This window comes from Ictalurus furcatus, chromosome 5, assembly GCF_023375685.1.
Source record: "Ictalurus furcatus strain D&B chromosome 5, Billie_1.0, whole genome shotgun sequence".
Classification (NCBI taxonomy): domain Eukaryota; kingdom Metazoa; phylum Chordata; class Actinopteri; order Siluriformes; family Ictaluridae; genus Ictalurus; species Ictalurus furcatus.
The window spans coordinates 28,742,201-28,886,379 of record NC_071259.1 but is presented as its reverse complement, the minus strand read 5'-3'; the positions used below and the strand labels follow the sequence as shown (position 1 = coordinate 28,886,379).

The window sequence follows — 144,179 nt, the reverse complement described above, 5'->3', positions numbered from 1 at the left end:
GTCGCTTGGGAGTCTGGAGTCTATCCCAGGGGACTTGGGGCACAATCAGAGGGACACCCTGGACAGGGTGTCAACCCATCGCAGGGCACGATCGCACACCCATTCACACACTACACATAATTTGGGTACACCAATCAGCCTACAACGCATGTCTTTGGACTGAGGGAGGTAACCGGAGTACCCAGAGGGAACCCCCGAAGTATGGGGAGAACATGCAAACTCACACAGAGCACACAGAGCAGATGTGGTATTTGAACCCCAAACCTCAAAGGTGCCAGGCAAACATGCTAAACCAGCATGCTGTTGAACCTTCTTTTACATCAAATATATGTTACTGACCTCGTTGCTAATTAAGGAATAATTGGTTTTCTAAATGTACTGTTATAGGAAAATAATCACTGACAAAGTGGCCTGACATGAAGGTGTTTTTATTCCTCTTATACTTCAGTGATTTGCCAAGGAGTACATTTTTTATTTAGTATAGAATGATGTTATACTTTTTATTCATTTATATAACTTCCATAAGTACCCCTGTGCACTACTAAGATACTGAAGATACTGTGACTACCCCACTGGACAGTGATGGCTTAGCATACCTTACCATACCATACCATATCATACCATACCATACTGCCTTATTATGACTGACCCTGCATTCTAACTCTGACTTTCTTCCAAAAAGGAATATACAAAGAAAAACTTTTTTCATTCTACACATGTATATATGTATATTGGATATATCTGTATCCCCTCACAACTAACAGTGTAAATGTAACCTTACTGGAAAACTGTGGGAGGGCTCATGTGGCAACAGAAGCCAGTGCATTACTGGAAAAAGGAAAGGATATTGTCTTGATTGTTATTTATCCTACAACAATTGAGGCAGTGATTTCAAACCTTTACAGATGTAAAACCAACAAACAATATCAGGAGAAATTGGTGGAAACTCAACAAATGGAAGGAGCTAATGGCGAAACACCAGTATATGATGTGTCATTTATGGACCAGTTGAGCAGACATCCGGGAAATGGTGTAAGGAGAGAGAACACCCAAGTGATGAACAACTCCATGTTAATTCCACCAAACCCTCATGGGATTTGTTATACTTCACATCCTCAATAACTGAGCTTTCAGTGCTCAGTTTTTAAAGTACCTTTTGAAGGTTTAATTTTTTTTTACTAATACAAAGCTAAACATTAATGGTAATGGTATGCCAGTAATGTGCTAGGTTTTTAGCATAAGAGAACTATTGCTAGACCCTTCTTAATGTTTCCAGCATACTCAACAAGTGCTAGCGAGAAGCCTTGATCGGACATTTGTATTGCAAAATAATTGTGTTTCATTTTATATAACAATTATATAACAATTCTTTACTCGCAAGAGGCAAAGCAAATGTAGAAACAGTAGGGCCTGTAAGGTCACAATCAACAAGTCCCTGGGAATTTAACCCCTATTCTTAGCAATACCTGTGAGATATGCTAGCATAGATACAAATCTTGAGGAACTACATCCACAACCTCTGAAATTCAGTCAGGGACAGTGAGTAATACTACACCAACACTCTTAATCGATGCTCTGCAGTGATCTAAAAATGGGTGTGTGAATTGGTTTTCTGGAACAGACTCATGGCCTTGTGGTTATTCTAAGAAGCCAGTGATGGCTGTTTTACACCAGTGTTGTTACACACCCTTTTGGACACTCCCATCATAAGACATGCCGCTCAATTATCCTCGTCTGCTCCTGGAGTCATCTCAGGGCATGCAGCCTTGTTGTAGAACTCTTGCAATTTATAGCCCTTGGAAATGGACTCTGATCTTGCAAGGCTGTTAGATGCATATTGAATATCATGCTGCCAGAAGCCTCAGATGGTGCAGCATCACAGCTATACCTCTCAGCTAGTGCACTCAGATGAACTCTTTCGAATTGACTCTATAGGCTGCAGTTGATGTTGTTGTTGCACGCAGTGGGTTTGCGGTCACAAAAGCCGTAGAGGATTTTTCTCACTTGCTTGAAAAACAGGAATAGGTTTCACCTGCTAAGTAGTTTAGGTATGATAAGCCCTACTATGGGGCCCACTTTCAGTAGCATTATTCATGTAGATACATCTGAGGCCTTTAATCTTCGACTTTGTCTCAGAAATGTAGGTTTATACAGACAGCCCACTTCCTTTCATGCTGTGTAAAAACATGAGACTGAGAAAGCACTGAACCACTTACTACATTCGCTGGGGTTTTCAGTATTACTAATGCACAAATAAATGACAGCCCCTTCTAACAAGTTGCACATGTCAGCAGGCCCATTGCTATCATCCTTATTACTACTTGCCAGATTATATTTGTTTATTCATCTTCCTTTATAGTTATCATCAAGTATTTCACTGCAGTATAGCTTTTCAGGGTTCTAGCACTTGATGTCTCCAAAGATATTCAATTAGTTTATGTGTATGTGCGAGATATCTGGCACTCAAAGGCCACACTAGTAATGAGAATTCTGGCTTTTTTTCAGTGAGTCAGATCATTTGACTCAGCTCACCAATCAGAGCACTCCAAGACAGCTTTCGTAAACCAGCCGAAGTTTCTGATGTGATAACCAAATAGTGTTATTCTTTACCACACATATGATTGGAGTTGTTCAATGAAATCTTACTCTACCTTCTTTCTGAGGAAAATAACATTACTTTGCATTCCATTTGAGAAAAATCTTTTTAAGGAATTACAAATGTGCATTGGTAAATTCATTAAGCATTCCCGTCTTGGTATAGTGCCCCCATTTACCTGAGCTTCATTTTAAAAATATGTATTCATTCTGGGGGCACGGTGGCTTTATGTTTAGCAGATTTACCTTGCACCTCTGGGATTGGACGTTTGAATCCTGCCTTTGCCCTGTGTGCACGTTTGCATGTTCTCCTTGTGCTTAGAGGGTTTTGTCCAGGTACTCTGGTTTCCTCCCCCAGTCCAAGGACATGCATGCATTGTAGACTGATTGGAATTTCCAAATTGTGCACCCACAAAGACTTTGTGCACATGATTGGGCACTGTGTCCAGGGTGTCCCCCGCCTTGTGCCCGCCTGGAATACTGGATGTAAAGCAGGAATATGCAGTGGAGGCTTTGTGGTTAAGGCTCTGGGTTACTGATCAGAAGGGTGGGGGTTCAAGCCCCAGCATTGCCACTGTTGGGCCCTTGAGTAAGGCCCATAACCCTCTCTGCTTCCGGGGCACTGTATCATTGCTGACCCTGCGCTCTGACCCAAACTTCCTAACATGCTGAGGTATGCAAAGAAAAGAATTTCACTGTGCTGTGACCAATAAAGACTCATTATCATAATTAGATGGGATGCCAGTCCATTACAGGGCACCACAAACATTCACTCTCATTTAGACCTAGAGCCAGTCCACCTACTACCATGTTTTTGGACAGTGAGGGAAACCAGTGAACCCAAAAGAAGCCCATGTGAAGATGGTGAATTCATGCTAAACTACACAGACAGTAACCCAATCTCACGATCAAACTAAGGACACGCCCTGTCATGTTGCCTCGTACACTTAGCTCAGAGTTGTGCTAAGGAATAGCTCAGTTGTTTAAAAAAATACGTTTTTGAGGAGTAACAGTATTGCCTACATCTAACAAAAAACCCTGAATGCTTACATATGCAAGTCAGCTCACAATATTCATCTAAAATAGATAGATCAAAGTGCTAACTCGTTCATAAATGCAGATCATTAGCCACATAGATGTGGGGTTTCCCAAGCTAATGTTAGATGTGCAGTTTCCCCTGCTGATTTTAGATTAAAAAAAGGTTTTTTTTATAAAAAAAAAAAAAAAAAAAAAAACACCTCACACTGAGAGTCTCAGCAATATTGCTAGAGTTTAGATTTTTATCATATTTTCAACTTCAGTTCAATTTCAGCATTTAGTTTTGGACAAGGTTTAATTTTTTTATATTTAGATATTTTTGTTTCCGGTTCTGGGAATTATTATTGTTTTTTTTTTTAACTCATTATTCTATAAATATAATTATTTACAATTAATTATTTTTTAGAAATATAACATGCAAACGTGTAACCTAGTTCATATAGTGTCCTCCATGACAATATCCTGTACATTGCCTCTGCAATCAACCAATTTATTGTCCAGTATTCTTGGAAAGCAGTATTCTTGGAAAGCTTCCACATCATATAATATAGTTGATAAGATTATGTGCAGGCATGTTTGCCATGTAGTGTGTAAAGTGTGCACCCTTGTAACTTTATTGCTGCCATTAATGCTAAGCCTTCCTGGCCTTGAAAAGGTTTTCTTGCTAAGTTTCTTGCCAACTGCAGGTGGAACTTCAAGGTAGTAGGTTTTTATTCCAGCACTGTATACTGTGTAATTATTTGAAACATAATATAATCCTTTTGTTGTTGTTGTTTATTTGAAATATTTCTCTTCTATTAATGCAGTAAATCCAACTAGAGTTTGAGTCACATATTAGATGTTTTACCGTACTTTCCATCTCTATTGAAAGTTAGAAGTTAAAAAATGTAGGCGTTTAAAAATCACGTTGAATTAAACATTTTAACATTTTGAAATTTAAGTACTGGAAAGCCATTTAAGTGGACCATCATTTTTTGATTTTAGAAAAACATACTATACGAAATTATATCAAATGAAATTTTTTTGAGTATATCCCATGATACTAAACGAAACAACAAACCATTATGAGTAAATCGTGATGTCATTTGGTATGGCCAGTGCTCCGTCCATCACTCAGGACTTTGTGATTGATGTTCTCAAACATGTTAGGGAAGTTTGTTATAGGCTACTTTGACAATATTCAGGTCTACTCCTGCTCTTTAGAGAAACACATCCAACATGCTAAATGTGTCAGGTGCAGATTTCTAGAGAACCGGTTATTTGTAAAAGCTGAAAACTACATATTTTGTGTCCCTAGAGTGGTGTCTAGGATATATCATAAGTAAAAATGGTGTGTTCCTGGATGATGATGATGATGATGATGATGATGATGCTAAACTGATGTCCAATTCTTCAAAGTCCCTGGTCGCATTTGGTGATAGACATCTTTAAAGATCCAGTATACCATTCTTACTCAACATGACCGCTAATCTATTTATCATAGACCAGTTCTCCACATCTCTTCTCATGATTCACCTTCTTGCCTTACCAACAGATTCTGAGAATACACAACTCATATTTCAATATCAGAGGTCATAGTGTCTGATTGAGTGCCAGAGTTCACTTCTCCTGCCTAGAGGTCAGTCATGGAAAGCTTGACGTTCATTGTGTCTGACATGTGGTAAACTGTTGATTCTGACAATTTCTCAACATCCCTGGTTTATTACATTTGGCAATAACCTTTGTCACAGGACTACCACCCTCATTCAACAGGACCACTAGTCTATTTATCCCACAGTTCACTTCTCATGTCTAGAGGTCATTCATGGAAAGCTGTGGGTATCAGTAATTCTGACATTTGGGTGTCATCTACAAGCTAATATCAAAGTTAGGTGAGGTAAGGTGTGGTAAGATTGGTCTTGCTTTGCACTTGGCAACCTATCTTACCATGTTTCAATGCATGCTAAGATACCCGCCCAAAATTTGGAATCTGGAATGCTTCTACCACGATGCCCCAGTGCCAGAAAAATTAAGGCGTTCACAGATAGAGCCACACCTGTTTATGAGCCTAGACACAGAGTATTCATTTTAACCAGGGACCTTTGCGTAAAGTGAGAATGCGGGAAGTTATTGCATAACATCCTTTAGTGCGTCAATGAGGTGGCCTATAAAATCAAAGTACCGAGACTTTCCACCAGATGCCAGGGAGGTAGGATGCAATACCTATATGTTTCTGGGATATGGTTCTGTGGTGTGATCCTGGGTCTTGGTTTAGAATGTTCTAGTATGTCCATGCTTATCAGGGAATTTCACCCCACTGCCTCGACTGCTCAGCATCACGTCCCAGACGTAGCCCATGCAAATTTTCACAATCAGCTCGATCCATATCCACATTTACAAATTGCCAGATTTCTGATTAATTTGTTCATTCACGGTCGCCTGCACCCAGTATCACTTCAATTGTTTGCGAATGTTATGGTTCATGCAATAACATTGAGCTTTACTCTCACGTGCATCGTTTATCCGGTTTTGGCTCTGCTTTGTTTTGCTATCACCATTGTCTCTGCCTAGTCACCTGACCCTTTACCCGCATAACATTTATGAGCGTTGGTTTGCCATTTTTATTCGTCTGCCTTGACTAGTTTTTTTTTTAGCATATTTTTAAGTCATATTCTAGTCATATTCATTTAAGTCATATTCTAGGGTGCTAATATTTCTACATTTCAGTTGGTTAGTTAGGTTTATATATATATATATATATATATATATATATATATATATATATATATATGTGTGTCTTTGCATAGTTTTGCTTTACTTGTAGTATTTTTTTTTTTTAGTTTAGGATATATAACCCTGTTTTCCATCACAGACATGTGTTTCAACATCATCCAGCACTGCTTCTTGGATTACCTCATCCCAACACCATGTGCAAGAAAGGAGACGCTGCTTCTTTGGAAATGTACACAATATGATGCATATTTCACTTGAAGAAATGCAGCAAGGAAATTCTGAAGTTTGAGATTTTATAGTGGAAAACAGCTGTGCAGGTCAGTAAGAGGTTGAGGAACAGTGAAGTGGGAGGGACGGATAGAGGGAGATGGTCGAGAAATGTGACCTTCTTAAGAAGGAATGCAAGTTACAGCTTCTGCTTCCAGCTAATCGGGGGAGCCGTCACTGGTTGTGAGTTCCCAGAACTCCCCGCATTCATTTCATTTCTGGTCCTTATTGCTAGGAAGAACACTGTCAGAGGGAAAAGTGTAATGTGTGAAGTGTGATTAAAGTGGGAAAAGGGCAGAAACAGGAGTCTCACATTGCAGACAATCATGTTCCAGAGCAGAAATGTACGAAACTGACTCCTATTTGATGTCAGCATGGACATAACGCCATGCAAATGGAAAGATTTAGTTTGAAAGTACGTTTAAGGAATAAATAAGTACATTTCACATGTAATAAAGACAGGTATTATATATATATATATATATATATATATATATATATATATATATATATATATATATATGTGTGTGTGTGTGTGTGTGTGTGTGTGTATGTATGTATATGTGTATGTGTGTGTATATATATATACATATATATACACACACACATATGTATGTATGTATGTATGTATGTATATGTATGTGCGTGTGTGTGTATACACACACACACACACACACACACGTGTCATGCCAGCGACCTGCTGTTATCGCTCTTCCCAGTTTCCCTTGCCTTTGTTTCAACACACTCTTGCTTCTATGGAACCCAGGAGACAGACACAGTGTGTGTGTGTGTGTGTGTGTGTGAGAGAGAGTGTGTGTGCATGATAGAGAGAGTGAGAGAGAAGATGGAGAGATAAGCAACAGCGCAAAACTTCCACAGAATTTCCTTGAAAGAGCGGACTGTCATGGGAGGGTCGAGTAATAGAGGCTGATGGAGGGAAACAAAACAGGCGCACTACAAGCTTTGTTTAGATGAACGCGACACGTGCCTCTCTTTCCGTTGTTGCTGTGGACACAGTTTCTGTTAACGTGCCAGCGCTTGCACTTGAAAGCTGAGGTTATGCTTCTCCAAAAACAAGGGAAAAGGTCAGCGTGGCCCAGCTGTGACCGGTGGTCAGGCCTTCACAACAAAAACAAACAGATAGAAATGCGTGGAAATGCACATCAACCAGTCAATGCCAACGTGCTTTAACGTGTAAGACTTTTTTTTTTTAATGTGCCTATTTTTGGTCAAAACAAAGACTGTGTGACTACCATATGACGTACAATATATTATTAAACATTGTTTGTCATCACAGAACCAGGTAATTATCCGTGTAGAATTAGCACATGTTTATAAGTCAGCCATTTTAAAAGTAATTATCACTGTTCGACTAAGAATTCTTAATGCCTGGCAAAAAAAATTTTTGTGTGACAGTTATTTTGTTCCTCTTATAAAATGGTGGCATTTTCATAAGATATAAACTTTTAGCTAATAAAAGCTAATAAAAATCAGTAACAGGTTAAGTGACTATGTCTTGAAATGACTTGTAACCACGTCTCACTCACTGGCTGCAAGGGAAGTGGGATAAATAGTAGTAGGGTATTACTGAATCTTTTTGTTTTCTGGATTTTATCCATTGCATTGCATGGGACATTTTATTCAGATTTTATCCATTGTTACTACAAATTGATAAAGTGGTTGATAAGTAAGAAGGTCTGGGAGACATCACACAGTCACTTTTCTATTGCCAGCTAATTTAGCTTTTGTTCTAAGAATAAATGCTTGAACTAAATAGAACAAGATTATTTCAAGCTTGAAATTCTTTTAAAGTTTTTTTTTTAAATCAGATTTCAGGGTTTTTATCCATTTGTATCCAAACCGATTTTCTGTTTTGAGAAATGAGAATTTTTTTTTCTTTTTTTTTCTTTTTTTTTTTTTTTTCCATTTTTACTTTTATTCAAATTTGGCTTCTGCACTAACAGAACAGCCTGAGCTTAAGCAGAGCCTACAGGAAGCCTGTGGCAATAACTGAGCAAGCTGAGCCAGTGACGACTATGAAGACTGTCGGGACATGGATGTTCACTGAATTTTGTGTGATGCAAACCGTGTCATAATTTGCATTTGTTCCGTTCATCTAGTTAACCTGTAGTGTGCCCTTTGATGGATTGGCACCCTGTCCAGGGTGTACCCCGCCTTGTGCCCGATGCTCCCTGGGATAGGCTCCAGGTTTCCCTGTGACCCTGAAGAAAGGATAAGCGGTATAGAAGATGGATGGATGTATAGTTAACCTGTGTGATGGCATTTGCTGCTTTTAATTATATTGTGCACTGTAGAAGGTGAAATGCCCAAAATCCTACCGATTTGTCTTTGAGGAATGTTCTTCTCAAAGTGTTGGATTATTCACTGACGTATCTGTTGGCAGCTCGGTGAGCCTCGACCCATCCTTGCTCTTGAAGGACTAGTCCTTTTTTGGAGCCTCCTTATATACTATGATTAGACGATCTCCTCACTTGTTTCACATCGCCTTCTTATTTCAACTTGTCACATTGCCATTAGTCCTATATTGCCGCTGTCTCAACTTGTTGCATGTATTGATTTCGAAATAAATGTTTACCTTCAAAAAACTATGCAGTTGATTAGCTAAAACATCAATATACCTTGTCTTTATACGCTTTTTGTTTAATTACAAGTCAAAGTACATTTACACATCACTCCTCATTGTTTTTATTAGCGTTTTCCATACTGTCCCAACTTTTTTGGAATTGGGGTTGTATATAGTCACATTGCTGTATTTTGTACATATCAAATACTGTATATATTCACTGGTAGTAGGCGTGCGACTGCCATTTCTGTTGGGTGTCTATTTTTGTCTCTGTTTTTGATAAGGGAATATAGGGAAGCTAATTGTCTTTTGTTTATGTTTTTCGTTATAGGTATGTTAGTTTCCCTTAAACAGCGGTTTTTGTTTGCTGTTTTGGCCTTGGTCCACCCTGAAGTTTCTGATTTATCTGTGGTGTACAGCAAATGTATATACACTGTAAATACCGCAATATATATCACCCTTTTTTTAGCTACTCCTATGTGTCCCATTCCTGTCTACTTCGAACACCACATACTTATTCACTCCACCTTATATTACCCCATGCCTTTACTTACACTGTGCGTCCTAACTCTAGACTGGGTTGTAACAACTCTGTGTTCTGACAGCTTTCTATCATAGCCAGCATGAACTTTTTTCAGCAATTTGAGCTACAGTAGCTCTTCTGTGGGATCGGACCAGACGGGCTAGCCTTCACTCCTACATGCGCATCATTGAGCCCTGGGTGCCCATGACCCTGTCACTGGTTCACTGTTTGTCCTTCCTTGGACCACTTTTTGTAGGTACTAATCACTCTATACTGGGAACACTCCACAAGACCTGCCATTTTGGAGATGCTCTGACCCAGTCGTCTAACCATCACAATATGGCTCTTGTCAAAGTCGCTCAGATCCTTACGCTTGCCCACTTCAAGAACTGACTGTTCACTTACTGCCTAATATATCCCACGCCTTGACAGGTGCCACTGTACCAAGATAATTGATGTTATTCATGTCACCTGTCAGTGGTTTTAATATTATGACTGATCGGTGTGTATTTACATTATACATGTATATATGTTGAAGCGGGCCCATTTGCACTCATTCAGTCCAAGCAGGAGATTTCCATCAATTTCAATACAAGCAGTAATAGATTGAGGTGTTGAGGTGTGTATGAAAAATATTACTTTTGCCAATCCTGAACATACAAGCATATTATAAAATGATGATAGTTGTCTATTTTACACTACACTATCTGATTGTTTCCCTTTGACAGCTTGACGATCTGGATGCGCATATGGGTAAAACTGTTGAATGAATCATTTAACTGACTGAATTCAGTCACTGAAAATATTCTAAAACAGGTTTTCTTTTCAAAGTATGTCCAAAACAAAGGTGTGGCTACTGAAATCATGAAAGCTTGACTGAGCTGATCTTATGGTCGATTGAAACAGTTGCTAAGTGTCTGGACAACCAAGAAAATAAGGTGGGGCTCAGGATCAGTCCATTCTGTCTCGCACAGCTACGTTTATGAACTCAGTAGGGGTTTCTCCTGCTTTAAAGTGTGTAGTACTCCAGGAAGAATGCTTACTCGGAGAACTATGCGACGTAAGCAATATTAAAATCAAAAGTCATTTTATTGTAATTGTTCTCGAAACACCTTGAAGGCAACTCATTTAAGAAAATGAGCAAATAAATTTCTGGGTAATTACTATAGCTGTTCGACAGTTGATGGTTTGTTCTAATTACCAGCTGAGGTGTGTGAATAACCCTGGCCCATAATTCTTTGCCCCCATTCTGCCAGACGCTCGGTTATGGCGGCTGATTTGTTGTTTGCGTCACATGTTTTCACAGCAATGTTTCAGCTGTTACTCATTCGACTGCTGCCAGGCTTGGTCGTTGCCTGAACAGGAAGCTCCTGTAGGGATGTGTGCAAATACTACAAAGCTGCAGCAGCCAACATCGATCTGGGGAGTGAAAAGGCTTTTAGGTGAATCGTTCCACCCTTACCTGCAAAGGATTTAATCTCAGGACTCTTAAATTTTCTTGAGATTAAATATCCTGACTCAGGTCTTTGGAATAGAATGGAAATGACGATCGCCTTGAGCAACGAAGGAACTACCAGGATTGGTTGTTGGACTACGGATGTGTAGACTGTGTGTGGTGGCATAGACATGCATGCACGTATGTATGTGTGAGGTGTACAATCAACACGCAGCATTATTATCATCCTGATGTCTCTTTCTCCTGGCGCCAGGATCTCTGGGTGAAGTCCAGGCTCATGTTCTTTGGTTTTTGTTTATGTTTTGAGAGCTCTTCTTGCCCTGTGGCATTGTACCTGATCTTGTATTCCAGCACTCAGCTTGTGCCAACGTGTGCCTGGCATACCATCCCATCCCAAACAACAATCAATTCAACTTCTCCTCTGTCAATTCAAGTTTGAAGCAACCCTCATGCTTGTAAAAAAGTAAATAAAAAAAAAGGTGCATGCTGTTCCCAGCCTCGCCCAGGGAACACGGGAGTGACGAAACAAATCTTACTCAAGCTTGAAGTCTTTTGAGTGGAATGACTTGCAATGACATTCATAGCATAGACTGCAAGCTTGGGCAAATATCCCATGTCCACACTGCTTTACCAGCTTACCATACACACCTGATAGAGCTCTCGGCCGTCCATTGATCTTAGAAAAATGCTACATATGTACTTTTTCTTCTTTGTTTTGTCTGTGGGGCTTCTGGTATGGAGGGGGTGGCTGAATAGCTGTGTAGGGTGGGGTGTTCTCTGCTCCTCTGGTATTGGGTGGAGAAGATAGACAGGATCAGTAGCTTTCCCTCAGTTCTCTTTGACACTGGGAGAAACTATAATATCACCCCATCCCTTTTTACACTTTTTGCACACACCCAAGCTCTCTCGTTCACTCTTGTGCATTAACATTATCTCTAACAGGGTATTCAGATTTCAACTGTATATGAGGATAGAAAATTCGATTTTGACTCAAGTATCTTTTACCATGCAAACTATACATGGTACACATTTCACATTTAATATATACTCTACATACATTTTATGCATTACCTATATGGTTTTTTTTTTGTACTTTTTTTTATATTATTGCACTCTAGATTTTTATTCTTAATCTAATCAAAATCTCAATGTACAGTGCATATAATGTGTATATAAACATTGTGTAAAATATTATACCTTTAACTATACATATTACCTGCTGTTCATTATGCAACTGTCTATGCCAATCATTATGGATGTCCTTTGCATTTATTTATGCTTCATTCTTTCTGAAGAATAGTGATATTTTGTGTGGTGGTGCAGGAGGTCGAGTAGCTCCACTACAGCTCCAGGGTCTCCCGATTTGATCCTGAGTTACTGGGTTACTGTCTCTGCTGAGTTTGATATGTTCTCTGGTTTCTATGTGGAGTCTGATATGTTCTCCGGTTTCTGTCCGTAAAAACATGCCAATAAGCGGATGAGCTAAATTGCCCCTTAGGTGTGAATGACTTCGCAACTCTATGTGTGCAGGGTATATTCCCGCCTCATGGCCAGTGTTTCCAGGACAGACTCGGGTTTCACCGTGACCCTGACCAGGATAAAACAGTTTTGATCAGTGAAGAATGAATGAATTATTTTGAGATGTGGAGACAAACTTTCACAAAGCTTTAATAGAGTAACGGGCTTCGGCAAATGTAATATCTGCCCTTCTGTTGTATTAATCATGCACATAATTGCCTTTCTTGAAGCGACTTTCAATCTGCGGTAAATCACATTGTTTTGCTTAATTAATTGATTTGTGCTGACATCGCCCTGCCTTTTAAATGCTCCAAATTATCAAGGTATATTCATTAAGGTAAAGTGTAAAATCGGCAAGATGTGCAAGATTTTGTTCATATGAAAGATGCATAAGTCTGTTTTGCCTGCAGGCATTATCAAGTTTGCGTACATGCAAAACTAAATGATGGCAGCTTTACATGTAGCCCAACATTTTGTGTGCATGAGTATACAGGAATCCATCCATCCATTCATTTTCCATACCGCTTATCCTATTCCAGGGAACTCTAGGCACTCGGGGCACAATCACACACTACGGACAATTTGGAAATGCCAGTCAGCCTACAAAGCATGTCTTTGGACTGGGGGAGGAAACCTGAGTACCCGAAGGAATCCCCCGTAGCATGGGGAGAGCATGCAAACTACGCGCACACAAGACAGAGGCGAATGTGCAAGAATATTAACAGCAATTTCTCGAAAGTGTTCTGAAACCAAATAAGATTGATGCTTGATAGCTAATGATATTAAACCAGCTTAGACTAGTGAGAACGACAAAGGAAACAACAGCTCTGGTGTATCTCTGGACAGACAGGAGCGCGTCAATGAATGAGCATGGAGGTGCATGTAGCATCTGTGTGTGGGTGTGTGTGTGTATACATAAGCACATTTACTATCCGTGTTGACCTAGGTGCGTCATCGCAGCCTGGATGTCGAAATGGTCTTTAAATAGAGCTAGGACAAGGAAAACGCTCTTTGACCAGGATAAACCTTTCGTTTTTGTTTGCTTAGCGCACGTTCGAAGGGACGCAGTGGCGGTGTGTGTTTGCACAGTCTGTTGTGTTATAGCTGTTTCCCTCAAGTGCGACACACTTATTTCCTCCAGCTGGAGCTCTGGTGTCAATGACACACTCAGACAGCATGTCACAGCCACCCGGGATCCCAGCTCACTTCACTAGACCTCAGAAGGGAAATACTCGCTTCCCTATTCTCATTCTGCTTTTTTTTTTTTTTTTCCAGTTCATGTATTTTTATAATTACTGTAGTACTCTTACTGTAAACCTCCACTGGCTTTCCAAAACCTGGGGCAAAAGTGACCAGGATAGAACCCCATATGCATTCATAGCAGTAACATTTAAGGTGGTATTGCCTGTTTAACTGCTTTCTGTGCCATAATATACGACATTTCTGGTAGAAGTAAATCACCATAACTGGATTTGTCTCATACCGCATTTGTGTGGCGGTCTGTGTAAACTCTTCTGATGTAGACTAGGGCAGAATCTTTGAATTTGCCTGCCTACATGCTTTGATGATTTAACTTTAAAACTATGACTATATCTCACCACACATATATGGAAATGTGTTTATTTTACCGCATAATCTTGCCTTGGCTAACGTCGGATACCTACAAGCCATGGGGGGTAACCAGCGTTTAAAATGCTAGAACTTCTCATAAGGGCGTCTGCTTGACATACAAAAGGGAAGCATACAGTATTTGAGTACAGGAATAGCTTTCAGGAGTTATATATAGTAGAAAATGTCAATATTTCACCATGAGATGGGTTTTCCAGGTCACCACACATTTGCATATTTGCACAGTTTTAGTCGCACTGTATTACCGCTACTAGACATTTCAAAACAACCTCCATGACCGAAAATCACACACATGTATAATAGTCAGATTCCGTTTATTACTGAGTAATGGATGTCTTATTGACTGTACAGCATGCAGGCATTTCCAACAGGAAGATATTTTTAGTAGGGGTGCTGCCAAGCCAACAGAATGTAAATATGTGACTTATTTGTTTTTGTAGAGCAGCGTAGGGGTCTATTTACGTTTAAATTGAGCAGACATCCTCATCCAGCGTGACATCCAGTGTTTCCAGGACAGACTCTGGATTCACTGTGAACCTGACCAGGAATGAAGGAATTGTGTTGAGATGCCGAGACAAACTTTCAAGAAACTTGAGCTTCTGCAAATGTAATGCTTGCCCTTCGGTTGTGTTAACTGTGCACGTAATTACCTTTTCTGAAGCGGCTTTTAATCTGCGTTAAATCACATTGTGGTGCTTAATTAATTTATTTTTGTAGACACCGCCCAGCCTTTTTGAATGCATACAGATGTCTAAAGCCTTGCTAGGTAAGTGTGATTTCCTCACTCACTGAATGTCACACCTTCATCAAGTTGTTGGATAGCTATTACCACTTATTAGGTGCCACGAATGCAGCATAAGAATACCATTTCGCTAAAATCCTGTCAGGGAGAAAGGCTTTAGCTTGATCGATTTGCCACACTACTATTCAAATGATACATTTCCCACAGAGAATATAATATACATTTGCCAAAACCATACACCACGTTATTTTCCACCTAATTTTACCCATTCAACCCCCTTCCATTCATCCCTAATTTCAACGCCTAGGAGAATACAAGTCTGGAGACACCAGTGAGAAATTTAGGGTGGGAACATAGTGAGAAACTAATGACAATTCATTGCATTTTGAAGCCAGAGCTTAAATTTGGGGTGACCATTGAAAAAGGTGTGCTTTTGAGTATAGTGTATGTTTTTTTTTTCCTTATCACATGACAGCTACCAAATGGGAAGGGTGAAGATTATCACATTGTTCCTCTGACACACGTGAAACCAACCACTGCATCCTTTCTAACTGCTGTGTAACAGCATAACACATTCGGAGTAAAGCACTATCTGCCCTCTTCCACATACATTGGAGTCCAGAAGTCTGAGAGCACTAGTGAGAATGCTTCTGTCTGGCATTCTTTTTCACTTGAACACAAAGTTTTTCATTGCAAAAGACATCATCAGCAACAACTTGAGTGAAAAGTTGAATCTGAAAAAATTTACATGCGTCCCAAAAGTTTCTTAGTATTTTCGTATGTCCCCTTTTTTGCTTTAATGACATTGTGCACTCGAGCTGACAAAGACTCCACATGATTGTGTAAAACCTGTTAGATCCGTGTTAGATCAAATCCCACTGGAGTGTCATCTGTACACGTGCTTCAATGGAAGGGATAAGACTTACTGAAAATCTGACTTTTTGTATAAATATGTCATCTGTGATCATCGAAACAAAGTCGAGTGCACCTGTGATTTCCAATTAGCCTAACTGCATGAACCTGGTTATAAGACGGACCGTGAACACCAGGACTTTCTCAATTTCTGACCTATGGGCCGTGTCTATCTGCATTTCGGCATCATGGCTCCACGTGGAAAAACATTGCTAAAAGAATTGAAATACCTGGTTTTGAGACGTCAGAAAGATAGAAAAGGATACAGGAAAATCGGTGACCAATGAAAAATCAGTCGAAACACAGTTGCAGTAGTATTCAAGAGGTATAGAACGAGACCTAAACAGAGCCACAGTGGATGTAATCCTAAATTGATGCCACAGACAGTGTGCTACTTGCACAATCTAGCTCTGAAAACATGACAGGCAAGTGCTTCATACTTGGCACAGGGGTTATCAATAGAAGTTGGAGCTTTTGTGACCGTTCAGAGGACATTGTATAATGTCAACCTCTATAGACGGCATCCAAGAAAAAAAGCCTTGCTTGTTCTTTGGCACAAAACTGCAAGATTAAACTATGCAAAAGAACATGAAAAGAAGCCTGATAAATATTTGAAGCACATTCCTTGGTCAGATGAGATGGGGTCCAGCATGTTTGGCATGAACCTGGCCAGGACTACCACAGTGAATGCATAGTCCCAACAGTGAAGCACGGTGGTGGGTATGTGATGATAAGGGGTTGCATGAGTGCAAATGGTGTTGGGGAGATGACATTTATCGATGGCACCATCAATGCCTGTGGACATACCAAAATACTGGCTGACAAGATGAATCCCAGTCTCCAGAAGCTTGGCAGAAAAGGAATATTCCAGCATTATAACAATCCAAAGCATACAGTCAAAATCACACAAGAGTTCCTAAAGAATAAAAAAGACAAAACTATGACCTGGCCAAGTATGTTGCTTAACTTGAATCCAAAAGAACACCTTTGGGGTATTTCAAAGAGAAAAATTGAGCAACACAACCCCTCCAGCAAAGAACAGCTGAAAAAGAAATGTCTCTGACAAATGGCAGAACACCTCTCCAGAAATTTCTGCGACGCTGGTACCCTGGACTTACAAAGTATTGTATGTATAAAATAAAAGATTTGAATCTCAGTAATGAAAGGTGTACTGACTTTTGTTGCATTGAGTTCTTACTGTGGGGCTTGTATTTTTAATATAATAAATCTAAACTGTTCGTTTATAATTTTATATAAGAGCAAATACCTTAAAGTAATGCAATTACTGTAAAGTGATACAATTTTGAATCATTTGACGTTTAATTGATATTGCACAGGGGTGTACTCACGTCTGTTGTATACTGTATAATACTTGACATTTGGATGCTTCCTATAGGATATGCTTTAAATGGGTTTAAGAGAAATTCAGCTTATTTATTATAACAAATAAATGTAAATAAACAAACAAACAAATAATAAATAAATGATCATGCTTTTTGATTAATGAATGATTGACCCAATAAATCTTTTGAATTTGTAGCAATATGACTATAATTAATAATAACGACTATAATAATGACTATACTAGTTTAACAGTAATAGGCAGTATATGATCTGTACACTGGATAATGTTCAGAATGTGAGAGAAAAAAAAAAGGTTATTTTATTTTGAAATGTAAAAATTTTTGCTGTAGAAATATCATTGAATGTCAAATTATTTTGAATTGTATTCAGTTTAACTGAATTAAAAGAAATTCTCTTCAAGATTGTGTCCAGTCTAATTTCCATTATTATTTTTTTATATCTTCGAGTCTTTGATCATGTAGTTTTACTTATATTAAATACTTCTGTTATATTGTATTACAGTGCAAACTGTAAACCCCTGTGAAACATTTGGTATATTCCTGCAAGTCATGTTTTAATGCAAGTAGCAAGTACAAATATCCTTAATAAATAAATAAATAAATAAATAAATAAATAAATAAATAATGGGGAAAAAGAAAAGTAAGTTCTCTCTTTTTTCTGTATGATAAAGAAAGTGGGCAGTGGTAGGGCAGTGGTAGGTCAGTGGTTGAGACATTGGGTTATTGCTCAGAACATCATGAGGTCAAATCCTGGCACTGTCAAGCTGCCACTGTTGGGCCCTTAACCCTCATCTGCTCAGTTGTATAAATGAGATAAACGTAAGTCGCTCTGGATAAGGCCGTCTGCCGGATGCTTTAAAATGATATAGTGATATTAAATGATGCGGTCACTTTAGAAGTACAACTGTGTTACCTAAATTATAGACTGAAAATAAATTATTATTAAAAAAAAAAAAAGTAGATAGTAAACAGAATGTTGTTAATGTAATGATGTCATTAGCATGGAGTGAAAAATGCTAAATGCACATTTGCGGACATGAGGACACACTGAATGTAATAGTAGCTTAATAATTATGTGTTGTTTTCCTGGATAGTAAGCCTTAATGTTTGGATATTTAAAGAAGCAAAAGACGTAAATAAATAAATAAATAAATAAATAAATAAATAAATAAATAAATAAACTGCAAAAGTGTTATTTTTTAAACTGTAAGGATGGGTTGTTTTGATGTTGGGTTATACTTGGTTGTATGAATGTTGGCATATATTGTTTTGTATGGTGACCATACCATGAATTTTTCATATCCCTCCACCTCTAATGTTAACTCCCTCCCTGTTCCTATGTAGGCTGAACCGTACCTGCTCACACAGGCTCTGGAGTCGGTCAATTTCTGGAGGCTGTGTGGTTTGTAAATGCAAGTCTTTGTGTGTAAGGAGTATAGCAGGGAGGCCCGACGGGATCCTGGCTCTCTTTTTAGCAGATAAGATAGAGAGATGGAATTTTTTAGAATGAGCTCACTGGGCTGCTGGAAGTCCTCTGGAAGCTGTTCAGGGATTACACACGCTTTTTTTCCCACAGGCTGAGAAAGGAGTTGAAAGAGGGTGAAAAAATGTTAAGGAGGCCCGCTGAACCCTCCCTGCACGCTCAGAGGGAGGCAACACAGAGACGCTGAGTGATTAGCAATTGAATCAGGTCTTCGTTTGCATTAGATGAGTTAATCGTTAGTCATGTCTGTGAGGGCTTTGTTTTTTTTTCACAATGGCTTTCTAGAGAGCCACATCCATAAAACAAGTCCAACTTTATACGTCTCTCTCTCTCTTTTGAGACTTTAGACAGTGCTCATTTGTGATATGAGGAATACAGATGCATTTTCATTAACACAAAGTTGCATTGTGTTATTAACAGTCCTATGACCTCAATACACACTGAAGATGAACTCCCACCATGCAATGTCTAAATACCTGAAAGGAACACCACGGTCATCGATAGGGCATACGGCATTCTCCGCATCTCTAATCAGCCCGTATACACTTTGTAACCTTATTCTGTTCAACGTAAAGTAGGTGCTTTGACGTCCAACTTCCCCCAAACTCCCCTCTGTCATTAAAAGCTTGAGAAGTACAGCATGGCCTTGTATTGGGAATTTTCTCCACCTTCTTCCAAATGCACATGTACACACAAGTACACACATAAACACAGCATGTACCATTAAATACCTGAGTAGAACACCATGGCTCATTCTATTCCGCTTCTATCAGCACGCACTTTATAGTCTTGTGAGTACACTCTGAAATGAACAACTCAAAGTGGGTGGTTTGGGGCTAGCTAATACATGCTCGAAAGTCCCTAGAAGTAACCAGACAACTTAATGACATAGACTAATCTATATATTCATGAAATCATTATGGTCATCTGCATATTAGAACATGTCACATGAAAGAGGAATTGTCTGAAGAATAGAATAGAATATGTGTATCAGAATTTTAAAAAATTATGATAATAAGGGCTCACGATGGCTTAGTCATTAGCACGTTTGCCTTACACCTCCCGGGTTGGGGATTTGAATCCCGGCTCCACCCTGTGTGTGTGGAGTTTGCATGTTCTCCCTGTGCTTTCAGGGTTTCCTCTGGGTACTCCGGTTTCCTCCCCCAGTCCAAAGACATGTGTTGTAGGCTGATTGGCATTTCCATCGTGTGTGAATGTGTGTGCGATTGTGCCCTGCAGTGGGTTGGCACCTCGTCCAGGGTGTCCCCCTCTTGTGCCCTGAGTTCCCTGGGATAGGCCCCAGGCTCCCCTTGACCCTGTGTAGGATAAGCGGAATGGAAAATGGATGGATGGATAAATGGATAAATAATAATAAAGCATTTCTTATAGAAAAAGAAGTCTTTGGTCACAGCTTTACAAATGGACTATTTATTTATTTACAGAATATTATTATTTCCATGAAGAATGCAGATCGTGGTAGTGAGTAGTTTGGAAATAGACATGAAGGAAATGGTTACGGATGAAATAACTGGTTGGTTGGGAATAATAATGAAAGCAACCATGAATCAATGGTTTGAGGAAGAAACAATGGAATGGGGACTACACTGGTCTCCTTTCATTAACAACAAGAGAGGATTTCATAACATATAATGCTCGGCTTTTCAATTTATTTGAAGTTTTGCCTTGCCTTCTATAGCACTGTGTATAACTTGTGTATTTTTTACATAGTCCACTGGGAAACCTCCACATTCGATTATGTGATGGTTCTACTCAAACTGGGTAAAACGTACACCTGTTTTTTTTTTTTTGCTGTTGTTTTTTTCTTCAATGTTTGCCGATTTACCTGAAGCATCACCATTACTGTCTTAGCTGAAAAGGATTTACAATCAACATATATTATCGACTTCACACAGTGTCCAATCAGCAGTGTCTTCTCAATTCCATCCATAGGGAGTTCTCTTTATGTGTTATCAGTCTCTCAATAACAATGAACCATTGATGAATCGGTATCCCATCCAGGGTGTATTCCCGTCTCGTTCTTAGTTCCCAGGAAAGGCTCCAGATCCATGGTGACACTGATGAGGATAATGCAGCTGTGACAAACCGAATAGGAGTCACAGCTTGGCCGCAGTGATAGTGGAGTTAAGGTACAAACAAGAACAATATGGTGCAAACGAAAATAATATGTGTGAGAGAGATTAAAAACACTTCTCATGCACATCTCTAGATTATGAACTCACCAATTATGTGATGGAGCTGAGGTTGAGGAACTGTCAGAACCTGAATTCACACATAATGCCGACAGCGTTGGCATTTCTATCTCTATTTATTATTATATGTTTCCAAGGTTCGTATTTTAATTTAAAAAAAAAACAACACCCTCCTGAGTAGGCCACACCAACCTAAATCCAAATACAGATACACAAACAGATAATGGCTTTGCATTAGACTCTTAATGTGCATGGTGCCCTGAGGCCCTTCCCACCATGGAAGCACCACCACGATTACTGAAGATGAATAAAGAATGGATGAAATGAATGGTAATTCAGTGGTCTGCGGAAGAAACAAAGATTTTACGAGCAGCTGCAAACCCTACAAATTGTCACGGTGATAATTCTAATGATAATAAAGTTTCCTTTAAGCATACACTCAAACAGAATAATGACTAAAAGCAATACAACATGTGTGGTACTTGGCATCTCGTGCATGACAATATCTTTGCTTTGTAGTCTACAGAAGGTCAGAGAGTGCATTAGGACCTAGGATTTTCTTTGTGTGGTTCTGCTCTTAAACAGGACGTGAGGCGTGCCAGTTCTTAGAACGGTTTGTTCATTCCCTACAGCATCTCTGGCAACTTGTTAATGGCAAAAGTCTCACAATCAATAGCTATTATCAAATTCCTTACCAGTACATCATGGGCTCCTTGTGGGAATTTTCTCCACAGAGCTACTAATACACTTACACACTCGATCACGGCACGCATATCTAAACACCTGATCAGAACACCACCGAGCATTCCTATCCACTTTCATACATTTTGATAACTGTTTTGAGCGAGGGTCATCAAAGTCATTGTCCGTTGTGAATTCTGTCCAAATCTCATCAGTCCATTACACTCTCATGTAACACTCAGTAACACCACCATGGTTAAATGCCTGACCAGAGCACAGTGGGTATTAGTGCAGCATGTACACCCTCTCTTATTGGAGCAAACATTCCTGGAATTGGTGTTTATTAACCCAATGACAACTGACCATGATATTGGATATGAGGGTGTCATGTACAGTGGGCTGAGATGGATGCAGTTGCAGTTAAGAGTTTTTATTAAAAGAGCTGGTAAACAAATCCAAATGTGTATAGAAGTCGTGAACAGTAAACAGGCAAGCAATCAGCAAACAGCAGTATCAGGGGTAATACAAAACACAAAACCAGGAGACAGAACTAGATCAAGAGCCACACCACAGAACAAACAGCTTGGTAAAGTCAGGCACCTAAACATTGAATGATGACACAAGGGTATAAATACACAAACTAATCAAGGGGCCACTAAAAACATCAATCCATCCATCCATTTTTTATACCACTTTATCCTATATAGGGTTGCGGGGAGCCTGGAGCCTATCACAGGGCACTCGGGGACACCCTGGACGAGATGCCAATCTATCGCAGGGCACAACTGCAAACGCATTCACACACTAATAATTTCAGCCTACAATGCATGTCTTTGGACTGGGGGAGCAAACCGGTGTACCTGGAGGAAACCCCCGAGGCACATGGAAAACATGCAAACTCAACGCACACAGGGCCCCCAACACTTCAAACCCCCAACCCCGAAGATGTAAGGCAAATATGCTAACCACTAAGCCACCATGCCCCCCAATTGAAAACAGGTGAGAGTAATCAAGACACATGAGGGTGACAACCAATGACAAGACATGGATGAAAACAAAACACACGTGGCAGTGTAAACAAACACTAGAGAACACAGAGCGGGAGATACATAACAGAGAGTTAAAAATGTATTATCAGTAAGTCATTGTTACTTTTATTATTATTACTATTACTATTGTGTACCTTATAGCACAGTGGTAGGCTGTGTGAATCTACAGTCTGGGTTAGAAAGAAATCTACTTCAACTGTTCTTGGTAGCACAAAAGTAAAATAATCCACTTTAAGCCACTTGACAGCCTGGATGCCAAAAAAAGGCTTAGTTTTTTCTGTGAAACGGAGTAATAGCGTAGTACTGGTAGCCCATTTATTTCATCCGTCCCTGTACGCACAGCTCCACTGTGAGCTCTGAGAAAGGTAAGTGGCTATATTTCTACCCTCAGACACGCTGCACGCTGTATAAAACAATAGCAGGAGCTGCCGGTGTTTGACCTGCTTCTCAGACTCACCATATTGCTGGCTGAAACCCCATATGGCCTGAAATATGAAGGTGTGTCTGACGCAGCTGTTCACTTGCAGGTTTGAATAGTGTAGGGGTCAGGATGAACATGAACGCCATACTGCTTTTGGCATATTTTGCATCTCTCATGGCCTAGAAAGTTCTATGTGAGTGTGTGGTGAAGCACACTCACAGCAGTGAGGTGAAGACATCCATAATAGTGATTTACAGACACAATCATGACGCCGTGACGTGTGTGCTGATAATAGTGGACAAGAATGCTTTATTCTGTTCTGCTCTTGGTGTGTGTAGGGGGATATGTGAGTGGGTGAGTGGTTGCGTTGGTATGTGTGTATGTGTGTGTGTTCATTGAGGTTTACCTCTGCTGTCTCTATTCCATATGCCACCATTGTAGAAGTCTAAATCGAGTGCAATTGAGCTTTCAAAGTGAGAGTCGAGAACACATCGTTGGACAGAATATATAAGAACACCATATCAATCATAAATATGGCATGAGAAGGGTAACATTATATACAGTGGTATAAAAGGCAAGTTACAATATAATACAAAGGTTGTGATTGCATAAGTATTCACCTGCCCCGACCCCACCCCAGCCCCAAATTGATGCACAAACTCTGAAATAGTTCTGGTGCAACCATTTGCCATCAAAAGTCATCTAATTACTTGAATGGAGTTCAATTGTGTGCAATTCAAGTCGTCCACAGTATGCCTGAAGTGTTTTATTCCTCTTATATCACACATACTGTATGTACAGTATATATAATGTATGTATGTATGCCCATTTTTCAATGTAATGGCCGGTGCTTAGTACTTTATTTAATGTAACAGTTAGTTTTTCAGAGTACTAATGGCTAATCGCCCAGAATCCCGCTAATTAGCTATTTATGTGTACCTAGTCCAGTCATACATTATTTTGTAAGGAGTTGCCTGTGTCAGTGCTTCATAAAAGTCAGAGGTAAAGCTGTTCCTGTATGCTTTCTGACACAGGTTTTCAGGACTGGACATGAGGGTGTCATGTAAAGTGGGCTGAGATGGATATAGTTGCAGTTAAGCGTTTTTATTAAAAGAGCTGGCAAACAAATCCAACTGTGAATAGAAGTCATGAACAGAAAACAGGCGGAGGTCAGGCAATCAGTAAAATAACAATATCGGGGGTAAGCAAAAATACAAAACCTGGAGACAGAACGAGATCAAGAGCCACATCACAGCACAGAACAAACGGCCTGGTAAAGTCAGGCACCTTAGTACTGAATGATACTTCAAACTGAACAAAGAAACATGAGGGTATAAATACACAAACTAATCAAGAGGCCAACTGAAAACAGGCGAGAGTAATCAAGACACATGAGGGAGCCATAGATAAGCAAACACTAGACAACATTATAATATATCAGAAAATAATTTAACAGAAATAATAATAATAATAATAATAATATAACAGAAAATAATTTCAACAGGAATAATTCAACACTAAATGTCAATGTACAGTAAATGGTCAGAAAGTATGATGTGTCATTCTTTAATGGCTAAACTGAATGAATAGAAGAGGAATAAAACATTTGTGCTATTATAAGAGAATAATTAACTTTTCAGTGATGTGAGGTCATGAGTGGAGCTGAAGTATGTCGCAATGCTAGTTAGATTAATAGCAGGGTGTGCTAGCTTTAGCAAACAGTGCACCAATTCTGTTTTAAATAATTTTAAAAAGATCATTTATTGAGTACACATTTACCAGTGATTTTAGACTATGATGTCAGACCAGTTCAGCTGGAACCTCGCTATCGCCACCTGGTTTTATGTGAAAAAGTTAGTTCATGTCTTCATTCTCGAATGAGAATTCTTTGGTGTCACTCACTCTCTGTCTGGAAACGTCGGTTGATGTGGAATCTGAACAAACTTGCTTATAGCTGTGAGTATGGTTTAAAATTCCACACATATCTGAAGCTCTGCTCCTCCACCTCCACCTCAAGCTTCTCGTCTCCGTGTGTGTGTGTGTGTGTGTGTGTTGCACTTACCTGAGGCAAGAACACATTACACCGAACAGAATGTCTATATGCAACAAACCTCGCTCTAATTACTTGAATGGAGTTCAGTTGTTTGCTATTAAAGTGCTATTAAAGTGTCACGTGATTTCAATACAAACCCAGTGTTTGTTTAAGAACATACTGTACATACTGAAACAAATACCGTCATGAGGTCCAAAGAGCTAGTAGTAAATTCGTATGTTCCACAACATCGGAATGTAGGGAATAATGGAAAATATCCAACTTCAGGCTGTGAACGGTAACTCCATTTTGCATCAGGCCACATCACATCACACAATCCTGTCATCGATCATTTTCCTAGAACAGCATGTTGTGTTTTATTCTTTACTTATGGTGTACAGTGTATAACCAGTTATTAGAGTAATTCTATAGAAATAGCAACCTTGCTATGGAAAAATAGATGTAAAGACAGGAAAAACTTTCAATTGCCCACTTAATGGCACATTATACTTTATTTTTAATTCCTATTATAGTTGTTTCATGCAACAATTAACAAAACGATTTCTATAGCGTGTGAAAGACATGCGTTACGGGGCAGCGGTGGCTTGGCGGTTAAGGCTGTGGGTTACTAATCGGAAGGTTGGGGGTTCAAGCCCCCACTGTTGGGCCCTTGAGCAAGGCCCTTAACCCTCTCTGCTCCAGGGGCGCTGTATCATGGCTGACCCTGCACTCTGACCCCAACTTCCTGACATGCTGGGGTATGCGAAGACTAAAGACTCATTATCTAAGCAAACATGTCACATCCATTCACAACTGCTGAATTTTCCTCAGCAATGTACTACAACAATTACCTTTAAACCTACACCTGTGTCCATATTTTACATCTCGTCACACATCCATAAAGATAAACTGCGATAGATCTTTCGAATTTAAATAAACGTTTGACCTTTTGAATATTTCTCTGCATTCTCCCTGAAAGGTCACATGACTAAATATGCAAACTCTGTCACTGATATTAAGCTTACGCAAGCAATAAAACACTTTCCAAGTCAACGTGAGTCCATAGGTCACATCTGGAACACTGGTCATCCCCGACATCTGGACCTATAGTATAACGATCTGTTTTATAGTCATCACTGTTACTGTTGTGCTTTTGTTGTTTTTGCATCGACGTCAGCTATGGAAGAGGAGTCATGAAGGGCTGGTGGTAAACATGTGGGATGATGGAGGGATGACGATAAAGGTGAGGGATGGATTAGATGAAGGGATCTGGACAGGAGGCACTGGAGTTCATCCACGACGTCAGCTCACAGATCGGGTTTCTCTAACTCTGTCTGATTCGTTGGCCTGGTGTTCGTCATCACGCTGCTTGTTTCCAGTCCAGCCGGTGTTTCACCTCAACTGTACATAATCTGCATCTTTACAACACTAATAAATTTTTTTGTGTGTGGTTGTGTGTGGATTTGGATTTGGGTGTGTCCACTAGCAATCCCTGTGCTGACGTACATGCCTATGAATGTAAACACGGGAATGGCTTACTTTGGCCAGCTTCCGAGTCTCTGTTCCGTCCGGAGAGCTTTTGTCATGCTCTCTGAAAGGTTGCCATGTAATGTCAGTGATGGAAGAGGCATAAGGACGGCAAGATCTGTACAGAGCATAATAGGAAAGCTTCTACATGTGTGTGGGTGTAATTAGGCTTGCTATTGATAGAGCTGCCTGTTTTATTGTACTGCTAAAACTAAAACACACACACACATTTAAACACATAATTAGAGAGACAAACTGAAAGAGGTGACAGAAAGAAATAGGAGTTATAAATAGTGGCAATAGAAGGAGGATGACAATGTTTGTGTGTGTTTTCTGTGTGTATGCATGTACTAATTAAACTGCGATATTACATTTGAATTCTTTTCTGCTTTCAAGATTCATTTAATGGAATTATTAAAGTTTTCTCCTTAATTTATATACCGATCAACCATAACAGTGGCACCTGTCAAGGCTTGGGATGTATTAAGCAGCAAGTGAAGTCAGTTCTCGAAGTTGATGTGTTGAAAACAGGAAAAATGGGCAAGCGTAGAGACTTTGATAAGGGCCATATTGTGATGGCTAGATGACCAAGTCAGTGCATCTTCAAAATGGCAGGTCTTGTGGGGTGTTCACGGTATGCAGTGGTTAGTACCTACCAAACGTGGTCCAAAGAAGGACAACGGTTGAATCAGCAACAGCGTCATGGGAGCCCAAGGCTCGTTAATGTGTGTGTGTGTGTGTGTTCAGGAGATGGAAAGACAGAAACACAAGGCGTCAAGGTTTCTATGGCTCTGAAAATAAGATTCCTAAAGCACTACTAGCTATTCATTCTTTCTTCAGCAAACTGCTGTGCTATTCAGATGGATTGATATCTGTCGAAATATAGTTTATACTCCATGAAAATAATGGCACTCAAATATGTCCATGTGACTGAAGTTTTTGGATTCATTTGTGAATAAAGCATAGTGTGTGTACAAGGCCATGACTACACAACACCGTTAGGAAAAGGCATGCTGCTATAAAAAGCACGTATGAAAAGCAGATGACTGCATTTCTCCTGCAGAAGCCAAACCAGGTAACATTAGGTCACAACAGGATGACACTGACAGAGCTGGTGTTAGGTGACCCAACTGACCCAGATGGGCTGTTTGGCATTGCCTAAGATGAATTATTCACAAATTCACACCTCTGATGAGCTTAATGAAGAACATGTGATTTGGGACCTATGTCATTAAGAAGAAACACAAAATACAAGAAAGAGTATTCCGTTACAGGAAAATAATCAGCTAGCTAGCTAACTAAATAGATCATGTGAGTTTTGGTTTTGTGTAGATGCTTGTTTTTTACCAGCAGGGTAAGATTAGGCTTTTTTTTTTGTTGCCTTGTGAAACACTTTTTAGGGCTTTTCCAGACTGTCTGAATAACATTTTGAGGAGGGAAACCTTGCTAGCTAAGCTAACTAGGCATCTTTCCTGAGTCAAAAATACTAAAAATAAATATTCTATGTAGCTATAACCTCCCACAATTTTTCCCTATATTATTCCCTATATTTAGTCTTGGCCAGTTACCACCCACCAGTCAGCTCTCCCCATCATCATACAACAGCTACCAACTGGGAACGGTGAAGGCTAACACATGATTCCTCCAAGACACGTGAAGCCAGCCAGCCACGTCTTTTCGGACCACTGCTCATGCTCTATCACAGGGCAGCATAACACTCGGAGGTGTTTTGAGTTAATTATCTGATTAGAGCTCTCCTCAGGTCATCATTTCTGCATTATAAATTCTTTATTCTAACATTTTGAGATACTGGATTTTTGATTTCCCTGAGCTGTAAGCCGTAATCATCGAAGATTGAAACAAAACAAGGCTTGGAATATTTCACTTTGTGTGTAATGAATCGAGAATATATGAAAGTTCAACTTTTTGAATTAAATTACGGTGGGAAAAAAGAAGTTTTCCATGATTTTCCAATTTTTTTGAGATGCACCTGGGACAAAAAAAAAAAAAAAAGTGTGGCAATCAGATATGTAGCTCACAGCACAAAGAATGAGCATTCATTTATGTGAGTCAGCTTTAAGAATTTGCAGCTTTTTTCTAAGTAGTTGGGAATTGTTTGTCATTGTCATACGTTCCCATCCCGCTTACCATCCCCCTGCTAACCAGCAGCTAAACACACGATAGCGTCACGATACTCTACACACGGAAACTCAACAGTGTCCTGACTAATCTTATAACAGACATATGGTGATAAAATAATTCGTTTGTTTATACTGATTGAAAATGTCCAATAAGTCGATTTCCATTCCGCCAGCCAAATGCAACGCCAGTGTACTTCTAGAAAGGGTTAAATCCAAATACAGATACGAATATTTAGAGGACGAAGCAGATACAGATACAGAGATTTATATGTGTATTACACTCCTACCTAGATGTATACCAGAGTGGTACATACTGGCCATATCAGTAACAGAGTGGATTGTACATTTGGATTTCACTAAGGAAACACCGTATGACTTATCCGTATGACACCGTAATCACAGCCTCAGTGTTTACATACACACGTCACACCTTGACCATATAGAGAGCGAGAGAGAACTGTAGCCTTCATGTTACCGTATTTAAACATTCTTCTCTCACATAGGCTTTTTTCAGAGTCTCTGCTATATGGAGCGATGAGTGGGCCGTACAGGCATGTGTTCCTCCGCTTGTGTTGTGGGAGCCTCAGTGATTCAGACGCCTCAGCTGCACAACGCTAGGGTGTTTTCTTTTCTCTTTTTTTTTGGTTTGCAGAGAACAAACTTTTGCTCTTGTTACTTTGAGGTTTTTTTTTTTAAATGTCACTGTAAGTTTTGCATTAGTCACTTACCATGCTGGCGGCTGTTTTATCTCCTACTCCTACAGCAGCTTATAAAAGAGCATATAAAAAATGACAGGATCTCATCCGACCTGGCAGGAGCTGTGTTTACGTGAATTGTAATAATCCATTAATAGTATGACTGATATCTTAATTGTAATAAGTACGTTATAAAACATGGCAAGGCATGCAGTTATAGGACAATAATCAACAACTAGGTAGAGTAATGCCGCCTGATATGACTCGGAGGAGTACTGTTACCAATTTACCTATTTACCTATGATAACACATCATACATATAATCTGTTTACAGTTACGTTTAAAGTTGTGGGACATCTGCCAGACAAGTTACTTCCTGTTATCAGTTGTAAACAGTCGTGTCCTCACCAACCTCTTTCTGTTTTCTCTCTCTTGAAGTTAAGATGCATGTGATGTTCTGTAGATTAATTAGATGAGGTAAGACACAAGTATGCAAAATCCATATGGTGTTTATTAGGACTGATCCAGCAATCATCGAATTTATTCCACATGGAGGACAATTCACAGGTGGATAGCTCAAATGAGAATAATCCATAATTGTAAACATCAAAACAGTCACAGGTTAAAACCAGGAAGTATAACTAGGAACAAGGTAATTGGGGGAAACCAAAACTCAAAAACATGCAAACTAAGACTGGAAACACACGATTACAATCTACGAAACTTATATTAGAACGCAACAGGATATATAAAGACAGACACAGGACACCTGGACAACATAAGGAAACACAGCAATGACAGAACGGTGGTGCCGACAAGACTTGAATCAAAACAAAGGCACATGTCGATGAAAACAAAAAAGCACATGGAGGAAATCAAAACAAAACGTGAGAACAGTGTTCTTCTTCTATGTGCTGGGAAAATGCAGCTTGTTATGTTAGCGAAAAACACTGAAGCCATCAGTCCTGAAGGCATTTTAAAGAGTTATTTTGTTTGTTTATGTGGAGCATTCATCCACCATACCAGTCCCTGTGTAAGTTATTATAGAAATGATAACATATTAGATTAAATGCATTATTATAAACCTGTGATTTGCCTTGCAGCCAGCACTACTGAAAACTAATCAACACCTTCTGACCAATCAGACTCAAGAATTCAACCTCAATAACTTCTAGTTAATAACTTATAGGCCCAACGTTTTGTCATTATAAACTGCCTCCAACCACTTTCATATCCTCTGAACAGTTTTATAATCTTCTTCGTTCTAATTTCAAGCTCGTACCCTGTAGCTCACACCACACATCTTCACATCTTTGTTATATCTCTGCTGGGTGTCTTTTTAAAAAATAAAAAAAAAAATCCTCATGTTTTCTTTTGTTTAATTTATCCAGAACACTCTAATGTTTCATTGTGATCAATTCAGAATTCAATGTTTTTGGAGATATGTCCCTGGGGTGGGGGGCTATTGATATTGGTTTGCCACATCAAAAGAGATTCTTTGTTGAAAATCATTGACAGATTCAACATGCAGGAGCATTTAGATGCATCCAGCCAAGGTTAAGGTTCAGTACTAATGACAGGAAGGATGTGAGTTCAATTTGTGGTGCTGCCAGAAAACCAGCGTTGGGCCCTCAGGGTACACCCGTACAAACCTTAACCTGGTCAGCGTGGTGTTTGGATCAAATTCTGCTTTATTTCTAAGTTGCGTTTGATGAAAAATAGCTACAGAATATAAATGATCCTAACACCATAACTAAAAAACAACACGCTCCATAATTAAACAGACATCATGAAAGTATCTCACTTCTCCTTTCCTAGCGAAACTCACAGTTTGATGGCCATTCATGGTGAGATCACAAAACTTTTTTGTATACATTTGTCCCGATTGGCTCTCGCCTAGAGAGCCAGACCTTTCATTCATGCTTTGTACAAGGGGGAAGTGCACAGGCCTCAATGCCCACGAGGGGTTTTTACCCGGATGGCCACTCACGATTACTCACGCTCACTGTGTTTTGATGCACAGTACATCAGGAGGAAGTGAGCTGGGAAAATCCCACCGGCTCAAGGGGATGTGTTTTTGAGGAAAAAAAACACTGAAGTGACAACTAAATAAACAAATAACAGGTAACCTTAAAACGAATATGGCTTTGCGTGTCAAACCTGTGTTAGCAGTGAAGAGGAAATAGCTACAGTGCAAGTCCCCATGGACAATTTCCTCGTGAGATAAGAGTTAGGAAAGCAAAGCACAAGGGATTGTGGTCATGACGCGTGTCACATAGCCATGACGGTTGAATACTGCTTCTGCTTTCCATGGGGAAGATACAATACACACTTTGGCTTAATGGCGCGTTAGTCAAGATTGGATTTGTCAAGATTGGAACTCTAGCAGTTAAGTACACTACGGCCTTGTTCACACCTCGTATTAACCTCTGTCTTGAGTGATCTGATTATAAGTGGACAGCTGAAACACATAACTGTTTACACCTGGCGTTATGAATGCATCTCCAGTAACCACTTGCGATCGGATTTCATGCATAGAAAGCTGCAAAAAGCAACTACGTTCATCATTTTTCTCCAGTGGGCTATCCATTAATCGTGGAGAACTCTACTCTTCAACGTGATTTCCAAACAATCTTGCAATATTAAGCGTCATATTAATAACAGCCGTCATATTCGGCGGTCCTTCGCTGCTGTCCGGGACGTATCGAGATGCTTCGTGTTCACGCTAAATATGTTAAGTGGTCATATGCATCCCAAACCACTTCACCGAATGTGCAATACAACATTGGAATCAATTTTAAAGCCACTCAGAAAAAGCCAGTGCCTTTGATGTCCTGTTTTTCCTTGTAATGCGCTTGCATGGGTTTTTCAGCTGACCGTCACGACTGGTGTTAGCTAGTTAACATCATTAGCCGCATGAGTCAATAAGCATTACATTTTTATGAAGGTGGTTCATTGAAAGTATGCCTGGCTCTCTAAGTGATAAAAATGGATCTACTTGATTAGTTATATCAAGTAGTAAAGGCTGTATATTGCTAACTGAGTTTTATTGCAACACTAACCACATGCTTGTAGAAAGGTCACATGAATTCACACATTTTTCACATGTAAGGCATGTGGTTTTATTTTTTAATATGATTTTTCACACGATCACATAATCTCATGATGTCACATGATTACTTGAGTACACGTGCAATTTCAGGGTATAACATGGTTCATCACACGTTTAAATATATATGTTAGCCATGGTAGCATTGCCACCTCACAGCTGTTCTCACATGTCTGAGTGGGTTTCCACCAGGTTCTCTGGTCTCCTTCCTCCTCCCGGAAAACCTGCTGGTAGGTCAATTGGCTATGCTAAATTTCCTGTAGGTGTGAATGAGTGTGTGAATGTGTGTGAATTATGCCCTGCGATATACTGTTCAGGGTGTATTCCCACCTCATGCCCAGTGCTCACAGGGTGGACTCTGGATCCACCGTGACCCTGACCAGGAACTTCAATGCTGACTGAAGTGCGTCATGAAGATGAAATGAATGAATCAATGAACCATTACAGATTTGCGAACTTAGGCATTTTACACCAGATGAAGATATTACAAATGATTTACAAATCATTTCTGATCCATTAGAAGAAACCACCATTATAGTGTTTTTCTATTTTCCATTTGCTTTTAAGACCCAGAATTAATCATACTCATTATCTGCTCCTGTCAGCAGCTACTGTTTATTCAGACTCAAATTTGACCCCAAATAAACATGACGGGGCAGTAGACAGACCAGGGCCTCACACACAACATCCCCCCCCCCACACACACACACTGCCCTCTGTCTCTTTTGTGTGCCCTGACCTGCCAGAGAGGAAGATTTAATCCCTTAATTTGCTGGGAGCGCTGTTAAACAAAGCTATGCTTTTAGGAACAGCCCCCCTAATTGAGACAAGTGATGGTCATTTCCTCCTGGAGTGCCTCGGAATGTTGGACAGGTATGTTGGTAACCTGTGACCCCTAGCCATGCCATCGTTGACATTAAAGCTGACCCGGCAGGAACTGTGGCCTTTTCCCACCAAACCTTGGACTTTGATGTCTGTTTTGTAGGATTTCCAATAATCTTTCTCTCTTCAGCAAGACCTTTCAGGACCAAAGTAGCTATCAGGGGTAGCCTCAGGTGGAAGGGCAACCTATTACTTAAATTGGTAAAAAAAAAATTACCCCTTGCTGGTCTTTCTTTCTGGTTTGGAATTATTCCTGTTCATTTAGACCAGAGGTCAATGATGTCAGTTAAATTGTGACAGGGTATTACTGGGCTAGCAGATCATGAGAAGAAATGCCAGTTAACACTAAGAATAACATCCGTTTCATGGGCCGTCAAAGTTGAAGCCCAAGCGCATGGCTGGTGAGTTGTAAAAAAAAAAAAAACTTCCTGAACAAATTCTATGGTATCATAAACCAATAATGGTTAACTGAATTTCCATCCATACGGTGCAGCTCCATCTGGCCTTGCAGTGTAAATATACAGAAAGTTTCTCGTTAACTATTCTAATATTGATTGTGTTTGTGCTGAGAATTGCGTCTCTAATCGCAGGGTAATCTTTTTGCACTGACGCTGGCTTCTTCAGCCAGTTCTCACACCTATGTTCTCACCATTGCTCTTGGCTTTTATGTCATTCAAGCAAGAGCTTGAGAAAATCCATCCTCGTATCCATACATACATACATACATACATACATACATACATACATACACACGTTCCTGTTTTTCTCAGCATGAGAAGCAATACAAAAGAAAAGGTCAGGGCAGCTGCAACACTGATTCCAGGCCCTATTTTTAAATCCTGACATCATCCGCACAATACACCATTCCTCTCATAGCGTATTTAAAAGCATGCAACACTCACAATCCTGCAGGTTCAAATAGCCCTGCCTGTGACAGCTAGTGTATTTTTACCAACATGATGATGTATTAATTACTCCATGTTTTTACACTGTATTCAATTAATCCAAAGAAACAACTAATGAGAAGTTGACACTTAAAGTCTACGGGGTTTTAAAATATATATTATTATATAAAAGTTGTTCTGAGAACTATTGAAATAGACATCAGAACAGGAGGAGGGTTTTGTCTATTCGTAGGCTGGACATCAGACGAAGGGGGAGGGGGTCGTGTTTTTATGTTGTTGTCTGTTTAAACAAAATGGTGACATGCTTTGACTGAGATGAGGATGTTGTCGTTTTCTGTGTCACCTCGTCTGAGATATATAGGCTGATAGTTAGCTTAGCTACTGCGTAGGCTACTCTAAAAAAAAAAAAAAAAAAAAGGTACCTCATTTAAATGAATGCTATATTTTATTATATATTGCTATGCTATATAATAATAATAATAATAATAATAATAAAACTATTTCTTTTTCGGAGTGATGAATCTATCATATTTCTTTTATTAAGAAACACACAATTGACAAAGATCGACTAGCCCCTAAATCACTTGAAAAAGAAAGTGCCCCCAAATAACTGACAAGATCTAGATAACTCAACGAAATAGAAATACACTTGCATATGATGTTGATGTAAAATGATGTAGCAGTCATCAGTGGTACCACGCTATTTATTAATCTCTTTAATTTAAAAGTCGTAGAACTCCTACATTACTAGTGGGGGGGCACTTTTTGTTGTTGTGCTATTCCATACTTATACGCCTCTTTAACAAGGTTTTAGTTTAATAGTATTCTTAGACCCAGAGCTATTTGCATTAGCGTAGATATGAGGACGTGTTTCTGATGGAGACTACAAAGCACTTCTGTATAAGGATCTGGATAAGGATGACTGCCAAATGCAGTAAATGTAAATGTAGTTACACTAATAGCCTCAGTATTTGTAGCAATGCTACTGGCCAACATTGCAGCATGGACAACCACTCATCTTATTTATCTTCTTACAGCAACAGAGTCTAAGCTTCTGTCCATTCCTTCACTACTCACCAATAACGTTTCTAATCTGAGGAAGTATGATTGGAAGAGAGCATAACCAGACTTAAGGGTGTTCCTCAAGGGCAGATCATTGGGTTTTAGGATTTAAAACCCACAATCTTCTGATCACCAGCTCAGACCCAATGAGCTATTCATGGCCATTGTTTTGCTTCACTGTGCAATGAAATTGTTCCTAAGGCAATGTGATGTCAGAAAACCGACATAGGGGGTCCCCTTGTTTGTGTGTGTGTAGGGGGGGTCGGGGCGTTGGGAGGAGAATAAGGGGGGTATTTAAATTAAATGTTAACTTGATTAGTAGAAAGTATAAAGGATTCTTTTAGCCCAGATCACACTATCCTAACATTCTCCAACAAACCCTTTGCAGACATTGGCAGCTGGCCTACAGTGTTCCAAATAAAGACCTAACAAGCAAAATGAACTAGTGTGAAAGAAGGGATAACATTCTTGAGACTCCCAGCAATCTTCCAAAGGTACAGCAGACTGATCTAATGTTTGGGTTTGTTAGAGATGGCTAGGTCAGTGTGCTCTGAATTTAAGGAGCGAAGCCTGTGTCCTTGTCTTCCATCTATACACCTGTTCCAACATCCAGCGGCGGATTAAAGCAGCTGTGGAGGAGATTACCCATGGCACTTGATTGATGGGCAGGCAAGTGTTCCCTTACCGGCAAGTGGTGAAGCAATCAACTGGAAATCCAGAGGGGTCACACCTCACTGTTGCTGTCATCCTCAGGTGGCAAAATGGGGTTAGGGTGTTAAGAGCGGTGTGTTTATTACAGGGTGCAATAGTGGGGAATGTCGTAACAGACTTTTTCTTCGTGACCCTGTCAAATGCTGAGTGAAATGTCAAAGATTTCTTTAAGATGAGGAATGGAAAGGGTGATTGAGAGTTTGGACATGAAATATGAAATAGTTAAATACATAACAGACAATAACCATGTGATCAACTACACTGTAAACAATCGCTGTCATTTTTGTAGCAAAATATGTACAGATGACAGGAATCTAGCTTTTTTCTGAGGAACTTTTGGAATGATCTTTGACTGTTTTTGCCCCATTTGCATTCAACATACGTTTAGAAGTGATGGTATGAGATACAGTAAAATGTTCTTACATAGCCTAGATGAATGGCTATATTGTGTTATACTGTGTTAAGTAGGACACATTAGGACACATAAGTAGGACACATTGATTGCTAATGTTAGCTGAATTGTACATTTTTTGAACTGGAAGATTACAACAATTTGTACAGTTTAGGTAGAGTTATAATACCTATAACCACTACTAGTATTTTATTTATCCTTTTTTTTTTTGCAGTAGCTTCTTAATTGGCAATTACATACAATGTAACCAAACCCTAATGAAAATTAGTCACAACCTAGCAAAAATCCGTTCTAGTTTACCATGTGTTTACTATGATACAGTATAGTTTTACTATAATCCTTCATTGTAAATATGGATAGAATAAGTTATAAATCAGGTGCATGATACTATCATGGTTTTATTGTTATGCATTATGCTAATTATGTTTATTACATATTCAACCATAATACTACCACGAATGTACTCCTGTGTATTATGACCAGGTGTTAAATTAAAGGGATCCCAAGGGAACGCAGCTCCACCACATTTAGTTTATATGAGCAGCACATGAAGCTCCGGTACTATACTTTAATGAAAATGTAAATCATCCCATGGTATAATGGTGACAGCAATTGCAATGATGATGCAATATGCTTTCATACTGTTTTTTTTATAAAGAAATGCTTTCATTTAAAAAAAATAAAAAATTAAAGAAAAACTAACATGTATTTCTTAAGTCAAAGCTTTTATCCATGGTAGCTCTTCATATTATCATAACATAAATTGTTTGTAGTTTTTTTATATGAAAAAAATGTTTCTTTGTTTTATAATAAATATTATCATAAAAATAGTCTTCCTGTGCTTTCTGTAAGTCCAAATTTAACCCCACATTATGTAAGAAATAATGCATTATTCATTTGTTATATAGCATAAAATATGTACTTAATGATGCAGAACATCCACAAAACAAATCATAGATAGCCTGTCATGTTACTAAAAAAACGCAAAGTCCTCTATGCTTATGATTTTCCCATGGCTCATTAATATAAGTCTGTGATTTGCCTTGCAGCCAGAACTACTATCATAGCTACTGTTATAGAAAAATTTATCAACACCTTCTGACCAATCATATTCCAGAATTCATTAGCGTTGTGGTATAAGGTTACATTTATAAAGTATGTTTATTACCTATTAAACATATATAATTGTTATAGCATGATGGAAAAAAACATAGACTCTATAATGACAGTATGAACTAGTCAGATGCATAAATTATTTTGTATTTGGTCAGTACGATTTGTTTTCTATTACATAATGGATGTGTGCGTTAATATGGACATTACACAAGTTCATGAAAATGAGCTAATACCCAGTTCATTACAAGGCAGTATGAAAATGTCCTGCCTTTCTAGAGCAAAGGTGTGATTTGCGGTCACAGATCCTCTGACTTCATAAGTGTCACTGAGACTTTCCTGGCAGTGAAGCAGGTGTGTGTGGTCAGTGTCTAACAGGCAGTTGAAGTGTCATCGTTATCCTCTGAGAAGCATGGCTCAGAGATAACGCTACCTATCAGATGAACCAAGGCAGCATGTGGCTATCATTCTCGCTCTCTCTCTCTGTTGAACGAGCACCCACATATCTCCCAGCTTTAGCGGTCCTGTCATACCTGCCCCCTTCATACAAGGTTCCTGCTGCCTCTCTATTTCAAAAGCATTCAGGTTTATCCTTCCCAGGATAGGGATAAACCAGCCTATTCCATATAGCAATACATGTCTTCCTAATATTTATTATATAGTTACTATTTCACTAGGAAGAACATCAATAAAAGGAGATATGTATGTCTTTATAGAAGCTTGGCCATCAGGGCTTTGACTTAGGCAGCAATGCTGGTACATGTGACTGATGAACATATCAACATCAGTCAAATGCATAAGCATTTGTGTGTGTGTAGGTGGATGCTGTATGTATGCCCGTCTGCCACGCAGCTCAGTCATCGATCATCACCCAGCAGAGTGAGTCAGTCCTGCCGAACTGAACAAAAACAGGATGCTGAGTGAGTAGCAAAAACAGATCATTACTCAGCAACGCAAAAGTCTAACCTTGTTATGAATCATCCAGAATTGTCCTTTTTTTCTCGATCGGATTCATTCGGCTGCGCAAAATCAAAAAAGAGAGAGTGAATTCAAAGCAGATAGACGAGCTGCATGACATTGCAGTTAGACTGCTGCATTATTAGAGCGTGGGCTAATTGCACAAAGCAAGTTTGAGAGAAGTAATTTAAGCTATTTTTAGGAAAAGAATAGCCTACTACAGAATTTGGGGGAGGACATATAGAGAGAGCGAGAGAGCGAGAGGGGAGGGGTGAGGGTGGAAGTATAGACAGAGAAGGGTAGAGAGAGGGAAAGACGGGGGACAGGGTGGGGACAGACTCTGAGAAGGGAGGGAGGGAGAATGTGGAGAGTGAGAGGGCATCGAGTGCGTTTACCATTCAACCAATGCTATGGCGGGAAAGCACAGGAGCAGGCTGGGGGGTTGGGGGTAAATGGGAGTCTTTTATCTCAAGTTTCCCACATCCTGCTGCTGAGTCTGAACGCGGCCACCCAATTTGAAAGAATGCCTGGTATGCGCCCATCTTCCTCAGCGCTCTGGTGGTGTGACTGCCATTGTTCGCTGTCTAAATAAAGCTGGAGGGCCACGGACAGGGGAAGGAACTTTCAAAGCAGCGATTTGAGATTAATGAGGTTTTGCTTTTGTTTGTAGATCTTCATAAACGCACCTACACACCCGCACACACCCTCATCTAACAGTCAAAAATAAAACAATAGAGTCCTCAACATCAGGAGACAGGAGGACAGTGAGTCAAGTCTGACGTCTGTGATGGTGCAGGAAGCAATGAGGCCTCAGACCTTTTATCCATATGTTGTAATTGCATCACTTGCTATATGACTGGTAGGCTGTACATAATTGTGCCAGCTTAGGATCTTTTGAAATTATGAACCGTAAATATAATTCGAATGCGTTAAAAATATATATTTGAACTTCATTTGTAATGTATAGAAGTGGAAATACCGTGCCCTCCACTAATATTGGCACCCTTGGTAAATAACAAAATATCAAAAGGTTAAACAATAAAGACAATTTTTCAATATTAGTGGAAGGCACTGTATATTAACACAAAAAATGCCTGCTTCTTGTTTTTAGCTTTCTAGATAAATCCTAAAGGAAAGCAACAGTACCCTCTACTACCTTTTTTTTAACTGTAATGTTGTATGTCGTAATTTATCTCTTTTTCTATTTCAGTAGGCTGTAGATAATTGCTGAAATGCAACATGTTATTCAAATTCTACTGCATCAAAAATAGATTTGAGCTTCATCTGTAATGAAGTTGAAATGCACTAAGACAAAAAATAATAATAATAATGATAGGTTTGTTACTTTAAAACAGCGTTACATATTTTTAATCCTCAGAGATTAAACCCAATAAGTTTTTCCCAGAAGCTAAAACTCTGATGACGCCATGACTCTTTTGTTTGGGGGCAAAAAGTTTTGTCTCTTGTCTCCGCCTGACCACGAGGTGAACGATTTTGGCGCGTTTTGATTCCCGCCACGTCGTCTAGCCGGCCTACGTTTTCGTCTATTTTCATATTTGATTGACGTCCGCATACAATGGAGAGCCTCTTGCCTATTGGCTGAGCGCGGCCGGTGGGCGGAGCCGCACGTGACGCCAAACATACGCTCACTACTATGTGTATAAAGAGGCTCGCGCCCCGCCTTTACGCTTTCAGAAAGCCGGGTTTGTCTGTTGTCGGTGCCGCTAACGGGCACGTTTATTCCTTTAATACTCGTCACGAGCTGTTTGTTTTTATATTCAACCGAGAGGCTGAAACCGCGTTCAGTTTCATATTCGAATCATAAATCTGCTTTATTATTTTGAACAACGTTATCTAAAGAGGAAAATCCGCCTCCAACAACGTGGATTCCTACTCCAGCGGCTACGTACACTCTTAATCTCCAGTGGATTCTCACGGTGTTTTGTTTTTTTTTGTGGGAATAACTTTGTGAATATTTGGCTTTTTACGGATTTTTAAAATGCTCCTCTCCAAACTGAACACGTTCGCCCACATCTCAGCCGTCGACATGCCTGCGAAGATCCAGATCCAAGTGCATCATCAAGGTTAGAGGACGTTTTGTGTTGTGGTTTTTTTCCCCCCTCTCATGGCGTGGGAGCCATTGCGGACATGACGACTAGCTTTTAGCTAAAGACGAGCGCTGTGTGAGGAGAAGGAGGGAAAACTAGGGGTTTGTTTTTCTCACAGTTTTCTCACGGTTTTAATAAGTTATGTTGTTCTTTGTGGTTTCAGTGAAGGAAAAGGAGCCGTTTGAGAAGGTTTATCAGGTCGGCTCGGTGTTGGGAAGCGGCGGCTTCGGTACCGTGTACACCGGCCTGCGGATAGCCGACGGCGCGCCGGTACGTTCCTGCTTTTTAAACCCGATTACCTTTTATTTAATGTTTTGGCTTTTAACCTCGGGTGTGAATGTAATTCTTATAGTATGTTATCGTTAAAAAATAAGCTTTGAGGTGGCGGAAATATCGTTCAAGTCTAATGTTTTTATTGTTGTTTATTATTATTATTATTCAGGTTGCTATCAAGCATGTGGCTAAGGAGCGCGTGACCGAATGGGGAGAATTGGTAAGAAATTAATTGTTCAGCGATTAATTGCTAAATAATTTGAATAATAAGTAATTACCTTTATTAAAAAAAATGTTTGGCTTTTATTTATTTCTTTTCTTTTTAAATTGCAGCCTAACGGAGCGCGCGTGCCCATGGAGATCGTCCTGCTGAAGAAAGTGGGCACCGGATTCCGTGGCGTGATCAAGATGCTGGACTGGTACGAGCGTCCTGACGCCTTCATCATCGTCATGGAGAGACCGGAAGCCGTGAAGGACCTGTTCGACTTCATCACGGAGAAAGGCGCGCTGCCCGAGGAGCTCGCGCGCGGCTTCTTTCGCCAGGTGCTGGAGGCAGTGCGTCACTGCCACGCGAGCGGCGTCGTGCACCGCGACATCAAGGACGAGAACATTCTCATCGACATGCGCACCGGCGAGCTCAAGCTCATCGACTTCGGCTCGGGAGCGCTGCTCAAGGACACCGTGTACACCGATTTCGACGGTAAGAGCGTTTTTAAATAGATAAATAAATAAATTACAGTAACGCACGCTCTATTTCCCTAGAAATAATCCATAATGTCGTTCGTGCACGATGAAGGGCATGGTGAACTATAGCATTTTAAATAGGATTTAGCACGAGGAAGTTTTATTATTAAACCAAATCAAATTACACCGACAACACGCCTCTCCTTCAGAAACCGAGCCAGTGTTTTACGGTTTCGGTCGCGGTTGTCGTTCCCCAGCGCCCTCTTTTGGCGACAAGCGGCGTCGCTACAACTCAAAGTTTGTAAACACAAGTCACATGGCAACCGGTTTTCCCGCCCCGCCTCGTGCACACGGCACGTGAGTGCGTAGGTTCACCTGGCCTTGCGTGCAGTAGTAGTGTTTTGTAAACACAACTGCAGAGCTCTTCCTGCTCCGAGCCCCACCTCTTTTACTATTATTAGTGTTTGCTCTTTGCAAACAAAACAAAAGGGCTTGGCTCTTGAGTCAAACTGGGTTGTAAATGTGTTTTATTTATTTATTTATTTAAATGTTTGTATTTTTTAGATTAAAACATTGATGGTTTATTTATTTGTTCTCCTACCCCCTTTCACATGCAGGCACACGTGTGTACAGCCCTCCCGAGTGGATCAAATACCACCGGTACCATGGAAGATCAGCAACTGTTTGGTCTCTGGGGATTCTGCTGTATGACATGGTGTGTGGAGACATTCCGTTCGAGCAGGATGAAGAAATCGTGCGTGGTCAAGTGCTCTTCAGGCGCAGGATCTCGACAGGTAAGGGTCACAGATAATTTAAAAAAAAAATTACACCAGTAATAGAGGTATAATGACTCCTATTGTGGTTATGGTACACTTACTTATTTTTTAAATTATTTTTCCCCCTCCCCTTCCCTGCAGAATGCCAGCAGCTCATCAAATGGTGTCTGTCTCTGCGTCCTGCCGAGCGTCCATCTTTCGAGGACATCATCAACCACTCCTGGATGCAGAGCACACCGGCGCCCTCTACAGACACCACAGAGATCCGGCTGCACAGTTTGAGCCACGAGACAGTCACGGTATGCAAGTGACTCACTACCCAGAGACTCAACACTACGTCAGCCAGCTGAGAGCCGACGTCCGCCCTCCGAACTGAGCAGCGCAAGAAACAAACGTTGATGTAAAACGTTTGTTTTTTTTGGTTAACACAAAAGGCTGCTGTCTATGGGTGAGCCCGGGAGGTTCAGGATGCCCGGCATCCTGCTCCCGATTTCTGTCGAAAGCCGAGTCCGGCCCAGGAAGGGGCGCCCCGCTGCGTAAGGTGCGACCTGTGCAAACTTGAAGCGGTTCGTGCGATGCTAAAGAGTAAAGGCATACCTGTGAATGGACTGAAACCTCCACCCTGGAGGACACAAGCTCTCATTTAGTGCCTTCTGTGCGAGTGTTGGAAATAAATACTTGAATTAAGTAATAGCCACTGTACCACTGCTCCTTATCCAGATGTCAGTTTTCTTGCTTCCATCTTATCTGCGCTATGCAGAGTAACCAAAATGACCTCGGATAACCTGTGCAGAATGACCGTCCTACACCTCTCTCTCTCTCTCTCTCTCTCTCTCTCTCTCTCTCTCTCTCTCTCTCTCTCTCTCTCTCCCTCAACACAACTACCACTTGTCAATACAGATGCACACAGCAATGCAACTACAATATGAGATGACTACATTTTTGTTTTGTCAATATTGTAAATATGTAATTGTCTTATGACTCTAAATTCCAAGACAAGGCCTGTGTAAGTAATATTTATTTGAATGATTTCTTTCTTGAAAACAAGAACTAAGTGGAATTATTTATTTATTTATAACGAAACAATTTTTGACACTTGTCATTCCACACTGAAGGGTCCACAACCTATTTAAATCTATTTTACAATATTTAAGAGCTGTTTTGAGCAGATGTGTACATGCATGTAAATATACTTTACAAGCACTTCGATTGTCTGATGCAAGGAGTACTGAAAAGTCTACTGATTTCTTTTCTTTTTTTTTCTTTTTTTTTTTTTATTTAATTGTCTGCTGTGCATTGTTGGCCGAATGTCATGTGTACATCACACAAATGTCTACATGTTCAGAGTTTCACTTCTTGTTGCATGACTGCAGCTTGGATTTTCATTTGATTTAGTGATTGTAAATTGTTTAGGATGTTATTTTTTTACACAAGGTTTCAATAAATATTTTTTTTAAATGCTAAATATGGTTGTCCTCTGGGTTTCTTCAGTTTTTTTTAGTGTGTAAGAAGCTGTGAGCACTAATAAAATAGTTTTCCTTAAGTAAATAAAAATAAATACATAGCTAGTGACGTTCCAGGAGCAAGACTACGAAATGGTACTTAAAGTAGCATGTGTTAAAACTACAAGGTTAAAGAGGATTGAGGCAAGTATAAATTACAAGGCCCATAAGTAATAGATATGCTGGATGATTGCGTATATTAATTATAAGGTTAATCCCTAATTAATTATAGTGTCGTATAAAGAATTGCCAGAAGCAGAGCTGTCAACATGGATAACATTGCTAGCATGGCTAACAAGAAAATCCTTTGTAGGAAGAGAGAGGGGGGAAAAGCCGAATTCTACAACAAAATCCATACACTGTTGGAGGATGAGATGGTGCCGTGCTCACAGCATAAATGTTAACGTGTACTTTTCCCATCTAGAGACCACATCTTGTTTTCAATGGTTTGCAAAACAGAGGTCAATGTTCACTTGGATAAACTGCTTCACACAGTGTTCCTGGTATAGGCTCCAGATCCACCCTGATCAGGATAAGGTGCTTAGTAAAAGTGATCGATTGTGTGTTAGCTATAGCTAAAGCTTCTATAACAGTTAGATTCTGCTGCCCTCTGTGTGCGGAGTTTGCATGTTCCTCCCGTGCTGCGGGGGTTTCCTCCGGGTACTCCGGTTTCCTCCCCCTACCCCTTGCTTGGTAGGCTGATTGGCATGTCCAAAGTGTCCGCCCTGCTCCCGATCCTCCCTGGGATAGGCTCCAGGTTCCTCGCAACCCAGTAGGATATGCAGTTTAGAAAATGGATGGATGGATGTTTTTCTACTAAAGGCTAAAATTAGCCATCAGCTTAAACATCAGCTCTCCTTTTACCCCAACCTCAGAAGCTGAATTGGGGTTAGCACATTCGCCTTGCACTTCGGAGCTTGGGGGTTCAAATCCTGCCTCCACCCTGTGTGTGTGGAGTTTGCATGTTCTCCCCATGCTTCCGGGGTTTCCTCCCTCAGTCCATAGACATGTGTTGTAGGCTAATTGGCATTTCCAAATAGTCCACAGTGTGTCAATGCGTGTGTGATTGTGTCCTGTGATGGGTTGGCACCCTGTCCAGGGTGTCCCCTGCCTTGTGCCCCAAGTGCCCTGGGATAGGCTCCAGGTTCTCCACGACCCTGTATAGGATAAGCGGTATGGAAAATGGATGGATGAATGGATGTGATGATAGGTCCACCTTACGTTTGTGACTGTAAAAGAAAAGAGAATGACTATCTTCACCAGCAAAACCCTAGAGGTGTGAGGCAAATGTGCTAACCACTAAGGCACCATGTCCCCTAGGGTCAAAACCTTTTTTGTTTGTCATGAAAGATTGTGGGAAAGACGTATCTTGGACTTGGATGAATCTTGAAACTTGCACTTGCCAGAGAGTTAACACACAAAATAGAAAAAGCCGATGCAGCCTATTTAGAATTTCTAAATATTTGCTTCTGGCTGTGCTTGCCCCCTGCAGATATTTATAATTCTTCAAAGTTGGAAAGCTCCTTGCTTCATGGGAACATGCTCCATTACTGACATGTTGAGCCTGTCAAGCATGTGCCACTGCCTTTTGACAAAAGAGTTCTACAGTAGCGAGGTGGGGGTGCATGCCTCTGATCTATGACGGTGTGAACAGAATGCTGATTCATGGCCATTACATAACTGCTACAAGACAGTTCATGCAGAGGGGCGGGATTCACTTGAGGAGCTTCCAGAGGACCCAAGTGTTCTATTACCCATCTTATAAATTCACATTGTGTTGTGCATGTTCTCCCTGTCCATGTGGGTCACGTCCGGCTTCTCTGGTTTCCTCGCACTTCCCCAAAAAACATGCCAGTAGGACTGGAAACTCTAAATCGTTCTTCCATGATGTCCTGAGATGGGGGACTGGCATCTAATCCAGGATATATTCCTGTATATACACCCAGTGTTCCAGTGTGAGATGCTTTTCTGCTCACCACGGCTGTAAAGAGTGTTTTTTTGATTGACCTTAGCCTTCCTGTCAGCTCAACCAGTCTGGCCATTCTCCTCTGAGAAAGAAAACTGTTTTGTTGTCAAAAGTGAAATGCTAGTTGTCCTGCCCTCTGTTAAATGTTACTATGGCAACCAGTAGTAGGAACACCTACTGGCGACTTGCAGTAATAAAATCGCTGTGTGTGAACGTTGCTGGTGAGAGTAATGGATAGCTGTAGCCTCGATGTTGAGGTCTAATACAGAGTGTGAGATTTTGAGATCTGGAACTGGCAGGGCGTTGTCGAGCTTTTGGTAGGTTTGAATGGCCTTTGTGCTGGTTTTGTCATGCTGACCTGCAACCCAGATCCTAGTAGTAGCATGGCTTACGATTTCCATGACACAACACGGAAAAATAATTAACAATGCTCTAACGCGCACACAGCATCACTTAGTACAGCTACAGTGCGGCTGATATGCATCAGGCTTCTAAGATTACTTGCTTTTTTGGCGAGAATGGTTGACCTTCTTAAGATGGAATGGTAGCAAACACGATCAGAGCAAAGTGTTACCTGGGGTTAGGTGCACTCATTAACTCATACATATACACATATACAAGTGTGTGTGTGTGTGTGTGTGTGCGTGTGGCAGTGCTGCTTTGGCACATGACATCCATGTAATTGGTCCCACTGGGCCTGAGTGTGCTGGCAACGCCATTAGGTCACACTACCAATTGTCCCAGTTGTTCATGGCAATGCATTAGGCCACACATTGTCCCAATTGTTCATGCATTTACGTGTATTATGAGTGTGTGCGTGTGTGTGTGACAGAGTGTGAGTGTGTATCAGCATACTTTCTGCAGTAATGAAATTATGTTAGGAATGAAAAGTAATAAAAAGTTTGCATACTCATTCCACCGGCATGTGTCTCAGGGTTTGTACTAATGCCTGAGCATCTTAAACATGGTTCATTTCTAAAGTTTCAGACTCTTAAAGGTCGGAAATCTGCTGAAAATCCGTTGCGAATCCGAAACGATCGATTCGGGAACGACCGAGAAGTGAGAGTGGGACAGAAAATTGAGAACTTTCTCAATCAAGCAGACCATAGATGGAGGATAAAATAATAAAATAAATATGTCGGTACGAGCAAAGTGATCTTACACAACCTCACTTAGAAACGCACACACACACTGATCCAGATGTGAGTTTAAACAAACAGTCTACGTTTTGTTTTTAGGAAAAGGGACAAGGCAGAGTAGGTCTGCCCAACCTGTGGGCGGGGCTTGTTTCTGGGCTGTAAAATATGTAGAAATGAAGAAACTAACCATATCGACAATAATTCAAATCTTTTTTTTTTTCCTTAGGTCCTTGAAAATATGTTTACTGTGTGTCCAGGAACACTTAATAGTGTTTTTTAAAATTTATTTTATTTTAAATAAATAATAAGTGTATTATCTAGCCCACCAGGCAAGTGTAAGCTTTAGTGCATTACCCAGTTCCATGTTGCGGTTGCCTGGAAATCGAATTGAAGTTAAAAAGTGGTAATGTTATGACGTGTGAGCTAGTTAGCTAGTTAAGTGCGTTAATTGAGAGTAAAGGATATGAACGAGTGTATGATTTCCTGGTGATGGGACAACTGTATCCATAGTCCATATTGATACGCAAAAAAACCCCCAAAAAAACAGATGATGTAAGTTCTGGAAAAAAAAAAAAAAAGAAGGAAAAACCTGTATGAACTGCGTCTGTAAACATTTTCTCTACTCCGTCATTTGATGTCACATACACAGAAAACAGAGAATCTGCTTCTTGAGCTCTGGATAGTACTGAAGAAAAGAACTGCTTATTTATTATGGTGTGTGTGTGTGTGTGTGTGTGTGTGTGTGAACAGCATCGTGAGAATGAGCTCAGTGCCCGCTTCCACGCTGCTCTTGCGAGGTTTCCAGGGTTGTGCGATGCTGAGAGGACTGGAATGTAAGCCTGCGCTTGACCCTGGCGCTCGCTCCATCCCTACCTGCTAACCCTCTTCCTCTCCTCACCACTTGGGCCTTTGTGAGCAAACACACACACAAACACGCCCCCTCCGGCTTCCCAGCATTCTTAGCCCTGTGACTCAATTCGTTCTCAGCAGCGAGTGCAGATCCGTCACCCAGGATAAAGGTCAGCTCGCTCTCACTCATTCGGAACGCAGCTTACCTCAGATCAGATCTTTAAAGTGCCCCTGAAATCAAAATTGGTGTTTCAGTCCTTTTTGGTACCAGTTTTATCAAGACCAATACAATAATAGATCCAGAACAAATGCAACAGAATAGTTTTGCAGATAATCTCATTTTAATTTTTATAATTCTTTATGTCTCATTTTTGCTGACTCATCCTGAACTAGTCTTGTGCTCAACCAATTGAATGCTCTGCAGAATGTATGTGCCCCACCTCCAGGGGTGGGCCTTGCTCTTCATTAGCAGTGAACATGTTTTGATATTTCCTCCCCCAGTTCAAAGACATGCATGGTAGGTTGATTGAGATGTCTAAAGTGTCCGTAGAGTATGAATGGGTGTGTGAGTGTGTGTGTGTGATTGTGTGCCCTGCGATGGATTGGCACCCTGTCCAGGGTGTACTCCACCTTGTGCCCCATGCTCCCTGGGATAGGCTCCAGGTTCCCCGTGACCCTGAAAAGGATAAGCGGTATAGAAGATGGATGGATGGATGGTAGAACGACTTGTGTGCTTAGGGTTGTTGTCTTGCTGCACTTTCTCTTGAGAGCCAGTTCACGGACAGATGTCCTGAAATTTTCCTTTAGAATTTGCTGTTCTGTCAATGATGCAAGTCGACCTGGCTCAGATGCAGCAAAACAGGCATAAACCACGATACTACCACCACCATGTTTCACAGCAGCTCGGTAAAACATGCTTATTTACCATGTAGCAATGTGTTCGAGGTTTAAAAGCCTGTAAATTGCCAAAAGACATGCACCCAACAGCATCATGAGGCAAACTATTCCAAATCTTTCTAGCAGTGTAGAGAAAGTATCTAAGTTTATGGGTTCTGGCCCTTGGAATGGACAGAGCATGCTAGGGTGTCGAGACACCCGCTCTAGTGGTTAGACACAAGGTATATGGGCATGGGAGCAGAGAAATTATATCAATTGCTTTCCTTTGGATGTTATTCAGGACTGCCAAAGATGTTGCGGAGGCTCCCATCCAAGAAAGTGACGCATATTCCATGATACTCTGAACCTGTGACTTGCACACACATACTCTCCCAGGACTACGTAGTTTATTGCTGACTTTTCTAAGGGCACTAAATTGTCTGCCCAGATGTCTTTGTGATGTTTGAAATGTGCTTACTCCATAGTAGCCTTTCTGTCAAATGTAAGCCTCAGGATGTCTCAGTGTTTATGAACAGCTAGCTGGAAACTGGAAAGTCTTTGGAAAGAGGAGTTTACATTTTGTGATTGCTTTTTTAGTCTTATGAACTTCAAGAGAGTGAAACAAGAGAATCTGGTGACTGGGTGCAGCTGTCGCAATGTACAGTAAGTGATAACAAAACACCGTTTCATGGACATTCCACAACATTACACGTAATGATGGACTGATAAAAAGTGCACAGTGTCGTTCTTCAGTTCCACCTATGAAACAATTTTGGTGGTTGTCTATTGCCTTCAAGCTCTGAAATTTGCACTCTTTCGCAAGGATCTCTGGCTTGTAAATCGAGGTGGCCTTATCATAGACTGTTGGACCGTAGTATTACTTAAGTCTATCACTCAGATATGTCAGAGATGCCTCCCGGTGGAAACCCTGTGGCTCTCCATTACTATTGGCAACACTGATGGTTGACCTTGACTCAAACATGCCCAGTTTGTGCTGCCCTCCCATGACATGGTGCTCTGTTATTTTTCAGATTGTCCTAGGAATCAAGCATCACCACCCCCCCCCCCCCCCCCAAAGTGAGGTGTTTAGGGAATCCATTCCCACAACCACACCCAGGCCTAAAAACAGCTTTCAAACTCAACCAGATGTATCTCTCTCATCATTACCAAAACGCGAACACAAACCATTTCTGATCACGGATAAGCTCTAAAGTTCATCTTCCTCACAGGTCATCGAGGACAGAACCAATGGCCCCCATTCCTCAGTCTTCCCATTGGGAAATTGGTGTAAGTCAATATCTCAACCCAGCACAGCAAACACACCACTGTTGACAAGCCCTTGTGATTCATCTCTCGGTAAACAGCAGTCAAGTCTGAGCTGTCAAGCGTTAGGAATAGCGGGTGGAGTCTGGAGGGCGCCACCCACTTCGCCCCCTCCCAGTGGGGTTAGTCATGGCTGTTTGAGTGACTTGAGAACTGGCGCAGAGTTTGTTCCCATGGGAGCGTGAAGCCACTGGAGAGGTAACGAACACAGCAAACTGTAATGAATGCTGCGTAAATGAAAGTGTTGGATTAACACACAGTGCAGCAGAACTCATGAGTTAACTGTTCACTGGTAATTTAATCGTGTCCCAACATGCAGAAGTATGCTTCAAGGAATGATGAAGGAATTTTGTGTTAGAATAGTTTTGAATTGAATTAATTTGAATTTATTAATTCGTTTAGGTTTTTTGTTAGGGTTTAATGTGGATTTTTTTTTTTAAAGAATGACTAAATACTGTTCATTGTGTACTACTACTACCACTACTACTACTACCACTATCACTATTACTACTACTATTGCTACCACCACTACTACTACTACTACTACTATTACTACTACTACCGCTACTACTACTACCACTATTACTATTACTACCACTACTATTACTACTATTACTATTACTACTATTACTATTACTACCACTATTACTACTACTACTACTACTGTTAATTTTATTTTATTGTTTTATTCGATCAAGTGTTTTCGTATACAAAAATACAACTATTTTATGGAGCACTTTAATAAATCTACAACATTTAGTAATTAAACTATAATCAAACTATAAATCTATGGGAATTACTGCAAAACTTTTAAAATATATATGTAATAAAAACATGCAATTATTAGAATAATATTGCATTTTATTCTAAAACAAGCATGACAGCCTTTCTTGTAAACTTGTAGTTCTGCATCTATTGTATGAACAGAAATGTCACTACCACACACACACACACACACACACCTGTATCAATGCCTCTTGCTTTCCCATCAACCCCTCCTCCTCCCTGCTGCTTTCCCGTAAAGCCATGATTCACTTCCTCATTCCGCAGTGGCTGATGCATTCGCATGCAACATGCAAGCACTCGCTTTTGCTTCCCTTTCTCCACATACTCGCACACACACACACACACACACACACACACACACACACACAGCTCGCAGGTGGCCCCTTAATACAAATTACTCACAGCATGTGTTTAGATTCATTATTACACTTTATAAGCATTCTTATACCTCCTTATTCCTCTTTTTTTATTTCCTAAAATGAAAAACAAATTTTTCGCTTGCCCTAATACATCTGCTCATGGGTAGTTTCCCATACATGGTCCAGGGTGTTGCTCAAGGTTAAAAATATTTGCATGCTTCTCCAGCACACTCCTGTATTCAAGTTGTAAATGATGAAATCTGAAACATCGGTATTTCACAACGAAACTAACTTGGGTAACAGATTTGTTCTGCCCTGATGTGACGGAGAGGAATGGCCTCACGTTCCTTACAAGAAGCAAAGGGCATCTTTAGGGTGAGTTCCTGTGTCCTCATAGGCACCATTGCAATAAATTGTCACATAATGTTACAGATCAGGTACAGCAGTGACGCGGTAAACGGTTGTCCGAAAGCTTGGCACATACAAGCCTGAGGACATGATTTGTGTTTGTAAACAGAGAGCAAGTTAAGTGACCTGACCTGACCTGAAAGCAGATTTAGCCACTAACCGTGCTGTTCTTCATCCCAGAAAACGAGATCAGTCTGAATATAGGTCACGTTATAATGGAAATTATGCTTTGAAGTCAACCTGCACGGGTGTGTCTCACTCGATACTATCATATTATAATACAGCGTTTATGGCAATTAGAACCAATTACATATGCAAAACTAATATTCTCCCAAATTATACACTTTTACACATCATTTATGTAATTTAAATATTCCGGTTCGATCCTGATCCTCCTAGAATGATACAGCTTCTTGGCATTTTCGTCTATTAAATAGAAAATGTTTTTAATTTCTTCCTGGATCGCAGCTGCAGGGTCCCCAGGTTCATCCTAACTCAGGTTACTCAGGTCTGTGTTTCCTCCAGGTTCTCCAGTTTCCTGCTACCTCACAAAATTCATGACAGTGGGTGGACTGGCTATGTTAAATTGTCCCTAGACAAAAATAAGTTCCACAGAATAGCAGGGTTATCAGTTAAATAAAAAAAAAGTCTCCAGACAGTAACTTAACACCATTAATAATTGCAATATTAACACCATGCAATACATATTGATAAGCATGAAAATGTAGGTGGTAAGACAATATTGGCTTCAAGTTCAAAGCCTCATTTTACAACATAGTGCAATTCAGCAGGCGTGTGTTGTCCACTCACTGAATAGGGCTAGGGGACAATCATGTGAGCTCATCTATGTCAGTACTGACACTGAAGGCAAATTGCCAAGCTTGGTCTGTGGTCATGGATTCAAGTCAAGGATTACAATGAGTCCACATTGTAACTCCAAAGACTAGTTTAACTTAATGATTTATATAAAATAAACCTCCAATGGTATGGTATAGTAGAGTTTGAATGCATCCTTGTGAAGTGCCTGCCTTCAGAGATAAATGAACCTGGCCCACTGCAGGACTAGAGTCAGGGTTTCAATGCTTCTAGATATAATTATAATTATTATCATGGCCTTAATTATCATCATGGACTTAAAAACATGCTCATGGCCTTATAAACAACCTCATATCCTTATACATATCCTCATGGCCTTATAAACAACCTCATGGCCTTATAGATATCCTCCTGGCCTTATAAACAACCTCATGGCCTTATACATATCCTCATGGACTTAAAAACATGCTCATGGCCTTTAAACGACCACATGGCCTTATAGATATCCTAATGGCCTTATAAAAAACCTCATGGTCTTATAGATATCCTCATGGCCTTATAAACATGCTCATGGCCTTATAGATATCATCATGGCCTTATAGATATCCTCATGGCTTTATAGATATCCTCATGGCTTTACAGATATCCTCATGACCTTATAAACATCATCCTGACCTTATTAACATCCTCATGGCCCTATAGATATCCTCATGGCCATATAAACATCCTACTGATCTTATAAACATCCTCCTGACCTTATAAACATCCTCATGGCTTTATACACATCCATATAGCCTTATAGGTATCCTCATGACCTTATAAACATCATCCTGACCTTATTAACATCCTCATGGCCTCATAGATATCCTCATGGCTTTATAAACATCCTACTGACCTTATAAACATCCTCCTGACCTTATAAACATCCTCATGGCTTTATACACATCCATATAGCCTTATAGATATCCTCATGGCCTTATAAACATCCTACTGACCTTATAAACATCCTCCTGACCTTATAAACATCCTCATGGCTTTATACACATCCATATGGCCTTATAGATATCCTCATGGCATTCCAGATATCCTCATGACCTTATAAACATCATCCTGACCTTATTAACATCCTCATGGCCTTATAGATATCCTCATGGCCTTATAAACATCCTACTGACCTTATAAACATCCTCATGGCTTTATACACATCCATATAGCCTTATAGATATCCTCATGGCCTTATAAACATCCTACTGACCTTATAAACATCCTCATGGCTTTATACACATCCATATAGCCTTATAGATATCCTCATGGTTCTAAAGATATTCTCCTGGCCTTATAAACGCCTATGGTGGTCTCTTTCATTGATGAATGGGAAAAGAGGGGCTAATAAATTATGCATATGTTACCATTATGTACCTGTCCAATGAGTATACATACAAAGCAGGTATACCTAATAAAATGGCTTGAGGTGTTGCATTAGGGGATCAAATGTAAATAGACGATTCTTGTTGCATTTTCATGGCATATTAAAACCGAAACGTGATACACCGATCCAAAACGTGTCATATGCAACATGGTACATTTCCCAATGATTTACTGAAGTTAGATAAGTGAGGGTTTGATGTTAATACCCACAAAGTGCTGTGTGTACCAACAGACTCATAGGTCAGTGACAAAACACCATGTGGCTGAGCAAGAGTGGAAATGTCCAAGATGGTGTAATAAAAGATGGTGCGATAATACTAACAGATAAGCATATACACAGGAAGGATGAACCTTCCTTCCTTTGGCCTTGATAATGGTTTACTGGGCATGTGATAAACTTTAAGCCTTGTAGTGAGAGAGAAACCGGAGTGGAATGTGCACATAATTCCTTTCATAATGCCGACGTAGGTGTGTGCTAAGACTTTAGGGAGGCGTGTCACCTTAATCTTGGATCAGCACTGAGCCACATTCCAACCACCAACAGATGGGTTTCTTGTTTCAGTTAGAACTGAAAGCTAAGAATCGACAGGTTATTGTTTATTGTTATTGTCTCAATGTTGTCTTTAAAGATGTAGACATTTTAGACTGTAGACTAAGTTAACCACTTATGCTCTTATACATATCTGAAATTCTTTTTATTTGATAACCACATGAATGATTTAGCATAATATATAACGAATAAAACACAAGACGGGCTGTTATAGGAAAATAATCAATGATGCGAAGCAGAGTTACTATTAGTACTACCCTTAAGTTGATTATTTTCCAGTAATAGCATATCCTGATGTATGTTATTCCTCATATACCACAGCAATTTGCCAATGATTTATAATTTTCTGTTTGTTAAAGTACGGCACATCATTCTTTTTATTCGTTTATAGTTCCGTTTATTATGATGGAACATCCCCAAAACAAGTTATTTCCTATTAAAAGTTGCTCTTTCTCTCGCTCTCTCTCTTACATTTACATTTATATTTATCCTTTTAGTAGACGCTTTTATCCTAAGCGACTTACAAATGAGGAAATACAAGCAAAGCGATATATCAAGTGGAGAAACAATACAAGTAGTGCTACCATGCAAGATTTATAATTGAGTTCTAGAGAAGCGTTTGAGTTACGTTGTTTTTTTGTGTGTGTTTTTTAAAATAATGTGGAGATTAGCATTTTAGTTAGTTAAGTGCTCACGGAAGAGGTGGGTCTTTAGCTGTTTTTGGATGTTAATTAGAACAAAATGCAGACTGTCATGTTACTAATAAACAGAAAAGCACAAAGTCCTCTCTCTTGAAATCTTTCCTGTGGCATAAAGGTTAAATAAACATCTCCTTACAGAACGCTTCACACATCAACAATTACACAATTTGCTTTGTTAAATAACTACACTTTAAAAAAAAAAAGTGCTTATGATTAGTCTTAAACTGTGTTTGTTGTTACTATCTTAACTTCTCGAATTGAAAGCTGTACATTTTAACATTAACTAACTTAATAGGAGTCCTAGCTATCTATCTAATGGTCTATTCATTTAGCAGTGTCCTGTCTAACTAGATAAGTTACCTGGCATGGTGCCTGTTATCTGTTTACACTTAGTTTAAACTAAGTGTATATTTGGGAAAAATGTGTCATATAATGGAATTGTGTACCCAATTGTTGTTTGGAAAAGTGCCGGGTAAAGAGGGCTTTAGTCATAGAAGCAACCAAGAGGCCAAGGGTAACTATGAAGGAGGTGGAGAGATCCACTGCTCAGATGGGAGAAGCTGTTGAGGGCAACCAGAGTTTGGACACTCCACAAATCTGAGCTTTATGGAAGACTGCAGAGACAATAAAAAACCCTGTTTGGAGACTGAGCAAAATGTGGGAAAGGGTTCTCTGGTCTGACGTGAGCACTACGTTTGGCAGAAACCAAACAATGCTGCTCATCACCATGAGAATACAATCTCCCTAATGAAGCATGGTGGTGGTAGCATCATGTTGTGAGGATGCTTTAAATCAGTAGGGACTGTGAAACTGTGAATTTGCAACTAACTAATTTTTACTCTTTGCTAATTAACCTTCACTGTGTCACAGTGTCTAAAGTGACTACTAAATGTTTGAATGGAGTTCAAGTGGGGGTGAATATTTATGTAAGCCGTCATACATCCCAGACGAGGAAACACAAAAGTGTGGCTACAGTATATTGAGAGATCAAAACTTTAGCGTTTGTCAATGCAACTTAAAAATAGATGACTCAGATAATGGTCTGCACTTATATAGCACTTTTTATTTTAATTTTTTTATTATTTTTTTTATTTTTAAATCTTAGCGGTTCTACAAAGTGCTTTACACTGGTTCTCATTCACCCACACACACACTGATGGTAGTAGAGTTTCCATGCAAGGTGCTAGGTTGCCATCGGTAGCAACTTGGGGTTCAGTGTCTTGCCCAAGGACAGTTTGGCATGTGGAGTCATGTGGGCCAGGAATCAAACCATCAACCCTACGATTAGTGGACAACCCGCTCTACCACCTGAGCCACAGCATGATAACATGGCAGTTAGCCTTCCTGTTCGATTTATTAACTTTCAATCCCAGTGACTGCTTGAGCAAATATATGTGTATTTATGTAACAAAAACTATTCCTCGAAGAGCCAGCACTTCCATCGTTGACTCACTTCCTTCCTGCAGTGACACTCTTCCTGTGTTTCCTCACCAATCTGCCATTCGCACCCACTGCCAAAGCCGCTTGTGTTTAAACGGGGCGCCTGGCAACAATTCTGATCTGCCACAGCCTGAAGAATCTCCATTCGCACCCTTCCTTTCCTCTCTCCTGTCGTCTGGACCGTGGGCGGCTCATGCAGTCACTCTGTGTCCTTGGCATGGAGCTTTTGTATTAACACTCAGCATGGAGGAGGATAGCGACGTGACAGACCTTGAGCTATAACGGGATGCCAGTCTCTGAGCAAAGTACAGCCTGGCTCTTTCATTCAGGCTCTTTCATTCAGTGATGCATTGAATGAATCTCTGCAGTGGGTTACAGCTCACACACATTACTTTTTTCAGTTCACTGTCTAGAATTTACTTAAAAAAACAGACTAAACAATTAGGAAAATGGTGCTTGGAACCAAATATATCAATAAATTGATTATAAAAAAAATTATATATATATATATATATATATATATAATTCCAGAAAATAATACATATTTGTAAAACAAAAGTCAGATTTTTGGTTAATTCTGTTAATTTCTCTGTTTTGTCTGCTGTTCTTCCTCCACTGAAAAGTGAGCATGGGGCAGTGTGATACTTCCCCGATGGGCTTCTGTTAGCATTTGATGCAGTTCCCATTTTTGACCACTAGGTTCAGTAATACCTCTAAAAAAAAAGCTAAATGGGGCCTCATGGTTGAGCAGCCTCAAAGAAATCAATGGGACATCGGCTTATATCTGTCAAATAGCAATATTCTTTGTAAGTCATTGGCCACTAAAAAGAAGAATTTAAAATATAAGGAGTTGAATGAGTATTTTATGAAGATAAAGTCCCACCTGACACTATGGTTTAAACCACCACTGCAGCCTGAATAAAAACATTTCTACATTGTTTTGATGAATTATATTAAAATAAATCTAATGAGTTTCCCCAGACAGCCACCACATCTACTGCATGTTTTTGCCAAAATAAAGGCTTTCCCCCATTTTTTTTTTTTTTTTAAAGCACTAAGGCTATACCAGACACAGCCAAACCGTGCCACCCTGGACTATTCCAATCATGGATGTCTCTGCTAGGTCAGTCCTCACTGGGAAAGTGACTGTGCTTCTGAACTATTTAACAATTTAGCAATAATTCCAGCGAAATCTCATGTTTTCTCACCTCGTTAAATCCGTTACCCTAAACTGAAAGTATGTAGGGCTTTCAAGGAAGCCAGGATCGGTTAAACTTCATGTTTTAGGAATCTCCTCGCCTGCCTTGAGGAATATGCTGCACTAAAAGTGTCAATAACACCACACACACACACACACACACACGTCTGCAATCGAGCAACACAATGGACACAAACACATGGGAATTTGGCGGAAAAGAGGGAAACATTCCAGAGATGTCAGAGGCACATGAAGGACACAGAAACCGTGGCCTCCTACCCCCACCTTCCTCCTCTCTCTCTCTCTTCTCTCTCTCTCTCTCTCTCTCTCTCTCTCTCTATCTCTCTCTCATTCACACGCACACACACAGCCTGATCATGTGTGATAATCCTGAGACCTTGCTAACAATCAAGGTTCAGTTTTAGCTAAGTAATAAGGAATTTACTCAACCATGACACACACTGATCACAAGTTTCAGTTGGTCCATAAAAATAAAAATAAAACAATGCTGAAGTGATAAAAATGTGCCGTGTTGTCATTTTATGCATGAGCGTGGCATGAATGAGCTTATCAGTTAGCGGTATGTTGGGAAATAGTAAACATTTCCTGTGAAGAGCTCTCTAGCATAACAGTAACAGTCAAGGCCCTCAGGGTCCACACACACACACACACACATTCTCTCTCTCTCTCTCTCTCTCTCTCTCTCTCTCAGATCATTTCCCTATTTAAATATGAAATACAGCTTCCTACATTTCCCCACAGCTCTGTTCTCTCAACAGGATCAATGTTTTGTTTTATCATTTTGTTATCTTTTCTTATCTCTGTCGCACCTCTATTTGCTTATACTGTACCTTAATTATATCTCTGACTCATAATCTTGACCTTGAATGATTCGCACGTGATGTGATAAAATATTATGTACAAAATTATGGCATTTTCCATATCCTAATTAATATCCAGTGCTCATGAATCTCAGACATATTTTTCTAGTTTTTCAGTATTGATCCTCCCTCCTGTGTTTGGAAACCACTCTCAACAAGAAAGGTTACTAAACCGTACATTGACCTTTAATCATTTGCACCTTTAATATGTACCTTTTCTTGGCAAAGTGCATGGGCAGTACATTTAAAGTAATTAAAGTGAACCTTAAGGGTCCACTTACGGTATGTCCCTTAGATTATTTATCATTTCCAGGTGCAAAGACTGTACCCTTAAGAATCCCATCCCAGTAACAGATGAGAAAGCTGATGTAGATTATCATGTGTGTTGCCTCTAGTCCTCAAGGATTGAGAACCTTAGTTTTCAGATTGAACTATATTTCTGGTTCTCTGTTCAAGTTGCAGTTTTTTTTTTCTCTTTACCACATTGGATATTTACTAAATCTCTGCCATAGAGAGGAACATATAGGACTGAGGATAGAACTATAAATAGAGCTAGAAATATAATAGCGCTGTGAAGAAGGCACGACTGTATAACTGACTCCTGCCTGCAGTCACTGCGTTAGTTATATTATATATTATACATATTTTAATCATGTGCTGCCATCTAGTGGCTCAATAGATGAACTACAGAAATACCATTTATTTCTAATTTTGTGGCAGCATGTTTTGACAGCAGGTCTGAGGAAAAGGATAGAACTGATAATGATGATAATGTTATATCATAATGATGATGATGATGATGAAAGAGGAGGATGAGAAGTTGTAGGAGGATTATGATGATAATGGTGGGTGATAAAGGTGATATTAATGATGATGATGATGATGATGATGATGATGATGAAAAAGAAGGAGGAGAAGTTGTGGGAGGATTATGATGATAATGATGATGGAGGGTGATGAAGGTGATATTGATAATGATGATGATGATGAAAGAGGAGGAGGAGGATTATGATGATGATGGTGGGTGATGAAGGTGATACTGATGATGATGATGATGATGAAAAAGAAGGAGGAGATGTTGTAGGAGGATTATGATGGTGATGATGATGATGATGATGATGATGATGATGATGATGATGATGAAAAAGAAGGAGGAGAAGTTGTAGGAGGATTATGATGATGATGATGATGATGATGATGATGGAGGGTGACGAAGGCGATATTGATAATGATCATGATGATGAAAGAGAAGGAGGAGGAGGATTATGATGATGGTGGTGGTGATGAAGGTGATATTAATAATGATGATGATGATGAAAAAGAAGGAGAAGTTGTAGGAGGATTATGATGATGATAATGATGATGGAGGGTGATAAAGGTGATATTGATAATGATGAAGCTGATATTAATGATGACGATTATGGTGGTGGTGATGATGATGATGATGGAGGGTGATATTAATGATGATGATGATGATGATGAAGGTGATATTAATGATGACGATTATGGTGATGATGGTGATGATGATGATGGTAATATATAGAATGACATGGCATTGTGTTTACTGAAATGAACAGTGCTTGTATTGAAGGTGTTTTGAAGGTCATCAGCAGGGTTTGTTTATTAACTAAATAGACTAAAGGTCACCAAGCAGGGATAATTACCACTTCAAGGTCACCTCAGCAAGTCCAGACTTACATTCCTTACTCGACAACACCCTTTTGAGTGTCACTGAAGTTACTAAATACGTCACAGTAGTTACTGAATAGAATAAATAATGAGACCTGAGATTAAGGGGGTAACCACAGTGCCCTCCGCTAATATTGGCACCCTTGGTAAATATGAGCAAAGAAGGCTGTGAAAAATTGTCTTTATTGTTCAACCTTTTGATCTTTTGTTTAAAAAAATCACAAAAATACTCTTCTCTCATGGATAGCAAACAATTGCAAACAAAACACAGGTTTATCAATAAAAGTATCTTTCTTAACTATAGGTGTGCAACAATTATTGGCACCCTTTTAGTCAATACTTTGTGCTACTTCCCTTTGCCAAGATAACAGCTCGGAGGCTTCTCCTATAATACTGATGAGGTTGGAGAATACATGGCAAGGGATCTGAGACCATTCCTCCATACAGAATCTCTCCAGATCCTTCAAATTTCGAGGTCCACACTGGTGGACTCTCCTCTTCAGTTCCCCCCACAGGTTTTCTATGGGTTTCGAGTCAGGGGACTGGGATGGCCATGGCAGGACCTTGATTTTGTGCTCAGTAAACCATTTTTGTGTTGATTTTGATGTATGTTTTGGATCATTGTCTTGCTGGAAGATCCAACCACGGCCCATTTTAAGCTTTCTGGGAGAGGCAGTCAGGTGTTCATTTAATATCTGTTGATATTTGATAGAGTCCATGACACCCTAACAAAATGTCCAGGTCCTCTGGCAGAAAAACAGCCCCAAAACATTCAAGAGCCACCACCATATTTAACCATGAGCATGAGGTACTTTTCCATATGGCTACCTCTCTGTGTGCACTAAAACCACCTCTGGTGTTTATTTCCAAAAAGCCATAGACCATCTGACCATAGAACCCGATCCCATTTGAAGTTCCAGTACTGTCTGGCAAACTGAAGATGCTTGAATTTGTTTTTGGATGAGAGTAGAAGCTTTTTTTTTTTTTTTAATCCTTCCAAACAACTTGTGGTGATTTTAGTTTTGGAGACTTTCTGATCCCAAAACGCAACTAACATCTGCAGTTCTCCAGCTGTGATCCTTGGAGATTTTTTGGCCACTTGAACCATTCTCTTCACAGTGCATTGAGACAATATAGACACACGTCCAATTCCAGGTTGATTCATAACATTTCCAGCTGACTGGAACTTCTTAATTATTGCCCTGATGTTGGAAATGGGCATTTTCAATGTGTGTGATATTTTCTTATAGCCACGCCCCATTTTGTGAAGCTCAACAACCATTTGCCGCACATCACAGCTGTATTCCTTGGTCTTACATTGTTATGAATGACTAAGGGAACTTGGCCTGTGTGTTACCTCATATTTATACCCCTGTGAAACAGGAAGTCATGGTTGAACAATTTCCTGTTCCTAGTCACCTATGTCTAAAATGTAAAATATCAATGGGAATATACTTCAAATATATTTTTCTCATATGAATTCATGGGGGTGCCAATAATTGTTGCACACCTATATTTAATAAGGATAATTTTAGGACAAACCTGTGTTGTGTTTACATTTGTTTGATATCCATGAGAGCAGAGTATTTTTGTGAATTTTTTTAAGCAAAAGCTCAAAAGGTTAAACAATGAAATAAAATTTTCACAGTCTTCTTTGCTCATATTTACCAAGGGTGCCAATATTAGTGGAGGGCAGTGTATATGAAGCCAGATCACAAAGCTACTGATAGAAGTAAAGAAAATGAGAAGTGGAAAGAAGTTGAAAGAGAAATCAAAGTCAATGTCTGTCATTTTATAATAATCATTCTGATTGATCAGAAAGTATTAATTACTTTTCTATAACAGTAGTGCTGACAGTAGTTCCAGCAAATCACGTTAATGCATTAATGCACACAATCTAATACGCTGTCATTTTTGTGTGCATTATTTTTTAGTAACAATTGCATAGAGACTTGTATGATGGAGGCTCGACTTAAACACTTTGACAAACCGGTGTAACTGTTGATAGGGGGATGTTTTTGTAAGGCAATGGTTATTTAGCATTTTTGAAGGAGTCTCCAGTGTCAGTGCTTTTGTAACAACCACTAAGTTCTCCAACTTCACGACAGTGGACTTCGTAATTTGCAGGTTCTCTCAAGCTGCATTTTTTTTGTCTTATGAGCTGAGAGACGTCTGCTTATAGCTGCTATAAAATATGTGAGAAGAGGAGCTAACTTGTTTCACAGACATTTTACAACATTAAATGTAGCTATAATGAAAAGTAATGAGAGTGCATCTGTATCCACTCAGGGCAAAATAAGACATTTCATTTAGAGTGTTATAGAGAACAAATTGTGCTTTAAAAACAACAACAACAACAACAACAACTTTGGGTTTCTCTTCCTGAATGTAATATAAATATTATTTTAATTTTTTTAACGTTTTAAATTGATTTTGCCTTCTGTTTCAGATTGTTGTAGGATGCAATGAATGCAGTGCATTCTCAGTGTTTATGTACATACACTCTCTCTCTCTCTCTCACACACACACACACGTTTTTCATTATTTTCATTATTTATTCAGAAACATTTAGGATGCAAAGCAACAGTTTAAAAACCATGGGGAATGCAAACATTTACCCTGGATTGTAACCTGCACCTGTCAAAGTGGTCACACAAGTGGATTCAAAGAAATCCCGCCTCTTGGTGTAATCCCGCCCTTCTATTGGTTGACTCCACTGCACCTGTTTGCCGCTTTATCCAATCACAACTGGACGTGCCGTTTCAAGATGGCGGCGTCCATCGCGAAGTATCATCCTCTCACTTTTTGTTGACAAAAACAGCAGAACTGAATCGCTTAAACAGTGCGAGCTCGTGTAATGCAGCACACAAAAAAGAAGTGCACAGCTTTGAATGTCCACCCCTGGAGGAAGCATGTCTTCGCTGTATGTTTTAATGTTTATTTAGGGAGAAATACACGGCTCTGCAGCCATGGCCGCCGACAATAAAATTCATTTCTGGAGGAGGAACGCGAAGGGTCCCGGAAGGTGAGCTGAGGGTTTGAACTTAAATGTTTAGTCTCTAAATATCAACATCTTCCTGTATCTCAGTGATTTATCATCTGTTTTAGGATTGACTGGTTCACAGTGCTAGCTTAATTCGGCCTGAATTAACTTTATATATATATAATAGCTTATTTAGAATCACTGTCAAAACCCCACAGGCGTTAATGTATGTAAACTAGTGTGTCCAGCTGTGTAGACGTGAAAACACGTGACCACATGGTATCAGGATGTGCGCTCAGTGGGCATTTTGTAGGTGTACAATTTCCTCCTGGAGACCATGTGTTATAAATGTTTTATGTGCAGATATTATTTGGGTGGTCAGTGACTCTGACATGGTAGTGAACATAGCACTGGTACTGTGTTAAGTCTGTCTGCTGACACTGATATATTAAAGGGATCACTACTGACCAGAACAAAAGTACCACTGGTGCTGGTACACAATAAGGGTATTAAGCTTGTGATGACTTTTCTAGCTGGTACAGTTAGAGACTAAAGCTTAGTTTTTCCATCACAAAATTGCGCCTTGTTTGTCTTATTGCCCCTTGATTGACGGGGTACTGGGAGACTAGTAAATAGTACCCATTACAGGTACTCATACACGGTCAAAAGTGGTCAAATCGGTACTCAGGGTACCCGGGGCAAGCAAATTTCATGTCTGGGCTATATTAGTGTAAACTGTGCTGTGATGTTGGGCTGTTGCTATTGATTATTATTGATATTATTGATATTATAATTTGACTTTTTATAAGTCAACCGTTTCCTTCAATTTATAATCGAGTAGTCGATATCATATGCCGCTTTAAAACCCAGTTCTACAGACAAGTGTTAACATGTTTTTCCTTCACAACGTGTTTTCTGCTACATATACGTGCTATATAAATATACTTTGTTTTATCTTTAAATTCAGACTTGTTAATTCATTTTAAAATAAATTCCCAAGAATCATTTCAAAATGTCCCTTCATGAAAACAAAATGTAGGCCTGCAATATTATTTTAAAAAACCAACAACAACAACAAAAAAAAACACCTTTTGTATTTTCATACTAACAACCGAATTCAAATATCTGCTTGAGTAAGAGTAAGAAAGTATCTAGTTTAAAAAAACAAAACAAAAAACTGCTGAAGTAGCTGTTACTCGTTACACAGGAACATCACATAAAACAGGCTGAATTTAAATAAATGTACACACATCTGATTTAAATCTCCTGTGTTAAGATGCGTTTTATCAAACAGACGCAAGTCTTCTGAGTGAAAGTTTCTGCTTGCTGGGACATGTGTTAGTGTTATCATAGAGCAGGGTGTTGGGTTCAAACTTAAACGAAGTAGTTTAACGCTGGTTAACTGAACATAAGCATACATTTGCACAGACGGTGCTTAAATTATCAGTGGATCAAAAACAGTAATGTTTCCATTTTGTTTTATTATAAATGAAAGAATTTGTTTTATTGTTTTGTTTATTGTATCTACCGTCCTCTACACGCCTGAATGCAGGAGCATTTATAAACACGTCGAAGTAATAAACTTACATTTCTCTTCACTAATTTATTGGACCTTTTCTTGCTTTGGCCTAGCCTCTTGTACATTGCTTCTGGAGCGTTGTTTGCTGAATATTTGATGATGTGAAATTTTCCATGGAGGATTTAAAAATATATATATATAACTGAGTAGTCAATTATAATCGAGTGTTCGTGACAGTATTCGTGACGTATTCATCTTACTGCCTGCTGCACCACACACATTGGCTGAGGAGCAATTTGTTGAACGGTAGAATGTTTAATGCAAAGCCGTCATACAACTCCCCTGTTTGCAGTTAAGCATAAAAGGCTATAAAATAAAGACTCAAACCTGATTCAAATAATCAGTATGTTTACATGGACAGCAATAATCCAATATTAACCCGATTACGACAATACTCTGACTTACCTACTATATAGTAGGTGAAATACATGTATCTCGGCTACTATACAGTAGGTAAGTACACGGTTTGGGACGCAGTCATTTATTTGCACGTACAGCATGACAAATAATTAACCGCACTTGAAGCTTTCGTAAAAATTTAAAATAAAAACACCCAAAACTGTATACAGTACCATAATGGATACAAACTGTATGTTAATACGTGAAATTCTGAAGGGGAACGTCGGACGGCATAGCGCGGGGACGTAATGACGTGTGCCGTTAATCGCTCTATGTTCTATAACACGTAAAACGGGAACATGAAAGAAGTATTCTAAAAGCGACTCATGTAAACACCTTAATCAGAATATTGTCTTATTCAGAATAAGGTCAATAATTAGATTACTGCTGTCCATGTAAACAAATCAATGTGCAATGTGAATAGACGACACGTTGGTCAGTGTCTTGCGGACTTTTCTTGAGGACACAAATACAATGATCTGCGTTTTAATATACTTGTTAATATTCCTTAGTCTCTATTAATGCACTTAACCAGCTAATTATTTGACTGTACATAATTGCAGCATGTTAGCATTTTGATTTCTGGGCAATGTAATTCTGGTCAGCACATTGGTGCTTTCACTTCCTAATGAATTTATGATGTGTCTGCTTCTTAAAGTACCTATATTGTAAATTAGGTGCTGAATCACGACCAATAAAAGCATCACAACACTTTAGTGAATCACTGTGCCACTTCCGGTGGTTCTAATATGAATGACTTTCTTAAAAACGAGTGAGATTTCAGCATTGTGGTTTTACTGTTATCTTGTTTCAGTGTTCTTAAAAACAGGAAGTTCTAACTGTCACCACAATCTTGGGTACTTCCCTATAAGTGAACAGCAGACACGGCTCTATCAGATTTCATAAACCTTGTCTGGGGTTTTTCTTTTGTTTTAGAAAGTATTACCTATTACGTTGAGAAACCGTCTTGTGTAATTCTATATTTCGCTAGGATTAGGTGTAAAGCTTGTGTTCTTTGCCTAGTTGTAATATGTCTAGGCGACTGAACTTGTATAAGCTTGAAGACATATTACCACTTTTTTCTAAAGGGACATTGTCAGTGTGGCTCTCATTGTCTTGTGGCTCACAGTTGCTACACCTTTCACACGAACTTTATGACATAAAAGCTCTACAGGCAGCCTCCTTTCTTTAATCTTACTAAGGTTCTTGGATGTCCTTAAGCAAGTGGGTGGTGGATTTCTAACGAACTGGTTTAGGACACGCCTGCCAGCTGTTGTTTTGATTTTCTATTACAGTGACTCGCAGTGCTGAGTTTAGTCCTGCTTATGCACTTCAGGGCTGGATCCAAATAAAAACAAAACGACATTTAAATCAATGATTTTTCAAATGCATTACAATATTGTAAGTTTGCCACAGAATTCGAGTTTTTCCTCAGTCTGCATCGGTGTCTATACCTGACTCATACATTTAATGTATTGATATGAATATCAGAATACCCAGTATTTATCTAACACTAGTTCTCTAACTCACCAACCTTCTAACAGAGATAAACCTGACATGATCCAATCGGATAACAACGGTTTTAGTATGTGTCACAATTTTATCATGGTTTCGTAACTTGTTACTATTTTGTAAACCAACCACAGTCCTGATGTAATCTAAAAATGAACATAATGCTAAACTGGCTTGTTGGGTAGCATTAGTCAGCTAATTAATGCAAACAAACCTGATATTTTCGTTAGCCACATAGATACATTTTTCAGCTCGCTGCTTGTTGTGTGGTAACTGGTGTCATAACTAGGTATAAGAGCAGATATAATATACTTTTACAAAGGTAGAGACTTGAAAATGATACAATAGGAAGATTCTGGCCGGTCCATGGTGAAAGAGTCCACAGTGGAAGAGTGGCCAATTAGCACTGGAAAGAGTACTATTGTACAGGTATTTAATCAAAAGGGGACAATGAATTTCACAGAAATGAACACAAAATCAAGCAATTCCGCAATATTTGGAGGAGCTTGCAATTTTTCAAAATTTCCGCAGATTTTGGGCAAAGACGCGCCATATGACATCATCACAACGCATATTCAGCCAAAGCCCTCTTCGATTCATGTGTGTCAAACATGAGTACAGCTAAAGGATCTCATTTCGTCACTGCAAAAGACAACAAAAAACAATTTTGTTCGATTTCAGTTCTGCCAATTCAAGTAGTTTTCCGCAGAAAAAGCACAAAAAACTCAGCAAGTTGCATCGAAAATTTTGAAAAATTGCCACAGCAAAATCGAGCATTTTTGGATGCAACAATCACAAAAGAAAAACAACCAACAACAAAAAAACCCTCTCTTGTACAGACTGGTTTTTCATAGATAGTTATTATGATATGTGACTATGTATTAACATGAGGCCATTATAAGACCTTGGTCAAAAAACTATTTGGCCAATTTGTGTGTTTTATGATAATGAATAATGAGTCTTTATTGGTCACATATACATTATAGAACAGTGAAATTCTTTTCTTCACATTCCTCAGCATGTTAGGAAGTTGGGGTCAGAGTGCAGGGTCAGCCATGATACAGTGCCCCTGGAGCAGAGAGGGTTAAGGGCCTTGCTCAAGGACCCAACAGTGGCAGCTTGGCAGTGCTGGGGCTTGAACCTTCCGATCAGTAACCCACAGCCTTAACCGCTAAGCCACCACTTCCCCCTTTAATACCTATGGAGTGATTTTCAAGCAGCTTCAGGCTGCTTTTGTCACATAGATCTGGCAACCCTGATTGGCCCCTCATCCAACACATTATCGCCATCCTTCTCGTCATTGCAAAAATTGTTGTTTATTCTCTGTTATTCTTCCCCTTCGGTATTTCCTCCCCCCTCCTTTTTTGTTCCTATTATACCTTGGGAAATGGTCTTGCTGTGTCATGCTGCTAGTCACGTTCCCGAGAAACCAAAAGCTCACAGTTGCCTGTTCTGAAGACTTTCCAACTGTGGAAAACCTTACAGCTTTATCTCTAACGGTTCCATAGTGTTAACACTGGAGATGCTTTTCAAAACGCTAAATCAACATCTCTAAGCTGGATCTACTGTCGTCAGAGCTGCTGATGAATGAGATTTAAGAATTCAACAACACTGTGTGTAATTTTTGTTAATTAAAACCAGATTACAGTGCTTGCCGGGTAAATTCTGAGTCACTGACTCGATCCCTTGGCTCTCCAAGCGGCCCTCTAACAAACTTTTTAGCTTACTTTAGTTAATAAATGAATGCAGCTGCCCTTTATATCTTGCCAGAGTTTTCCCTAAGGAGAAAAGTTGACAAGGGCATGTTAAAAGCAGCACTGAAACTCGGCCAAGACCTGTGATATCTTCCAAGGACACTCAGGACAACACCCCTGACTTCTTACCACAGCCGGTTTTGCAATCGATGAACGTAGAATAAGTGATGAGCTGAAAGCCCCTTAAGGTTAAACATGTTTAAGTGCAGTGTGTGTTTGCTGGGGAAGATCTGTTGTAGCTGCAGGGCAACAGGCGTGTAGCTGATGTAATGTTTGGCTATGCGATGTTGGACCTCTGATTAGTCAAGGGGAGTTTGTGAATGTTGAATGTGAAAAATAATACTCTGTTGAGCAAGCTTCAGCTTTTTAGATAAACGTGGTAGGAATGCTCGAGTCACCCAAAACCATGTGCAGAAACGTTCAGTGTTTGGCATTAGTTTTAGCTTAAGGCTAACCGAAAGCAATTTTGTTATTTTTTTTTAAACAAGAAAGAAGAGACAAAAGATGGAAAAGAAAACCCCAACAACATGGGTTTTGACATTATTTTTTTTTAAAAGAAAGACTAGTAAAAATACACTGAACGTTGCCAAGTTCTGCACTGTACATGTACGGAAACAGCCAGGATGTATAGCTCCACTGTGTTGTATCTTGTGTAGTGCACAAACAAAAAACTACATTTAATGTAGTAAATAGGCTTGTGCGATATTGATTTTTCCCTACGTAGGATTTTCCATTTTAAAATATTGCGATAAACGATCTAATCATCCAAAACTGTTTGGCTTAAAAAAAAAAAAAAAAAAAAAAAAAATACAGGAAAGCTAGAATTTCTACCATTTCTGGTGTAAGGATAGCATTGGAGAGTTTAATAAAATGATCCGCTGTGCAGTTGGATCATGTGACAATCACGGAAACTCAGTTGGATGATGTATTTTCAAACGATCCTGCATTCAGTCCGTACAGGATTTCTCAGAGTTTTATTTTCGCGATCGCTACAGCCAAGAATGCTTGCTTTTGCGGCGGCTTTGAAAATGAGACCTTTTAGCTGTACTCATGTTCGATGCACGTGAATCGAAGAGGGCTTTGGATGAATGTGCGTTGTGATGACGTCACATGATGCGTCTTGACTCAAATCTGCAGAAAATCTCGCAAGCTCCTCCGAGTATATCGGAGTTTGCTTGATTTTGCCTTCATTTCAGCGATCGCAAAATCTTGGAATGACTGGATCCTGCAATAATGCTCTGTAAACAATAATTTAAAAAAAACCAAAAAAACCATAGCAGCACATATGGATATAATCTTTTTACAAATAAGCTGTCTAATGTTCACATGGCTGACATTTTCACAGTGTTTAAAGTATAAGATTGGATTATGTTTAATCTATTTGGGTCAAAATAATGTTGCTTTTAAATCTTCTAGAAAAAAGGCATTTAAAGAAAAAAAAGAATCTGCTATAGTGAAATACTGCATATTTTTTTTGCTGGTAGAGACATGACTCCAGACTCTCAAGACATTTTGAAATGAGTTCTATATTGATGTAGTACATTTTCACAGCAGGTATAAGAACCCTATTATACCATATACACTGATCAGCCATAACATTAAAACCACTGACAGGTGACGTGAATAACATTGATTATCTCGTTACAGTGACACCTCTCAAGCGGTGGGATAAATCAGGCAGTAAGTGAGCAGTCAGTTCTTGAAGTTAATGTGTTGGAAGTAGGAAAAATGGGCAAGCGTAAGGATCTGAGTGACTTTGAGAAATTGTGATGGCTAGATGACTGGCTCAGAGCATTTCCAAAGTGGCAGGTCTTGTGTTGTTTTTCCCGAGATTCAGTGGCTCATTCATGCGCTTTGGGAACAATAAGCAATGTCGTGCTGGGAAACGTTGGGTCCTGGCATTCATGTGGATGTTACTAGGTACCACCTACCTAAACATTGTTGCAGCCCAAGTACACTCCATCATGGTCTCCGTCATGGTCTCTTTCAGCAGGATAATCCGCCCTGCCACACTGCAAAAATAGTTCAGGAACGGTTTGAGGAACATGACGAAGAGTTCAAGGTGTTGACTTGGCCTCCAAATTCCCCAGATCTCAATCTGATTACGCATCAAGTAAATGGGATGGTCTGGACAAACAAGTCTGATCCATGGAGGCTCCACCTCGCAACTTACAGGACTTAAAGGATCTGCTTCTAACGTCTTGGTGCCAGATACCACAGCACACCTTCAGAGCTGTTTTGGCAGCACAAGAGGGACCTACACAATATTAGGCAGGTGGTTTTAATGTTATGGCTGATCAGTGTATGTTGCTTTATCAAAAAAAAAAAAAACACAACATCTGCACAATGATACACAACTAAACCATTGAGTCATGAAATATTTGCGTCTCCGTGATAAAAACCATTGCATCCCGATGCCTTTAAATGAGCACACGACGAACAGTTTCCTATGAACCCAGCTCTGTTGATATGATCATATTATTAAAATTAAAAATGAGCTTCCAGTGAAGATGATATGGCGACACATTTATGATGGATTATTTTATTTTTCTGTGATTGCTGGATATATTTTCTCCTAATGCATGCACACAGAATCACTAGATATGGTGAATAACTATTTTTATTTTCAACATCAAATGAAGCGACGTGACCCAGTTATGTTTGATGTAACGATGATGATAATAATAATAATAATAATAATAAAGGCTTGTGTGTAATTTTCGTTTAATGCTGATAGAATAATGTTAATCTGAGGTCAGTGCTTCCTTACGCTTTCTTCCACACGTCCTTGCTTGTCATATGCAGGATTCTTGCTTTTGTGTTGATAAATGTGTATGTATTGAAGCGGAAGATTCTGTCTGAAAGTGTGGTGTGAGTATATCCAGGCCACCAATGGAAAAATATCATTAATTAAGGCCGTTAGTGCCATTTAGCTTTATATTTGATGAGTCCGTCTGTTCCAAGCGGCGCGAGCTGCTGCCACCTGGGTGCTGTAGTAGATTAGGAAATTAAAGTAATTTATATTGTAATTATTACATTAATCCACAGCAAATGGACCATTAGTGTATAGCCATAACCCCAAAATGGTGTGTGTGTGTGTGTGTGTGTGTTGAACAGGATGGATGTGTACCATGTGATGAAGATAACAGTTTCTTCTGGCAGAGTGATTAGAGCACAGCATTCCTACTTGGGAAGTCTCCTCTTTTCACCCAGTGACACATTTGGAGGATTATTTGTCTTTATGTTCTCTCCAAGACATTTAGCTCTCATTGATTTTAACGTGAACAATGTGTTCTTTGGAGGTACATTCTTGTGGCCTTGTGCAGAATCTGCAAAATATCGCCACTGCCTCTAAAATTCCTCCTTAGCCCCAAAACTCCAAGCAGTGATGCTGCATTTATCTTCTTGAGGGCAAAGCCCAAACCATTTGCCCTTGTTTATGAGGATTGCTGAAATAAATCACTCCGTTTATGCATTAGTGGTGTGCAAAAAGTACATTATAGCACAATTTTCCTCGCTGAGACGAAACCTGTAAATAACGATCCTTTTGTGTGCTTTTTCCCAGAGATGCTGGTATAACAAGGTGCTTTATTTGTCCACTACTTTGTGTTTGTTATTGGAATATGTATAAGAATAGTAGTGGTGCAAAGATTCACCATTCAAAATTCAGGTTTATACAGCAGTAGGGAATCAAAATGATGTATATGTCTGTGCCTGTCAGTCAGAGTGCAGGAGGTGTGGCCTCATTTCCAGGGAATGAGGATGTCCGTTCGAGGGAATGACCTTACAAATCTTTTTTTTTTTTTTTTTTTTTTTACAAAACTGAGGGTACGGTTTACAAATCTGAGGGCACGGATTACACAAGGCTGTATTTTTTTTTCTTACGTGACACTAGGGGCGCTCCGTACACCCTTAATAGACAAGTGAGGAAAACAAACTTGTTTAAAATTCACACAGCAGTGTGATCTGTCTCTCTTTTTCTGTCTGTCTCTCTTGCCGTTATTTGCTCTCTCTTAGTCTGCAGCCTATCTACGGGGCGCGGTACCCACCTGTGGACCCTCGGGTACTCTGCTCGTAAGTGCAGCCACCTGCATGGATAATCTGCCCTCAGTGGATGATTGACTCCTTAACCTTGTTGTTTTCATCTGTTTCTGTTCCTGTGCTCAAATTCATCCCAGTCTGTTGCCCATTGAACCTCAATATCCAAGTCGAGCATTTGTCCCCCCCCCCCCCCACTTTTTGACCCAAGAGTTTGAACAGAATGTTTATTTAATGTTTAATGTTTTTTTTTAATCTCACAAGATTCTTTTAAAATGTTTTCTTTACCTTTCCAAATTGTCAGGATTCTGAAAGACACTCCAAAGTCAAACGCTGTGAGCGTCAAATCAAAGAAGCCATCCACTTTCCATGAGTTTGCACGCAGCACCAACGATGCCTGGGACATAGACGACGTGGAAGACAGCGGGTTCTTCACTCCGACACACTCCACTTCTGTTCCTGTGCAGTCACACTCCACAGTCAAAGCACCCCATCTGAAAGAGACCAATCGTGTGATGGATAAAGAGCCAGAGCCAAGACCAGGGGACAGATTGGAAGCAGGAAGCGGAGAGGTCTGCCGAGATCAGCTGAAGTCTGACAGTGATTCGGTAAATGGCAGAGTGGTGAAGTCCAGCAGTGACGTCCAGCTGAACAGTAATTCAGGTAATCGTTGCGTGTCTTATATTTTGAACCCTTTTTAGAGATGAACATCAGAAAGTTTCAGAACAAGGTTGTGACATACAGTAGAGGTCGACCGATCGATCGGTTTTGCGATTCATTGGCACCGATAACCAATTGCTGAAACTATCATTTATCCGCAAAAATCCACAACGATAGTTTTTCCCGGTTGCTGGATCGGCTGAGAAGGGTCCACTGCCATTTTACAGAACGTGAGCAGCCTCTAGAGGCGAAATAAAAAACTATCGCTGACAAATTTAGTTGTCCTTTGAAGTGTTTTTTTTTTTTTTTTTTTTTTTTTTTAATTCATATTGGATATCTCTATTTTTATTTGTTATTTGAAGTGTTACTTTTTGGTTCAGTTTGAATGTATATATTTTATTTACTTGAATATTTAATATTAATCGTTTATATATATATATATATATATATATATATATATATATATATATTAATATTTATATATTCATTTTTAAAAAGTACAGTGCATTTTCATGGTACAGTCAGTACTGTTTATTTTTGTCATGAAGTTCAGCAATATTTTACTTTGAGTGTTGTTTTCATTCAGTATCAATTTAAAAAAAGTCATAATGGGCTGATTAATCAATTATTTATTATAAATATCGGTCGACCTCTAAAATATAGAGCAGCAAAAGTCTTACCAGAAGACTATACATGTAATCCAAGCCAAATTTAAACCTATTGATGATGCTGGCCCACATATGGGTGTGATGGTCAGACAAACTTTTGGCCCTGTAGTGTATTTCACAATTAATTATGGCAAGCAAGGCAAAGCAGACTCCAATGTGCTCTATAAAAAAAAATATGAACAAGAGCATCTACTATGTTGCTACAATATTATAGCGTTTAAACAGTATTTTTTTATTAGAGAGCACGAGTATGGCCTACCTAAGCATCCAGAGCAATATCAGCGATCTAATTTGCACGTTTCGGATAGAATCGGTTAGGGCAAGCCGAGGGTTTGCCAGTATATTCATTTCAACTGCAGTTCACCATGCAGGTAGCACATGGCTTGAAAAATGTCCTACTGCTGTTTTAAAGTAACTGACAGTGATCCAAGTGGGATTTGGTCGTATAAGGTTACGCACATAAATACACGTCAGTATCCGGCAACACCTCCTTTTATTAATGTGAAAACGATGCACTGAATATACAAAAGGCACCAAATAAAGGCATTGTGTGAAAATTGCATCCTGTTGTCTGTTTGAAAACTGCAGAAAATGAGCCGCACTCTGCCGTGCGTCGGCCAGGCGGAGACCGCTAGAGGTGGAGTTTCTGTGTTTGAATGAGTTTTCTATTCACATTATTCTCTGTGGGCGCACTTAGTGATTAGCACGTTCGCCTCACACCTCCAGGGTCGCGGGTTCAATTCCCACCGTGGCCCTGTGTGTGCGCAGTTTGCATGTTCTCCCCGTGCTGCGCGGGTTTCCTCCGGGTACTCCGGTTTCCTCCCCCAGTCCCAAGACATGCATGGTAGGCTGATTGGCATGTCTAAAGTGTCCGTAGTGTATGAATGGATGTGTGTATGTGTTTGTGTGCCCTGCGATGGATTGGCACCCTGTCCAGGGTGTACCCCGCCTTGTGCCCGATGCTCTCTGGGATAGGCTCCAGGTTCCCCGTGACCCTGAAAAGGATTAAGCGACATAGAAGAAGGATGGATGGATGGATGGATTATTCTCGGTTATATGGAAGGGAAACTCGGTCTTCTCCCAGAACTATTTTCTTGGAATAAGAGAGTTTCCAGAAGGTCACAGAAATGGTAGAATAAAAAAGAAAACAACAACCAAATAGACAATTGAGTTTATTTGGTTTATCAGGAGTGCTGCACGCAGGAAGCAGTCAGACATAAACAGTATTGAAAAAACTAGCAATGACCTTGGAGGTCATGAATTAGATTACAGCATGGTGAAAGAGAGCACACACATATACACGTGTACACACACACACACTCAGAAAGAGTGTGTGTTTTGTCTTAGGTTTTGCTTTATCAGTGTTCAGCTACATTCAGAAGAGTTCAGTTTCAGATGTTTTTGCAGCTACAGAATTGACGAAAAGACCCGTCTGTCTGTCTCTCATATTGCATATTGATCTATTTATCTCTCTATAGCTGTCTGTCTGTCAGAATCAAGCTGTGCTTATCTATCTGCATCTGTCGATATCTAGCTGTCTGTCTGTCCACCTGTATATTTCTCTGTCTATCTGTCTCTGTCTGTCAGTATCAAGCTATGTCTGTCGGTCTCTCTGTAGCTGTCTGTCTGTCTTTGTTTATATCTAGCTATCTTTCTTTCAGTCTGTCTATACCTGCCTAGCTGTCAGTCTCTGTCATTATATATGTCCATCTGAATGTGTATATTTGTCTATCTTATATCCACCTATCTTTGCACTTATATAGCGCTTTTTAACCTCAGCGGTTTTACAAAGCGTTTAGCAGTACTTAGCGGTTCTACAAAGCGCTTAACACTGTTTCTCATTCACACACACGCATACTCAGACACACGTAGCAAGGCGCTAGCTTGCCATCAGGAGCAACTTGGGGTTCAGTGTCTTACCCAAGGACACCTGTGGAGTCACGTGGGCCGGGAATCGAACCGCCAACCCTACGATTAGTTGACAGCCCGCTCTACCACCTGAGCCACAGCCTATCTGTCTATACCTCTCTTGATTAGTGCGCTCATTCGTCACAGTGTTTTGTGTCTTGTCCAGAGCGCAGCACTCTACAGAAGCAACAGTCTCTCCCCATGCGTCCCATCATCCCTCTGGTGGCCCGCATTTCAGACCAGAATGCATCTGGAGCTCCACCCATGACCGTGCGAGAGAAGACCCGACTGGATAAGTTCAGGCTGCTGCTGGCCAGTCCCAACACAGACCTGGGTGAGTACGAGAATACTGAGGTAAAGGAATCTGTTATTATAAAATGAATTGGTTTCACACACACCCTGTGTATGTGTTTAATACACTGTGTGTTAGTAGAGTCTCTGTAATTGATGTATATGGTCTGATTACAGAGTTATAAGCTAGTATTATAAGTACATTGTGGAGCCTATGTGTAACTAGTAGACTATTAATCTCAAGCGCATGTAGTACCTTTTAATACGTCAAAAAATAAAATGATTTTAAGGCATCGACACATCTCAGAGGAATAGAAGTGGAAAAGTGTCACTCGGTATCTTAATATAACGGCACAGAATTCTTGATTCTGATTGGTCAGAAGGTGTTAAGATGTTTATTTCATGAGAAAGGAACTAGACACAATTATATTGTTATATTCTTGTGAATTCTGGATTCTACCAGTAGGTGGTATGAATAAAGTAATAATTATTACTTCACAATTCAGACTCTTCTGTTTCTCAACTCGTGAGCTGCGGGATAATTAGCAGAAGAGCTGAGAAACTCGGCTCGAGGGTCTTTCTTTTGTGACCTTTAACAGCAAGAAATGACAGAAATCTCGAGCTTGAAGTTTGAACCTTTTCTCTCCCCAGACGTCACTTTTAAAAAAAAAAAAAAAAAAAAAAAAAAAAAACTTTCTTCATGGTGCCAACGTGGGTGGCAGGTACACACAGCTGAGATGGTGGGAGTGCTGAAAGAGAAACTGTTATTTTAGTCTTCCTGGGGTCGTTCTGAGCGAGCCTTCTGTTCTCCAAGCACGTCGCCGCGATCAGGCATTTAAACACACCTCAGAGCTGTCGAGAAAACCTAAACCAAGCCTCGTGAGTGCTTTTGCTCGACGAGGCACGCTGACTGTAACGGTTCAATTAAGGGAGAGGGTGCTTTCATCATGCCACGAAGTGAAATCGAAACACTAGCTGGAGCTCGGGTGGCTGTGACTGACGTGATGTCGCAGCAGGGTGTAAGAACTCATCACTTATCTCTGGAATGCTCTCTTCTTTTTCTGCGTCTTCTTCTTCTACTACTTGTTCTATGTACTTCTAGCATGTGTGTATTCAAGCAAGATAACAAATTAGGGCTTCTATTAGACTTGGAAGTAAGTTTGAACGCAGTGACTTGTCTCGCCGTCTCTCCTCAGTTCGTCTTCGCGTGACGTCTGGCAAGCAACCAACACGGTCGGAGTCATAGGAGAGGTTTTTTTTTGTTGTCGCAGGAGATGTTTTTGTTTTGTCTTTCTCAATGTTGTAATTCAAAGCTTTCAGAGAGCAGTCACCACCACCATATGTCGCTCTGCGGCGTTAACAGGAAAAAATACAAGGGGAAAAAAAACTACTCTTTTATCTAAATTGGCTGCAATCACCCTGAGGGTCTCGCTGGAGTTTATTTATTAATTTTCTTAAGATGCCATACCTGCAGCGGCTGCCTATTAATTAGCTAAATTCATTATTTATTTTACGCACCTGTCATCATTTGAGAATAACGTGGCTCCTGTAAAAAGGCACAGCAAATGGAAGCTTGTATACTGGCAGATGGAATCTGAGTTTAAGAGGCGTAACCTCCCAGCGTGAGAAAAGTCCTGCCAAATTTAAACCGCACAAAGGAATTGGAGAACATTTGCCACGACTTTTTCCTTGAACCTGGTAACCGCCATGCCTCCGAAATTGTAGAGTCCAAGCCTGAAAAATTATTCACTCACTCAATGATTTTATTCAGGGAACATAATAAAAACTGGAGAAAAAAAAAGTTTTAAAATGGGAGTAGTTCATCATGAATGTTCAATTGGCAGTGTAGAGGGAAAAATAGATTTATCCAAATCCCTTAGCATTCATTAGGGGTGTAGCGTTATGTTACACTTAAGTCAAGATCTGGTTAGATTCATGATTCTGGCTTCACGATTCAATTCGATTAGATTCTCAGAATGTTTTGAACAAAATTTAAACGAAGAAAAATGCAGATTAAAGAGACTCAATAATAATAAAAAAATATTCTGAATCATAAACAGTGCACAACAGTGTGAACTTTTGTCTGTATAAAACTAAATGAATAAAATTGCTATGAACAAAGGATTGATATTGTACACAAAATGTACTACGGCTTCATCGTGATCTAAAAGATAAATAACTACATTTATAAATTCACCAAAAAATGTGATATGATCGATTAAATCATAACGAGCTCAGTAGCAGAGCTTGAGGTGTCATTTTTAACTAGTAAATAGAGCTCCAAAGGCGGCTAAAATGCCCGGTTTCTGCATCCTCTTTCTTGAGCACTGTAGACTGCAGGTGAGTGGGGCTGGTGTCATTGGAAAGCTATTTTTAATGGTTTATAATGGTGCATAAACCTATACTGTGTGTTGGTCATTGTGATCCGAAGCTATCGGTAACTTCACAAGTGCAGATGATTCCCAGTATTGCCACAGACTCTCCACGAAAGAATGTGACCAGCGTTCTCTCTATATACTAAAACTATATATTATGGGTTGTGCAGACTGGGGACTCTGGTGTTCAAACAGTGCAGTTGCATTAGAGTCATAATTAATAGAATGCCGATTTCCATTATGTGAATCGCAGACTTCCACGATGCACGTCATCGCATTTTTGTCAGGATGGATCGTTTCACCCCTAGCATACATACTACAGATTATAGTGTAGTATGTATTTAAGTAATATTGCATTGTCTGTATCTACTTTCCTACTCAGTGGTTTATGTACTGTATTTAGCAATACTATACAAGAATTCCACTTCTTTTAGTGTAAACTGTCTGTGTTCTTATTATAGTGTTTGAGTATGGCAAATTTAGATGTCCATCTTAAGTAAAGTGTTGCAATTAGCAATCAATGAAAGCCAAATGATGTGTGTTTTGGATCAGTGTTCATATCAGTGGTTTGGAATTGATCTCTGTATTGGTATTGGGAAAACATAAAGTGGTATCAATCATGTCACTTACATTGAAATATGTAAGCATGAAATTTCAGAGAGTTTTGATTAAATTTCTATAACAGCAGCTCAGACAGTAGTTACACCTGTAATTCAAAGCGCAGGTTGATAGTAATGCACTAATCCTAATATGCCATCATTTCTATTGTAACAACTCGCATAGATACTTTTATGGCGGACGCTCCACATAAACGATTTAGAATATGCCTGTAGTTGTTGATCTGGTGAACGTTTCTGTAAGGACATGTTTATTTAGGCTTCATGGATGGAGTCTCCAGTGTCCGTGTTATGTAACAGGTAAAGCTGTAATACTTTTTGTGTTTTTCTAAAAGCAGGCAACAACATTACGGCTAATGAAGAAATATATCGTATGATGCTTCGCTATATAAATCGCAGCACATGCAACAGGGCTAGAAAAAGAAAAGAAAAGAAAGTACACTTTTTGGAGCTTCTTCCATGCGGTGTGTTTGTTTTTTTTTTTGTTTTTTTCCCCCCCATAACCAGCTCCAAGTCCATTTGGCTGTTTAGAGATGCTCACACAATCACATGCTCATTGTTTCATTTCTAACACAATGTTCAAGATGTCAGTCTTGACAATAACGATAACAACAGCTTCACCAGGTACCGCATCACACTTCCTGTTCGCAATATGTTGCCTTCAGCACTCCTCCACAGTCAGAGCAAGCCATCTGTAAATAAGTGGATATAAGCCCATTTATCCATCCTGCTTTCTTTCTCCAGCCTCGCCTTTAGCAGCTCTTTTAACCCGCACAGATGAATTTTTGATTGCTTTCTTAATAGTCGACAGGAGGATAATTATTTTTTTAAAATCCATGCGAGGTTATGAGATATCACTATATATCAGGCTAGGCAATGCAAGGTGTGACTGCGTAAAAGTAATTGTTTATTGACAATGAAATAAAAAGAGGGATGATGTACATTACCAAGGTTGTAATCTCGGGGAAAACGCCCGAGTGGCTCGTTTTGTTTGGATCATGGCGCAAATATTTTAATTACGCCCGATCGAATGGGCGATGCTATATGCTAAATATTGATCTCTTGCATACTCTTGCTGACCAGAAAGATCTGCCTGTAGTTTATAACGCATATGCTTTATTGATTTAACGTTGTGTGTCTGGACAGAGGACTTACGGAAGCACAGCTGGTCAGGGATCCCGAGAGAAATGCGCCCCATCACTTGGAGACTTCTATCAGTGAGTATACTATATCACTTTTTGAAGGTTTGCTTAGGCTTGGTTAGATTTCTATCATAACTTAAAGTTGTATTTGATGTTGATTTTAATTTTCTATAACAGCAGCTCTGACAGTAGTTCTGGCTACACAGGTTTATATTAATGCGCTCGTTTTAATACGTTATCATTTCTATAGTAACAGCAGATTCACAGGGACTCGTATACTTGTGTACATATTAAATAATCAATATTTAACGACGATGAATGCATAATCATTGATATGGAATTGTTGATGTCACTATAAATGGTTCAAATGATGTCATTTTTTAATTAATTCATCTAATGTAATCATTAGTAAATTTCTGTGGTAGAAGAGGAATTAAACACTTCACTAAGGACATGCTGTTATAGGGAAATGATCAACTGCAGGGGGGTAACAGTAACACACTTCTCCTAAGCACATTCATTTCTCAATTGTTTTGTAAAGTTTCGTGTAAATGATTATAAGCCAAACCAAACTAAAAATCCCAGCCAGATTTACTAAAGTTTTTCAAAAGTACAAGGAATGTCCGAAACGTTCCCCGACACAGCTCGTTTGCATTTAGCGACGCCCACAAAACTCCATAGAAGGTCAAGTGCACAGAGGGCTGGAAACACAAAATGACAGCGAAAGAACAGTGGAAGTTATTTTGACTCACTTCTATGCCAATAAAAAAACAAAAAAAAAACAAAACAGTGAGCAGTGTAACGGTGTACCTGAAAAGGTCAAAGTTAAAAAAGACAAACGACTGAAAAGGTCAATTAAACAAAGACAAAAAACAAAGGAGATCTACAATCAACAATGAAGAAAATATCTACACTGGACCCAGGTGATCATAGATCACCAAGCACGTCACACATAGATACTGCTATTTTAAAATAGCAGCGGAAGCGGTTTATAAGCCAGCATTTATCCTCCGATAAAAATCACACCGGTCTTTACAAATCCTTTCCCTCATAAGCGTGACTTTAATACTCCATCAGCTGGGGCATTTGTTTACAGATTACGGCTATGCGTAGAGAGACCGGCCCGCCCTCTGTTTCTATGGCATTATTTCTATGGTCCTAATTGAATTAATAGTTTTATTCGTCTTCATTTATTTGGTTTATGTTGTTAATTAATGCCAATTATATAATATGACTGGTTTTCACTAAATGTTCTCAATGGTATTCTAAGGCCCTGACCTAGTGAAGTAGCCTGAGGATGTGTTTTTGATAAAGACTCCAAAGCACTTCGGTAAGTCTCGAGTTAAGGGCATCTGCTGAATGCTGTAAAAGTAAATTAATAAGCAATTTAAACTTGACAGTATATTCCATATATTAAAGTGCAGTAATTCCTGGACTTGAAGTCAATCAAGTCGAGGTTTACATTAGTTAGTCTTCGAACGCGAGTAGGATACGAACGTGTTTCGAAATGACAGGATTTTCATGAATACAACGTTTCTTGTGTAAATGCTCCTACGGACGATTGATGGATAAATCCGTTCGTATCCAGCTTGATAAGTGAGACCCGTTGTTGGGTAAATGGATGGCATACTAACCTATTACACCCCATGAACAAACTGGCTTCATGAAAGCACACACAGCTCGGATGATTGTGTGGGAAGGCTGATCTACAGGTTGGACTTAACACATCTGTAGTTTGCTCACGCGGTCCATAACACAGAGTTCCACAGAATGGATTAAACGCCCTTAAAACCCGCTGTGCTTCACAGAGCATTTGCAAACAGATTAGAGACAGAAGCGTATACACAGCGAGTGAGGATTTTAACTACACACAACATTTTCATGGCAGGTTTTTTTTTTCTTCTTTTTTTCTCTGTGCTGTACATGCACAGGAGGACTTGTGTTTACACAAAGCACTCACCCCAATCATTTGCATTCTATTTGCGTTTACATTGGCATTTAATAGCTGTTGACAGAATGAACAAGGATGCAAATGAGTTGTGAACGCGAGCAATCATCTCTCTCTCTCTCACACACACACACACACACACACACACACACACACACACACTCGAAGCTTCAGACAAGCGCTGATTGAGTGCTCGCTAAGTGATTCTGAATCATAGTTATTATTTGACCATCCAGCATGAGGTAACACTGTGGTTTTGTTAGTTCCTGCGAGAAAATAAGTGTGTAGGAGATGAAGAATGAGAAAGGTGGGCCCGTTTTTTTGTGAGCAGAAAACAATTGGGAAAATACGGCACAAGATCATAGCATTGGTGTGTGGATGTAGAAAATACAGCTGTGGGACAAATTAAAGGATAAAATGGTGGCTTGGTTATGCTGTGGGGGGCATTTACTTATTTTTCTGGCACGCTTTCGCATCCACTGGTCTGCTTATAGAGAACCATCTCTGCAAATCAATAGCAAGTTCTTCTGATTGATCACCTTTATTCTGTGATGAAACACTTCTATCCTGATGGGCGTGGTCTCTTCCAGGATAACTCCGCCCCCATCCACAGTGCATGAAGGCTCACTGAATGGTTTGATGAGGATGAAAATTATGTAAAGCCTTTACCTGTTAGGGCCTCCACACTCAGTACATCTCAACTAAACACGTATGGGAGATTTCAGAGTGATGTTAGTAAGCGCTGTCTACCACCACCACCATCAAAACATTTCCACAGACTTGCCAAGGCACCTTGAAGCTGTTCTCATGGCTCTTGGTGGTCCAACACCTTACTAAAACACTTGTTAGTTTTTCCTTTAGGGTGACATCCGTCTGTATGCATTCAGTTATTTTTTTTTTCTGTAAACCTGGATTAAACCGGCATCATTGTACAAAATTCAGCTTCTCTTATTCCCTTTAAAAATGACAGTGGTGGAGGAGAGCGCTGTCTAACACGATACTCCAAAAGCATATGATCAAAACATTCGATGAGCCCTTGTGTCCTGTGTTTGGGGGCGGGGTCATCTTGGAAGACACCACTCCCATCTGGATAGAAATGTTTCACCTTAGGATAATCCTAATGATATACAAAATGGGCATAACTGTTTTGAAAAGTGCTGGGGACAAGAATGATGGCAACGCCAGAAGACATCGTGCGTCTTCTCCTCTCATACCCGTCTTATGCTCTCCTTCTGTCTCGCTCTCTCTCTCTCTCTCTCTCTCTCTCTTTCAGGGCTACCTGCCGGCTAATATGGAACGTAGGGAGCTGGTTCTCCAAAGGAAGCGAGAGGAGTATTTTGGCTTCATCGAGCAGTATTACCACTCCAGAACAGACGAGCACCACAGAGACACCTACCGACAGGTAACATCCAGCATACTCCCTGACTATTTAGAGCTCACTTTCCACATAACATTTTTAATACTGCATTTGTCTTGGGACACTTAAGGTAGCTCTCACAGATTTTGTACGTTCATAATCCACCATAAACATATTAGCTTAATTAAAGAGAAACCTACTCACGCAAAAGCTTCTAGATGAACGTGTTTTAATTAGAGGTCGACCGATTCAAGAAAGCACTAGCCTTTGGGAAAAACATGAGTGTAGCTAGCTAGTAGACCGCTTTATTCTGGTTTATTTATCATGGTGGATCCTGAGTTTGTCCTGTAAACACTGGGGACAAGGCAGGAATACACTCTGAATGAGACAACATAACTTCCAAATGCATAACATGTATTATGCATTTTAAAAACAAACAAACAAACCAAAAAAAAACGCCTTGACGGCCATTTTGTTTTTCAAACCAGTCACAATTTTCGATTATTGTCCCTTTTTGTTGTTGTTGTTGTAAATCATGTTCTTATTGGTTTAAATTGACATTTTGTATAATATTTTATACAGATTTTTTTTTTATACAGACTGTTAAGAGCCTGCTCAAGAGCTAAGTTATTATTTCAAATCCCAAGACTACCAGAGAACCAAAACCTATGGGTATACAGAGCAGTGGAGTATAATTTTTTGGCTTGGCATTAGCACAATCTTTTTAGTATTTCAGATATTTGTACTAGTATCTGTATTTAGATTAAAACTAAAGTGGGCGTGGCCTATAACAGTTTTTTTTTTTCTAGACTGTTTATTTAATACCACTAATGTAGTTATTATTTTTGTTTGTACCTGCTTCTAACAAACTTGGTTGGTTCTCTTTCCCAAAGTATAAACAAGTTAGTCACCTGACCAGACAGTTACAAAGGATTCGTATCTGACCACTAGCTCATGTCTCACGCCTGGGTTCAATTCAATTCAGTTTTATTTATATAGCACTTTTAACAGTGGACATTGTCACAAAAGCAACTTTACAGAAATGACTTTTTTTTTTTTTTTTGTTACCACGTGAACCTTTTTTTTGGCAAGCTTTCTGAAAGGGAGAAAAAAAAAAAAAGCAAGTAGTATTTGTATCTGTTTAGAACACATTATCTGTTCATTCCGAATAATGTATTCGTATTCGGTTACATCCTAATGGACACTGAATAGCAGGCAAGACATTTTCTCCCCGCATGACCTTAAGATAGCTTCATATTTACCTCAGCGGGTGTGAATGGCCAGAACTTCAAATAACAGGCGAACAAGGTCGTGGAAAATGAGCGCACTACTCGCTGTGTGTGGCTCCCTGTACAAAGTCTCACTTAATAACCGGAGCTTATATAGCATGCGTTATTAATGGGGGCGGCCGAAATCGATAAGCTTATAGGTTATAAAAGTCGGGTTAATGGTGCAGAACTGAGACTTGGCAGCCATGTACTTGATTCTTTTCTTTCTGTTCCATCGTTCTGCGGGATGGAGCTGCCCTCAGCCCGGAGCACTTCATTTCCCTCAGCGCCGCACAAATGGGAAGCAGACCTTTAGGGCTGTTTATGAGGTTGTACTGAGTGGTCTGAATGGCCCCTGGCCGTCTGCAAGACTCTAAATGACCTTTTAGTGTTGACATCGGCTCAACGGCGGGAACGCTGCCATCGACACGAATACAGATGCGGTGCACTCCGCTGGCCTCTCTCTGACCTGACCATATGCAGCCATTTCATTTCCAGGCCTGCTTGGTGCAATTCGCCAAAATGTCTCATTATATACAAAAACAACGGCTAATGTCTTCTTTGTGCTTACATGTTTGATCCAATTTCTCAGCTGCAGATTACTGCATTTGTAATCTTTTCAGTAACGCTAGAAGACGATATAAGGCAACAGAACGACAATAACAGTTAGAAAACAGAAAACTGGAAAAACGGTTAAGAGACGGGGAGGGTCGGATGTGCGTGTTTGAGGAAATGGGATACAAGCGAGTGGTTTATTTCTAATCCATTTTGGAGTTATGTTTGTTTTCATGGCCTATGGATCTCTCTGAGTGGGCTCGGCTCGTTATGAAGTCCGATCGATACTGCGTTGTCGAGCTTGATTGATTTCCCGAGCTTACTGTAAGAGCTAAGGCATGAAACTCTATTTAGCTCATTCTGGCTTTTATTGATTCACCCTGAGTTTTGCCATGAATGCCCATGTTTTTAGACACACTGAATTGTGTGTGTGCGTGGGTGTGTGTGTGTGTGTTTTTTCTCCAGATTCACATTGATATCCCTAGGACGAATCCGCTGATTCCATTATTCCAGCAGCCGCTGGTACAGGAGGTGAGTCCTGTCCTCTTTTCTCCATTTGTCCTTACAGTCATCCCTTCTTTTCTGTAAACACTGTCTGTACAGACAAAACAACACTTAGATTTAGTTCCTCTTTTATTTACACAAACATGCAGAAGTTAAGCTCTCCAGTTCCTCTAACATGACAATCTACATTTTCTCTGTTTAACTTTAAGAGGAAAAAAGGAGGAGAATAAGGGAATAATTGTTTTTACCTGCTTTATTATAAGTGATCAGGAGCTAGCTTCTTTCACTTCTTATAAATGCAACTATAAATTGATTAAAAGTATGACGTGCCATTCATTAATTGTAACAGTCCGTCCGTACAGGTTTTTTTTTTTTTGTGATTGTTTCAGCCAAAAATATTCGATTTTGTTCATGTTTTTTTTCAAAATTTGTGATGCCGTTTGCTGAGTTTTTTGTGCTGTTTTTTTGCGTAAAAGTACTTGAATTGAAATATTGCGCAGTCTTTCACAGTCAGTACGTCTACATGGACAATAATAATCCAATATTAACCCGATTAAGACGATACTCTGATTAAGAAACTAGCATGTAAACAGCGATTATTGATGACCTTATTCCGGCTAAAGTCATACTCAAAGTAAACGCAAATGGAATTAAGACGTGTGGAGTATTCCTGTTTTACTCACATTATCGACATGTATTACAGACATGTACACACCTTAATCACACTATTAATGTCGTGTGGCAGTTTTCACCGCATTTTGCGACAGGACACGATCACACACGGCAGTGCTCAACCGTTTGACGGCAAACAAGAGAGCACGGCTGCGTCCCAAACCGCGTACTTATCTCCTATATAGTAGGAGAAATACATGTATTTCGGCTGATATATAGTAGGTAAGTACGCGGTTTGGGACGCAGCCCACGGCTTCGAGCAGTCGTCTATATGCACGTATAGCATGACAAATAATTAACTGCACTTGAAGCTTTCTTAAAATTAAAAATGAAACACACAAAACTGTATACGGTACCATAACGAAGACAGACTGTATGTCGATATGTGAAATTCTGTTGGGAATGTCGGTCGGCGTGGCGCGGTGACATAATGACGTGTGCCGTTAATCGATCTATGTTCTATAACATGTAAAACAGGAACATGAAAGGAGTATTTTAAAAGCGACTCATGTAAACACCTTAATCACAATATTATCTTACTCAGAGTAAGCTCAGTAATTAGATTACTGCTGTCGTACTGCATACGATGTCATGTGGTGATATTTTCCTGACATCCCTATCAGCAATACAGTAAAACATAGTCCTGGTTAATTCACAACTACATCAGTAATACATAAGCACAAATTCTTCCCTGATCTTCGAGAGGCCAAATTTGTCTAATTTAGAGCGTCATTTACAAATTGCTCTAATTGAAGACTGTGTTAAAGAAATATACATTTCTTTATCAGTTTTCACTGGCACTACAGCAACAGTTCTTAGGCTTCTTTTATATTATTATTATATTTTTGTGTGTGTGAAGCCAGCAGAGGGATAATAGGCTGAAAATCATCTGGAGTATTTGTTTATAAGCCAACACTTGGCTTCTTATCCCAGTGTAGAACCTTATGCTGACCTAGCACTGCTCAAATAACACATCACAAATCCCATTACTGGATTTATCTTCTAGTGTTATCCTGTATGAAGGTCATCATATGGCATTTCATTGCTGTACAATGTTATCTTCAATAGAGGCAGTCTGGATTCCTTATTCGTAAACCAAAATGTGGAATTTCCAGTAGCTGCCTAAACAACACTTTGAGGAAAGACTTTAAGTTTGACGTTTTAAAGCTGGAATATTTAACGTAAAATTGTGCACAGTCAACAAAAATGCAAAAAAAGTGTATCAAGAAGAAAAAAAAAAAGAATCCCAAATGGGTTGTTTAATGGGTGACGTGAAAATTTGTGAAATCTGTAGAACATTGGCTTGAAATTGTTGAAACGCTATCATGCTAAATATTATTTCTTGTTAGCGACACAAACTTTTTATGAGCATCTCAACTGACAACATTCAGTCTTGGAAACTAAGATCCGAATTGTCTTCTGTTTATTTCACAATAGACTTGAGTTGTACAGTTTGTGCTGAAGAAAGAGCTGAGTAGAGACGAGCAGATTTGGACACTATATGCTGATTCAGGATCTTTACATAATTGCCGGAGAACTTTTTCTTATTATTTATGAATTTTTGGTTGAAAGAGAACTTCCTTTCAGCTCGTCACTGATAATATCGTCTTCCTAGATAGGTGCTCAAATTAAGGTGCATTTCGTTGGAGGTCAGGAATGGATTTCCCACAATTCTGTGCTTCAGTACTTAAAAAAGACAGAGTTATTCACTTGTTCACTCACTCACTCACTATCTTGTTCACATACTCACACGTTTCCTCACTCATTCACTTACTTGTTCAACTCGTTCACTAACTCACTCACTCACTCATTCACGCATTCATTCACTCTCTTGTGCACATTCTCACGTCTCCTCACTCATTCACTTACTTGTTCAACTCGGTCACTCAATCACTCATTCACATTCTCATTCGCATACTTACATTTACTCATTCACTAGCTCACTTGTTCACTCACTCACTCGTTCATTCACTAACTTGTTCACTCTCGTTCACATACTTACACGTTTACTCACTCACTCATTCCCTTACTCATTCACTGTCTTGTTCACATATTTACATGTTTACTCACTCACTCATTCCCTTACTCGTTCACTGTCTTGTTCACATACCCACTGACTCACTCACTCATTCACTCGCTTGTTCACGTACTCACACATTTACTCTCTCACTCACTCAATCTCTTGTTCACATACTCACACATTTACTCACTCACTCACTCACTCTCTCACTCATTCACCCTCTTGTTCACATACTCACTCACTCACTCACTCACTCATTCACTCTCTTGTTCACATACACATTTACTCACTCACTCAATCAATCTCTTGTTCACATACTCACTCACACATTCACTCTCTTGTTCACATACACATTTACTCACTCATTCACTCTTGTTCACATACTCACACATTTTCTCACTCACTCACTCTCTTGTTCACGTACTCACACATTTACTCACTCACTCATTCACTCACTTGCTCACACATTCATTCATTCACTCACTCGTTCACACTCCTTCACATACTCACACATTACCCCACTAGTGGAGCAAAAAATAAAACAAACATTTTGCCATATTGTATCCAAAATGCCACTTACTTAATATTAATTCCGTGTTTATAGAAGTGTTGCACAAAAGCGATATTCCTCTCGCATTCAAGCCCCTTGGGCTTGCGCCTGTGGCCGAATCACAGCTGTGCCGAGATATCTCACTCTTATAGTATAAGTATATCTTGCTCATACAATATTGCTATCCATACAATATCATTCAGTGAGAAGTAGGACGCTACAAAATGGCTGCACGATAAATAATGATATGTATGGTAAATAGGGACTGAATTTATACATGTCATATGTTGTCAGTTTGTGGAAATGAAACCGAACATTTGTCCTGCTTCATGTTGCATAGTTCACTCCGTTGTTTTGTATTTAGATGTTTATGCACCATCCTTGCTGGCTGTTGTAGGTCACACCCTATGGATGTATAGCAGTGCTTTTAGTCTGGATATGTCTAATGTTGTGCTAAATCTGGAGATATTCAGTATAATCCTATATTTCTGAAGTTCTGAAAGGACGTAACGGGTTTAGTCGGTTTATTTAGAGTGCAGGTTATCATGATTGGGTTTACTGTTGTGCAGTGCTGAATAGGTAACAACAGGGGGTGCTATGGCTGTGTCGTGACATTTCAAACCATAGTGACTTAAATCCAGTCAGAAACACGTTCTGTTGAAACTGACGAACGTGGTATTAAAAAAAAAAAAACAGCATTCACTTTTTATAAATACTCTCACTGGGTTTCATATATATGAATTGAATATAATGCATATATGTCATATATATTCATGATACATCCGCTACCAGTTTTGCAATTTCTTTCTTTAGGAATTGGTTAGAACTGCTTTTCATTCACTTATCACATGTATCCTAAGTGAAACTGCATTCTGAATCACTTACACCAAGTATACATTCTTTATACACTTTCTACTGGTGAATATTATGCACTGGGATAAGGATATACAATACATACAGTGTTGCATAGTTTGCATACAAAATGAAGAGGATTATAGAAACAAAAATACGTGTTAACAAATTGGTTAAAATATTAGTAGTGAAAAAAAAAATCAAAAGGTTTCATAGCTCTGAAGATAGAAATGGTAATGGCAAAACTTCACTTCAAACAATTTCTGAATTTCACCTTATGTTTTAGATTGTCTTTTGTTTTCATTTTAATTGCATTTTTTTTTGTTTGTTTGTTTTCGTAGACAAATTCTAAAATAATTCTAAAACCAGTTTTCTTCCAGAAACCTTTGGGGATGTTAACCTTTTGCACTTAGAAATATAAGTATATAAAAATAGATATTTTTTTCTGTGTGGTAGGTCTTTGAGAGGATTCTGTTTATCTGGGCGATCCGACATCCAGCCAGCGGCTATGTGCAGGGCATCAATGACCTCGTCACACCTTTCTTCGTCGTCTTCCTGTCTGAGTTTGTGGGTAAGTCTAGTACTCTGAAAGGGGTGTGTGCGTGTGTGGAGCAAAACAAGTTATAAAGCAGACAAAACACACCAGCAAAAAAGACGGTACAACAGTGACTTCAATCATTTTTCATTTCAGTGTTTACCAATATATTTCAGTACAGGAGGGATTATCAGACAGCTGTTATATAAATAGATAACCATGATAATGGCATAAATCGCTGACATCCAATCAGCTACCTGTTGCTATGCAGTTTAACATCCCAGGGTGACACCATTGCTCCATCCTTCACATTTTTTCTAAGATTACACTACATGTTTTGTTTTTTTTAATTTCTTTATATATATATATATATATAGTATCTAGTTGCTCAGTGTTTAAGAAATGATTGTGTGATGTGATTAAAAGCAAGGACTGTAAACTAAATTATCATGATAATAATAAAAAAATACCATCATATGTGCCACACCTATTTTTGTTAGTGTTCCAAATCAGACATTTTTGGCCAATAATAAAAATAATAAAATAATAAAAATAATAAAGAAAAGACAATTAGCAATTTTTTAAAATTAGTAAATTCCCTTCACTGTCCCTACAGATATACAGATTTTCTTTCCTTCCCTGCACTACAAAACCTCTCAGTAATTAGGTTCCCTCGATAGGTTTTGTCAATACTGCTATTGTTATTGGGACGATTTATCTGGTTGTAACTTTACCGTTACAAAGGTGGGGGAGGGGGGAGCAAAAACAAAGCAGTATTTATTATCATCACAGTCCAAATTTGCTCTTTTAGCAGCACTGTATTGTACACCACACTATTAATTATATCTTTAGCCCTATCTGATGGGATTAGTGTCTCGGGATGACATTTTTACCTGTCTCCTAAGACATCTGTCTTATGTCTAGACCGCAGTTAAATTAAGTTTGGGTGAGTGAGGTTCTGTTTTGTTGTTTTTCCTACAAACCGACATTTTTGCATTGCACGTGATCATCCTAACCCTAACCTTTTTCCAAAAAGAAAACCGTTTAGCTAAGAGATTATCCTTTATACACTAACCAATTTGTAGCGATACTTTGTCAGAAAACTTTGTGTCATGCATTAGCCTTGTAAGGAATGTTAAAAACAACAGGGTATGTTGATTTAAGAAAAATACTCAACATGGGGTGGTGTGAAACGGTCTGATTCGGCTGTGGCTCAGGTGGTAGAGCAGATTGTCCACTAATCGTAGGGTTGGCGGTTCGATTCCCGGCCCACGTGACTCCACATGCCGAAGTGTCCTTGGGCAAGACACTGAACCCCAAGTTGCTCCCGATGGCAAGTTAGCGCCTTTCATGGCAGCTCTGCTACCATTGGTGTCTGTGTGAATGGGTGAATGAGACACAGTGTAAAGCGCTTTGGATAAAAGCGCTATATAAGTGCACCATTTACCATTTTAAGTTAATGACCGTTACCACCGCAAAGTTGATTATTTTTCTAAAGTGTTATTCGCCTTGTAACAGTGGTTACAGTTATTTATTGATTTAAAGAACAGCATCATACTTTTATCCATTTTCAGTTACTTTTAATGTGTTGAACATCAACAAAACAAGTCAGCTTCTGTTATCACTTATAACTGCTATGGACAGTTTTTCTCTCGTCAGCCTCGCCTTTTACTTTCTGTTGAAGTTAATACGATGAAAAATGCAGCTTGTCATGTTACTGACAAACCGCACAGCCCTCTATCCTAAAGAATTTCCCATGTCTGAAGACTTAGAAGTTTATATCTGAATACGACTCAATAAATAAGTAAAAAAAATCACAAAAATACTCTATCATGGATATCAAACAATTGCAAACACAACACAGGTTTATTAAAAAAAAAACTTTGTTAATTATAGGTGTGAGCAATTATTGGCACCCTTTTAGTCAGTACTTTGTGCTACCTTCCTTTTCCAAAATAACAGCTCTGAGTCTTCTCCTATAATGCCTGATGAGGTTGGAAAATACATGTCAAGGGATCTGAGACCGTTCCTCCCTCTATACAGAATCTCTCCAGATCCTTGAAATTTCGAGGTCCACGCTAGTGGACTCTCCCTCTATAGTTCACCCCACAGGTTTTCTATGGGTTTCAAGTCAGGGGACTAGGATGGCCAGTAAACCATTTTTTGTGTTGATTCTGATATCCATGAGAGCAGAGTATTTTTGTGAAGTTTTTGAACAAAACATCAAAAGGTTCAACAATACAGAACATTTTTCACAGCCTTCTTTGCTCATATTTATCAAGGGTGCCAATATTAGTGGAGGGCACTGTGTGTATGTATGTATGTATTGCTCCTGGTTTTACACATTTAAAACCGGTTCTTGTTTGTGATTGGTTTCTGGGTGCATTGCTATACGCATCACACTTTGTGATGCTCAAGTGCTCAGGATGTACAATAGTACTTCACGACTTCACGCCCAGTCCTTCAGAGATGCAGAAGAGTTCCCCCAGCTAATTATCTAATTATCAAGCACTTTGTGAATTAAATTAACTGTCTTGGACTTGTGAAAGCACTAACCTGTGCTGTGCTGTGGCCAGAACTCAGAGTAAAAATGCTGTCCAATAGACGTGTGCTTTTGCGAGTTACCTAGACTACCATATGATTTTCACCATACTGTATTTGCATACAAGTTGTGCTTCCATCCAAATGGTTAATATACACCGATCAACCATCGCATAAAAACCACTGACAGGTGAAGTGAATAACATTGATTATCTCGTTACACTGGCACCTGTCAAGGGGTGGGATATATTAGGCAGCAAATGAACAGTCAGTTCTTGAAGTTGATGTGATAGAATGAGAAAAAATGGGTAAATGTAAGGATCTGAACGACTTTGACAAGGGTCAAACTGTGATGGCTAGACGCCTGGGTCAGAGCATCTCCCAAAACAGCAGGTCCTGTTGGGTATTCCCGGTATGCAGTGGTTAGTACTTACCAAAATGTGATGCTCTGGGCAACATTCTGTTGGGACACGTAAAACCTACCTAAACATTGGTGCGGTCCAGGTACACCCCTTCATTCCCTAATGGTAGTGGCCTGTTTCAGCGGGATAATACACCCAGCCTCACTGCAAAAATTGTTCAGGAATGGTTTGATGAACCTAAGTAATTATAAGGATTATTTTAAAGCTGCAAGCAGCGATAAACGGGCCCTCGCACCCTGGTGCACGTTGGGGCTGCTCTGCCAGGGGAAAGCCATTACATTTTTTTCTTTTATTTTGAGTTTATATAGTTGTTTTTGACATATTTTCCTGTTGCCAACATGTGGCGCTATGACTATAACTGAACATTGGCATGTAAATAGCCTCAGGCCCGGATTCATATCAAATATGTGAAGTTTTGGTACAGATTGAACATTGCATGTTTGATTTATAACAACTTCCTATTTCCTATAGCGTGCTTTAGCATTTAGCTAAGTGATTCTAGCATGTTGCTAGCATATTTACCACATGCTGGCATATTTTTATATGTTGATAGGAGTGCATCACAGTGTAAAACATGTCACTTCTTGTTGCCAGTAGGTGGCACTATGAATATAACTGAATGTTGGAATGTAGATGTCTTCAGGCCGGGACGTTTATCAAACTTTTGACGTCTGGAGCAGAATGGACATTGTCTGTTGGAGTCATAACAACTTCCTGTTTCATGGCGAACCATCAAACTTTGTGAGATCGCCACGCCCACGCCGTGTAGCAAAAACTCAAAAGCTTTGCAATTTAGCATCGTCAAGGCCTTTCGATGAGACTGTACGAATATGACGTCAATCTGATGAAATCTCTAGGAGGAGTTCGTTAAAGTACGAGGCCTGGAAATGGCAAAATCTGAGCAGAAATTTAAGAAGGAAATCAAAATGGCTGACTTCCTGTTGAGTTTAGGGCATGGGTTCAAGAGACTTTTTTGTACGTATTGGCATGTTACACATGTGTACCGAAATTTGTACATGTAGGTGAAACGTAGTGCGAGGCGCACATTGTTGAATTTTGTAGGTGGTGCTATTGAGCCATTTTGCCACGTTCAATTCTGGAGCCCCAATCAAATGTTTCACCAGTTCTGATGCGTGTGCGACGTTTCGTGAGTTTTCGGGTATATTTAGGCCCTCTAAAATGCGATTAATTTGATAAAAGAAGAAGAAGAAACGGAGCAGATCCAATAAAGCCTCACACCATCGGTGCTCGGGCCCTTATAATGATTCTATCTTTCAGCGTGTCACAGAAAAGGTTCTGCCTCATTAATTTAAGCTCAGCGGGAAATCTTAGTGGAAAATATGACTTAGGATTTTATTTTTGACAGGCAAGTTTTACTGTGTCATAAAATATAACAGCCTATCAGGATGCAGTGTGCAAATATATATGCGATGCGCAGGCGTTTACTAGGGGAAGGGAGCATAGGGTTGGGGATTTGAGCTCATGCTTGCAGAAGGAGGCAGATAGCGCTTTCCTCTGAGTGTGTTAAGGTCCTTTCACACTGAGCGCGACATGATAAAAAAAACATGAAACGATTGGTCACCTTCCTCTAATTCGCGCCTGCACGATAGGTGGCACTGACCAAGAATGCATTTTATGCCTTCACACTAGGTGGTGCAATCCACTATTTGGCTGATCGGCCTACCGTCTTTTACCACTTTGAAGAAGAATCACTTAAATGTTGGCGCGTAGCACCACAAGGTACACAAACTGTTGAGGAGCACAGAAAAAGAAAGAAAATGGATTGCGCTGTGACTTTTATCAACAAGTTCTCTGTTCTCAGACACCAACGATAACAAGAACTCAACATCCATTCTCTTCTCTCTTGCAGAATACGTTCCTTCAGTGTTTACACTGGTTTTCAAAAGAGCTTTCTGCGCTATATCGCCACCAATCTCGCCCTTTTGTGCAACAGCAGCGGCTCTGGCACGTGATCTAAAGCTCAAATCTAATTGGACGGGCCGTTTCATCGCGGAGCGATGCGGGAGGGAAATAATCTACACACCGATCGGAAAAAAAATCCCACTTTGTCGAGCTGCGAATGATCGTGCCCGGTGTGAACAGCTCCATAGGGATCTATTGTTTCGATTCAAGAGCGTCATCGCGTCGTTTATTTGCGCTCAGCGTGAAAGGCCCTTTAGACTGACCCATGGTGAGGCATGAGCAGCAGTTCGAAAAGATGCGGTTGGCTGGCTTCGTGTGTCTTGGAGGAAGCACGTGATCGCCTTGACTCTCCCAGTTTGGTAGCTGTTGTACAGTATGAGAGTGGAGAACTAACTGGTGGGTTTTATGTTTACATACTACATTCTTTACCTGGGGTCATTTAATTTTTTTTTAAATGTGTGATTTAAATCATTTTTTCCCATACACGCTGGTTAAAATGGGGCCACTTTAACAGTGCAGGTTTTTCATTAAACGGAAGCTAACATTATCTAAATGTTGAATTAGCATAAGCAGGGACCAAATGGGAAAAGGTCAGTTCAAACCACAGTGGCTGGAGAGCAGCAGATACTCAGCAGTGACTGACAGTTCTTACGTTGCCATAGCACGATTTTCTTCATATTTTATGAGATTTTTTTTTTTTTTTTTTTTTTTTTCCTTGCTGTGGAGTAAACACAAATAGAAAATGTTTACTCCATGTGACTTGGTTTGAAGTATTCTTATAGTTGTCGCCACTGCGAATATTGTCGTGAAGTTCATTTGAAGTTATTTCAGCAAGTCTAAAATTGGTGCTACTGAATAAGTATTAAATTGGTGCTGTGCCCCGGATATTGGCCCAGGATTCATTTCTTTATTAGGGCTAAAGAAATTCAATACATCATGCAGTTATGGTCTCTAAGATATTGCGGCCAGGTATCTGTACCTCATTTCCAGTAGATCTCGAGTGCATGTGTCTTGGTTGCGTAACCTGCCTATGGACTGAGATCTGTTCAGCCACTGAAGGGGATAATCGGAGCCTCGTCTGTCTCATTGCTATTCCCGGGCGCGCCGCAGACTTCCTCCCTCCCCTGCCTATTTATTTCCTTTCCTCTGCTGTGAAGGTTAATTACTTCTAGATAGTTAAGGATTACAGCAGAACAAAAAGGAGCGCATTGATCTCTTCCCGTGTGTGCCAAGCCTGCAATGTCACCAGTCCATACAGATCGGGACGTAGCCTGAGATTACCTGGAGCACTGATCGATTTCTGGTCATTTTCTTTCTTTCTCTCTCTTGCGCGCGCGCACACACACACACACACACGCACACACACACTCGTTCTCTCAGATCTTCTTTTCTTCTTTTTTTCAAATCTCTTTCTCTCCCAGTTCTTCCTAAAACTCATTACTGAAAGGTAGGTTTTCCATCGTAATGCATCGCTCTGCTCTGTTTGGGGCCTTTATGGTCCTGATTTGTGTGTGTGTGTGTGTGCGCACGAGGCTGTAAGACTGAGCCAAACGCTCAGGTTGAATGAGCTTCATTGATCTTCAGGGTTTCCAAAGCGGGTGAGGCCACTCTAGGTGTGTGTGTGATCGGAGCACTCGGCCAATCAGAGCCCCTGATCACGCCGTGCTTAATCCCCACCCTGCTCTCTTTGTATCATTGTTCTTCTGAGGAACTCGGGGGCTGCATGGCTCAGTGACTTTCTAGGACTGCATGACTCGCTTCTGCCGTCCCTGAGAGCCTCCTCGGAGAGGACAGTGTCTATTGGTGTGTGTCGGTGTCTCTGTATGTGTGTGTGCATGTGTGAGAAAGCAGTATCAGTTCTCCTGAGCTAGTTCAATAGTGGGAAGTGAAGTGTTTTTAAAAAGCCAGCAGGCTCAGGAGTCACAACGCCGTTTTGATTTAAAGTGTCCGTATTGATGAGCCATAGCATTGGAATTTGAGAGACAGATCGGGAAGCTGTGTGTGTTTGAGAGAAAGAGTGTGTGAGGAATGGCGGAAAACGGAAATGCAATCCAAATCCAAACCATCTAGATGTGCAAAAAACTCTGTATGAGACAATAATTCGATATCTAGCAACTAAATTATGTAAGAAAATTTCACAAGATTGTACGCTCAAATTCACGGCCTCGTTAACTCCAGATGTCTTTTAGTGCTGCTAATCATGCCTTTTTAAAAATAAACAAAAACAAACAGATGATCTTGTAGTGGTGGGATGCTGCACAGTTAAACACTGCCCTGCATTTCAGATGAAAAGCTGCCTCATCATGAGCAGCCAACACTTTACACTGATCCAATTTGTTCGCTTGATATAAAGAACTCCTGCGGCAAGTCAGTGTGAAAATTTCAAATATAAATACAAGGGAGGAAAAAAAAAAAAACACTTGCACTTGGGTCATGGAACATGGATAGGACAATAATCAATGACGGTGCGGTCTGATGTTTTGTTTCCCATATGCCAGAGCAATTTGCCAACAATTTAGCAAACAATCAAAGAATGTAATGCTGTACTTTTATCAATTTATAGTTGCATGTGAAACGTCCACACAACAAAGTGGTGCCTGCCACCCTTTACGTTATTGGAGCTTTACTGTAAATAGTCATTCCCTCACCAGCCTCTTTCTACTCTTTATTGAAGTTTATAAGAACACCTTGTCAAGTTACTAAGAAACTGGAAAGCACCAGCTCTTCTGTCCTGAAGACTTTCCTGTAGTGGGAAACGTCCTGACACTGGAGACTCCTTCCATAAATGTTAAATAAACATCTCCTTAGTGAAAACGTTTCACTTTGTTAAATAACAACTTGATTTTAATCCATCTATTATTAAAATCAGAAACAATATATAACAGAACAATTAAATTAATACAAACCTGATTTGCCATGCAGCACAACTACTGTCTGAGCTGAAATTATAGAAAATTAATCAACAGCATCTGACCTATCAAAATTGAGAATTGAACAGCTCTGTAATATAAAATATTGAGATCAGTTAAGATTTATCCTATGGGGGAGGACAACAACCTTGCAGCATCCCACTCTAATAAAGCCATGCAAACAGTGATATTATATATCAACACTCTGCTCAGTCATTCAGCACCAAATTCTGAGTAGGAAATGCTGAGTAGGAAATGCTAACGAAATTATAACTCTTCATGTTGCGCTATAAAATAAAACAACTCAAGCGTGCTCACACCACGGAAAAGAGTTCCTTAATGAACAAATAAGAACACACCACAGGAGGGTAAATCCCATCAGTCATTTCCACCAACCAGGATAATCATTATCATAAGAGGAAGTGCAGCTGTGTCTCTTCCTAGTACATATTTAAAATCCATTTCATAACGTAAGCATGTAGCAATATACACTGGGATTTAACTTGTATAATTTACCAGCTTCTAATAGGCTATTTATTAAATCTCTCCAGCAAAAGCTGCTGGGAAGCCCAACCCCCTAGGCGTCACTAAAATGAATGTTGGGTTACAAGGTTAGGTAGGTTCTGAACAAGTCTGACAAGAGATTGGGCCCCCAGTGGTGGCAGAACTGCACGAATGCCCTCTATGCCATGGTTCTTAGAGTCTTGATCAAATGTATAATTTGGTGCAAAATCATCAGATTTCCAGATTAGCTTTTGGGTCTGAAATTTGCTTCTTTGGGTTAATGTAGCTTCTTTTCCAACAAGGTTACACCCTGAGACAAGCTCCTCCTCCATGTAACTCTCAACTGTCCTCCGTCTCCCCTCATCAGACTGATGTCTCAAAACTTGTCCTCTCTAGTCGTCCGACAACCTGTCCTCTAGACCCTATCCCTTCTCACCTTCTTCAGTCCATCTCTCCCACGCTACTACCTGCACTCACACACATCTTTAACACATCCCTCTCCATCGGCACATTCTCTACCTCATTTAAGCAGGCCCGGGTTACCCCACTGCTTAAAAAAAAAACAACACTTAACCCTGCTGCAGTTGACAACTACAGACCTGTCTCACTCCTCCCTTTTCTGTCCAAAACCCTTGAAAGAGCTGTTTTTAAACACCTCTCCACTTTTCTCACACAGAACATCCTCCTGGACACCAAATAGTCTGGCTTCAAAAGCAGTCACTCCACAGAGACTGCTCTGCTTTCTGTCACTGAAGCCTTACAACTAGCAAGATCAGCCTCAAGATCATCTGTCCTCATCCTACTCGACCTTTCCGCTGACTTTGACACTGTGAATAATCAGATCCTCCTGTCAAGTCTCTCCAGCCTAGGCATCAAAGGAACGGCTCTGCGCTGGGTGGAATCCTGTCTCTCAGACAGATCCTTCAAGGTATTGTGGAGGGGAGGGATTTCTGAAAGTCAGCAATTCACAACTGGGGTTCCCAAGAGATCAGTTCTGGGTCCACTGCTCTTTTCTCTTTTCTACATCTCTGGGGCCTGTGATTGAGTCTCATGGCTTCTCACATCACCGCTATGCTGATGACACCCAGCTCTATTTGTCCTTCTAGCCTGATGATCCATCTGTCTCAACATGCATCTCCTCCTGCCTGTCTGACATCTTAAACTGGATGAGGGAACGCCTTATAAAACTTGCGCAACTTGGCAAGAACTTAGCTTCTCGTCATCCCAGCCTGCCCCTCAATCAATTGCAACCTCACTGTTCAGCTTGGCTCAACCACACTCAAGCCAACCAGGACAGCCAGAAACCTTGGGGTGACATTCGATGACAGCTTAACCTTTACAGACCACATTCAACAACTGCATGATCCTGTAGGTTCATTCTGTACAACCTCAAGATAATCAGACCCTATATCACTGAATAGGCTACACAGATACTAGTCCAGGATCTTGTTATCTCAAAACTTGACTGGGTGCCAACCCATAGTAAGGCACAATCGCACACACATTCACATACTACAGATAATATGGAAATGCTGTGGGCGGCTGTGGCTCAGGTGGTAGAGCGGGTTGTCTGCGTGACTCCACATGCCGAAGTGTCCTTGGGCAAGACACTGAACCCCAAGTTGCTCCCGATGGCAAGTTAGCACCTTGCATGGCAGCTCTGCTACCATTGGTGTGTGAATGTGTGTGTGAAGGGGTGAATGAGACACAGTGTAAAGCGCTTTGGATAAAAGCGCTATATAAGTGCAGACCATTTACCAAATGCCAGCCGGTCTACAACAAATGTCTTTGGACTGGGCGAGATAACCGGAGTTACAATGAGGAAACCCTGATGCACGAGGAGGACAAGCAAACTCCACACACACAGGGCGGAGACGGGATTACGCTTCCACTTGCCCATTTTTCCTGCTTCCAACGCATCAATTTGGAGAACTGACTGTTCACTTGCTGCGTAATGTATCCCACCTGTATGTAACAGGTGCCTTTGTAACGAGATAATCAATGTTATTCACTTCATCTGTCAGTGGTTTTAATGCTATGTCTGATTGGTGTATATTTACCCCCACCCCCAAACCCCCTTCCTGCTTATTATTCAGTACTTCACGTTAAAGCAGATTATGTTGTGCAGTTGTGAGCGTAAGTAACGTGAGCCTGGACTCACCAAGTGAATGCACATGCAGTATTTCCTGACTGGATGCATTTGCATTGCAGATTCACCTCAAGTGTGTGCCAGACTGTGGTTTGTGATAGGATAAGATAAGTGGAACATGGCACAGTGACTCCATTCCTTTAAAATGCTTGGGGTTTTATGAGTACTAAAAACCTCATTTTGTATCCTCAAACAGCATATCCTTTGCATTGTGTGTTTATATGTGTGTGTATGTGTGTGTCCAGTGAAGCTCAGCAGGGTGTTCTGGAGATGAGTGGGAGGACAGCCATGATACTCTTAGCCTAAAGCCCTGTGATATCCCTGTGACACACAGACCAATATGTCTTCCTCTATAACCGTTTGCCTTTTTCCCCTCAGTTCTGTCCGTACACCTGTTCAGCTTCTCCTGCCGTTCCCAGATGCTGTCACTGCAATGCAAAATTCTCTGGGGTTAAAGAGGGCATCTGGAACGGCCTCACATCTGCTCACATCTGTTCACTGCTGAACCTGTGGCTCTCTCTCTCTTTTTCTCTCCCCCCACCTCTCTCTCACACATACACGTTCAAGGGTGAAAAGCACTGATCAACAGTTTACAAACCCTCGTTCATTTACAGCGTCCATCTGAAGCAAAGAAAAAACAGCCACTTGAACCCCTGACCCTTAATTCACTGTTTGTTATTTTCCAAATGCCCTTATTTCAACGAATTTCTCCCCTTTGTCTCATGCTTCCTCTTTTATTCAGTCTTATGTAAGCAAAAGCAACTCTAAACGTGGTGAAAAAAAAATACAATAAAAATGCTGCATAATTTAAAATAAGAGAATCCATACCCCTTCTCCTATATGAACACTGTTTAGGCAAAAAGTTTAACAAAAGTATGTTTTGTTAGGTTAATGCTAGACTCAAAGTGGAACGTGAGCTTTCACAGATTTAAATATAGATTTTTTTTTTTTTTTCGTCTTTGAATGAATAATTTTTCTGAAAGTATAAAAAGAACTTACTCTGACAGGTCTATACTCGGGAGATAATGCAGCACTAACGAAACAGGAGAAAAACTAAACTAGACAGGTCTGTAAAGTGCCATTTCAGAGGCAGTGCATACATTATGTAAAAAAAAAAAAATGCCTGCTACAATTATGCAACTTGTACCTCGTGTGTGTGTATATAATACATATATGTGTATATATATATATATATATATATATATATATATATATATATATATATATATATATATATATGTGTGTGTGTGTGTGTGTGTGTGTGTGTGTGTGTGTATGTGTGTCTGTATTATTATATATATATATATATATATATATATATATATATATATAAAACAAATATAATAAACCGTATTAAATTATTTTTAGACCTATTTAGTAATTTAGTCTCTGTTTTCTCTGTATTCATTTGTTCATTTCCAGCCTTTATTTCTATTTAAGCTAAATGCAAAATGTATAAGATATGCAAAATAAAACAATAAAAATGTTAATTCTGTTAAATTCTTGAATCTGATTGGTCAGAAGCTGGTAAATAATTTTCTATAACAGCAGCTCTGACCAAACTTCTGGCTGTATGTATTAACATGTGATTGTTACTATAGTAACAGGTCGTTCACAGAGACTCGTATGATGGACATGCCACGTAATCTAAGACTAACAATAAACAAATTTGAAACATGTTATTTAACCAGGAAAATGAATCATCATTGATATGCTGAAGTTTTTCCCTAGGGATATGTTTATTTAACATTTGTGGAAGGAGTCTCCAGTGTCAGGGTTTTGTAACAATTAGTAAGTTGTGTTTATTTTGTTTATTTGTTTGTTTTGTTTTTTTTTTTTTTATCATATTGCCTTCAAGAGGGGAAAAAAAAGAGAGGCTGAAGAGGGAACAATTGTTTATTACTGGTATAACTGCAAATCACAACAATTAGCTATAAATGGATAAAAAGTATGTGTTCTTTAATTAATAAAAAATGATTCATAATTGGGGAAATTGTTGTGTTATAAGAGGTATAACAGTAACCGTAGCATTTTCTTGTAATGGCACATTGTTGTGTTTTGTATCTTAGTAAATCTGTCTAAAATTAGACTTAATTATCTTCTTATTTAATAAAAATTGCATTGTAAGAAATATTGTATACATTCATGTACAGTAAAACCTTGCTAAGATATCGTTTTTTTGCTGTGTATCTCTGCTTGAAGTTAGAAAATGAGGAAATGGGATTGAGAGAAAGTGAGCTAAATGTTTAGAGCGATAGTGTGTGTGTGTATTGTGTTATTTCCTGTGGTGAACGGAGTGTCCTGGGGGCATGGGGGAAATCTCAGGGGGCCTAATGTGTGTAACAGGACCATTTAACACTCGCTGTTTAAAGAGTAAGAAATGGTAACTGCTGTTAGAAGACAGCAGAGAAAGAGAGAGAGGAACGAAGGTGGAACAGAGTGACCCCAGCAGTGTTTAGCATTTTGACAGCCCTGTGTCACCTAAACACACAAGCATAAGCATGTATCCTGAGGAAACGCTAACCAGCTAAAACACATGGCATAGGTCTGTATCTGTCATTTGTTCAACAACTGTGTGCGTGTGTGTTTTACAGAGGAGGACATGGAGAACTTTGAAATGGCTGCTTTGCCTTTGGAAACACAACGCAACATTGAAGCTGACAGCTTCTGGTGTATGAGCAAGCTGCTGGATGGAATACAGGTGTGTTCTGTGTTTCCATTTTGTTGCTGTGAAGTCCTTTTTTTTTTTTTTTGGCATTAGAAGGTGAATACAGGGGCGCTAACATGTTATGATCAGACCAAATATGAATAAAATCCACCCGGCAGAAAAGAATACTCACCAAAGGGGAAAGTTTTGCTTTGGACTGACTTTATCTGTGACTTCACAAGTCTTAGTATTGTGAGCCAATAGAAAATAAGTGGGCGGGGCTGTCGTCCCTTTGGTCAGTAAAATAATGGAGGAGCTACTTAATATAAGTAGCAGTTACACTGGACTTTTATCTCACGTTTTAATCAATGTTACCTCTGGAAAAATATAGCCGTCTCATCCACCAACATACTCTAGTGGTTTGTGGTCAGTTTCTGTTGTTCCCGCTCTGCATACTAAGATTTTTTTTTTTTTTTGATGCATCTGGTCAGGCATGGCTGAAATATCTTGGTAGAATGGCTACACAATATTTTGGAACTGTTTAGTGGTCCATTTTGTTAACATTGTTAATGGAAAATATTTCTTAACAATATTTTTGCCCACGATGAAAAACACTAGCGGAAACTAGCATACACTGGTCCTCAGTTACCTGACCCTGCTAGATTTACTTAATTTGAACCACAGTTTACACTCATCTTATATAACTTCCTCATCCTCTCTGTCCCTCCATCTTCCACAATCGCTCTTAATCTCCTTCCTGTGTCGTTAATGTCTCAACTCATTCAGAACAGAACAATTAGTGTTTGTACAAAGAGGGGGCAATGCCAGTGTTGCAGATCTGACTGTTTATCTAGTGTTGGGCTGCAAAATGTCTCCTGGCTAAAACGGAGAGATTGCATATCTGGTCATGTAAGTTTTCAGGAAGAATGCAGACGAATGTTCAAAAGTAAGATTTCCATTTAGAGGTGACATAGGGAACAAAACACAATGGGAGGGAGTAGGTAGGGGAGGGAGGGAGGGTGAATGGGTAGTTGAATTGGTCAGTGAGGGAGTGGTTGGGTGAGTGAGTAATTGGGTGGGTCAGTGAGGGAGTGGGTGGGTGAGTGGGTAGTTGAATTGGTCAGTGAGGGAGAGGTTGGGTGAGTGAATGAATGGGTGAGTAATTGTGTGGGTCAGTGAGGGAGTGGGTGGGTGAGTGGGTAGTTGAATTGGTCAGTGAGGGTATGGGTGGGTGGATGGGTCAATGAGGGAGTGGGTGGGTGAGTGGGTAGTTGAATTGGTCAGTGAGGAAGTGGTTGGGTGAGTGAATGAATGGGTGAGTAATTGGGTGGGTCAGTGAGGGAGTGGGTGGATGGGTCAGTGAAGTAGTGTATGGGTATTGGGTATGAGTAGTGAGGGTGAGAGTGGGCAAATGAATGTGAGTATTAAAGTCAGCAAGTGAAAATGATATTGAAACTAGAAATGTTGTGTCATTGAGAATAAAGAACAGTGAATGACAGTAATAATAATAAGCAATAAAAATGACTACAAATAATTTTTTAAAAATAATTTAAATTATTTTAATAATTTTCAAAGGCTAATCAAGTACACATTGAGTTTGCATTTATACCACTATAAATCAGCAGTTCCAATATTCCCTGGATCTCTATTTCAGACTTAAGAGAAATATAAACATCTTGAGTGAGAAAACAATGAAGAGAAATTGTGTAAAGAAGAATTAATCCCCAGAATATTTAAAATTAATTAAGGTCAGTCCTACACAGCGCCATTAAAAGTTGCACTAGCAGAAAGCTATTTGTACATGCAGTGAGTCTGAGTATTATTAATGTATGTCTTTTGATCTTACAGGATAATTACACATTTGCTCAGCCTGGTATTCAGAAAAAAGTGAAGGCTCTGGAGGAGCTCATCAGCAGGATTGACGGTGAGGCCGCCATCTTTATAGCACTTTTACTAGCGGTGTTTCAACTAAATGCTACTAAAGTGGCTAATAATGAAATGGCTGCTCTTTTAGCTAAATACTCACTAATCTGTAGTTCACTGTGATGTTTTTTTTAAATTTAGAAGGGGTAATACTCCTGTCTCCAAATTTGCCACTAACAAACGGAAATTAAAATTAGCATAGGACGGAGATTAGCAAAGGAAAGCGAGATGAGGCTAGAATAAAATGTGAATTAGCAGAGATGAACGTTTTGAGACTAGCAATGCAGAAAGTAATAAAACTAGCATAAAAGTGAGGCTAACAGAGAGGAGAGACGAGGCTAACATAAAGTGAGACCGGTGAAGAAAGTGTTTTGAGACTAGTGAAGCAGAAAATCATAAAACTATCATAAACGTGAGACTGCACAATTTACTAATGCCCAAATGGGCTTATTTTTTATTTATGTATTGCACAATTATGTAATTATATCACATCTCAGATGTGACATGAGACAGCAGGATAGTGAGAAAACATTGTATCTGTCAGTTTGTTTTTTACCCTGATTATCCTGTATACTTAACATAGCCAACCAGCTATGAAGCCCCAGGTTGCACAGTCGTGACATGTTTGTAGATTGTGATATTAAATATAGGTCTCAGAATATAAAATATAAATGTGTTATTTCAGTGGATTTCTATGAAGTGTACTCTTCGCTTATTCCTGTGTCAAAAAAAAAAATTAAATGGTGCGTAAACCAAGCAAAGCGTGACACGGAATAATTGCGTCTAAAGGCTTTTTAAAATTGAAGCATAAGTGGCATATGTGACACCCATCTCTCTCTCTCTCTCTCTCTCTCTCTCTCTCTCTCTCTCTCTCTCTCTCTCTCTCTGTCTCTCTCTCTCACACACGTACAGTGAGAGAGAGAGATGATTTAGAAACATGTCAGGTGTAAATTAACCTTCATAAGTCCTTGCAAATGACAAAAAGAAAAGCCATAAGACTAGCATAATAGCTGCTAGTAAGGGGAAACTATCAAAGGGTGGATTTATCAGGCTAGCATAAGACTGAGATTAGCATGGGAAAAGTCATGACTAGCATAGGAATGAGATTAGCATAGGAATGAGATTAGCATAGGAATGAGATTAGCATGGGAAATGTCATAACTAGCATAAGACTGAGATTAGCATGGGAAATGTCATAACTAGCATAAGACTGAGATTAGCATGGGAAAAGTCATGACTAGCATAGGAATGAGATTAGCATGGGAAATGTCATAACTATCATGGGAAAAGTCATGGCAAGCATACGATTGATATAGTCATAAGCTAGTCTAGGAGTAGTTCCATATTTTGTAGCTAGTGGATTTTGCAAAAGCGTTAAACATTAAGTTGTTAGACTTTTTAATAAACTTAAAAATCACTAACATGAGTAATCATTTGCAAGCTACAACAATAATAACAACAAGCTGCTTAGATTTGTAGACGCAGTTGGCTGAGAGTTTGTCCGCCATTTTTTTTTTTTCTAGTTGAAAGGCTTCAGAAAATATGATGTCATTTTCAGTAAGGGAAATTTTTTATCAAGCGAAAGTTCCAGTACACTGGAATGCTTTTGCGATTGAGACAGCCCTTAAAATGGCCGACTCCCTGATCAGTGCCCTGTCAACTGAACTAGGGAGCTGATTGAGACACTCCCTTGATAAAAGAGAAGGTTAATATGACTGGAATTAAGGCAAAGGCTAGCAAAAGTTGGTGTGCCGAGACTAGCATTGGAGAAGCGATAACATGAGAGTGAGACTGTTAAAAGGGGCATTATTAATACTAGCATAGTTTAAACTAGCAAACATAGCAAAAGCGCTGAAACGAGCAGAAGGAAAGGAAATTCACTCAGGCGATGCTAACAGAGCTAACAAGAAATTAAAATGTATTCTGCCATGCGCTTTGTTTTGTTCAGTATTAGAATTTCAAGTATTTCAGTATTAAAATTATTCTTTTTAAGGTACAACCAAGGTATTTAGCATTACTTTATATATTCACTTTTTGATAGTGGTATATCGCTCTAGCGCATAACATAAGACAAAGAACGGCTGTTATAAACAAACATTAGAGCAAGTTACTTCTCTTATAATTTCAAAGTCAACCTTTTTAAAGAACATCTGAATCAGACAGGCTCCAAGAAAGTGCAGTGACATTTGAAAAGCTTTTTACTTTAAATTGCTTTAATGTGGCAAACAAAAAACCGGCTTGCGCACATTATTATTGTATTTTATGATGGTTTTCTTATTTTTTATTTTACTAGTAGAGAAGAAAAAAGTGCGCAGAATGAACCTTAAAAAAAAAAGGCATTAAAATCAGTTCGGAACATCGGTTCTGCGGCAATTAAGTGATCCTTTTAGAACAATTACCTACTATTATCTCTCTCTCTCCCACCCCCCCCCCCCTTTTACTTCACATATCTCTTCATTGGTATTGCATGCAGTTATTCTAGTGTAAGTGCTAACCTGAGGTCAGCTCCTCTGTCATATCCTTATGAATATAAAGGGCTCATTATCAAGTCTGAAACTTTGACAACGGAAGTGAAAGTTAACAGACCATGACTAAAATTATTATTATGGTTTGTTCATTTGGCTTCAGTCAGCATTTTTGGCTCTTGTCCTTTCAGCAGAAAGATCCTTTGATGCAAGGCTTTTGTCCTGCAAGGCCAAGGCGCTGCATAGTAGAGTGTTTTTTTTTTTTCTCTCTCTCTCGCTCGCTCTCTCTAATGCATTCACATTTTATGCAATTTGTAGAAGGGTTTCTCCAACGAGATCCTACGAATGAGGCAATACAAGTGGTTTATTTACTGGCCCAGTCATGGCATTCTGAGAACTCACAACCTTTTGGTGACTAGCACAGAAACGTAAACACTGAACTACCGCTGTGTAGCAAAGCTGACGACTCTTCTCGTCCGTGTTTGTTTCCAGAAACTCACCAGTTGAAAATGTCAGTTTCTGCACACAACCTATAGGGTCATGTTTAGTTTATGATAACAAGTATTGTGTGTATGGGTTAGAAGAAAGTTCAGATCAAAGTGCTGAGTGCTAGGTCAGCCAATGATGGGGCCCATGGATCAATCAAGGGGTAGTCTTGCTCTACGGCCTAACAGTACTGGAATTGATCATAGAGTAGAAAAATACTGAGAATAGCAAAGAGACTAGTATGATGTTGAGACTAACACAAGACATGGAAGTGTATCACTTTCACGTAATGATACACGAGATTTCTGAGGACCTCAGAAAAGGTTTTAAAAAAAAATATCTCGAAAGAGTTTGGACTCCACCAATCCACAGTCTGACAGAAAAGATTTAAAAATGGAGGAAATTCATGACCATTGTGTCCCTCCCCAGTAGTGCTCGACCAATAAAGATCACTCCAAGAGCAAGACGTGTAAGACAGGGTGCCAACACATTGCAGGGTACAATCGCACACCCATCACACACTACGGACAATTTAGAAATTCCAGTCAGCCTATGACGCATGTCTTTGGACTTGGGGAGGAAACCTGAGTGCCCGGAGGAAATCCCCAAAGCACAAGGAGAATGTTCAAACTCACACACAGGATTTGAATCCTCAACCCCGGAGGTGCGAGGCAAACTTTCTAACCGCTAAGCCTAATCATGGAAATTGTCATGAAATTTTAATACCTGCAGTACTGGAGCACTCGCACATGGTGGTGAGCTTGTAAACTGGCCAAGTTGTTTTCTCTTTGTGCAACCCTTATAGATATCATCTCCACATTAAGTATGCTAAGGCCTTAAGTCTAGCAAAGGGAAAGTCCTAAGACTGGGACATGGGACGCCCCTGCGCAGGTTTTTTTTAAAATCCTATTACTATCTGCTCCCAAAGGATTTCTGTCCAATCCCAGTTGCTCCTGTAGACACACTTGACCAATCCCACAATCACTTGCAAAACGTTTCACCAATCCTGCCATCTGCAGTTATTATTGTTTGCATTTGTAATTAATCCTGCGAATACCAATAAGCTGATGCCTTGTGGAAAGCTGTGAGACTAGCATAAAACTGAAACTAACAAAAGGAGAATGGGGCCAGCACTAGGGAAATTTGTAAGACTAGCACAAGATTGAGAGTGGCAACCTTCTGATGACCTTCTCTTTGGGAGACTCAAAGGCGTCCCAAGAGTAATCAGTTCCTTCATACGTCCCACAATTAGCACATTGTTCAAGAAACAAGAAAAATGGAAACGAAAGAAGGAGGAATTGATTTGCCCGAATATAAAGGGGAATAAAGGGAGGCTGTGCTAGAAATTGAAATGTAAAGAGAATATATAGTTGGGATTAAAAGTGTAATTTCTTTCCTCATGCACTACACAGCTGATCGTTTGGGATCTCATGCGAGGTGAAATTTATGTAATGTATCAAGAACAGTCAACAGCGAGAGTATTTTGAAATTCAGATTTTTTTTCTCTATTGCTTTGAGTCCTTTAAAGTGTCCATTATCATTCTGATAGATCCGCGTTCGCTCATTCTCCCCTCTGCAAGATGCGGCAGGATTCTGTTGAAATCCATCACGGGTGCAGTCGATAGAGCCTCCTTCTTAACGCCGTCCTTATTCTTCCTTTTCCCTGCTGAATGGATGCTTTATATATTAAAACGTCCCTATTCTCAGTGCGCCGCACCTCTCGGCTTGCACCTCTCTCTTCATTTCCAGTCGAATGTAATTATGTGGAACGCGGTGGGAGGCTGTAATCTAAATTCGGCGGGACAAGTGTGGGCCCAATTTGACGGCGTTTATGATTGAGAAACCAGCAGGCTGCTTCTTTTACTTATATGTAAACGTCGAGCTATGAGACGACTAGAGATCCGCGCCAGATGGGTGGTGTTTCTTTTTACACATTTCTAAAGTGAAAATTGTGAACCGTGTCACAACGTGTCATGTTTTTGTTTGTCCTGATGCAGAGGACGTGCACCTGCACTTCCAGAAGTGTGAGGTGGAGTACCTGCAGTTCGCCTTCCGCTGGATGAACAACCTGCTGATGAGGGAGCTGCCGCTGCGCTGCACAATCCGCCTGTGGGACACGTACCAGGTATACACACACACACACCCCCATAGTGAAAGGACAAGGGAGCAAATACTGGAAAAAATCCAAAGGTTGCGTGTCAGCAGCAATGCAAATCTTCATATAACCACTTACAGTCCATTGCAGAATTATTGGCACCCTTCATGAGGAAAGAACTTTGTTACACATAATGATTCATGTTTTTCACTCATGATTTTCACACTTTTTCAATATTGTCATTTTTTCTTAATTTAAAAAGTGGCAAAATTATTGGTACCTCAAACGAATATTTAGAATAAATCTGCTGGTTCCCCTGTTTCACAATTACATACACACACAGGACTCAAAAAGTACCAAAAAACAGAGTGATCACAGCATTGAAAATCAGTTTTGAAATAAGACTGAAATCAGATGTTTTGACCACGAAAATCATCACCATGTTGGGGGGAAAATAGAGGCTGGATGACTGAATATGGATCACTATGCGCCTTTTAAAAATAGCAAAAGAGATCGACAATGACCGTTGAAAAATTCATCAGGATTGCTTTTATGGTGCAGAAATTTACAACATTGTGGTGAAGGTCATCGTTTGGTACAAATGTGAACAAATTGCTACCAGGTTGTAGTGCCAGTTTTCTCCGCCTCCAGTCTTTCAAGTGCTCTGAACAAGCAGACTCTGAAGTAAAAGTGTGTAGGCTGAACCTTGGCTGCCTTTGGTTATGATGTCAGTGCTCTGAACAGATCCGTTTTACATTCAGATTCGGAAATGCGCCTCGCCAATTATTTTTGTTCACACGTGCAGAAAAAATGTGTCTGTTAGCAGGATTTCAAGGTCAGCTTAAACAAGAGCAAAAACCAAGTGATGGAAAAAATAGTAACAATAGTCTTCATCGTTTAAAATAGAATTAGGACAAGTAAAACAAGAAATAAAGTAAATAAGGACTGGAAAAATCATAAAACCAAGTAGGAGTGTAAATAAAAACATGCAAAAAATATTTTGTAAAGGAAAAACAAAAATAAGAGTAAATAAACAAAAAAAGCAAACAATATAACCAGAGGACATTGGAGTTTCAATAAAACGAACACAAACAAATACTGTATGCTCACTTAGGATGGACAGAATGACAGTACGCTATAGATATTGAGATTTTACATCACAAATATGCTTTTTTTCGAGCTAACTGGTGTTTAAAATCTCCATTTGTATCGGTCATTTCATTTTCTTAAAGCGTAATGGTGCTAAATATTACATAAACATATTACTGAGTTATTCATTTTTGCCATTTTCTTCAATAGTAGTAGCAGTTTATTACAAGTTACTGACTGAAATATTGTGATACAGATCGCACATTATGTATAGTGAAAATGTCTTCAAGTATTGTCATTTCATATCTTTGCCTTATATCACAGCACTGTGGAATTCTCAAACCTGATTGGTCAGAATTCTGTTGTTGATTCATTTTCTCTAACAGCAGCTCTGACAGTAGTTCCACTCCATATAATACAGGGATTAATAAACGTTTTGTTATTCACCAGAGAAACATGTATAATCGTTGCTATGGTGAGCGTTTTCTGTAAGGAGACGCTTTATTTAACATTTACGGAAGGAGTCTTCAGTGCCAGGGCTTCGGAGGAGTCAGTAAGTTTTCCACTATGAGTAAGTGTTCAGAGAAGGTTTCTCTGTAATTTGCCAAGGAGTCTCCAAGAAGTAACCACTGTTTATAGCTGCTGTAACGTAAGTGATAACATAAAGGTAACTAAGTGCAAGCTAAGTATAAAAAGTACAATGTGTCATTCTTTAATTTATAAGTAAGGGATAATCCATGGCTAGGTGTGTGTTACACGATTTTAATAAATAGTTATTAGAGAGAGAGAGAGACCGAGAGAGAGAGAGAGAGGTGCGTGTGTGTGTGATTTTACCTGTGTCTGTGCCGCATCTCTACTAATTTAACTACTGAATTCAACTGTATGTTACTATGGTCACAGTTGTTTATAGGCAGCGCATTCATTTAGAACGGTGATTAAACTGACTGGAACTACCTCCACACTATACGGTTTGAACGCACACCTTCCAGCCAATCAGAATCGAATATTCAGACACACCATGGTATGAAGAAACGAACACTTCAGGACACGTTTTTATATAAATGTTATGTAACTTCGCAGTAATTCTGCATCACACCATGCCATCGTTGTTTAGTTTCCCATTACAGCAGTGTTTGATTCCTTACCGATTGCCACCACTAATGCATATGGAAATGTTCCTGTAGAATAAATAACACAAACTGATGTTCACTGCCAGAATGAAAAATAGCCCAGAGTGTACGTTATCACTGAGAGCATTGATAAATGTGGTTTATGTAGTTCAGAGAGACAATTATAATTGGTTAAAAAAAAAAGGCCTGACCTTGGGTGCGGTGTTCATTGCCAGTATTCATTTGTATTCTTGATGAAGAGATTGAATCCCCTGATGGATTTCCTCACTGCTTTTCATCCCCGTGTCTCAGAACTCTTTTGATTTGTCTCTTTTCTCCGTTTTTTTTTTTTTTTGTCCCTTTGAGACTGATTTCTACTTTGTAATTTCCAAATTCTATCTTTTTTCCTTGCAGTTTTCCCCTTTTGAAATTTTTTTCAAAGATTTTTTTTTTCCATTGAGAGTCATCAACCAAGAAAACATGACATTTTAAAGAAGTGCCTTTTTAGTTAATTCAGTAGAAAGTTTTTTTGTTTTTGTTTTTTTTCCCCCCAGAAATTATGTGTTTATCAGGATTTTCAGCTTCAACACTCTTAGAATGATCTGGTCCACAGCTGCATCTTATAGACAAGAGGCATGTTATTTAACACAGTACAATGTATTATGGTGAAGTTGTCTGTAAGGACACGTTTCTTTAACATTTATGGACTGAGTCTCCATTGTCCATGCTTTGCACGAGTCAGGAGTAAGGTGGCATGTCAAGACTTTTTAAAATTTGTTTTAACACCAAGTGCAGAGAAAAGAGAGGCTTGTCTTGCGGACCTTCCACAACATGAAACGTAACCATAAGCAGATAAAAAGTATCACACGTCATTCTTCTTTAATAAAGAAATGGAAGTGCTGATCAAATGCTGGGGTGTATGTAAGGGATAATCCACAGCTATGTGTGCACGATTTTAATGCACGACGTGGAAGAAAAGAAGCAGCCGACGTGCATTAAAATCGTGTCATGCACACCTAGCCATGCATTATCCCACTTATACCATAGTCACCTGCAAGCACTGACAAGTTAAAGTGTGTGTGAGTTACCTGCGTCTGTGCCGCGTCTCTACTAATACTGAAGCTGTGTTTAACCACTACAGCTGTTTATTGGAAGCGCGTTGATTTAAAACGGTGATGTAAACTGACTGGAACTTCCTTTATACGGTTTGAACGCACACCTTCCAGCCAATTAGAATCGAGTATTCAAACAGACCATGATGTGAGAGGAAAAAAAATACACTGCATGGAAAAGAATCAACTTTAGGGTGGAAACAGTACATTGGCTTTGCGCCGCATCACACCAACTAACAGTTGGTTATTTATTTATTTTTTTGTATAAAAGCACATCCCCGAATGTTTTGTTCCTTTACTCAGTTTTCAGGGCTTAAACCACTGTTGCAATATTGCCCCACGGTTATGAAATAGTCTTGTTTGTTTAGCACTGTGAACATGCAGATGAAAGAAAAGGCATTAGTCAGAGGAAAGAGGTTAAAAGAGGGCTGTTTTTTTACCCTCTTGTTCTCTCAGGAGGCCGAGAGCACATCCTGGAGTCAAGCCGCTCCCCTCCGCTTGCTTTTATTCTCCCTTTTATTCTCGTACGCTTGTAATTGTATGTTGGAGCTGGAACACACAGGACTGCCTCGGGACGATCAATTAGTGCCTGGAAAAGACATGTGAGAGAAAGGGAAAAGAAAGCCAGGCACATGGTAGTGTGGCTGAAATTACATGGCACCTCCAGCCCACTTATGCTTGAAAAAAAGCACGTTTTTTTTTTCTGCTCTGCACTCTTTCTGCTGATTTATCTGTCTTAGTTCTTTGTGGTTCTCGCTCTTTTTCTGACTTGCTGCTGGTGTATTGGTCTTTTCCTCATTTAATGTTTATTTCTCTATCTATCTTTATTTCCTTTGTTTTCAGCCCCCCTCTCTCTTTCACACAGACACTCCTTTTTCCGTTCCCCATTTTTCACTCGATACACTGAGAGAAGCAAACAGAAAGCAATTTAAAAAAACAAAACAAACAGAAAACAAGAACAAACCTATTTATAAGCACACGCCTCTCCTCAAGTAGCTCAAAGTAAGTATTGCATTGAACTCATCACACAAGTGAAGTGTGGGGGTGTCATCTCTTGAGACACAGAGAGCTACTGTAATGCTCGCTTTGTTACTAATGATGGCGTAACTCGCTATTTCTTTCTTACACTTGTCTTATTTAAATAAACTCTTTTAATGAGCTGCAGATGCATCTGTAATGATGTACCGTGTGTGTGTGTGTGTGTGTGTGTTATTACTGCAGGCCGAGTCAGAGGGCTTCTCACATTTCCACCTGTACGTCTGTGCAGCGTTCCTCATCAAGTGGAGAAAAGAGATCCTCTCCATGCTGGACTTCCAGGTACTTGAATGTGTGCGTGTGTGTGTGTGTGTGTGTGTGTGTGTGTGTGTGTGTGTGTGTGTGTGTGTGTGTACTGGTGTGAAGGTGGAGGCGTGTGAATAGATGGGTGATGTGTGCGTAGATTCTATAGGCGGGGATATGTGTGTGTTTCTATAGATAGGAGTGTGTGGGTATGTGGGTGACTGTAGATAAGTGTGTACTTGGATGCATGTGTATGGGGATTGTGTGTGTGTAGTAGTAGGTACTGTGGAAGATGGATTAATGACTGTTTAGGTGTGTGGATGTATGACAGGTGGGGGTGTGTCAGTAAAAAGATGGGAATGGTTGGCTGGATAAGTGTGTGGATGGATGGATGAATGGATGACTATGGATGAATGGATAAGAGAGTGTGGGGATGGATGGATGAATGGATAAGTGAGTGTGGGGATGGATGGATGAATGGATAAGTGAGTGTGGGGATGGGTGGATGAATGGATAAGTGAGTGTGGGGATGGATGGATGAATGGATAAGTGAGTGTGGGGATGGATGGATGAATGGATAAGTGAGTGTGGGGATGGATGGATGAATGGATAAGTGAGTGTGGGGATGGATGGATGAATGGATAAGTGAGTGTGGGGATGGGTGGATGAATGGATAAGTGAGTGTGGGGATGGATGGATGAATGGATAAGTGAGTGTGGGGATGAATGGATAAGTGAGTGTGTGGATGACTATGGATGAATGGATAAGTGAGTGTGGGGATGGATGGATGAATGGATAAGTATGTGGATGGATGGATGAATGGATAAGTGAGTGTGGGGATGGATGGATGAATGGATAAGTATGTGGATGGATGGATGAATGGATAAGTGAGTGTGTGGATGGATGGATGAATGGATAAGTGAGTGTGGGGATGGATGGATGAATGGATAAGTGAGTGTGGGGATGGATGGATGACTGGATGAATGGATAATTGAGTGTGGGGATGGATGGATGAATGGATAGGTGAGTGTGGGGATGGATGGATGAATGGATAAGTGAGTGTGGGGATGGATGGATGAATGGATGACTATGGATGAATGGATAGGTGAGTGTGGGGATGGATGGATGAATGGATAGGTGAGTGTGGGGATGGATGGATGAATGGATAAGTGAGTTTGTGTATGGATGGATGGATAAGGAAGTGTGTGGATGGATGGATGGATGGATAAGTGAGTGTGTGGATGGATGGATAAGTGAGTGTGTGGATGGATGGATAAGTGAGTGTGTGGATGGATGGATAAGTGAGTGTGTGGATGACTATGGATGAATGGATAAGTGAGTGTGGGGATGGATGGATGAATGGATAAGTGAGTGTGTGGATGGATGAATTGATAAGGAAGTGAAGAAGTGTGTGGGTGGATGGATGGCTGAACGGATAAAGAAGTGTGTGGATGGATGGATAAGTGAGCATGTGGATGGATGGATGGATGGATAAGTGAGCATGTGGATGGATGGATGGATGAATGAATATGGAAGTGTGTGGATGGATGAGCAAGGATGTGGTGTGTAATATGCAAGCGCGCACACACACACACACACATACACACACTCACACACTTGTGTTGCATGTAGGCCCGTCACACACACTCCGTGCTGATTGGAGTAATTGGGCCGGCAGTGCAGCAGCATCACTATAACTGCATTTCACACACTAACAAATCCATTCATTATAGAGTCCTTTAAAGCGTCAAGCTCTTCTTCTTCCTGCAGCTGTTTTATCTTCTTTTATGTGTCTCTGTATATACCTACTGCTCTCTCTCTCTCTCTCTCTCTCTCTCTCTCTCCTCTTTTTATTGTGCTCTCTCTCTTCCTCATTCTCTCTCTATCTCTTTCACTCTCTCTCTAATGCGCTGTCTCGTTCTCATTCTCTCGCTTGCTCTCTCATGCTCTCTCTTTTTCTCTCTAATGCTCTCCTGCTCTCTCTAACTCTCTTTCTCAATCTCCCACTCTGTCCATCTCCCTGTCTCTCTCTAACTTTTCCTCACTCGCTCTTTATTTCTCTCACTGCCTCTTACTCTATTCCCCACCCTCTATCTCGCCTTTGCTCTCTTGCCCTCTCTAAATCTCTCCATCTCTATCTCTATCTCTCACGCTCTCTTTCGGCCACTGTTGTTTGGGAAACAAGTTTAAGATTCAGCTGTGAAAATTTCTCTCTCTCTCTCTCTCTCTCTCTCACCTCCATCAGGGAGAATATCTCTTTTTAGTTCCTCCAGTAAATAATCCTTTACTTTCCCTTTAGGACATACTGAGTTTGATGTTTATAGTAAACACACACATGCAGCTCAAGGCAGATGCTCCCCATAAATCAAAGACTCTTTACGTTTTCCCGTCTTGCGTTGCGATTTAAAGCAACACATCGAAACCGAATCTGCAGCGGAAGAATATTGGAAGGAAATGCTGTGTTTGCGTTTAGATCCATTATGTGTCAAGAGAATGGTGTGAATGTTAACATTCTCTGTAGTGTTAATCAGGCAGCATCCTTTTTCCTGTTTCATTCAGGGTCTGCTGATGCTTCTACAGAACCTACCCACGATACACTGGGGCAACGAGGAGGTGGGTTTACTCCTCGCCGAAGCCTACAGACTTAAATACATGTTCGCGGACGCTCCCCGCCACTACAAGAGATGAGGACGTTCAGAACCGAGCAGCTACTCAGTACTGACTCAATAACGAACACGATGAAGTGACCCGACCCACATTCTGTCTGTTTCTGTCCCGTCTGCGTGGGCGAGGCGTTCCTTTAATCTTCTTTTACTTCAGCTTGAATGAGTGGAAATCCAGAAATCCAGGCTGCTACTCGGCACCGGGCTGAACGTATGGATCAAATAAACCGAAGGTCAAAAGTCCCTGCACTGGAAATGATCTCGGAAACTTCATCTCATCCTCAGGTTGTGTGTGTTTTGTTTTTGTTTTTTTTAAATTAATAACCAGAGACAGAGGAGGGAAATGGATTCTGGGCGGTTTTATGAAAAAAATAAATATATATATATATATATATAGATATATATATATATATATATATATATATATATATATATATATATATATATATTCCGTGTGTTTTAAATGAGTTCTTACATTTTGCTCTGCTGCAATGAAGTGAACATTCTTCCATTTTTTTTTTTCTTTTCTCCAGACGATATTCAGTTCTGACATTGACTGTTACCACTGAAAGATTTGTGTGTGCTGTGTTTTGTTTTGTTTTTTTTCTCTCTTCCATTTCTGCTGTATTAATGAGCGACTGGATCTGTTCATTTTGCCATCACTGGACCCAGACATCAGAGCAGCCAGTAGTGCGGAAGCTACAGCAGCCTATCCGAGCCGTTTGCACAGTAGACTGACACTGAATTTAAACAATCCTAACAGTCTGATTTTATAGCTATTTTCAGACACGCAGCTAAAATCTGATTTTCTGTTGCTTGTTTGATTTGAGCAGTCTTAATGGGGGGAAAAAAAGAAAAAAAAACCCACATCAGATAGAATTTAAGACAGTGTGATGAATGATACGGTCCTCCCTGACACCAGCCTTAGAAAATAACCCAATATTCAGTTTCAAGTCATTGTCTTCAGCTAGCTTGCTATCTACGTTACGGAGGTCATTTTTAAGTAGATAACCGAGGTACCTAGCTATTTAGGTATTAATGTCCGGAACAAAACACGACGCTGAAAATTTTGTCGGACATTTAATTCATTTATAGTCATTTTTAATGTTGTGGAACATCCGCAAAACAAGTTAGTTCCTGTCATCACTTACATTATAACAGCTATTCCCTCACCAGTCTCTCTTAACCAGACAAAAAAAAGCAGTCTCCTAAAGACTTGTCAGAAAACTTAAAGCAATAGCTTTACCTCTGACTGTTACAAAGTACTGACACTCCTTCCATGAATGCTGATGTACACAGATCAACAATTACGCACATTTTTAGCTTCCATACATAAATGTCTGTGTTTTTAAAAAAAAAACTTTTTTTTCACGTGTTGAAGAAACAATAACACGTTAGAATGATCAAGAAAAATGATTCCACACCACCTGACCAATCAGACTCATAAATTCAATAGAGCGCTGGTATAAGTTTAGCTACTTGTAACTGTTTATGTTTAATACACGGTAAAACCGGATAGTTCATTTAACTCAAAAAAAATTGAGGAAACTAATTACCTCAATTTTTAAGTTGATAAATCAATTTCTTTAAGCCAAATACAGTTAAATATAACAAGTTTGAGTTCAATATTTGTTATATTTAAGTGTATTTAGCTTAAAGAAATTGATTTGTCAACGTTAAATTTTTGAGGTAATTAGTTTCCTCAAATTTTTTGAGTTAAATGAACTATCCGGTTGTACAGTGTACATATTGCTTGCTGTTCGAGAACGAATTGTTTCTGATTAGCTAACATGCTTCCTCTGTGCAACTCTAGCTAGCTTATTTAATTGGAAGGTAGCATGAGTTAGCTAGCTTCGTGGCTTTGTTTTTCTTTTTTTTTTTTATTGATAAACAATTTGTTGTACATCAGTCTAGCACCTAATTAATTCCAGGTGACTGTCATGTACCAAGTAGTTAACCCTGTAGGTGATTTCAGTCGATGAAGAAGTCCCGACAATGTCAGGACGGACCAGTGGAGGGGACGACTGCATTTCTAGATATGCTTCATGACGTCAGAATAACAACATGAACGAAACAGATCGAGATTAGCTGACTGGACATTGTCCAGTTCATAAAACTAGCTCACTTTTGCCTTATTTCCACTACTCAGCATATAAACATCTGTGTTGTTGCTATAACAACCGCTTTGGATGTGTGAGCCTGTGCGACTACAGTCCGTACAAAAAAAAAAAAATTGATTTGATCTCATGTAATTTGCAATGTGGACACTGTCTAAAAAAAAATCGGATTCAAGAAAAGAAATTAGATTCACGCTGCTGTCTGAAATCTTTGAAGGTGCCGTAGTTTCGCGTGAAGCGCCTGCATATTGCAGAAACGATGAAATGAAATTTTAATGTTAATATAAATATTAAAAAGGGTTACGTTTCTCCTGTGGTGGAACTTTAGAAACGACTACAGAGCGCAGACCACTCAAATCAGACTGTGCTGAAATATTAATAATATGTTTGTAGCGAGAGAGTCAGTCTAATGTGAGGTTATGTTATGCAAGCAGACGGTGTGGGGATAAAAATAAATAAATAAAATAAAACACCCCACTCAGTCAGTAATGCAAGCTGCAAGTGTGTGGACGGAGAAATTATTATTGCAGCACAAACGCAGTGCTGAAAACTGACCGGGGGAAATAAAATCCTTTGTACACAGATGTAGGATCAGTTCCTTCAACCCAAAACTTAACCTTTATTATTGTTAGATTATATCGAGAACTGATCCAGGATCAGTGGGTTTGATTGCTTTTTATTTCCCAACCTTAATTATTGTAAATGTGCGAATGCAATCAGCAATTAGTTTGTAACAAAGCTTAATATTTTTCTCTTACCATATAAAGGTTTGCTATGTATATTGTAATTGTAATATATTACAGTGTATTATCCATTTTTTTCAGCATTTTTTGATAGAGTGTACAGACTGGGCTCTGTTCACCTCAAGCAATCAGTTTTCTAATCCAAATCCCATTGACGGCTTTAATAATTGATGAACGGCTGCCACCATACTTTATATATTAAAGTAACTGGAGTACATGTGAATATATCGAGCTGTCAGGATCAGTTAAGAGAAATTGTATTATATTGGCTCTGCTTTCGCAGGGCAAGAAGTGATTTAATGTTTAATCTGCAAATCTACACTTCCACATCACCGTAACGGACTCGATATGATGCTGTTACAATGTCATGATGCTTTTTGTTTTGTTTCAGTGTTGGTTGCATAATTTACCTGTGTGTCTTTGTCGTTTATAATTCGGTGATAACCACGGCATAAAATCTTTGTAACGAGATGTTAATTGACATTGCAGGGATGGACAAATCATAAATTCATTAGCTAGCCCACTGGGAAAGTAAAAGCTCCAACGTGCAGCCCATTCTCGTGTTTTGCTGCCCAGAAGTCCAATTAATTAGGCTGAAAAGCTGGCACGTAATTTAACTCAAAAATATGACGATGTAATTATGTGCATTAATATAGATTGTGGAAAAGTAATGAGCACTTGAATCCCTGAGAGCAGCGGATTTACGTAGCTTTAGTCTTTATCCTCTCCTCAGGTTCCGGTGATGAAGCATCACATTTGCCCCCCAGTGCCCAACCCCACAACTTTTTGGGTAAGAATTTTTTATCCTTTTTAGTTATTTTGGCTACGAGCTGTGGTGTTCTCTCGTTTTACATATAGATGCTGTTTTGAGTCTGATTAGTTAATGAGAATAGTTAATGAGAATTGCGACTTTTTTTTTCTCTTCTTGTTATCGAGAAACCACAAAGCCCTTTATCCTGAAGACTTTCTAGTGTTGTGGGGAAGAAAAAAAAAAGTAGCTTTACTTGTAACTGATATACTGTAAGGTGCTGACACTGGAGACTCCTTCCATCAATATCTTCATCATATCAACAATCTTTAAATCAGTTCGCTTTGTTGTCGCTTGGTTGTTACTATAGAAACGATAACGTATTAATATGAGCACATGAATATAAACCTGTGATTTACTTCTTCAAGTCCAAGTTTCACTTTCCGAACCAATCAGAATCGAGAATCGAGAAACAAGTATATAAAAAGAATTATAATTTAAAAAATTTTAAAAACGTACGCTGGTGAATATTATATCAACAATCTACTGAACATACTGGGCCACCAGGCAAAAAAAAGTTTTGTATACGCTATTTGTCCCCCCTGTGACCCCTTTGATAGTGTGTCTGTCTCTCTCTCGACACACCCCACACCCTTAAACAATGTCCTTGATAACGGGTGGTTTAAATGGCTAAACTGGACAATTGGATTCCTGGAAACGTGAACTTGCTGTGTATTAGAGCTTTCTGAGCGTAAACAGCCTCATAGAGACCTAGTTGGTAACTTGAGTGCTGTTATGATTGGGATAATTTGTGCCGCAAATAAACACTTTTCCCAGCTTTTCAGCTCCAAATGAAGCAATTCTCAGACATCAGCACTAAAAACGGACTGCAGTTTTAACAATAGAAAATTGGCCCAAAAATTGACTAAGTGATTTTACATTGCCAGTTATTTCTCTCTGGGGCTGTTTGGAAGGGGAACAGACCATTTTCTTGTTTTCAGCTAAGTGACCCTGTACTGCTATTGTGTTCTCTGAAGTACAACAAAGGTAAAGCAATGTCCTGTTTAAGGGCTGGTGTTCATTTTTTTTATTAAAACATATCAATAACAGGGGTTTTTGGAGTTAACTCATGGAGGGGTTTCTTCAGTTTTACAGAGTGATGTTTTTTCCTGCTTGTACGCACCCAAATTTTTTAAATAAAAAAAATAATTTAAGAAGAAGCTCAGCCAGTTGGCTTGGAGCGGAGAAACACCAAGCCTCCAGAGATTTTATTGTATTTCTTTTTTTCATCTAAGACTAGCCTTAATCTTTGCCCTGTTCTCCAGATGTGATTGGATCGTTTTAAAGTACCTACTAAAATGCATGCTCTGCTCAAAATGATTTTATGATGCCTTGACAATTTGACAATCCTTGGCCATGTTTGTTCCTGAATGTGAATGTAAAAATAATTTGATGTTGCCCTGACTGACCTAGTGATTGTTTGAAACTCAGCCTATTTGTGTGTAATTTTCTTTTAAAACCACACTGTGACTATTTATTTATTTTTTTATTTTTTTTGAAGCCATTATGCCTAGGACTACATCATCTGTGTTCTTCAGTAATTACTGAACGCCTGATTTCTTTTGTGTGTGCGCGCGCCTGTGTTTTTTATGATTCCACTGTTTACACAAATTAATGATGTAAACAAAGTCATTAGAGTTGCAAAGCTTATTTTTCACGGGTTATTGACTCCGGACTCATCAGTATGTGTGTGTGTGTGTGTGTGTGTGTGTGTGTGTGTGTGTGTGTGCATGTGTGTGTATGAGGAGGTGACATACTTTAAATCAATTTTTAAATCATTGTATGGTCTAAAATTAGGTAAGGATGGAGGTGAGCTTTCAAGACGATTCAATGCAGGATTAACATTTTGATGTATGGATATGTTTAAAACAGCTAATGTCTGAGAGGAGACATGCCCTTCCCTAGGACTGACCAGTAGTGAGATCAGAGAGAGAGAGAGAGAGAGAGAACAAGGAAAAGGTGCGTAAGTAAATTAATAAAGTTTCTAAATAATTGTATAGCAGTAAAATGAGAGACGAAGAAAAACATGAAATTAGTGCCCTACCTATTGTTCACTCTATTGGTAGTAGAGGGTGAGTTTGAATACCGGGGATGCCACAGCTATCTATGGCCAGGTCATTAATTTTTTTTTCTCCTGTCAATAACAGCAGCACTATCCAATCGTCGGTATCTGCAAGCTTGTGTGTATGTGGAAGAGAGCAGATAGTGCTTTCCTTCAAGTGTGTGAAAAAGCAATTTGAAAATGTCTCAAAGGAAGCATGTGCTAGCCTTCATCTTTCCTGGTGTAGGGAGGGAACTTGCTAATAAACAAATGTCTGCCTTATTTGTAATTGCCATTATACATACACACATATACAGGACACCACAAGTATTCTTTTCTGATATTCCAGCTCGGAGGGAAGTCAAGGGTCGAAGCATAGAGTCCGTCAGGAAGCAGCTATCCTGGAGCAGGCAGGAGTTAAAGGCCTTGTTCAAGAGCCCAACAGTTATATCTTGGTGGTAATGGGTTTTGAACTCAACCTTCCTTTCGGTAGCAGAGAGCCTTAACTGCTGGGCCATGGCTGACCTTTCACACGGAACATGGATTCATGGTTTGACCACACTACATACAATGCATAAAGAAAAATACAAAAGGTTGTTACAAACAGACTGTCAGAATGTATTATTGCTGTCCTTCTATCCTGCTGCACTGCTTTGTCTTACTTATTTAAAAGAGAACAATTGGTCCATGTTCTGCCCTTTAGATGACTCATTGCAACTGCCTCCTTGCACACCAGTGCTCCACGTTCACATAGCTTTGAGGTGTTTGGAGGTCACTGGAAAAAAAAAATTACACTAAATGTAGAACGAGGAAAAATACCCATACTGTAAACCCTTCTCAGAATAAATAGTTGAATTGGAGAATCTTGAAGCCCCAACTAGTACCCAGTACTTTTCATAATACTGTAGCCCATCTTGTTATCTAGCTCTTTAGAGGTTCACCAAAAAAGTATTTAAGGCTACTTTTACACAGAGTTTTCTCAACCACTGATGCATGTTTTGTAGTACAAGTGATCAAGTGGCAACATTCCAGTCCTTCCAGGATTTCCAGATTTTGCGATCGCAGAAATTAACACAAAATCAAGCAAACTGCAACATTCTGAGCTTGAATTTTTTCTAAATTACCGCCGATTCAGGCCAAGACACATCATGTGACTTGACATCATCACAACGTGCATTCAACCGCTTCGATTCTCGTGCCTTGAACATCAATACAGTTATAATGTGTAATTTACCAATAAACATCACTGTGAAAGACTGCGCAAAACAATTTCGTGCAATTGCAATAGCTGCAGCAAAATCAAGCATTTTTGGATGTATAAAATCACAACAAAAAAAAAAGCCCAGTGACATTCATTTTTCCATTTATATTACCGCACGCGTTCTAATATGTTATTTCTGTAGTTATACGACAGTTACTTCCGATCCACTAATTTGATTGGATGAGTGGTGTTCCAACAATGCTGATGTTTAGTATAACTACACTGGGATTTCACTGTTTCTCTTACTCCACTCTTCTGTATTCACCAAGTGGAATTCCAGTTCTAGAAACAGTCCCACTGAAATGGTTACTACAGTAGACTTAGTGAGTTAGTTACTGTAGGTTAACACTCTTCACACTGATAAGTTTACTGTAGGTTAGCCGTCTTCCCTCTCTGTTCCTTTGTTAACACTTCTACCACTGCATTAAACCACTTTCAACCAGGTACGAACAGATAAAGCCTCGCACCATTTGCTCGCATTCCTATGTCTTCCAAATACCATACATGGAGCTGTTTCTCTCTTATATTAATGTGCTTCCTGTTTTATGCAAATACGCCCTTTTCCCCTAGCCAATCAATAGTTAACCCATTTTCTCTGTTGTGCATCAAGCATGATATATATATATATATATATATACACACACACACACACACACACACACACACACACACACACATATATATAATCACAACCCCTGTTTCACAGCTGTGTTTTATTCCTTACTTAAACAGATACACCTACACTATATTGCTGGCTCGCCTTGTTTCGTAGGTGTACACTTAGCTCATTTCACAGTTTGTATTAATTGTTCTCTGCTATTATCAGTGTCAGTTTATGACCAAAGCACTAATGGTGGCTGAAAATGTTTGACTGATGGACTGTTTCTCAACCCAGTAGGGACACTCAGAATTTTATTTTTTTTAATATCAGCAACACACATTAAGATGCCATTACCATGTCAGTGTCACTGCTGTGCTGAGAATGATCCACCATTCACATAATATCTGCTCAGTGGTGGTCCCTTCGCATTGATAGATAGGGTGGAGGGGTGCGACACATTAAACACAGCAACAGATGGGCTACCGTCAGTAATTTAAGACCTACAGAGTGATTTAAATGTTTGATGTTCACTACAATATAAACTTTATTATTTTTAATAAGAACCTTGTTTCATTTTAAATGCTGTAAAGACTCTAATGGTTCTCCGTTTGAGTTCTTTTGATTCTTTTGATTGGACAAATTTTTTTTTTTTTTTTTAAAGGTCTCCAGACTGTTCCTGTAGTTTAGATTCGAATTAAGGAGACAGAACAAGTCCTTTTTAGGTGGACCTGACATTTTTTTTCCTTTTTTTCTGAAAGAAGAGGGGGGAAAGGTACTAGTGGCCTACTGGAGCAACCGCCACATTTATTTATAGCCGTGTCCTGCGTGTCCTACGGTATTTTTCTCCTTCTTGTGTCTCCTTGTGTGTCTCCTTGTGTGTGTGTGTGTGTGTGTGTGTGTGTGTGTGTGTGTGTGTGTGTGTGTGTGTGTGTGTGGATTACTGCTTTTTCTTTCTCCGTCATTCTTTGCCTCTTTCCTATTTTGGAACCTTTTTGAAAAAGCAGCATTTCAAGATGTCTGTTATAATTTTCTCACCACTTTTTTCAGCGATGTGTATCCCAGTTTGAGCTGAAATACATTCCATAGATGAAAAAAAAAAAAACCAACAACAACCCATTCACATGCACAGTGGTGCTGGAGCTCATTCCTTTAACGAGGAATTGTGTATAACCCACTTCTCAGCAAGACAGGTGATCTAGGGTCGCTCAGCGCTTTTTACATCCCAATGAATGGCTGCCTGGATAAGGCAGATGCTGTGCCTAGATCAGCCTTTTATTTTTAGAAAGCGGATTCTCTCTCATTAGTCTGGTTTTCTCTGCTATAGTAGTCAGTGTTAGCTTTATTTATATGCGGAAACTTTACAGTTGACTGCTGGATTTATGTCCTTTTGTTTACATGAATGTACACTTGCAATCAAAATGTTGATTTTAAGATCTTACCTTGTGTCTTGCCTTCTGCTGCTATGAATTGCTATATTTGGATACTTTAAAAAGTTGGACTTCCAAAAACCAGTTGATTCCCAAGACTCACCTTTGGTTCAGTGGATAATCTCATCTGGATACTGTAGATTTGGACCTAAGAACTGCAGCTGTAATAATAAAGACTGTCCTGTTAAGATTCCAATAAGTTCATACTGAACATCTTTTCAACACAGTTGTCACAGTTTGTCATTACTCTTCTACGCATGTAAAAAATGGTAAAGTGTCTCATTCACCCCTTCACACACCAGTGGTAGCAGAGCTACCATGCAAAGTGCTAACTTGCCATCAGGAGCAACTTGTGGTTCAGTGTCTTGCCCAAGGACACTTCGGCATGTGGAGTCATGTGGGCTGGGAATCAAACCGCCAACCCTATGATTAGTGGACAACCTGCTCTACCACCTGAGCCACAGCTGCCCCATGTCTATTGTAATGATTTCTAATCTCACTATCCTGTGTCACCAAGACAGGTCCCCTTTTGATTCTGTTTCCTCTCAAGGCTTCTTATTCATGTAATCTTAGACTATGTCCCCATTAATTCTGATAAATTTTAAAACACAACTTTTTTTTTCTATGTTTTGAGAGTCTGTCCACACTGAGATGGCATTTTTGTCCAGCGAAAACTGAGCTTTTTGAAAACGTTCTCCCAATGTCACATGTACATTACAGGACAGTGGAATTGTTTTCTTTGCATATCCCAGCTTGTTAGGAAGCTGGGATCAGAGCGTTGTGTCAGTCATGATACGGCACCCCTGGAGCAGATAGGGTTAAGGGTCTTGCTTAAAATTATAAAATTACATCCAATAAGGAAGAAAATTCATTAGGCTATGAAGCCAGTTCACCGAAGGGGAAAGGACGCTGATGTGCCTCTGATATCAGTTGTGTGTGTGTGTGTGTGTGTGTGTGTGTGTGTGTGTGTGTGAGAGAGAGAGATAATGGGAGCTGAGTGGTTGTGGTGCCAGTCCTGTCAGCTGTCAATCACTCTTGCTCTGGGAAATGACAGCAGGAGTTAGTGCTCATTAAGCAATTAGCACAGGGTTAACGACCTGATGTAGATTTGAGCATCTGTGCTGTGCACCTGCATCGAACAGAACATTTTCTCTAACATGTTAATGTGTATTATTGGACACTGCTGATTTTGTAGAACTGACCGCTGGCACAACGTTAATTGCATCAGTGTGGTGAGGCAGAATTTGTTTTTGGTATGTGTGCATATCAGAGTGGGAATTTATTCACAACAACATGGAAACATGTCTTTTGTGACAGTATACATTATGTGCATATGTATATAGATGTGCATAGGACATGCAGTTTTTGATTATGCTGCACTGCTGGTATGTCTGGCATTAACAATAGCATAACTTATTGACACTTCAGAATAAACATGTCATACTGTAGCTTTACCAGGTCACTGTTTTTGTATACAGAAGTTTAGCAAGTGCTATAACTTTTTCCATATAACAAAGGTTCAATATTGAATGTTACTTTTCTCTGGAACAGCATTTTCATCTCATTAAACTAACAGTATTTTGGCTCACAAGCCAGATTTCTAGCACACGCTAGAGTCTGGTCTACTTTGTCAATAAACATGGCTAAGAATTGCCTACTTTCACAGCAAAAAGGCAATTTGACTTGGCAGATGGCCAACCACAGATGTGAGATTATCTAATTTGCCAGCACTAACTGCTTCAAGTGAAACTCTTTAATAACTTCCAAGATGCTGTGAATGGTTTTTTTTAGTCCCTTGACTATATCTTGCTCCAGAAAGCTCATTGTGCCACAGAGTTTAAAAAGTTTGTTTTCCTGCTAGAAACCTTGAAACCATCAAGATGTTGAAGCCCGTGGTCAGAAAAGTGCACAAAAGATATCAGATGCTCTTTGGCATGTGGCCACCAATGCTGACTGAATTTGTAAAAACAATAGGTTACTTAATGTAACCCCGGTTCTCTGAAACATCGAGTGGAGAGATCCACCTAAGGGAAGGGAATCTGAACCTGACCTCTGCAGGAGCAACCAATTGCACCAAGTCTGGCTAATGCCATATGTCCAATGCCAGGTAAGGGCACGCCCCTTACCTGAGTGCATAAATGACCTGTGCGCACTCCTCTTCCTGAGTGAGCAAATTTGGTTTTCATGCAGCAAGCGGGGCAAGCTTGGTGGATCTCTCCACTCAAAGTTTCAGAGAACCGGGGTTACAGACAGGAACCTATTGTTCTCTTTCATCATTTTGTGTTCGAGATCCGCTTATGGGAGAAATGGACAACTCCACGGTTGAACAACATACGCACAGTGAGGCTCTGTAATCCAGGGGATGGTCACCTAGATAGGTGGTGCTTGACACATCCCATAATTATGTGCCTGGTAACACCATGCACGAGGTTGATGGTGGTATGCAGGCAGAACATTCAGGACATGCTGATAACATGAATAATAATAATGATAGAGTCTTTATTGATCACATATACATATGCACAGTGAAATTCTTTTCTTCGCATACTCCAGCATGTCAGGAAGTTGGGGTCAGCGTGCCGGGTCAGCCATGATACGGCGCTCCTGGAGCAGAGAGGGTTAAGGGCCTTGCTCAAGGGCCCAATAAGCAAAGCTGTCTTTAAGGACAGAAGAATTGGGGAAATTTCCCCCAGGGGCTCAAAAGGCTGTTGGGACAGAGCCTCCAGCACTGTGGAGAGGTCCCACTCCGGAAAAGCTCTTCTAGTGACTGGAAGTGCGCAATGAGCGCCCTTCATGAACCAGTGAACAAGGGGTTGTTGACCCATTGTCGTACCATCAAACCCAACATGGCATCCCGTAATAGCTGCTAGGTAGACCTTAATAGTGGAAAAATATTTACGACTGTCAATAAGGTCTTGCAAAAAACATAAAATGTTGTGCATAAAATGTACAAAACCAAACACTGATACAATATCAGGCAGTGCCAATCACACCACTCCTAGAACACATGCCACTTACAGTCATATAGGGAATGTGTGGAGGGGGCACTAGCTCTCTGTATGACCGTGGCCACACGTGGAGGGAGCCTTCACACATTCAGGTTTGTCCTCTCACAGGTCAAGCTCAGAGGGCCACCCTGTCTGGACAGGGGTAATGGATTTCTCCATTTGCCTGAGACAACAGGCTCTGAACTCCCTGGCTATGGTAGGGGCTATTAAGCAAAGGGGAGGGAATGCGTAGAGCAGCACATTGGGTCATGGATGGGCCAGTGCGTCCATCAAACCGAGGGGTGCATCCTTGACCCTTAGTGAGAAGAACATAGAACAATGGGTGTTTTTGCGCAAGGTGAAGAGTTCTACGGCAGACTGGCAGAATATTTCCCACAATAAGTCCTCTACTTGCAGGCGGAGGCACCAGTCTCCGTAGAGGAGGTCTGCACCCCTGTTCAGGATGCCTGGGACATGAGTTGTACATAACGACAGAGTGCCACCTGCTCCACACTAAAAGCCTCTGAGCTAGTACATGAAGCTTGGGGGAGTGCATCCCTCCTTGGCAATTGATGTGTGCTACAGCTGTGGCATAGCAGCATATGATGCCCCTGGAGGCAGGGCAGAAATTGTTTCAGAGCCATCCATGCTATAATGAGTTCCAAATAGTTTATGTGGGCTCAGGGGAGCTCGTTTGCCCACACGCCATTCACTGTGCCCTCCTTGGTGGCTCCCTGTCGTCACCACTTTTCGCAACATGACCGCCTCAAAGGGCGTACCATAAGCGTAAAACCCCATGTTCCTCCAGTGGCGCAGGGCTGCTGAGCAGGAGGACAAGTTCATTAATGGTGACGATCTCCTTCCAGAGTGAGGGTGAGGGACACCCATTCTGCAGTTGTTGCCCCATGTCAACCAGGACTCAGCCTGGTACGCTGATAGAAACGAGGAGACATAGAGGGCCATGACAGCCAAGGCCAAGGCCTTGTGAGAGGCATTTTGCTGGGGAAAGTGGGCTTTGGGGGGGGGGGGGGGGGGGGGGGGTTAGGTGTCTGGTGATGGAGGGCTCAATGGCAGGGGCGTCACCCATGCTGAGAGCTGCCATATCCTTAACCTCAAGGCCCACGAGACCAGGTTTTATCCACCTCAAGGTTTGACATGCTATGCTTTTTGAGGTGCTTTTCTGTTCACCACAGTTGTAAAGAGTGGTTATATGAGTTACCATAGCTTTCCTGTCAACTCAAGCCAGTCTGGGCAATTTCTGTGTAGACTCAACAGACTGTCATGTGGGATACTGTGTACATTAACTGAAGCTCTGGACCTGTAGTGGATGACTAGATAATTTCATAAATGAGCAGGCATGCAGGTGTTTCTAATAAAGTGGCTTTTCAGTGTATATTAGTAACTACAGTATATGTCATAGTATTTTCCAGTATGCTACAATATATTCCAGTTCCATAACAAAATGCAGGATAGGGGTTGGGTGTGTGACTGACTGGTGGTGTTCTTTTGGCGTATATCTTTTGACACCGCTGACAGGAGAGGGAGCTGATTTTTAAACAGTCAATTTTGAATTATGAAAAATGTTTTGTGCCATGAATATCAACCGCTGTTGGGTTTTTTATTTTCTTTTGGCTTTGGGAGATGTATTCTAAAATCTCACTGAGGTGCCTTTGTCCAACCAAACACATTTACTGAAGGTGGTTTTTGGTTTCGAGGCGAATGCAAAATACTCCCAGTGTCCCAGAGCTTTTCTAAATTAATGCATTTATTCTGCCTATTTGTCTTTCTCTATATCTCTTTGCTGTGCCATTCGCTTCGTCACAAAGAACATGGACACATAGGTGGCCCGTTGCGATTTGTCTAAATACTATCACTCCTGGTTCCTCTGCTTTGTGGAGTGCAGATTTGTCATCAGTCTCCAGCTGCACAGACAGTAAAGTTCCTGCACATATTCCACATCCATCACAGAAAAGGCTCTTCAGAGGCCTGTCCAGCTGAAATATTGATCAACACTGCTGGTGCAAAGCGCTTAGAAGCTGCTTCCCAAAACTCAGGACTTCTGGAAAGTTTATTTAGGGTCACGGTGGAACAGATTGGATTTTCAGAGCAAGTACAGCCAAAGCGATGCTGTATGAAGTTTTTATTTCAGCCGAGGCTCTGAGTTCAACTGAGCAGAATAAAGGGGAGCAGATATGTACTTGGATCAACATCTATTCATCTTCTGATGGACCAGTGGAACGTTTCACATTTCTATGAAGAAAAAGACGGTAATGGTACAAGATTTCTAACTTGTTTTTGGTGCATTTTTGAAACAGAGACCCCTGGCTTTTTCCTTTAAGGGAATCCCCATTGCTTTCTGTTCCGATATTTTAATGTCCAAGGATTTACGTCAGCAGTGTAGACCTCAGAAGCAAAACTTTCCCAGAAGGCACTGCAATCTGGATTTATTTAATTATTTACTTTCTTACTGCAATTTCCTTTCCAGCCAGAAAAAAAAAACATGCTATTTGAAGCAATGTATACATGTAAAACAGGAACAGTACGATACTTAAATTAACCCTGAATTCAAAAACACATTTCTTCAATGGCTATTTCCTCTTACATGGCTGATTCTGATTATATAGGTTTATGTTTGGATGAAAAGCACACACTTTTCAAATTGGTAGATAGACTTTCTCAGTTCATCTGTAAAAAAAAAAAATGATTTAGGGATCACTGAGTATGAGCTGAGTACTTGAATATTATAGTCCAATCATAAAATTATTGCGATGCATGTTACCTAGAACGTTTGCTGCAAAAAACAAAAGTTAAGCTAGATAGCTAGCTAGTTCAGATAATGGTACTGATTAGCAAAATAGTTTTGATTGCTACTGTTATATGCATAGTTAATATAATGAATATAATAAAATGGTGAATATGACAATGTAAATTGAGACTCTACAAGGTCTACCTGTATCAAATGTGTGCTAGTTTATTAGCAACTCCTAGCTAATTAGCATGCTATGTAGGCATCAGTCCAAGATGACTCGTGGTAATCGGAGCAGATGTATTTTTTTAAGAGCAACTGATTGAAGAATCTACTGATGTAGGAATCACTCACATCCTGAAGGGAAGATAACGACATATAATTCATCTTTATATTTATACTAAATATATATATTTATTTAATATAAATATATACTAAATATATTAAGTATTTAACTACACAGTGGGATTTAATGTTTCTCTCTCTTTCTGTTTCTCTGTCTTTTTCTGACTCATTCCTCAGTCCAGTCATCTCATCCGCTCTGTGATGAAGTGAAAGTAGAAAGGTCATTGATGTGTTTTCCTCTCCTCTCCCATCCCATCCCATCTCTCTGTCTGCTATTATTCAGGCCACTTAGCCATAATTCTGCAAAATTGGATCCAACAAGCAAATCCACATACACATAGCCGTCAAAAATATGGCTCAGAGTTTGAAGCAAGACAAAAAAAAAAAATCCATCATCTAATAATCCATACAAATTCAATACAAAGATCTAGTCTGCTAGACTAGATCCAAAGGAAACCGACATAGCGACATAACCACGGTCAGAGTAACACAGTTACCTAATGTTGTTTCCTTTAAGAATTAAGTTCCCATGTTTTATCATTTTGTAACGGGAACACTTTACATTAACAGTACATGAATAATCATGCACTAATACCTGAATCAATACTTCATTAAATATGAACTAATGATGAGTTAAGGCATGTACTAATCATGAGCTTAATGAAGAGCTAACCTTAACTACGATGTGTGTCTCATGCGTGAATAACGACCACTTTAAGTACACGTTAGTACATGCTTACTAGTTAATGTATTCATTAACACATGAAGGTAAACAAAATCAAACATGCTCTATAAGAAAGAATATGAATTAAACGTGCATCATTTCAAATCGTTTATATAATTTGCTACACGCAGCTGCGTACACAAACTTCATTGGATGGCGCTGGATTACTTTCATAATTAAAATTTTCCTCCTTATCGAACGGAGAAAGATGCACTAATAATAAACACCAATAACGTCATTTCAACGCCGTCCAATGATCCATAATACACAGAGTATCTTTGAGGCTGTAGATTATCTGCTTTCTCTAGATGAATGTATGTCGGAGAACTTATTTTGTATATTGCCTTGCCACTTTAACAACAGCTTTGCATGTTTATCTGTTAACATATAGTAGTTTCAAGAGAAACAGACTAAAGTGCTCTGTGTGTAGTAAGTGCTTAAAGTGAACAATGTTACGTCTGCATGGTCAGAATTATATGATGATAAGAATGTTTGAACAATACCATTTTTTATTTTCCTCACAAAGTAACAATGGCCTCTGGTGAGACGTAGTGTAGTTTATTTAATAGGCTACTGAATGAGAATCCTTTGTTGAAATGAAAACTGTGTGCATGAGCGTGTGAGTGTGTGTGTGTGTGTGTGTTGTTGCACCACTGGAGCTGACACGTCACATCTTCAATCCGCTTCACTGAGTCTTTCATGTCTCCCAGGGCCACTTTGCATCATTTAAAAGACGTCATGCAGCTGCAATGCGTCTGTCACAACAAACAGCATGCATACATGCATAACTAAGCTCTTTGAAACACTCTAGCCATAATGATGTGTGGTCCAAATGCTTACAGCCTGGAAACATCTTACACGTGCAGGCTGTGTCCCAAATGTCACAATTCATGACTAATTAGTGTTCGTAGTCGAACTTCAACCATTCGAAAGAGACACAAGCTTCAAATATTGCATGACTATATTGTAATAATCAAAATCCCACTCCCAGTCTGGTGTTGTCCAAATGAAGTTGGGTTCTCTTTTAAGTCTGGTTCCTCTCAAAGGTTCTCAGGGAGTTTCTTTCTTGTCACTGGCTTGCTCATTTGGGATCTAGACCCAGATTTCTGCAAAGCTGCTTGAGAAAAAAAAAAAGTGCTATACAAATACAATAATACTGAATTAAATCAAGTTGAACAAACAGAATTCATTATACACTTTCACACAAAAAGGGTTTCTCAAGGGTTCATCGGCTTGGTGAGGGTGGTAGCAAACGAACCTTGTAGACTATCGTACATTATATATACTTACTTCGTTAATAGTTCTCATTATGAGATTACTATTAAAATAAAAACAAATAAAAATGATAAACCTATTTCTAGACATTTTTTTTTACTAGTTTCATACATTTACAAACTTCTTTCTAGAAGTAAATGATTACAATATGCATAACTGTCAGCCAATAGAATATTAGCATAATATGATACATATTTTTTTTTATATACATTTTATGCATTCGGCTTTACTAAACGCTTTATATTTGTCAAGGTCGTGGTTGATCCATGAGGAGTCTATCCCAGGAACACTGGACACAAGGTGGGAATATTCACCCAATAGCCTATATTCAATATGTGCGAATATTTTTTTGCAGTATACATGGAACCTTTTCTGGAAAGGAAACCATCTTTTGTAGGAGGTCCACATAAAACCTTCAAGCATTCTCCAAGGTGACCAATCCTATCTGCAAAGGGCCGGTGTTGGTGTTCTATATAGAACCCTCCAACAGAGGGCTTTCCTTTCAGAATATATTCCAAGTAGACCAAGAAAGCTCGAAATGTTAACCATCTACATGTTCTACATGTTTGTAAAGCATAGTGTAGAGCTAGATGTCACACTCTTAAAACCGGATAAGTTCATTTAACTCAAAAAATTTGCAGAAACTAATTACCTCAAAATTTTTAAGTTGATAAATCAATTTCTTTAAGCCAAATACACTTCAATATAACAAGTTTGAGTTACATTTTATGTTGTATTTAAGTGTATATATATATATATATATATATATATATATATATATATATATATATATATATTTATTTATTTATTTATTTCATCCTTGTTTTCACTGTTCTCATGTTTATCTATATTGATTTCTGTTGCTGTATCTCATACTGTCAAAGCTAATTAGTCTATTACAAACTACTAAGAACTAAAGACTTTGACACGTCTATTGTTGTATCGATGTGTAGTTCCAATAGTAACTTCTAAGAATGAATCCTAACAAGAATCTAATCTAACGAATTCTAGTGTTTGTCATACAGCCACACACTCGTTTCTCCTAAAGTGCACACTTAGCGTGCACGTCAATGTCATCTACTCCCATGCGCAAAGCCTCTTGTCAGTGTATTTGTAATGAGTACGTTAGTATCACTGCCTACTTCGACTGTTAAGAGTTTGCAGAGAGACCACTTTACAATTAACCAACTAATGAGCATCTTAACAAGTTGCACGTTGATCAAGTGTGATGCCACCTGCCAGGAATGACACCCACTGGGCAAGCACAGCTGTTTCCACATTGATTACTGTTTACGTGGTTGAAAATCAGTTGAAGATTCTTATGTTGAGCAATTTGCCATCTGAAATCACTTCAGACATAAAATATTAGCATGTTGGCAGCTTAACTTAAATAAATTTGTTGACTACTGACACACTTTTTAATTGCTTTATTGAAGAAACGCAGCGATGCATTTGATCGCGGAGACAAATGAGTGAACTGTTTGAGAATACTTGACACTTGGATCAACTTTCCATGTGTACTGTACATGTCAAAATGTTTGGGGTTATATATTTTGTTCTCCTTTAACCCATTTTCTTCCTAATGCAACAACATAGGGTGGCTGAACATGCTTAAAAGAGAGCACTATCTGTCCACATCAGTATATATGACCTTATAGATGACTGCATTTCTTTAGCGTCATTCAGAACAACATGGGAAAGAGGAAAGCCATCACTCCGTCCCAGAGATCAAGGTCATATTATTGTTGCATAAATCCAGATTCTAACTCTCAACGATAAAGAAAACAGTGTGCCAGTTAGTGGTTAGCACTAAGCACTTAGTGGTTTGCCTCGCAACTCTAGGGTTGGGGGTTCAAATCCTGCTTCCGCCTTGCATGTGCAGAGCTTGTATGTTCTTCCTGTGCTTTGAGCGTTTCCTCTGGGTTCTCCGGTTTCCTCCCCCAGTCCAAAGACATGCGCTGTAGGCTGACTGGCATTTCCAAATTGTCCAGGGTGGGTGAATGTGTGTGTGATCGTGCCCGGTGATGGGTTGGCACTCAGCCTGCAAAGCATGTCTTTCGACTAGGGGGAGGACACCGGAGTATCTGGAGGAAACCCACACACACAGGGCAGAGGCGGAATTCGCCACCATGCCCCAAACTAGAGCATTCGGGTTCCTAAATGTTCCTAAATATAAAATATTGAGCAACTTTACTGCAGTCACAAACTCATTTTCTTGTTAACCAGTTAATAATCACATTTAGATGACTTTTCAATTTAACATCACAAGCAGTGTGTTTAAAAGGCTGAACATGCTGACTAGACTCACACACTTCTCGTTGCTATGATTACGTTGAAACTTAACCTTGTTCTATGCTCGGTGTTATCTTTGGATCAGATTCAACCTGGATTGTACTTGCTTTTAATTGTGTGCTGCTTCACATATCATGTGTGGTTTCACTTACATAAGTCAGAAATTGAAACATACTGTATCTTCATGGTGCAATATCAGCATAAATTCAGGGGGGGCCCTGTAGAATGATGTGACATCGTGTCACATAAGCACCAGAGTGACACTTCACATTTTTGTGAATCTTTCTGGAAGTTTTTATTTATTTTTATTTTTCACTCACACTCTGTCCTCATGTCTTTCATTTACATTTTCTTCCATTTCGGACTAAAAGTTGTTGGTAATCGCTCACCCTAATCACTCTGATCTCTTTTTATTTTCTTCTCCAGCTCTTTGTAAAGTCGATATTTTCTTTTTCTATGGCATGCAGGACCTGTCTTAGTAACAAACATCGACTTAACGTTCCGTGCCTTAAATAAGGCATTACCAAAAGGAACATGTGGTGAATGGTTTCACTCATTACACACTTTAATGAGGCACAAATTCAAATAAATTAAGTAGCGGGGATGTGTATGATTGAGTGCGCTAGTTAGGCATGAGAAATCGGAAGAAATTGTCAAGGAAGATATTTCACAAAAGGATGTACACATATTCTATGTGAATGTATGAGCAATTGATGTACAATGTACATTTGAGGTCATAAGTTTACATACTGTACACCTTGTAGAATCTTAATTATTTAAAAGAAAATAAGGGGGATCAAAACAATTGCATTTAAATATATATATATATATATATTCAGCACTACCCTGAATAAGCTCAAGAAGGCAGCACGATACATTAAAATCCAGGGGGGTGTAAACTTTTGAACAGGATGATCGGTGTAAATTATTTGGTTTAAAGATCATATTTTTTCCATTTAATACCGCCCTTCCTACATAAGATATTTACATGTTTTCCAGAAGACAAAATAAGAAGTCACACTGATCACCCTGTTCAAAAGTTTACACCCCCCTGGCTCTTAATGTATCGTGCCTTCTTGAGCATCAGTGAACATTTGCACCTTACGCAATAGTCGTGTACGAGTCTCTCAGTTGTCCTCAGTGTGAAAAGATGGATCTCAGAATCATATACCCGCTGTTGGAAAGGGCTCAAATATGCAGAAGATGCAGGAAAAGTAAAGAACGTGCAGGACCTGGAGGATTTTTCTGACGAACAGTGGGCAGTTTAACTGCTCAGGACAAACAACGGACTCATGAACAAGTATCACAAAACATTAAAACAGTCGTTGATCGTCCACGTAACGACACACAGTATTAAGAATCAAGCGTGTGTAAACTTTTGAACTGGTTCATGTGTGTAAATTCATTGATCATTGCGTCTAGATAAGATAACGGCTATGTTTTATTTATTACATTCGTGAACCTTGTTGCTCACGGCGCTTCCTCAGTGTTAAAACTCACATTTGCTTGCAGTGCATTATGGGAACACACATAATCCCTCAACATATACAAAACAACATATATAAAGTCTTGCTAGAATGGACTTTATGCATCGTAGCATGGATAATACAAATGTTTTAGCCCGTTGAGTTCAGCATTAACGTTCCATACGATTCCATTCTACCAGCTTTTTTTTTTTTTGTCTCCAGTATTATATTAATAAAGTTGTTCTTTATTACACTTATAAAGCTGATGATGAAAGGGCTGATGCCGAGTTGAAGAAGGGCTCTTAACACGTTTATGATTTGAGCGCTCTCTTCAGGGTTCTTACCATGAGAGCGATCAGACAAGGGTCAAATGCCTCAAATTACAGAAGGATGGATGAGAGGGCGCAGCTTCGGCTCACGAAACAGACACAAGGTACTTTTGTGTTCAGGATTTTGAAATTTTTGTGCATTTGTGATAAGTTGAGTTTCAGGTGTAGGGTGTGTTTAGGGAGGGGGGGGGGGGCATCTGTTTTCAGGCTCTGACTCATCTGGTAAAGGATTTGTAGAGGAAAATGACTTTATGGAAATATGTGTCATCTCTGCTATAGCAGACACAACATGAATCGCTGGAAAACATTTTATCAGGTGCACCTACCTACCGCTGATCAAAATGAGGCACTTTACATTTACAGTTTACAATTACTGATTGTTCCTATCTGATGCTGTGTGCAGCCTGTATCTACACTGTCCAAACAGGAACCATCATCGGAGCAGATATGTGTTTGTGAGATACAAGTGTATGAGGCACAGCAGTGTTGCTGCCTGGGGGTTTTTTAATTACTGTCTATTCATACTGGCCATTTTATTTCAGTCCGTACAGGATTTCATGGAGTTATTTTTTGTGTGTGTGATTGTTGCGGCCAAAAATACAGCCTTTTTTTCAAAATTTTTGATGCCATTTGTAAAAAAAAAAAAAAATTTAAAAACTTGAATTGACTAAATTGCAGTTGCGCTAAATAGTTTTGCGTGCTCTTTGACAGCGATGTTTGTTAGTAAATGAGTCCTTTTAGCTGTACTCATGTTGGATGCATGTGAATCGAAGAGGGCTTTGGTTGAATGCACGTGTGATGGCGCGATCTGAGGAAAATCTGCGATAATTTAGAAGAATTGCGAGCTCCTCCGAAATATCGTGGAGTTTGCTTGATTTTGCGTTCATTTCTGCGATCGAAGGACTTGGGGAAAAGATCAGTCGATTTGTTTTCTAATCTTCAACTGTGCAGTTTGGGTGAGTCTGTGCTCATGAGCGCCTCAGATTCCTGTTCTTGGCTGACAGGAGTGGAACCTGATGTGGTCTTCTGCTGTTGTAATGCATCCACCTGAAGGGTTGATGTTTTGCACATGCTGAGATGCTTTTCTCCTCACCACGGTGGTAAAGAGTGATTATTTGAGTTTCTATATCCTTCCTGGGGGCTTCAACCAATCTGGACATTTTCCTCTGAGCTCTCTGATCAACAAGGCATTTTCACACACAGAACTGTCGCTCGCTCAATGTTTTTTTGTGTTTCGCACCATTCTGTATAAACTGTAGAGAATGTTGTGTGTGAAAATCCCAGGAGAATCAGCAGTTTCTGAAATACTCAAACCAGCTCATCTGGCACTAACATGCATGCCACAATCAAAGTCACTGAGGGGGAAAGATGCTCTACCTGTGTGTTTGTGTGTGTGTGTGTGTGTGTGTGTGTGTGTGTGTGTGTGTCGGGGGAGCGTATGGGTGTGTACCTATGTTGCATGTGTGTGCATAAGAGAGAGAGCGAGATGGGCCTTCATTTAGTGTGTGTGTCTGGGTGTGTGTGGGTGTATTTGCTTTGCATGTGGCAGCATGCAAGAGAGACAAGTCCTGCTGTGTGTGTGTGTGTGTGTGTGTGTGTGTGTGTGTGCATAAGAGAGAGAGATGGGCCTTCTTTTAGTGTGTGTGTGTGTGTGTGTGTGCGTGCGTGCGTGCGTGCGTGCGTGCGTGCGTGTGTGCGCGCGTAAGTGTAGGTGTATCTGCTTTGCATGTGGCAGAGTACAAGAGAAACAAGTCCTGCTGTGTGTGTGTATGTGTGTGTGTGTGTGTGTGTGTGTGTGTGTGTGTGTTTGTGTTTGGTTGATTGTAGGTGTGGGTGTATCTGTTTTGAGTGTGTGTGGCAGCAAGCAAGAGAAATGATGAGTCCTGGTGTGTGTCTGTGTGTGTGTGTGTGTGTGTGTGTGTGAGAGAGAGAGAGAGAGAGAGAGAGAGAGAGAGAGAGAGAGCGAGCTTTTGAGGACTTTTCAAAGCTAAAAGTCAAGTGTAGTATCATTTGGTAATATGCAAGGAATTTGAAACAACCCACAAAGCTAGTTATACAAGTAAGTGTGTGTGTGTGTGTGTGTGTGTGTGGGTGGGTGTGTGGGTGGGTGGGTGGGTGGGTGGGTGTGTGGATGTGTGTTTGTCAGATGTGTGCAGATGAATAATGTGGCAGGTTTAGTAAGGTGGAGTGTGTGAGAGGTAGCTCACGCTGTCACCCTGATTGATTTCCTTTCTTCAAGCTGCACCAACATCAGCAGCCAATGCAAACAAGTCTCTGTCTCTCTCTCTCTTTTTCTCTCTTCCTTGTTCTCTCTCTCTCTCTTCCTTGTTCTCCTCTCTCCCTTGTTCTCTCTGTCTTCCTTGTTCTCTCTCTCTTCCTTGTTCTCTCTGTCTTCCTTGTTCGCTCTCTTTCTTTCCTCCTTCCTGTCTCATTGTCTCTGACTCTCTCTCGTCATTGTTCTCTCTCTCTCTCTCTCTCTCTCTCTCTCTCTCTCATATCTATTAGTGCTGCTTTAAAGCTCTGTATAAAGACACACTGATCCGACACTGACTGTCTATACCGGCTCAGCCTGAAACAGTGGATTGCTATCAGGTGTACCGTATTTTCCACTCAAATCCACAAACAAATTTTGCATGTGTGTGTGTGTGTGTGTGTGTGATGTAAATGTGTGTAACTGTTGACTGACAATTTTCCTCTTTTTATGCAAAGTATTCTCAGTAACTTAGTCCAGCTCATTATTTCTTCTTTGAAGCAGATCCAAATTGGGTCAGTATCAGGTATCATCCAATACCGGGAGCTCTGATCTCATTACTGCATCAAAAAAGACCTTGCTTTTCTTTATCCTACACTTCATCTTTACCTAAAGAGCAACGCAACAGCACTTCAGTCCATTAGTCTGTCCAGCTGTCCTACCTCCTCATCTGTACACTCAGCTGAAACAGATCAGCTTCCAAACCAATAACTTGCTTGCTAATAACAAAGTCAACATCATCCCTTAGATAGATCGCTTAACTAGCCGACCCGAGTCTCTGCTGCAACTCAGAGCGACTGCATTGAATTCTGGACCAGCGTTTGTTGTCTCTCTAAGCATGTCACAAATATTTCAATATAAACAGATTTAATAAACAGTGTCTCAGAGTGGACTTTACCTTTAAACACCATGAATGGTTTAAGGTAGGGTCAGCAATGTTCTTATTAATATTAATTGGGGCAGTGGTAGCTCAGTGGTTACGGTGTTGGTCTACTAGTCAGAAGCTCATGAGTTCAAACATCACTTCTCATGAGGCAGCAAGCTCACATGAGGCTCATGAGGCAGCACCACCAAGCTGCCACTGTTGGGCCCTTGAGCAAGGCCCTTAACCCTCCACTGCTCAGATGTATAAATGAAATAAATGTAAATCGCTCTGGATGAGAGTGTCTGCCAAATGCCATTAATGTAATGTAATGTAATCTAATGTGGTATGGTGAAATTCTTCTCATATTCTGGCAAGTTGTTAATAAAATCTTAATCTGAAACATCACTCCTGTCATTGTGGCTGTTCCAGGCTATATAAACATAAAAAAAAGACTCCTAAGGCATAAGTAATTAGGACAAGGAAGTATTCCTACATGGCGGTTAGCACGTTCGCCTCACACCTCCAGGGTCTGGGGTTCGAGTCCCGCTGGGGCCATGTGTGTGCGAGTTTGCATGTTCTCCCCGTGCTGTGGGGGTTTCCTCCGGGTACTCCGGTTTCCTCCCCCAGTCCAAAGACATGCATGGTAGGCTGATCGGCACGTCCAAAGTGTCCGTAGTGTATGAGTGGGTGTGTGAGTGTGTATGTGATTGTGCCCTGCGATGGACTGGCACCCTGACCAGGGTGTACCCCGCCTTGTGCCCCATGCTCCCTGGGATAGGCTCCAGGTTTCCCCGTGACCCTGAAAAGGAGTAAGCGGTAGAAGATGGATGGATGGAAGTATTCCTACATCCCTGTCGCTTAAGAAAGCGTAAACCATTTTACTCTAGCATTCAGGTCTCATTCATATGTTTTGGGGGCGGGACTTTGTGGTGAACACCGATGAGCCGTATTTTTCAACACATTGCTATAGGTAACCTTCTCCAAAATCACCAGTCATAACTTTAAGGTTAGCACTAATACATAAGATTGGGTTGTGTAGTATTTGCAATGTCAAATTTGTAGTCAGTGCTTCATTTGTAAATCTGCAGGTCTAAGAGGTTAGCTGTCATATCACAGCAAACCAGTGACTACATTTCCCATCTTGCACTGCGGCCTACAAACATGGCCACCATGGACTACACTTCCCACAGACACGTTCACCTTCTCCGGAATTCTAATCACACACACCTGTTGCCAATCTCATACTCACTCACTCACTCCACGCTATATAGGAGACTTTTTGAACACCATGACTTTGCGAAGTATTGAGTGTTATCACCGTACCAAGCATTTGTACCCGGTTTCTCGTTTTGTTAAAGAGGATATTGATTGGCTATTACCAATATTTGAGCATTTCTATTGCCTTTTTTTGTTATTCTGTTTGACTATTGATGAATTCAAAATGTATACTATTTGTTTTGATAATATTGCTGCGGTAGACTTTACATCCAGCTGCAGAGGTGCTGGAGCCACATAAAAAGGTTCTGGAATATATTTTAGAGGTGCCGGATCCTGCAAGAAGAGGATTAAGCTCTGTTTTTAGTTCAGTACAGGAAAAAAACAACAATGTTTTTCATTTTCTAATTCTGTGATGTTGCGGTCACACCAATCTTCACCTAGTTACTTTCTTTGTGGAGATGGATCAAAAATATCCGGTGATTATAGGCAGTTCTGTTGTAACGTTGTACCGCTTGAAGTACCATGGAAATGGTTCTGGACCTCAATTCCACATGGACGTTCTCACTCTGGTTGCTGGGACTACGGTTGCTGCGATGGCCTTAGGACTGCAATTACCACATACAATTTAGCACTCAAGTGTCCTTTAGTGTACAGTGGACTAGTTCAACAAACAGACTTCATATAAAAACCATAATGAAC

At 39.8% G+C, this 144,179-nt stretch overlaps 2 protein-coding genes across 2 annotated transcripts; both read left to right on the top strand.

Annotated features, from left to right (window-relative positions):
- The first annotated feature begins 40,403 nt into the window (after positions 1-40,403).
- On the top strand, positions 40,404-44,036 carry pim1 (Pim-1 proto-oncogene, serine/threonine kinase). Its single transcript, XM_053625641.1, has 6 exons — positions 40,404-40,814; positions 41,002-41,108; positions 41,281-41,331; positions 41,445-41,811; positions 42,413-42,589; positions 42,713-44,036. Exons 1-6 carry the CDS (start codon positions 40,730-40,732, stop codon positions 42,880-42,882), a joined length of 957 nt encoding a protein of 318 aa, XP_053481616.1. The 5' UTR covers positions 40,404-40,729; the 3' UTR covers positions 42,883-44,036.
- An 18,911-nt stretch (positions 44,037-62,947) lies between these two features.
- Positions 62,948-118,349, top strand: tbc1d22b (TBC1 domain family, member 22B). Its single transcript, XM_053625640.1, has 12 exons — positions 62,948-63,507; positions 73,052-73,410; positions 76,150-76,317; positions 80,413-80,483; positions 83,630-83,758; positions 86,002-86,067; positions 90,591-90,705; positions 103,712-103,818; positions 105,613-105,688; positions 110,636-110,763; positions 115,265-115,360; positions 117,881-118,349. The coding sequence occupies exons 1-12, from the start codon at positions 63,452-63,454 to the stop codon at positions 118,007-118,009; spliced, it is 1,500 nt and encodes a 499-aa protein (XP_053481615.1). The 5' UTR covers positions 62,948-63,451; the 3' UTR covers positions 118,010-118,349.
- Positions 118,350-144,179: the final 25,830 nt, after the last annotated feature.

Coding starts and splice junctions, on each gene's coding strand:
- pim1 (XM_053625641.1), top strand. CDS start 40,730: ATGCTCCTCTCCAAACTGAACACGTTCGCCCACATCTCAGCCGTCGAC. Junction 41,109..41,280: donor GGATAGCCGACGGCGCGCCG/GTACGTTCCTGC, acceptor ATTATTATTCAG/GTTGCTATCAAGCATGTGGC. Junction 42,590..42,712: donor CAGGCGCAGGATCTCGACAG/GTAAGGGTCACA, acceptor CCTTCCCTGCAG/AATGCCAGCAGCTCATCAAA.
- tbc1d22b (XM_053625640.1), top strand. CDS start 63,452: ATGGCCGCCGACAATAAAATTCATTTCTGGAGGAGGAACGCGAAGGGT. Junction 86,068..90,590: donor AGCAGCCGCTGGTACAGGAG/GTGAGTCCTGTC, acceptor TCTGTGTGGTAG/GTCTTTGAGAGGATTCTGTT. Junction 103,819..105,612: donor AGCTGCTGGATGGAATACAG/GTGTGTTCTGTG, acceptor TTGATCTTACAG/GATAATTACACATTTGCTCA.